This window comes from Psittacula echo (assembly GCF_963264785.1).
Source record: "Psittacula echo genome assembly, chromosome: 1".
NCBI classification, from domain to species: Eukaryota; Metazoa; Chordata; class Aves; order Psittaciformes; family Psittacidae; genus Psittacula; species Psittacula echo.
Genome location: NC_137735.1, coordinates 88,172,147 through 88,306,969, shown reverse-complemented (window position 1 = coordinate 88,306,969; position 134,823 = coordinate 88,172,147). Strand labels below are relative to the sequence as shown.

The 134,823-nt window shown below is 52.5% G+C and overlaps 12 protein-coding genes across 24 annotated transcripts; 8 read left to right on the top strand and 4 right to left on the bottom strand.

Moving 5' to 3' along the window:
- Positions 1 to 33: 33 nt before the first annotated feature.
- Positions 34 to 4,241, top strand: LOC308233067 (uncharacterized protein; the record flags this gene model as incomplete). The annotated part of the gene is made up of 6 exons (XM_080639627.1): positions 34 to 226; positions 641 to 980; positions 1,707 to 1,839; positions 2,140 to 3,138; positions 3,399 to 3,494; positions 4,161 to 4,241. 6 exons carry the CDS (start codon positions 34 to 36, stop codon positions 4,239 to 4,241), a joined length of 1,842 nt encoding a protein of 613 aa, XP_080495753.1.
- Positions 4,242 to 4,551: 310 nt separating this feature from the next.
- TRIOBP (TRIO and F-actin binding protein) lies at positions 4,552 to 20,745 on the top strand. Of its 4 annotated transcripts, XR_013956635.1 has the most exons (15): positions 4,552 to 5,059; positions 8,697 to 8,753; positions 9,116 to 9,184; positions 9,560 to 9,649; positions 10,287 to 10,396; positions 10,657 to 11,212; positions 11,826 to 11,936; positions 13,974 to 14,121; positions 14,605 to 14,716; positions 15,142 to 15,301; positions 15,644 to 15,757; positions 16,056 to 16,142; positions 16,996 to 17,159; positions 17,598 to 17,733; positions 17,847 to 20,739. XR_013956635.1 is itself a non-coding variant. In XM_080615902.1 (14 exons), the coding sequence occupies exons 1-13, from the start codon at positions 5,054 to 5,056 to the stop codon at positions 17,155 to 17,157; spliced, it is 1,782 nt and encodes a 593-aa protein (XP_080472028.1). In that variant the 5' UTR covers positions 4,552 to 5,053; the 3' UTR covers positions 17,158 to 17,159; positions 18,269 to 20,745. The 4 variants fall into 4 exon arrangements, 3 of the variants coding, with proteins under 3 accessions (XP_080472028.1, XP_080472029.1, XP_080472027.1); XM_080615902.1 differs by lacking the exon at positions 17,598 to 17,733 and having other exon boundaries at positions 18,269 to 20,745; XM_080615903.1 differs by lacking the exons at positions 17,598 to 17,733; positions 17,847 to 20,739 and adding an exon at positions 17,336 to 17,589.
- A 3,696-nt stretch (positions 20,746 to 24,441) lies between these two features.
- On the top strand, positions 24,442 to 25,409 carry H1-0 (H1.0 linker histone). Its single transcript, XM_080615929.1, has one exon. The coding sequence runs from the start codon at positions 24,631 to 24,633 to the stop codon at positions 25,207 to 25,209; it is 579 nt and encodes a 192-aa protein (XP_080472055.1). The 5' UTR covers positions 24,442 to 24,630; the 3' UTR covers positions 25,210 to 25,409.
- Positions 25,410 to 28,109: 2,700 nt separating this feature from the next.
- GCAT (glycine C-acetyltransferase) lies at positions 28,110 to 33,289 on the top strand. The gene is made up of 9 exons (XM_080615479.1): positions 28,110 to 28,323; positions 28,409 to 28,539; positions 29,363 to 29,464; positions 29,925 to 30,071; positions 30,361 to 30,515; positions 31,248 to 31,330; positions 31,674 to 31,845; positions 32,232 to 32,353; positions 32,767 to 33,289. The coding sequence occupies exons 1-9, from the start codon at positions 28,122 to 28,124 to the stop codon at positions 32,916 to 32,918; spliced, it is 1,266 nt and encodes a 421-aa protein (XP_080471605.1). The 5' UTR covers positions 28,110 to 28,121; the 3' UTR covers positions 32,919 to 33,289.
- Positions 33,290 to 33,391: 102 nt separating this feature from the next.
- Positions 33,392 to 36,508, bottom strand: LOC308219921 (noggin-like). The gene has a single exon (XM_080615528.1). The coding sequence runs from the start codon at positions 36,498 to 36,500 to the stop codon at positions 35,739 to 35,741; it is 762 nt and encodes a 253-aa protein (XP_080471654.1). The 5' UTR covers positions 36,501 to 36,508; the 3' UTR covers positions 33,392 to 35,738.
- Positions 36,509 to 36,718: 210 nt separating this feature from the next.
- Positions 36,719 to 42,919, top strand: GALR3 (galanin receptor 3). 3 transcript variants are annotated; one of them, XM_080615444.1, is made up of 5 exons: positions 36,719 to 37,785; positions 38,323 to 39,427; positions 40,006 to 40,918; positions 41,882 to 42,556; positions 42,782 to 42,919. In XM_080615444.1, exons 2-4 carry the CDS (start codon positions 39,081 to 39,083, stop codon positions 41,909 to 41,911), a joined length of 1,290 nt encoding a protein of 429 aa, XP_080471570.1. In that variant the 5' UTR covers positions 36,719 to 37,785; positions 38,323 to 39,080; the 3' UTR covers positions 41,912 to 42,556; positions 42,782 to 42,919. The 3 variants fall into 3 exon arrangements, with proteins under 3 accessions (XP_080471570.1, XP_080471569.1, XP_080471568.1); XM_080615443.1 differs by having other exon boundaries at positions 36,719 to 39,427; positions 41,882 to 42,083; positions 42,424 to 42,556; XM_080615442.1 differs by having other exon boundaries at positions 36,719 to 39,427.
- Positions 42,920 to 46,322: 3,403 nt separating this feature from the next.
- On the bottom strand, positions 46,323 to 56,927 carry ANKRD54 (ankyrin repeat domain 54). Of its 4 annotated transcripts, XM_080615491.1 has the most exons (10): positions 56,638 to 56,927; positions 56,207 to 56,254; positions 53,224 to 53,322; positions 52,690 to 52,761; positions 52,216 to 52,263; positions 51,966 to 52,090; positions 51,011 to 51,118; positions 50,284 to 50,354; positions 47,288 to 47,427; positions 46,323 to 46,658 (listed from the first exon to the last, which is right to left on the bottom strand). In XM_080615491.1, exons 1-10 carry the CDS (start codon positions 56,888 to 56,890, stop codon positions 46,492 to 46,494), a joined length of 1,131 nt encoding a protein of 376 aa, XP_080471617.1. In that variant the 5' UTR covers positions 56,891 to 56,927; the 3' UTR covers positions 46,323 to 46,491. The 4 variants fall into 4 exon arrangements, with proteins under 4 accessions (XP_080471617.1, XP_080471618.1, XP_080471619.1 ...); XM_080615492.1 differs by lacking the exons at positions 46,323 to 46,658; positions 47,288 to 47,427 and adding an exon at positions 47,438 to 48,510; XM_080615493.1 differs by lacking the exons at positions 46,323 to 46,658; positions 47,288 to 47,427 and adding an exon at positions 48,518 to 49,390.
- A 154-nt stretch (positions 56,928 to 57,081) lies between these two features.
- On the top strand, positions 57,082 to 67,400 carry EIF3L (eukaryotic translation initiation factor 3 subunit L). The gene is made up of 13 exons (XM_080629119.1): positions 57,082 to 57,327; positions 57,419 to 57,467; positions 57,557 to 57,767; positions 58,349 to 58,428; positions 58,689 to 58,750; positions 60,116 to 60,185; positions 60,856 to 60,929; positions 61,884 to 62,055; positions 62,647 to 62,801; positions 63,578 to 63,748; positions 64,729 to 65,226; positions 66,172 to 66,252; positions 66,988 to 67,400. The coding sequence occupies exons 1-13, from the start codon at positions 57,295 to 57,297 to the stop codon at positions 67,024 to 67,026; spliced, it is 1,695 nt and encodes a 564-aa protein (XP_080485245.1). The 5' UTR covers positions 57,082 to 57,294; the 3' UTR covers positions 67,027 to 67,400.
- Positions 67,401 to 70,585: 3,185 nt separating this feature from the next.
- MICALL1 (MICAL like 1) lies at positions 70,586 to 90,957 on the top strand. 5 transcript variants are annotated; one of them, XM_080615825.1, is made up of 16 exons: positions 70,586 to 70,753; positions 76,560 to 76,608; positions 78,488 to 78,629; positions 79,723 to 79,826; positions 80,529 to 80,665; positions 82,716 to 83,278; positions 83,772 to 83,835; positions 84,901 to 85,280; positions 85,591 to 86,069; positions 86,541 to 86,675; positions 86,997 to 87,123; positions 87,472 to 87,562; positions 87,886 to 87,959; positions 88,319 to 88,433; positions 88,768 to 88,814; positions 90,740 to 90,957. In XM_080615825.1, exons 1-16 carry the CDS (start codon positions 70,608 to 70,610, stop codon positions 90,745 to 90,747), a joined length of 2,661 nt encoding a protein of 886 aa, XP_080471951.1. In that variant the 5' UTR covers positions 70,586 to 70,607; the 3' UTR covers positions 90,748 to 90,957. The 5 variants fall into 5 exon arrangements, with proteins under 5 accessions (XP_080471951.1, XP_080471950.1, XP_080471949.1 ...); XM_080615824.1 differs by having other exon boundaries at positions 89,887 to 90,957; XM_080615823.1 differs by having other exon boundaries at positions 89,113 to 90,957.
- Positions 90,958 to 91,884: 927 nt separating this feature from the next.
- Positions 91,885 to 95,069, bottom strand: LOC308225996 (UPF0193 protein EVG1; the record flags this gene model as incomplete). Its single annotated transcript, XM_080627275.1, has 5 exons — positions 91,885 to 91,989; positions 92,297 to 92,397; positions 93,591 to 93,725; positions 94,462 to 94,638; positions 95,009 to 95,069. 5 exons carry the CDS (start codon positions 95,067 to 95,069, stop codon positions 91,885 to 91,887), a joined length of 579 nt encoding a protein of 192 aa, XP_080483401.1.
- A 568-nt stretch (positions 95,070 to 95,637) lies between these two features.
- Positions 95,638 to 99,257, top strand: POLR2F (RNA polymerase II, I and III subunit F). The gene is made up of 5 exons (XM_080627253.1): positions 95,638 to 95,677; positions 95,795 to 95,864; positions 95,982 to 96,112; positions 97,302 to 97,373; positions 99,071 to 99,257. The coding sequence occupies exons 1-5, from the start codon at positions 95,658 to 95,660 to the stop codon at positions 99,159 to 99,161; spliced, it is 384 nt and encodes a 127-aa protein (XP_080483379.1). The 5' UTR covers positions 95,638 to 95,657; the 3' UTR covers positions 99,162 to 99,257.
- Positions 99,258 to 104,160: 4,903 nt separating this feature from the next.
- SOX10 (SRY-box transcription factor 10) lies at positions 104,161 to 111,786 on the bottom strand (the record flags this gene model as incomplete). Its single annotated transcript, XM_080624705.1, has 3 exons — positions 111,085 to 111,786; positions 105,278 to 105,543; positions 104,161 to 104,876 (listed from the first exon to the last, which is right to left on the bottom strand). Exons 1-3 carry the CDS (start codon positions 111,492 to 111,494, stop codon positions 104,161 to 104,163), a joined length of 1,392 nt encoding a protein of 463 aa, XP_080480831.1. The 5' UTR covers positions 111,495 to 111,786.
- Positions 111,787 to 134,823: the final 23,037 nt, after the last annotated feature.

Sequence of the window (134,823 nt, the reverse complement as noted above, 5' to 3'; positions counted from 1 at the left end):
GATCTGCCCTATCTTGTCTCCCAGGAAGGGGAAATGACCTGGTTGTGGGACAACACTATGGGATCAGGCAAACGGGACATGATGAGCTACGTGGGCCGTAAGGAGGAGGTGCGATCGCAAGCCCTGCAGGCAGACAGACCCAGGTGGGCTCAGCCCATTCCCTCTGGATCCTGGGTGAGAACTGAGGCACAGGGCTTTAGGAAAGAAATCTGCCCTCTGAAAGCAGGTACACTTGGTTTGCTCCTGTGTGAGACCCTACTTCTGGTTTGCTTTCCACACAGAGGTCTCTGAAGTTCACAGCAGATCTCTTAGATTTAGCAGCTCTTTACTAGTTCTGGTCCCAGGAGGTTCAACACCTCCATGGGTACCATGTAAAGGGATGAGGCCCAGAGACCATGAGATGCCATTTCTGACCATGAACCATGGGTCTCCGCGGTGCTCTCTGTCTGCATGGTTTGGTGTGCCCTCAGCTTGCGCTGCTGTGCCCCAGCACTCCCACCCTTCCTGGAGGGAGTCTGGGTTCTATCTCTGCCCTCCTGGACCATTTCTAGCTCTCCTCCGAAGACCTGCTTTGCCGTGGACGTGGTGGCACCCCGTGTCGCTCATGCCTCCCCCAGTAACGGCCTTCTCCCCGTCCCAGACTGCCGTCCCACCAGCCAGAAGCCCCAGGAGAGCTGGCCGAGGCACCGGAAAGCCGACCCTCCATGGCCATCCACCCCTCCACGTGCTACCACTGGCTCCTCCCGCAGTGACCCGCGGGGTGGCAGTGGGCACCTTGCTGGCTCCCAGGTGCGGGAGCCCCGCGGGCAGCCTGGCAGCAGGGGCACGGAGGGACGGCACGGGCTGGACAGGCAGGAGTACACAGTGCTGGCAAACCTGCCCAAGCGCCTCGGCCAGCGGGATGCTGTCGACCGCTGTGGCTCCCGCATGCTCAGCCCTGGCCGGGTGGAGGTGGAGAGGATGTTTGGCTGCGAACGCAGGTGAGAATCAGTGGGACTCCACAGTGGGGCCCCTCTTCTGTGCTGTTGGGGTGCCCCCACCTCTGATCGCTGTGTCTCAGGTAGAGAGCAGGGGTAGATGGCAGAGCTCAGCTTTCAGCTGTGCTTGAATTTCGCCTAAAGCAAGGATTGGGTTTAGGCTCAGTGCCTCCCAACCTGAGGAGCTCCCCAGTTGCAGCACACCAAATTGCAGCTGAATCCATTGGAAAGGTGGAGCAAAGCTGCACAGCCCACACTCCTCCTCCTCCTCACTTCCAGCTCCTGGAAGCTGCAGGATGTACTGCAGGCCATGAAAAGGATGAAGGAAAGAGGTGGTCCCCACTCCCAGCATCAGTTGGCTCCCCAGGGATCCAGGGTCCACTGTAGGAGCTGTTCAGTGAAGGACAGGGGATGCTAAGTGGTACTCAGTGATTGTTGAGTCTTGACTGTAGAAGTGAGAGTGGCTCCATCATTGGTGGCACAGGGTGGAAGGGGTTGTAAATGGGAACCAGGAAAGTATCCTTGGCCACGTGGAGGGAAGCTTAAGGAATAGTGTGAAGAAGACATGGGTGAGGCAGCAGGACAGTGAAAGCTGGGACGGTTGAAGCGATGGGGACAGGGAGAGGCTCTGGAGCAGGCAGAGGTCTGTGAGGTCAGACTTATGTGGAGCAGGGGCTGTGCCTCTGAGCTGAGCCTGGCAGTGGCTGGATAAACTGTGTGTGCTCACAGGAAATCAGAGACCCTGGAGGCTTTCCAGGCCCTGGAGGAGGGCCGTGTGGACCGGCTCGATGGCAAGACCCCCGTGCCACCCAGCAAAGGCCGCCTAGCTCGGAGGCAGTCCAGCCCCAGCCTGCCCAGGGAGGTGAGTCTTGGCTGTGTGGTGGGACCCCATCCCAACTCCTGCTTTTCCCTGCCACATTTTCCTCTCCTTCTGCCATATTCTGCTTCTCTCTCCCATTTCCCTGCTCTCCCCTCTATTCCCAGCCCTCCCTCTGCCATGGACTGAGACTCCTGGCTCTTAAATGGCAGCAGCCCTTTCACCCTTTGAGTGCTAAATGCTTCTCTTCAGTACAGGCTGTCTCCATGCATAGAGATGCAGTTGCTGTCTAAGGAACTATTTAACCAAACCATCTCCTAGCCCTAATCCTGTCTTGTTCCTTAGGGCCAGCGGCTCTCATGGCACCTTGAGCAGTGCAGCAGAGACCCCAAGGAGCCCCTGCGCTCCCCCAGCCCAGCTCGGCACCCTGAGAAGGCCAGCAGGAGCCAGGGGGACCGCCCGCAGCCTGCCAGCGCCGGCTGGCTGTTGGACAGAAGCAACCGGAGCCCACGCTCCACGAGCCCGGCACGACGGTCTGTGAGTCCCACAAGTGCTCCACAAGCCCGGCTCCGAGCGCCCATGAGCCCTCCCTGGCGTTCAGAGAAGAGCTGGAGGAGCCGAGAGGAGCCTGTACGTGCCCCCAGCTCAGAGAGGGGCCGAGCTGCCTGGCTTGGGGGAAGTACAGTGCAAGCACCAGAGAGGAAGAGCCGAGGGGACTCGCTGCACCCCACAGGCCTTGGGAAGGGCTTGGATAACAGCAAGCTGAGCCGGGCAGCGCCACCGCCGCGGTCCCTCAGTCCTGGGAGACATACAGAGAGCACATGGAGAAGCCAAAAGGAGATCACCCCTCCGGTGCGGGTAGCAGAGAGGCAACGGGGAAGGCCAGGGGAGCTGCTGCAGCTCCGGGCACCTGGGAAGCCATCGGAATGTGGCTGGCAGAGCCTCCGGGAAAAGCTGCCAGCCTCCCACCCTGGGAAGGGCACCAGCAGTGACTGGAAAGGCCAAGGCAAGCCCTCACGCACTGCGAGCCCAACAAGAGCACTGGAGCAGGACTGGAGGGGTCAGAGGGATGCACACCTAGCACAGGCATGGCAGAAGGACTGGAAGCTCCAAGAGAAGCCTGTGTGCCATGCGGACTTGATGCGCCAGCTCGAAAGGGACTGGAAAAGCCCCACTAAATGTCCCGATGTAAGACTACGGCCAGATGACAGCTGGAGAAGGCCTGAGAGTCCAGCACAGCAGCTGGAGGATGACTGGAAAGGCCCTGAGCACACCCGAAACACAAACAACCCAGAGAAGCCATTGGAAAGCGACTGGGGGAACAAGAGGCTTCTCATTTACCATGTGAGTAGGGCAGAAGCCAAGGTGATGGGGACCCTGGCAGGAATAAAACTGGCAAGCACAGAGAGGGTGGGTCCCTTGGATTGCAATTCTGTGCATCGCAGCTTCCCTGGATCTTCTGCTACTCCAGGGGAGCCAAGCTGCCTGCCTGGCACTGGGAAAAGGGAGGATGCTTCCCACACTGGGAGGTGGCTGCTCAGATTTGGAAAACCGAGGCGAGTACTAACCCCCGTGGCTTCAGCTCCTGCTTTCCTTCCCTGCAGCCCCAGCTGTGTGGAGGTGCCTTCCCACCACAAAGCAGCACCGGATCCTCAGGAAGCCCGCAGCCACGTTCAAATGACAGTGAGAAGCGCAACAAGGTAGGGGCTGGGACCTGGGAATGGAGATCACTGCTGGCAGCATCTGGGTCTCCAGCACTTGATTTGGGCAGGCTTAGTGTGGTGCTGCCTTCCCGTGACCTCTTGGGTACCAGCATCACTAATACCCTCCTTCCCTTTGTCCTTTGCCCAATTCTCAAGTGCGGAGAAACAGGGGCACAGAGCCTTTCTTTTTTTAAGCCAGAGAGGGGCAAGCAGTAGAGCTGGGGCTAAAACCTCAGAGTAGCTGCTCTCCTGCCCTTTATTACTGCCTGATGTTATGATGGCACTGAGGGTTTCATAGGGATGAAGCAGGCTTTAGTGGCATAAAAGAAGATACGGTCAATTGCGTTGGATTCCTGAGATACCAAAAATGGCACGAGAGCTGCTTTGGAGGTCTGCAGAAAGAGTGCTGGCAGCCCTTGTAGCTGCCAGCTGTGCCGGAGTCTCTGCCTCCGTCACCCTCTGTGTACGTCAGTCGTCTTGGCGGAGATGTCCCCTGCTAGGCTTTGTGCTTTATACAAGGACAAGCTGCAACCAGGCAGGAGGCTGCCAAAGGTCTCTGAAACTCAAAACGGGTGACAGCCCTTCCCTCACTTCGCTGTCCCAGGGCAGAGAGGAGCCCAAGCCCTGAGCTCCCCTTCCACAACTGGGGTGGGTTCACCCCAGCTATTCCAGGTTTCTTCAGCAGCGAGCTCTGGGCTACGCACCTTTGCTTGCCTTGTGGCAAGAAGTATCAATTCGGTGTAGAACCTGTCATTTTGTTATGCACGGCCCCCTGCCCCTTTTCCTTTGGGACCCTCTCTCGCAATTCCCCATCCTGATGCCAGCCATGGATGTGCTTTGGGGAGCACCAAAGGCCCCCATGGACTTGCTACCACCTCTGCCAAGATTGCAAATCACTGCTTTAGGGGTTCTTGGGTGGGAGGTGAAACCGAGCCACTTCAGGAGCGAAGGTGAGGACCCTGCTGTGTGCACACACACGCCGGGACTGCTGGAAATCCCTGCCTGGAAAACAACAAGTAAATCCCTGCCTGAAAGAAATCCCTGCCTGGGGAAGGGCCGGGCTCCCGGCCGTCCCTTCCTGGGGCAGCAGCGGCTCAGCCCTGGACTTCGTGGCGGCGGGGCGGGAGAGGGACGCGGCTCAACCCCAGCATCGACCCCGTTCCATTCTGTCCCGTCCCGTCCCGTCCCGGAGCCGCTCCCCCTTTCCGTGCGCCCCGACGGCCTCGCCCGCCCCGACGGCTCCATTGGCTGTAGGCGGCCGGGGCGGCGGCGGCGGCTGCCATTGGCCTGCCCGGGCCCTCCCAGGAAGTTTGGGGGGAGGAAAGAAAAGTTTTGGGGGTTGTTCTTTTTTTTTTTTTTTTTTTTTTTCTTCCTTTTCTTTCCTTTTTTTTTCAAGTGAAACAGGAGGGGAGGGGGGCGGGGGGAAGGCGGGTGGCGGAGCGGGCATGGTGGGGCCGTGGAAGCCGCCCGGCCGCTGAAGCCGCCCCGCCGCCCTGGCTGCCAGCGCCCGGCCCCGCCGCGACCCCGGCCCCGCCGCCGGCCGCGGAGCCCCCGCCATGACGGTGAGTAGGGACCGGCCCTCGGGGGTCGAGGAGGGGGGCGTTTCATCTGTTTCATCCACCCGGCCGCTGTCCTGCCCCTCGGGTGGGAAGGGGCTGTCAGCCGCCGCTTCCCGGGCACCGCGGTTACCCCGGGGCACTCGAAGCTGTGGCCGAGGTGCGGTGCCTCCTTGCCTGCCCCATGCAGGGCTCCACTCGGTAGAGTCGCTTCGTTAGCGGCCGGCACCCCCCCCCCCCGGCGGCACGGACATGGGTAACATTGCATGTAAGCAGTGGGCTGGGCTGAGGCCTGCCGAGCTCACCGCACCGATGACCGCTGTAGGGTGTGAAATCCGCGCCCCCCCCCCCCCCCCCGCCTCCGGAACGGGGAGCTCCTGCTCCCTGTGGGAACCAGATGTGGCTTTGGGGCAGCGAGCGTCCTTCCCCTGGGGCGAGCTTTCCTCCGTGCGGATGTCTTCCCCGCCGGGAGGAAGGCTGTTGAGCAGGGTCGTGGAGGTGACAGGCTGGGCCCTGCCCGCTGGCCTTTTGCATGGGAGCGGTGGGAATGAAAGAGCCTGTTGCCCGTTTGCTTTTGGAGCACACACAGAGCTGCATGTGTGCTCCAGCCGGGGGGCGGTTCTGCTCCCACTAAACTGAGCTGAGCAGTTTCGATTTGCGGTGTTGGCCTGGGGCCTGTGCCTTGTGGAGCGGGTTCCCTTTTTGGAGGAGAGGAGACACTGTGCTTGCTGGAAGGACGAAAGCCCTTTGCACATTCTCTTGGATGTGAGAGGAAGTGGTGCTCCAGGACCCGAGGTCCTGAGGAGCCTTTGGGAGTGGGAAGAGCAGGAGACACAGTGGTGGTGATGGTTCCGTTGGACACAGAGCTTTCTCAGCCTGCCACAGCCTCTCCTCCACTTCTCCATCCTGGCGCCTGTGTACCACCCAGGAGCCATTCTTTTGCTCCCATCCCCTTTCCTTCTTTGGTGTTTACATTCTTGAGATACTTGCAGCCTGTTATCACCTCCCCTGTAGCCCTTCTTCACCAAAAGCAGGCAGCTGCCTCCCCTTAACCTGCTGTTGTGAGCCAGTCCTTCCAGATGTCACCTATGTCCCAGCTGCTTGGCACCCCTTCCAATGCCTCTATCTGGCCATCTGCAGGGCTGAACGTATGTGTAACTCTGGTGGGAATGGATGCAACTAGGCAGGATTGCTGCTGCCACCTCCCAAGGTGAAGCCTCACCATCTACAGCCCCGAGCTGCACTGCAGGGCCATGCATTTTGCCGGGGGTGCATCCTGCCGCATCCTTGCATCTCCGGATCTCTCCCAGTGGTTCGTCTTTCCTGGACGTTTCCTCCTCCCACTGCCAGGCCATTTCCTCTGGTTCAGTTTGAACCCTGCTGTCTTTTCTGCTAATACTTAGAGCTCTGTATGCCAGAGAAGAAGCTGGATTTGGTTGTGAAGAGGGGGAGAAAAGTGGCACCTTGTGCATCAGCTGATGTCTCATGTTATGGTACCAGCCCTGCTATGACAAGAATAGTTCAAAGCCAGTTCCAGAGCTGTGGCTCCGTGTATGGGGGTGACAGGGAAAACAGGAGTCCTGTGCAATTCACTCACTTGGGAGAAGCCTTCTAGGGGGGAGGAGGGGGTGGAGTTTTTTGTCCCCAGCACTGCATCAGGGCAGGGGTTCTATCAGGACTTCATGCCGGTTTTCCTATCAACGTACATCCCATTAATGTTCATTATTTTGGCACCTAATGCTTTGGGACTAAATCCTCAGTAAGATGAGACCCAGCTGATCCATACAACAGCCCCAGGCAGGGCTCCTTTCTCTCACTCTCTCCTTATATTGTTATTCCACCTTCACGGAGCCTGCCTGGCTTTCTCCTGCCCGGCTCTCTCCTGCCCGGCGCACATGCGTCCCAGGAGAGGGGGGGAGGCCGCGCTTTGACGTTTCGCCTCCTTTCCTTCCCTCCTGCCGCTCCCAGTTGGGAGCCGGAGCTGAAGTCACTGGATTGGAAGGGATAACGGGAAAAAGGGTGGAGCTGCTGCTGCCACGGAGAAAGAATTAAGTTTCGGGGCACTTCTTCAGGGAGGCAGCAGCAGGGCCGGCGGGACGTCTGGGTCCATGAGGATGGGGATGCATGCGTCCCCCTTGTCCCCCAGCCACCAGCAGTGCCTGTCGCCTCGTCGGGAGGTGAGGTGTGAGAGCTCCCCATGCCCTTTTGCTTCGGTTTTCCTCCCTTCCCAGGCTCTTAGTTCCTCAGTCGGACACTTCTGGCCAGGCCTGAAGCTGTAGCAGCCGGTGATCCTCCCCTTGGTGGACCTGTCCGTGCTTGCTTGAACCAGTAGCTGGAGCACTGGGGTGGACCAGTGTGTACTCGGCTCTTGCTTCCTCATAGCCTTGGGTGTAACCCAGGGGAGATGAAAACAGGGGAGCAGGGAGCTGGGCATGTGGGCACCCGTGGCTGGCCACTGGGCTCCTTTGGGGGCAGTGGAGTGGCCATCAGCTTCCCAACCCACCCCTTCTTCCTGGCTCGATCTCTGGTGGTGGTTGATGGCTTCCCCAGGGCTGGCAGGTCTGATGCAGAGGGTTGGGAGGTCCAGCTCTGGCACCGTCCCCTCTCCGGCACCATCCCTGCCTTGTCTGGCTGCAGAAGAAGGGGCAGATCTGCAGACTCTGCCGTCTCAGGCAGGAGAGGCGTTGGGCTGAATTATTTGGTGGTGCAACTTCTCCCGAGCCAGCAGGGCTGGGAGGAGGGACCGGCTCGAGCCTGTTTGGCTAAGGGCAAAGCCAGGGAGAGCAGTTCCCCTGAGTCAGCTCTCTGGTGCTCCACCTTGGGAAGGAGATAAACTGGTTGGGATGCCGCACCAGTGGTGTGAAGTTAGGAGGAGACAGGGAAGGGGAGGAAGCTTCTTTCTAGCACGGGGTGATCTGGGTGATACTCTGTTCATTCTCATCTTGAGTAGCTGTGGCACAGGGCAGGCTATGCAGTGGGAGAGAGAAGACAGAGCCGGGTAAGAGAGGAGCCCCCAGCACCTTGGAGAGGATCAGGTGCTGGCTGTGACTCTGATTTCATCTCTACCCTGGGGCACATCATTTAAAGGGAACATGTTTTCACAGCTGTTGAATTGCGTCCTGTACATTTGTGGTGAGAGTTGTTCTGTAGAGAGATACTCATGTGTTTATAATAGACAATTGGTGGTGAAGTTACCGGAGGGAAGTGGCTCTGGGGCATGGATGGTCAGGGTTTGGACAAGGTGTGTCTGGTTCTTTGCCTCCATCTCCACGCAAGCCCCATTGCTGGAGGTGGAGCACTCCCTCCTGCCCACTATCCTTGTCCCTGCCTCCCCCTCTCTGAACAAATATCTCTGGGGCACCTTGTGGAAACCTCCCTGCTGCATATTTTCCTTTAATTTTTTTTAAACCTCCTTCCTTATCTCCTGCTTCCTCTTACGGGAACGACTGCCTGCTGCTGAGAGCTGAACTCAGCTCTCCTTCACTGCCGGGCCCTACGCCCCCATGAGTTTCCTAAAAGTGATGCCAGGCTATTCCCGCAGTTGTTCTGCCACTGGGGACTTGCATTCCACCCTCTGTCATGAAAAGCCTTTTTGTGGGTCAGTCCAAGACAGTAACCATGTGGTTTTGTCTTTCCTCTCCAGCCGGATCTCCTCAATTTCAAGAAGGGATGGATGTCCATCCTGGACGAGCCAGGAGAGGTAAGCCCAAGAAGGCAGGAGTCTGCCTCTTCCCCCAGCCTCTGCTGCTAGAGATGCCCCAGAGAGCAGCCGATTTCCTTCCCCCTTCACTCACTGAGCTTGATCCTGCTGGGAAGGGCAGCAGCAGGAAGCCTTTGGTGGGAGTGCTTTGCTCTGTGTGTGGGCACAGAGGTTCACATAGTGCCCATCTCCCAGCTCAGGGGCACAAGGGGGAGCTGGAAGGGACATGGAGGAGGGGGAAGAGAAGCCTGAGAGGTCAAAGCACAAAGTGTCCCTCCCTGTTCCTACACTTCCCCTGATAACTGCCTGTGCGTTTCCCTCCTGTCTTTTCTCTTCCCTCCCCCTGCCCCATCCGCCTGCAGTGGAAGAAACATTGGTTCGTGCTGACCGACTCGAGCCTGAGGTATTACCGGGACTCGAACGCAGAGGAGGTAAGCACAGCCAGCCTTTCCCCAGCCCTCTCTTCCTTCCCAGCTAGCAGGGACAGGATCACAGCCCTGGAGAAGCAGCAGCATTGTGTCACCCTGAAAGGTGCCGGAGGTGGCGAGCTGCTCTTTGCCAAGGGGTGACAAAGAGGATGGGTATTTGAAGGCAGCTGGTGAAGCCAGGGGGCTGTCAGTGGTGGGAGGTGAGAAGGGCTGACCCTGTGACTGAGCATCTCTAATGCTCTCCACGTATGAGATGTATGTGGGGAGCCGAGTCTGTCTCTCAGGGAGGTGTAGGGTAAAGGCAGAGGATGCCAGCAGGTGATGGGGTTTTCCAAGCTGGGTTTGCACTGATGTCCCAGCCGATGGCTGTGCTTGCAGGCTGATGACCTCGATGGAGAAATCGACCTCCGCTCCTGCACAGACGTGACAGAGTTTGCGGTGCAGCGCAACTACGGCTTCCAGATACACGTGAGTGTCTGGCACTGTGCGGATGCGGTGGCACCAAGGACACCGGGTGGGAATGCATGCTTGCTCCCTGTGCCCAGAGGCAAACCACGCAAACCTTTTGCCGGGACAGGAGCCTGGCAACGTGGATGACAGTGCTCAGGGACTCGAGTGCTGCCTGCCTGCAAAGGGAGGAGGAGAAGGAGGCGGTGGCTTTTGCAGGGCTGGCCAGAGGCTCTGCTGGAGGTGGCCTGAGAGCCAGGCTTAACGCCCTGTGTTGTTTACTTGACCCATTGGCCAAGGCAGCTTCTGCATAGCCATGGGGAGGGAGTGGTGAGCACTGCAGATCCTGGAGTAGCCGTCTGACCGTACTCAGAGTAACAACCTGTACCCTGGATCCGGCCCCAGGAAAATCCTGTCCTTGGCTACTTGCTGTAGTAGCAGGAGGTGGCTGCTAAGGCAGCACAAAAATGGTATTTCTGTGGATGTGCAGGGCTGGGCATTTCCCTGTGGCCTGCTGCTGTACCCCTCCACCTGACCCTTACAGACTTGGGTAGCCTCTCTAACGCAGTCCACCGTCTGTGAGAGTCGGTGTCTGGGGGTCTCAGGGAGTGAGTGGCAGCTGCCTGCTGACAGGGTCTCCATCGTCTCCCTTTTGCAGACGAAGGATGCTGTCTTCACCCTATCGGCAATGACCTCAGGCATCCGGCGCAACTGGATCGAGGCCCTGAGGAAGAATGTGCGCCCAGTCAGTGCTCCAGACGTCACCAAGTAAGAGCTGCCACATGCTCCTTCTGTTCCCCCTCTTGCTGCCCTTCTCCCCTGGCAGGCAGGGACTAGGAAGGTCCCTCTGGAAACCTGGCCACTCTCAGTTCAGCCCTGCTCTCCGCTGAACATCAGCCTGCCATTTCACTGAGGGATGGGATGCTACAGGGCCAACTCCATGCTTGGGGTGGGGGTTTGGCAGGATCTCCACTAGCATCCTTTCCCATGTGGTACCTGTCCTTCACTGGCTACTGCTCTGGTTTCAGGCTCTCTGACTGTGATAAGGAAAACTTCCATAACTGTGTCCCCCAGAAGGGCTCAATCCGGACGGAGGAGCAGCAGCGACTGGGCTCTAGTTCTGAGGGGAACTCAAAGGGCAGCCACTGGAAGGCGGATGGGCAGCGCCATGCCTTTGACTATGTGGAGCTGTCTCCCTTGCCGCAGGACCCCGGGAATCAGGGGTCCCCGCAGAGGACAAGAGGGAGCTTGAGGGTCTCTGACCGAGCTCCAAAGCACGAGGAGCTGGAGCGGGATCTGGCTGTCCGTTCGGAGGAGAGGCGGAAATGGTTTGAGGCAACCGATGTCAGGGTCCCAAACAGCGATGGGTCAGGGGGAGACTCTTCCCGCAAGGTGGGGGAGCTGGACCTCCCCACTCCCCCACTTTCGGAGGACCAGCGAATCCGGCTGAACGAGGAGATAGAGAAGAAGTGGCTGGAGCTGGAACGCCTACCCTTGAAGGACTCACGGAGGGTGCCCTTGACAGCACTGCTGAACCAAAGCAAGGGGAGCCATGAAGACACCAATGAGGCACTGAAAAAGGAGGTAAGAGCATTTCTTCTCTGAAACTGGGATTCTTGTGGCCCCTTAGTGTGGTCTCTGGCAGCAGGAGGCTCTGCAGAAAGGCAAGGCAGAGGTGCAGGGAGATGTTTATTCTTTCTGGCTTCGTTTGCAACCCCGCAAGTGCATGGGAGATTTTGCAACCGGGTAATGTGGGACTGGAGACCTGCTCTTGCATGCCTGTAGAGGTTCCCCAGGCCATGTTTTGGCCTAGGAAGTTAGTTGGTGGCACTGCTTGTGTGGAGTCTGTCTTTCCCGGGGATACGTCTGCAGCTTCTCTTCTTTGCCTGTTCCCAAGCCTGCAGGCACTTTGAAAGGAGACATGCAGTTGTCTGGCATCCCAGCTACACGAGTAGCAGTGGTTTCCTTCAGCACAGATCCAACTCTGGAAGTTGGGATGTCTCCTCTCCTCCTTATTAGTGCTTACCAAGCTGGGGCTGGCTTTCCCAGTTTGGTCCCTTAGCAGGCTGTTCTTCCTGTGGGAAGCAGGCATCTCCATTGGCCATGTGTGGTCCATCCCAACCCTCAGCCAAGGATTTGGATGCAGCATGTTTGTTGGGCCATGGCTGAGCATCTTTCTCCCCTCCCTGGTGCACAGATTCAGTCACTGCGGGCACAGCTGGAATCCTGCCGGGCCCGGAATGAGAGTCTTCGGGAGGCAGCGAAATCCCAGGGAGAAGGCCATGTGCCCCGGGGGTACATCTCACAGGTGAGCAGGGCACTGGACACAGGACCCTGGGGTTGCTGCCAGTCCCAAACTGGGTAATGCTGGCACTCAGCTCATTGCTGAGCAGGTATTGCTAATCATTGGGTTGCCATGGTGACCCTAACTGGGCCCACTTGTAATCAATGTTAATTACATAAAGGCTGCTGTGTATTGCCTATACTTAAAGGGGATAGTATGAACAGGGAGGAGAAGAGTTAGGGGGGAGTTACAGGATCTAGATATAAGGAAGAAACTCTTTACTGTGAGGGTGGTAAGGCTCTGTGAGGTGGTAACAGGCTGCCCAAAGAAGTGGTAAATGCTCCATCCCTGGGAGTGTTCAAGGCCAGGTTGGACAGAGCCTTGGGTGACATGGTCCAGTGTGAGGGGTCCCTGCCCATGACAGGAGGGTTGGAACTGCATGATCTTAAGGTCTTTTCCAACCCAAACCATTCTATCATGCTGGGATCTGTGCCCCGCATTGCGCATGAGTAGGATGCTGGCCTGGGCTGGGGGCCTGAGCTGCCCCTGGCTCAGGAGTGGGTCATCAGCTTCCTGCCAAGCCACCTGCATGTTTGCAGGTTCCCACATGTGGTTCTTGCTATCAGGGGCTTCCAAATCCCTTGTAAAAAGCAGCCCATCAGGCCCTGGGGAGCTCCCATCCTTGCCCAAGCCCTGAAGATCACTTTGACAACGCAGCCTGTTGGATTGCTGGGATGGCATGTTGGAAAGCCCGCAAAGCAGTGTTTACTCACGCTTCAACCTCTCGTTTCCCTTTGTTTGTTTATTCCCCCCTCTGTGGACTCATCCAAAGCAAACACGGTCACATCCCACAGGGTTTCCTGGGGGGAGGCTGCCGTTCCACTATGCTGTGGCCATTTCAGGATGTGCCCTGCGTGTTGAAAGCTACTGGGGGGTGGAAGGAAATCGGGGCTGGCGAAGCCTGTTGAGTGCATTGGCTATACCTAGTCCAGATAAAGAAACCCACAGGTCCCGTGGTGACGAGCCCAGCCACTTACCAGTGGCTCTGTCATCTTGATTTAATATTTACAGCTCGCAAGCTTCTTTATGGTGAAAAAAAGGGCAAAAGCAGTGAGGAGGAATTGCACCTTATCTCCCTAATAACTTGGCTTAAAAGGCCCACTTTTCACATCTGAGGCCAAACTTGGCCTTTCTGCAAAGGGCTTGTTCTCCCTTAGTCTGCCGAGGTTTGCAGCCTGTCTGTGGACAGATAACCAGATTGATCCCTTGCCTTTTTCCTCTCCTTTGGCTGATCTGTGAAGCTTCCCAGCTTCCTTTGCCTCAGTAGGGAGGAGTAGCCAACAAGGACTGGCGTTCCCTCACTGTGTCGCAGCGCCCTTTATATCAGCCTTTGCCTTAGTACTGGGGGAAGGAACGGGATGGCAAGGGGCTGTTAGGGGACACGATGGCTTCTTGGGTCTCTACTGATGTCTTCAGAGTCCCTGGCTTTTAAAAATAATACTCTGGCATAGTTTGGTGGTGAACAAACGCTTCCTGTGGGGCTTGGGGCAGTGCTGCCAGTCTGAAGGGAGAGCAGAGGCACAGCTCTGAAGTGGGAACCACTTTGTTTTGCTAACACCAGTTAACCACAGTGCTCAGCACTGAAAGAACATGAGACACCCCGGTCTCAAGGGCCATCAGAAAGGAGATCGAGCTGTGTGAGGAGGATCCCTAACCATTAGGCTTTGGGGAGGGCTCTTTGCCAGCCTCTGCCCAGCCACAGGGCAGTGCAGGGTGTCACTTTTCAAAAGAGGCTCAATTTTCATTGATTCTGGGGGATGCTGCTTCATTTGAAAGGCAGATACTGAGATGCAGTTCCCACTGTTGATGTCCTCCAGCCAGGCAGTGACTGGTGTGTCAGGCATGTTACTCCCAGCTCGTGTCCCAAGAGGGATGCTTCTGTCTTGCTGCTATGAGCAAGAGGAACGTTTCTTCCCCTGCAAACCTCAGCTCAGCCAGGAGCCTGTCCTGGCCTGAGCCCTTGCTCCTGGTCCCTCACCCCTCCTTTCCCTGGCACGGCAGGAGGCCTGTGAGCGCAGCCTGGCTGCGATGGAGTCATCCCACCAACAAGTGATGGAGGAGCTTCAGCGGCACCACCAGCGGGAGCTGGAGCGGCTGCGGCAGGAGAAGGAGCGGCTCCTGGCAGAGGAGGCAGCGGCGACAGCAGCAGGTAGGAGCAAACACCAAGCTGTGCCCCCACTGCTCCCACATGTCTCTTGCCAGTCTCAGTCATCTGGAGCCACATGGATGACCCTGCTGGTGTGAGGCTGATGCTCCTTGGAGCATAAGCATGGTGCTCCTCGGCCCTGTGCTGTGTGTGGGGATTGTTTGGGCTGGGGCAGGGACAATGGGATGGTAAAGATCCTCTGGGAAATGGGGTCTTGCCTCTGTAGATGGGTTGAAGGGAGCCAGCAGCTTCTTGTAGGTATGTGGAGGTGGCATGGAGCTCCCATGCTGCCTTGTATTAGTCTCCTTGGCAGCATTTGGTGCATTGGGATGATCCTGAGGGCAGAGGGGAAGGTGGGGGAATCTGCAAAGACAGGTCTGAAAGCCTGTGGCAGCAAGAGCTCAACCAGTTCCCTGGTGTGGTTTCCCCAGATGTGCTGGAGCTGGCACAGCCTGACCCCTCATCTCCTGTTGTCCCCCTCTGCAGCCATCGAGGCACTGAAGAAAGCCCACCGGGAGGAGATGAACAAGGAGCTGTGCAGGACGCGAAGCTTCCAGCAGTGCAGCTCTGTCTCAGATGCCCTCCAGAAGCAGCATCAGTAAGAAACCATCTCTCCCACTCCTCTTGCTTGATGCTGCCACCCTGTGCCAGTGTCACCTCACCCAATCTGCGTCCATAGCCCCCAGCTCCCTCCGCAGGGATGGTGGGTGCCCAGCGGTGACTGCCAGGGCTTCTGGAGCTGTAGGACAAGGAAGTTTATCCCCTGCTTGGCTATTTTCCTTACATCACCTCTGTTTTCCCTACAGCTTATTCCCTCTATTTTCTTTATGGAAAGCTCCTCCATTTCTTCTAGAAGCACTGCACTTATGTGTGGGAGGTTGGGAACTGGTCCACAGGGATCCTTATTTTGTGCCAATGACTGATGTGGGCAGAGGATGCCCATGGGAGAGGGAAGGCAATGCTGGTGGCTAGGGGCTGGTGAGGGTTGTTATGGGCAGTGGTGAACCAGCGCCTCTTTGGCAGGTTGGACGTGGAATCCCTGAAGCGGGAGCTGCAGGTGCTGTCTGAGCAGTATTCCCAGAAGTGCCTGGAAATCGGGGAGCTCACACAGAAGGCAGAGGAACGGGAGCAGACGCTGCAGTACTGTCAGCAGGAGGGGAAGGAGCTCCTCCGGAAAAACCAGGCAAGAGGAAGGCTTTCCCTGCCCGCAGTGACCTTGGAGCGTGTTCCTCCCTTGCACAGCACAGCCCCTCTGTTAAAACACCCCAATTTGTTCATATTTCTTCCCTTCTGAGATTTTATCATCAGAAAGCAAGAAAAATACTAAGAGTTAGAGGCTATAGATGGACTTAACTGTGGTGTTAAATACGGTGAGTGAATTCTGCTGGTTGTAGGTACCACCATCACGTGTGAGCAGCGGGTTACAAGGACATCTCCAAGCTTGAGTAGCGCTGGCATATGAAGGTGGAGGGATGAGGACAGCTGAGGGGCCTGTGCCATTGATGTCTCTTGGTTGTGCCTGCAGGAGCTGCAGACCCGCCTCTCGGATGAGATCGGGAAGCTGCGAAGCTTCATTTCCTCACGGAACTCTGGGGACCGCTCTCCAAACAACAACGAGCGGAGCTCCTGCGAGCTGGAGGTACAGAGCCCCCCCGGCTGCCATGATACCCCCATCCGCACCCCGTGCCAAGGGTCTCCTCCTTGCAGTGGTTTTGGCTTGGAGCGGGTGGGAGGGGGTTGCCGGATGGAGCAGGGGCCAGTGCAGGAAGCAGGTACGCAAGCTTCCCCTCCTCTGCTCTCTGGGGCTGCTTGCGCCGTTTCCTGCCCCAGCCCTCCTGGCCCTGCCTTCCTTTTCCTCCGCTGCCCTTGCGCCGGAGCCTTTTCGAGGCGTTGGCTCTTGAGTCACCTCGGGTTCTTCTCGCCTCTCCTCGACCCAGGTGCTGCTGCGAGTGAAGGAGAATGAGCTCCAGTACCTAAAGAAAGAGGTGCAGTGCCTCCGGGAGGAGCTGCAAATGATGCAAAAGGTTGGTGTTTTCAGGGAGCCATTGGGAAAGCAGCAGGAGAGGGAGGAGAGGGGAGCACCGGGGCTGCGTCTTAGCAGGATTTATCTGCGTTTTGGGGTGCTCAGGCCAAATCCTCTGTGCTCCTTGTCCCTGCTTGCTCCTGAGCACACAGCAGCCACGTGCTCCGAACAGTGCAGGCTGGTAGTGACTTACCTTATACAAGGGAGTTGTCACTGTGACTTTACTGCTGGTTTCCTCAGATGTATGTACATATAAGCATGGACAAGCCAGGATCCCTTCTTTCCCAGATGGAGCCTACCCAACACTTCTGTTCCCCTAGTTGTCCCTTTGCTCTATGGATGAGTTTCCTTGGGCACCATTGCTGGGTGTGCTGCTCCCTCCACTGGCAGCAGCTCCTTCAGAGGCATTTTCAAAGACCCCTGCCAGAGGAGAACCTGAAAGAGGCTTTGAGATTCAGTGGTGCTCCTGCAGTTTATAACTTTCTCACTTCACCTTTTTGCCATATCAGTGTCTGGGACCAGCCCTTTCAGCAGCCTGCATCTCTAGCGGGGTTTATTTTTCCCATATGGCTTGCCTAAACACACACAAGCCATACTAAAACCCACATCACCTCAGCCTGATGCTGTAGATCCCCAGTGCTGTGAGACCAGTGACTCTCCCTTTCTCCCTGGCGCAGGGTTTGGGAAGTGCTATCTCCATGCTCTTCTTCTGGATGGTTTCTGTGTGGCCCAGATTGGGATGAGCTTCAAACCCATCACCTCACCTGCTGGCCCTTCTCATACTGGGCTTGCCTTGCTGCCCCCATCGCTAATACCAGCCCTAAAACCTGCTGCCCCCCTCTCTGTCCCGTCAGGATAAGAGATTTGCCTCAGGGAAATACCAAGACGTCTATGCAGAGCTGAATCACATCAAGGTGCGCTCGGAGCGAGAGATCGAGCAGCTGAAGGAGCACTTGCGCCTGGCCATGGCGGCTCTGCAGGAGAAGGAGTCGCTGCGCAACAGCATCGGCGAGTAACGGTGAGCAATGGGGATGCAGTGACATCCCCTGTGGGTGCGAGTCACTGTGATGGGGATGGAAGCTGACAGTTCCTCCTACTCAACTCAATGCTCAACCTTCAGGCTTAAACTTTTTCTTCTCTGCTTCTTGCATCCTCTCGTCCCATCCCTCCTGCTGTCCCTGATGTTCTCCCAAGGTCCCCAGCCTCCTTCTCACCATGCTGCTCTTGATGCTCCAGCAGCCAGCACCAATGTGGTAGAAGGTGGGAGCCGACCAGATGCTGGCTGTTGCCCCGTAGCTTGGGTGACAGCGTGAGGAAGGTTGTGTGCTGCTTAAATAGGCGATGTGTCTGCTGCTTTTGTCTTTGAAGTGGTTTCCCTATCGCAGCACGGAACTTTGAGGTCTGCATCAAAGCGGCTGTGACTTAGACCCAGCCCTTCTCCCACACTCACCTGCAGGCATCCCTGCTGCATGAATGAAGGGATGAAGGGAAACAGTGTGACAGAATGAGGACATCCTGTTGTCCGGAGCGCTTCTGCTTCTTGCTCCAATGCTGTGGCCATCGGGATTTGGGTCACCCAGCTCTGTTTGCTGGTGGGTGCCAAGATGAGTGGGTCTGTAGCAGGGCACCAGACAGAGCAGAAGGGGCAGCGTTTCTGTGCTTGATGGAGCCTTTCTAAACCATTTCTGCTTTTCTTTCTCTCCAGGTCTGCTCTTCATGTGTTTATCTGTTCTTGTTTTGTATTTGCTCCGTTCCTCACTTGCGGGGAGGGGGAGGTTGAATCCCATCCGTTATCGCCTTGGCGAGGAATCCTACACACCCCCAACCTCCTCAGTCCCCTCCCAAAGCTTTTATGATGAACCCCTTTTGCCTGCGTACCTGAGCACATTGTTTGGACTGGCTCCTTACATGCACCTTCTTCAGGATTTTATATGTGAAAATTATATTTTATAGAGGATTTTTCCTCCCGGGAAGAAGGGGAAGAGGAGGGGGGAAAACTTTTGCTACATCACCAGCATTTTCTAACCTGAAAAAGAGAATCTGGTTGTCACCCCTTCCCCAGCCCTTGGCTATACAGCCACCTTTGGCACATGCTCCCTCTGTTCCGAATGTCTCCATGGCCCCCAGGGGCTGTATGGCGAGGACCACGCTCCCCCCGTGTGCCACCCCAGGGACCTTTGGAGAAGACCTGCAAGCCATAGGAGGGAGCCTCTGGGGCAGTCTGCCATGGATGTGCTTGCCGGGGACTTTGGAAAGAGGAGACCTTGGCAAGAGTCCGCATGATCGAGCTCTCTCCATGACTGTCCTTTGGCTCCTTTAAGAACCCAAGCTGGCTGGAGCCTGGAAACACGGGGCTTCTCCTATGTGGGGAAGAGGAGCTGTGAGGCTGCTACTGCACCCGCCAGAGCCAACCACTCCTCAAGGTGGCAGCTGCTGCTGCTCTGCTGCGCCCTTCAACTTTTAACTTAATAAAGTCTTCCCCTTTCGCTGAGAAGAATGTGTTCCTGCAGGGGAAGGCTTCCCAAGCGGCCCTGACCTCCCATGCTGGTGGTGGTGGGTTGTTTCTCCAGGTTCCCGTGTGGTTTTGGAACATCCTGACCCGTCACTTCCCTCCCTCTGGATGTGGGGAGGCAGAGTCCTGCAGTGCTGTTATCCAGCTGTTTGCTTCACCTCTGGATCTGGGGGGAATAATCTGATTCGCCACACCGCTAAGAAAATCCCACTTGGACCCTCTGCCCCAAGGAGTCTGGGCTGCATCACTAAATGCAGTAACGGGGAGGGCAGATGGCACTGCAAGCTACGGGCAGGGTAAGCAGGATGTATAGATCCTGGGGGAGATCAGAGGGATCTCAGATGCTTTCCTCCTCACGTTTATGGGTGAAGCACATTGCTTTTTTATCAGGGTGGAGGACCTGGGGGTTACTGCTCCTCATTCGTCCCCATTCCAATGTAAGCATGAGCTGTTGCTCTGCGTAGAGGCTGTTGGCAATTACAGAAGAGCCTTAACTGCAGGCTCGTGCCATGGCTGGAGATGACATCTGAAGAAGTGAAGATGGTCAAGGAGGACGCTTGGATGTGACGCATACATCATCTGGAAGGCTGGAATACTGTGAGACGTGGGGAGGAGAGCAGAGTGTAAGGACACAATGGCAGCCCAATGAGGAGAGTTAGGGCAGCAGTGTGTGATAACCTCACTGTGCACACCAGTGGCCCCTGGGGCAGGGGGTGCAGGCAGATACAGACCCACTTCTCCATGGGCATGGCTGCAGTGACTGCTTTCCCTACATAAGGCAAGCTGCTTCATACCTCACAAATTCTGGTAAAACTGGGTTGCTGGCTTTAGTCACATGCATGAGGCCCTTGAGCAACCCGGTGGATGGTGCAAGAGGTGAGGCACCGAGCTCAGCAGGCAGCTCCCCACTGCACCCATGCCAGAGCCAGGGCTTGCTCTTGCTGGTGCTTGGCCTCCTGCCTGGAAACCCGAGGTCCAGGCTTTTCCGTCTGCCCCCCCAGCAGGACATGACTGTTGCCATGGGATGGTGTGAGCATTCAGTACACCAGGAACTGAGATGGGAAGGAAGGCATGAAGTGACAGAGCAGGTCAGGGCAAATGCTTCCAGGCTGCAGGGCTTGGTCTCCCCATGGGGGATTAATAGGGAACAAGAAGGAAATGAAGTGCGGTACGAGGCACAGAGTTGCAGGCTGGGGTGTGTGTGCATCGGTGTTAGAACAAGCAAACAAACACTGACACTGCAGTCTGCATGGTCAAACCTGCTCCTGGGTGGGAGCCCCCCAGAAATGGGGCACTGGGGGTGAGCACGGGGTGAACGCAGACTGCTGCTGTGCGCAGTTCTCGGCACGCTGCTCACTGGCTCCTTCCCCGAACGCTTCCCTATCTTGTGTTTGTTTGGGTTGGTTTGTTTGGGTGGTGTTTGCTGGGGTTTTTTTACCCTTCCTGAGCAGGGGCTGCTGACCCCGATAAATGTGTCGCATCAGCACAGGCGAAATGTGCAGGCACCTGACATGTGTCCGAGATGAGCAGATCAGCACCAACCGGCTAGGAGCATCCCATCATCCCGGGATGATGGTGCACCGACACCTCCCAAACCGGCGCGGTGCTAATCGGGCAACCCAGGCCTCGCCTGTGTCGGGGTGATACGGTCACCCCTTCGTCTCGGCATCGTTATCTGCTGGTTGCAGGGGAACTGGGTGTGGGGAGCGTGGCAGGGAGGGAGATGATGGCAATGCCCGCGCGATGGACAGCAGAGCCCAAGACAGCATCCCAAAGTGATGCCTCTACCCCATCAACCTGCTCACAGCCATGTTATGGATGTGAGAAATGTCTCTCTGGCAAAGGGGAACCCCACAGCTCTACAGCACCCTGGTTTGCATGAGGGCCAGCATCCCTACTCGCATAAGGAGCTTGCCTTTTAGGACAGCTCAGAAATCTTTCAAAACAGTGGTGATCGGTCCAGCAGCCAGAGGCAATACCCCTTCGCCATTCATTCGCATAGAGTCACAGAATGGTCTGCGTTGGAAAGGTCCTTAAGATCACCCAGTTCCATTCCCCATGGGCAGGGATGCCTCACACTAGAGCATGTCACCCAAGGCTCTGTCTGACCCGGCCATGGTTGAAGCCAGCTCTGCTGTTCGTGGTGTCTGGGCTGAGTGGCTTCAGGCTGGGCTGACCATGCTGTATTGCACACTGGGGGCTCAGGGCTGAAGCTCTGGTCAGCACACTGGAAACTCAGCAAATTCCCCTGTTTTGCCACTAAAAAAAGCACTGAAGCTTGAACCTGAGTGTCAGCAAGGGCAAGTCCTAGTGCTGGGGATTTTGAGCCTCTTTGGAAATGGAAAGCAGGTAAAATCAAACGTCAGAAGTGCCCCAGTGCACTCAAATGCCAGTGAACAGCTGTCCTGCCCCTACAAGGGGATCCATAGCACATCCACAGTGCGCATGGTTTGACTATTTAAGATGAAATCCACGGCTGGAAGTGCATAAATCCCCATGGGGTCTGGCTTGAACACGGTGTGGGGAGGGAGAAGGTGGATGGGATTATGGAGAGGATTCATCTGGGCTCTATCTCCTGGGGCTTGTCAGAGAAGCAGGATTTCCCAATCCCTGCTAACTAATGCCAGAAACAGGAGGTACAGGAGGCTTGGAGGTGTTAGGTAGCTCTCCTCGAGGAGAAAAGGGGATTCAGGGGGAAATGCACCCCACCCCGTGCATGGTGGCTGCTTCCTGTGGCCAAAAACGAAGGCACAAGCCCAAGCCAGGCATGGCAGCATGGGTGGCCTGTGGGAATAGTGTTCCCTTCCAGATGAGCCCCCTCCATGCTGCCTTGGCCCCACTTCCCAGAGGCAGCAGGGCTTGCACTGCCCTGCAGCATCTGCATCCCATCTCCAGCCCCAGCACTCCACCAGGAGTCAGAAAACCTCTCTTGGTCCTGCCCAGCTCATGTTAAGGATGCATCTGTAACACAGAGCAGGGTTCCAGGGGTGCTTTCCAGTACCACATGGGTTCCCCTCTGTGTACAAGGCCAGCAGCAGTCTAATGAGCTGTGACCAACGTACACCTTCCCTCCAAGTTGCTTGGTGCCATGGGATCTTCCACCCTATGGCCCTGGGCAAAAATTAGGGATGGAAGTGTTGGAAAGGGTCTGGATGAAAGGGATCTTCTCCCTATTTTGACTGGGCAAATACTAGGGATGGAAGCATTGGAAAGGGTCTGGACGAAAGGGATGGAAGGGACTTTCCCCCTATTTTGACGGGGCAAAAATTAGGGATGGAAGTATTGGAAGGGGATGAAAGGGATCTTCTCCCTGTTTTGACTGGGCAAATACTAGGGATGAAAGTGTTGGAAAGGGTCTGGATGAAAGGGATGGAAAGGTTGTATCTCCCCCATGTACAGGGGAGAGGGTGTTTGCCCGCCGGCAGCGGCACCCACTGGAGGATGCTGAGCAGCCCTGTTGGGCTGCAGGAGGTGCCCAGGTGATGGGCTGAGATTAGACCCCTAATTTTCAGATGGCTAAAGTTAGGTAAAGCACATGCCCTCCTCCCTCCCCCCCTCCTTTTGCCTCCCCATCACTGTGCTGCCCTGATACGGGCATTGAAGGCTGGAGGCTCTGTGGTCAGCCCGCAGCGCTGTGCCAACCCCGGGGGCTCTGGGACGATGTTACCCCCCCCTCCTTGTCTACCCTCAGAGCCCGTCTTGTGACGGTTGAAAACTTGGATGCAAATAAAAGCAGATGGTGCCTTATCTGCATGCTCCTGGTTTGCCTATGTGCAGGCAGCCAGTGATGGCCTTTTATTCCCGGCTAGGAAAAATGAGAGCTCCTACAGGCAGTCAAAGTGTTGTACAGAGGCCAACAGAGCTTGTGCCTATATGGGGTGCAAAGTGATGTATTTGTTATGTTTTAAGCAGGAAAAAACAACCCAAGGGGGGGTGGGAAGGTGGTTATCCCTCCCTGCAATTAGAAGCTCTTTGCTCTTAATAAAATCAAGTAGTTTGCAGGTGCTGCGAACCTTTCCTACTCTCCAAATGAAGAGGGGCACATGAAAGAGCAGCAGCAGGGAGGGAAGCACAAGGGGATGCCCTGACAGCCCTTCCACCGGTGGGACAGCATCAGGGGGCCTAGTGCCTCCTTCTGGGACAGGGGCATGCTGCACCCTCCCATAGCACCTCTGTATGTTAGGGAGAGAGCATCAAATCATTTCTGTTTCTATTTCCTAGTATTTCTACTTCTACTGTTTCTATTGCTTCTATTTAGTATCCTAGAATCACAGACTTAGTTTGGAAAGGTCTTAGGCTAAAGTCTTAGACTTTAGGTTGGAAAGGACCTTAACGCTCATCCAGTTCCAACCCCCTGCCACGGGCAGGGACACCTTCCACTAGACCAGGTTGCTCCAAGCCCCGTCCAACCTGGCCTTGAACACTGCCAGGGATGGGGCAGCCACAGCTTCTCCGGGCACCCTCTGCCAGTGCCTCACCACCCTATTTATGTTTCTATATTTACATTTGTTTGCATTTATGTATCTGTATCTATTTCTATGCGTACTTCTGCGTGTCCCTGGCCAGTGATTGTCATTCCCTGGGGCATGCAGGGTGCATCGAAGCTACAGCCAGGTGCTTGTTGTGTATTTCACCATGCTGTTGAAGCAGGGGGAAGTTTGGAGGTGCTAGGGTTCACCCCAAGCACCACGCAGTGTATTGGTGGGCACAAGGTGGCTGCACCCGCATGTTTTTAAGTAATAAGGGGGAAAACATGATCCAAATCCTTCAGGCAAGATGCTGATAGCAGCTGCATTCAATTTCCCAGGAACAGCCGATCACTTGGGCAGCTGGGTAAGGATGCCTGACTGTCACTGGCATCTGTACCCTCATGAGGAGCTGTGCTTATCCCCCTCAAAAAGGGGACAGCCTGTTGTTTGGGACCCCTGACATGCACATGTGAGGGCTGAGCTGCTGTCCCCAAAGCACCCGCTGGGAAAAAAAGAGGGCAGAGGAACTGGGCAGTGGGTTACTGCTGCTGATCCTATTTTGAGCCCAGTACTCCCCCTTTTCTCCTTGGTGTCCCCTCCAGAGTCATCCCTCATCGCCTGGTGCCCTCCCCAACATCCTTCCTTCTCCTCTAATGTTTCTCCATGTGTTGCTCTTTCTGTCCTCCCCAAATGTCCCTCCCTGACCCTCAGCATCCTCTTTTAAGTTTCCCTCAACATGTCTTGATGTTGCCCCATGTGTCCCTGCTATGTCCCTCCCTATCTTTCCAGTGTCCCCAAGCGCTCCCCATTGTCCCCACCCAGTGCTCCCCCAAATGCTTCTCTTTGTTCCCCAGTGTCCCTCCTTGTCTCTACCCAGTGTTCCCCAAATGCTTTTCCTTGTTCTCCAGCGTCCCTTGTTGTCCTCACCCACTGTCCCCCCAAATGTTTGCCCTTGTCCCACGGTGTCCCTCCTTGTCCCCACCCAGTGTCCCCCCAAATACTCTTCCTTGTCACTACCCAGTGTTCCCCCAAACACTCTTCCTTGTTGCTGTGCAGTGTCCCTCCAACTGCTCTTCCTTGTCCCCTCAGTGTCCCTCCTTGTCCCCACTCAGTGTCCCCCGAGATGCTCTTCCTTGTCCCGCAGCATCCCCCAGTGTCCCTCCCCATCCCCAGTGTCCATCCCTGACCCATCCCGCCGGCTCGGGTCGGGGACACCCGGGGACACGGGTGCCGGGGGCGGGCGGGCAGGTCGCGCGTGGCGCGCGCGGGGGGCAGTCCTCCCCGCGGTCCGCACCGCGCCTTTAAAAGGGTGACCGGATCGTGCGCGGCCGCAGAGGCGGCGGCGGCGGCGGCAGCACCGGGAGCGGCACCGGGGTCTGCTGCGGTCGTCACCCACCCCTCCTCCGCCAGCCAATCCCCGCCCAGGGGCGGGGGTGCCGGCAGGGCGGGACAGGACGAGCCTTCCCGCCGCGAAGGGCATCATCGCCGGGCATCGCGAAGCGCTGACCATGTCGGACAGCCCCATCCCGCTCCCGGCTCCGGCCCCCAAGCCCAAGCGGGCCAGGGCGGCGCGGCGGCCGGCGGCTCATCCGACCTACTCGGACATGATCGCGGCGGCCATCCGCGCCGAGAAGAGCCGTGGCGGGTCGTCCCGGCAGTCCATCCAGAAGTACGTGAAGAGCCACTACAAAGTGGGCCACAACGCCGATGCCCAGATCAGGCTCGCCATCCGACGCCTCCTCACCACCGGTGTCCTCAAGCAGACCAAAGGCGTTGGTGCCTCCGGCTCTTTCCGCCTGGCCAAAGGCAACAAGGCAAAGAGGTCCCCGTCTAGGAAGAGGAAGAAGGCAGCCAGGAGATCCACGTCGCCCCGGAAAGCGGCTCGGCGCAGGAGAAGCAAGTCTCCGGCAAAGAAGCCCAAGTCTGCTGCCAAAAAAGCCAGGAAGAAGTCGAGGACCAGCCCGAAGAAAGCCAAGAGGCCAAAGACTGTTAGAGCCAAGTCACGGAAGGCATCCAGGCCCAAGAAGGCAAAGCGGTCGAAACCCAAGGCCAAGTCCAGCGCCCGGAAATCACCCAAGAAGAAATAAGAAGTCAAGAGGCGTTTCGGTACTCTCCCTGTTGGTTTCTGTAAATAGCATTTGCCTTTATTTTCTATATTTCTATTTCTGCCCATTTCTATTGCATTTTATAAAGAATTGTTCGATTCTCGTGTGGAAATAGCTAAAAGAAGGCAGTTAATGAAAGAAAAAAGGAACACCTTTGGTATGGAGAGTTCCCATTTGTAAGAGTTACTGGTCTGGGGTTTTATTTCGAATTCTCAGAAATTTCTTGTGTGTCTTGTTTGGTTTTTTGCTACTGCTGGGCTGCTTGTTGCGTGTTTGAGTGCTGGTGATTCAGTGTGTCTGTTGAGGCCGTACAGGATTGCAGTTACTGATCCTGCCCCGGCTCCTTGGGGGTTGTGTGTTTGCTGGGGCCAGGCAAAGCCTGCCTGTGTTGGAGATGGTGCTGGGTGCTGGAGATAACCGCTTGGGTGATGGAGCTGCCTGCCTCAGCTGGGTGGTGGTGGCAGGGGTGGGATGGAAGAGGTGGAGCGGGGCCAGGATCTGTCCACATTTGTTTTCAAGGAGTTGGAGGTGTCCAACAAGTGGGAAGGGGTTGATCCATGGGGAGGAATGGGCCTGAGCATGGCAGTGGGCAGCTCTTCAGGCAGGCTGGGGCAGGCAGGGTGAGGCAGGTCTGCTGGACATGGCCCTGCTATCACCCCGGGGCTCTGGCTTTCTGCCCATGGGGGCTGGCACCACTCCAGGACCTGCCTGGCCCTGAAGAGAGCCCTTCCCCAGGCAGGGCTGGGTGCTCCTGATAGCAGGGTCTGAGCCTCAGGCAGGAGATGCCTGATCCCCCTTGGTTACAGATATCAGGAGCTCCAAAATCCTCTGGGCTGTGGGTGCCCAGTCCCCTTGGGCTTGCTGTGCCTAAATCTCATGGGCCCAGCATTTTCACACTCCCAGATCCATTGGGCTGATGATCCTAAATCACTTGGGCAGATGGTGCCTGAGCCTTTTAGCCATCAAAGATCCCAAATTTTGTAGTTCATGGTATTGAAATCCTTGGCTAGGAGGCACCTAATCCCTTTGGGATCTTGTACCTGAGACCCTTGGACCAAACCAGACTACCTAGGCTGAAGATCCTACGCTCCTTTCAGAAGCCTGCTGCCTAATCCTCCTGGACATGACAGGCCTACACCACCCTGGCCTCAGGATTCCCCAGTCAGCTATAGTGGAGGATGGAGATGCCTGATCTAGCTGGACTCTGTGTGTCTAAACCCAGTGGACTTGTGGGTCACAAACCACTTTGACCAAAGGTGCTCAAATCCCTTAGGCTCAGGCACCCAATCTCCTTCAGCTGGTAGGTCCTTGGTCACCTCAGCTGGATGCACCCACATCCTACAGACCCTTTGGCTCATTACCCTCTATAGTGGACACCCATAAACCACCTAGATGCGAGGATCCAAGTCACCTGTGCTGAGCACCCCAAATCCCTCAGGTGGGAACACCTAATGCTCCTGGGCTTGTTGACCCTTAAGATCCAGCATGACCTGTTACTCCAAAATCTTCTGGGACGTAGTACATAGAATCATAGTACCATAGAATAGTTTGAGTTGTAAGGGACCTTTGAAGCCCATCTAATCCAGGGACATCTTCAACCACACCAGGTTGCCCAGAGTCAGATCCAGCCTGGCCTTGAATGTCTCCAGGGATGGAGCATCCACCACCTCTCTGGGCACCCTGTGCCAGTGTTTCGCCACCCTCAGTGTAAAGAATTTTTTCCTCCCATCCAGCCTGAATCTCCCCTTTTTTAGTTTAAAATCATCACCCTTCGTCTTATTGCAACAGGGCCTGCCCAAAGGTCTCTCTCCATCTTTCTTATAGACCCCTTTTAAGTACTGAAAGACCACAACAAGGCTTCCCTGGAGTCTTCTCCAGGCTGAACAACCCCACCACAGAATCACAGAACCAACCAGGTTGGAAAAGATTTTAAGATCATCAAGTCCAACCATTCCCCAGCACTGCCAAGGCCACCACTAACCCATGTCACTGAGGGCCTCATCTACATGGTTTGTGAACACTTCCAGGGACAGTGATTCCACCACTGCCCTGGGCAGCCTGTTCCGATGCCTGAGCACCCTCTCTGTGAAGAAATATTTCCCAGTCTCCAGCCTAAATCTCCCTTGGTGCAGCTTGAGGCCATTTCCTCTTGTCCTGTCATTTGTTACCTGGGAGAAGAGACCGACCCCACCTCACTCCATCCTCCTTTCAGGCAGTTGTAGAGAGCGATAAGGTCCCCCCTGAGCCTTCTCTTCTCCAGACTAAACCCCCCTCAGTTCCCTCAGCCATTCCCCATCACACTTGTGCTCCAGACCCTTCACCAGCTTTGCTGCTCTTCTCTGGACCCGCTCCAGCACCTCAATGTAGTGAGGTTGTAGTGAGGGGCCCAGAACTGAACACAGGATTTGAGGTGCAGCCTCACCAGTGCCCAGCACAGGGGGATGATCACTGCCCTGGCCCTGCTGGCCTTGCTATTGCTGATAGAGGCCAGGATGCTGTTGCCCTTCTTGGCTGCCTGGGCACAAGCTGGCTCATGTTCAGCTCCATCAATCAGCACTCCCAGGCCCTTTTCCATTGCAGCTTTCCAGCCACTCTTCCCCAAGCCTGGAGCACTGCATGGGGGTGTTGTGGCCTAAGTGCAGACCCCGGCACTGAGCCTTGCTGAACCTCACACCATGACCACAGCCCATCCATCCACCCTGTCCGGATCCCTCTGCATGAACACCTCCGGGTGACGGTGCCTCCATGCGGGAGGAGCGCGGGGGGCGGAGCCAAGCACCTCCCTAGCCCCGCCCCTCCCCGCCGGCAGGGGGAGGCGTGGCCCCGGCTGCCAATGGCCATTGGCCGCCGGGGCCACACCTCCCCCTGCCGGCGGGGAGGGGCGGGGCATCGGGATGTGGCGCGGTGCGGCGGTGCGGGTGCTGCGGCGCGGCGGGGCCGGGACCCCTCGGTCCGCATCGGGAGCGGCCTCGGCTCAGCTCCGCCGGCTGCTGGAGAACGAGCTGGAGGACATCCGAGGCGCCGGCACTTGGAAGAGCGAGCGGATCATCGTCTCCCGACAAGGCCCCCACCTCCGCTTGGCGGGCGGAGGAGCCGGTGCGTATGGGGCAGGCGCTCTGTGCCATCGGATTCTGTCCCCGTTCACTCCCGCTCAGTGCTTCTCTGTTTCTCTTCCCCGCAGGGATCCTCAACTTCTGTGCCAATAACTACCTGGGGCTCTCCAGCCACCCCGAGGTGATCCGTGCTGCAGTGGAGGCCCTGGAGAAGTTCGGTGCTGGCCTCAGCTCTGTTCGCTTCATCTGTGGTACCCAGGTACCGGGCAGAATCCTCTCCTCTAGGACAGCCATTCTCAGACTCCCCTCTCAATACTCACGTGTACGTGCAGTGCTAAATTACACGTGGCCAGGTGGAAAAAGAGCCTGACGTGTCCGCACCAGCTGAACATCTGGAAATCTGCCAGCTGAAAGCATTACAACCCTCAGGGAGCAAAGGAACCAAATTCATAGAATTCGTAGAACCGTAGAATCCCAGACTGGTTTGGATTGGAATGGACCGTAAAGCTCATCCAGTTCCAACCCCCTGCCACAGGCAGGGACACCTTCCACTAGACCAGGTTGCTCCAAGCCCCTGTGTCCAACCTGGCCTTGAACACTGCCAGGGATGGGGCAGCCACAGCTTCCTTGGGCAGCCTGTGCCAGGGCCTCACCACCCTCACAGTGAAGAATTTCTTCTTTTATCTAATCTAGATCTCCCCCGTCTAAGTTTGAAAAACATTCAGAAAATTTATGTCTTTTCCCCTCCCTTAAGGGTCAAAATTGCAGCCAGCCTGACTTGAATTACCTCTGTCAAACCCAGCCTGCTTTATCCCCATCTGCTGGTTAAGTGCAAAGAAAATTCCCCCCATGGGTGGGGAGCTTGGAGTCTCTGCTGTGCTTGTGGTGTCCAAACCCATAACCGCATTTTAGGTCTGTGTTTGCAAACGCATGCTGATCGCAACTAATTTCTGCCGTGCACGCACACCTTTTCTGGATAAAACCTGTCTGTTTCTTCCCCTTGCAGTCAGCATCTAACAGCCGTGGGCAAGCGAGGACTTGTGCTGCCCCGCCAGTGACGCTTGCTCCTCTCGTCTCTTTAGAGCATACACAAGGACCTGGAGGAGAAGATTGCACGTTTCCACCAGCGGGAAGATGCCATTCTCTATCCCAGCTGCTTTGATGCCAACACTGGCATCTTTGAGGTTTGTAGGGCTTTCATTGTGTTGTGCATGGAGGAGGGAGGTGATGGCAATGTGCTTGCCATGCCCTCCAGAGGCTATGATGTGAGCTCTGTGCCATAGAAAAGACGGCAGTAACTGGTGGTGGGGAACCCCAACTTAGTGCCCTCGGACTGGGGAAGCCACGTGGAGGTGTTTAATCAGCCTCACCTCCCCCTTCTCCAGACAGGCTCCAGCTTTTGGGGAGGGCTCCCATTTTGTGGGAGGTCTGTACTCCCCTTTGAAGGATAGGCAGGGAAAAGAAGTGATCCCCCAGGCTTGCTAGGGAAGGTGAGGGAGGTTTTGAGCTCAGAAGCCACAGGCAAGAGCCTGGCCTAGAGAAATCAGGGGATAAGGTGGCTGGGAAGGAAAGTGGAAAGGTTAGCAGTAGGATACTGCAAAGGAAAGGTAGCAAAGGATGATCCTTTCTGTTTGGCATGACCAGGTCCTGCTGACCCCAGAGGATGCAGTGCTGTCAGATGAGCTGAACCATGCCTCCATCATTGACGGGATCCGCCTGTGCAAGGCTAACAAGTACCGCTACAAGCACATGGACATGCAGGACCTGGAGGCCAAGCTGCAGGATGCACAGGTATGGAGGTCTGCTCCCACTCCAGTGTGAGCTTAGCTGTGCTGCAGTAACCAGCCCCAAAGGATGAGCTCTGCCTTTTCCCATGCAGTAGGCACTGGTTTTGCCAACAGGCACAGGTAGGCATGGATGGGCAAGGAGGGTAAGCAGCTGGTTGCAATGCAGACCTCCTCTGTCTCAGTTAGATACATCCATGCCCTACAGGAGTTGGGCTATGTCCCAGTCTTCCTCGCCAGCCCCTCTCCTCAGGGTGACATCTTCACCCCTGGAGGCACCACTCTTCCTCCCATAGAAACATCGTCTGCGGCTGGTGGCCACTGATGGTGCCTTCTCCATGGATGGTGACATTGCACCCCTGAGGGAGATCTGCCAGCTGGCCCAGAAGTACAATGCCCTGGTCTTCATTGACGAATGCCATGCCACAGGCTTCCTGGGACCCAATGGCCGGTAAGTGGCCGTTTCAACCCTGTTTCTTCCCACTGACCCCAACAGCCTCTGAAACAAGTCCAAAGGTATTGATAACCAACATATTTTTGTGTGGGGGTCACCACTGATTGAAGGTTTTGCACTCCACCTTTGGGGCACCTGAAGGGAGATACTTTAGCAATGACCCATCCCAACATGACAGCTGCTTATCAGTGTGTAAGGGATGGAGCGACCACCTCATCTGCTTCCAAATGGGAGACAGTTGGACTTCCTGATTTCCGAATCCTCCTCTCAGATATCACTTTCAAATGCTTGGGTCTTGGGGGCTTTGCGGAGTTAGCTTGCACAGATTGATTAATTCCCTCAGGGCAGGTTTTCCCTCCATCCCCTGGAGATCCTCCAAGTGCCAAGCAGTGCACTTGGCTGCAAGTGTTCACCAAGAAGAGATGCTTCACATGCTTGCATTGTTAGTGCTCTGTTTGGACTCTTAAACATCTGTGTGGGAAGTCTGAGTGCTCTCCCATCTGTAAGGGATAAAAACCCCATGCTCTTATCTCGGGAGATTCTAGCTTAGCCTTTCTGCAGGAGAAGGGAAGGTCACCACTTGTGTTGAACTACCACACGGGGGTGTTATTCCTTTAGCAGAGACCTGTCTCGTGACACTTGGTTTCCCTTGAGGCATCCCTCACGCGTAGAGCAGCTTCCGTGGTGCGTGCTGGCACAGCTGAGAATGTGACATTCCTTCTACTACAGGGGTACCGATGAGCTCCTGGGAGTGATGGACAAAGTCACCATCATCAATTCCACCCTGGGAAAAGCTCTTGGAGGAGCTGCAGGTGAAGGCATTTCCTGACCAATGTTCTCCATGCCTTAAAGAGCTCCACAGCATCACTCTGATGTTTCCTTCCTCTGCCTAATGATAGAGCCACAAATGCATGTTGTCCTCTTCTACTGGTGGCATGAGGCTCAGTCTGGGACCCTGCTGCAGGGTCAAGGGAGGTCCTGCCATGTGCTTCTCTTACTTTCATCTTCCTCATGCATTTGCCTTGGGGTCAAGGTGGAAACTCAGTAAAAGGCATCAGCTGTGATGTTTTTAGGCCTGCTTTGTACTGAAATTCCTCCAGTAGATGACAGGTTACTCTGGTGTTCCTTGTCCATTTCTCTTTCATCCATCTGCAGGTGGGTACACGACTGGCCCCAAACCCCTCATTGATTTGCTCCGACAACGTTCCCGCCCATACCTCTTCTCCAACAGCCTGGCCCCCGCCGTGGTGGGCTGTGCATCCAAGGCCCTGGACCTGCTCATGGAGAGCAATGCCATTGCGCAGTCCATGGCTGCCAAGACCCAACGGTGAGGGGGGCACATTGGGGTGGGAGCAGGGGGAGGGATTCCTTAGGAATGTGTTGTCCATGTGTGTTTACTCACCCCTCAGTGACAGCCATAGGTGGTTTGCCAGTCATGGCCTGGGGGTGCTCAGGGGAAACCACAGCATGTGCCTGTGTGTGTCAGACAGATCTGGATGCTCTGTGTGCTGGGACAAGTCTGCCCTCAAGCAGCTGCAGTCCCATGGAGCTGAGGAGGAAATGGCAGGAGGTCACTCCAAAAAGAGGGATCCCTTCCGTGCACAGGAGATGCACTTCGGAGCAGCACCGCATCCAGGGCTCCCAGGGGAAGGCAGTGGTCTCCCAAGGACAGGGGTGATGAGGTTTGCCTCATCCTCTTGTTCTCTTCACCAGGTTCAGAAGTAAGATGACGGCAGCCGGCTTCACCATCTCAGGGAAAGACCACCCCATCTGTCCTGTCATGCTTGGGGATGCTCGGCTGGCTGCAGTGATGGCTGAGGACATGCTGAACAGAGGTGAGCTGGAGAGGGAGCTCTAGATGTAGACACACGCCCTGAGGGAAAGGACAGCCGGTGGTAGTGCTACCATCCCTCCTGCAGAGGATGTTCCTGCATGAAACCTGTTATTTCTTTAGCCTCCACCTGCAAATGTCCTCTTGGTCTTCCCCAGATGTTGCTGACTTCACCTCCTCTCTCTGTTGGAGGTGGGAGGGTTACATTAGCCCTCTTGTTCTGCTGTGCTGGACTCCATCCCCACCACTGGCCCTAACCCTCATTTCCATGCTTGGGAGCAGATGCCACTTGAAAACTCTGAAGCCTGGAAATGGTTGAGAGGGGAGGGAGGATCCAAAAGCCCTTCTATCACCCAATACCACCTCAACCTCCCTCCCTGCAAGCCAGCTCTAACTCTCCCTGCATTTCCTCCTCAGGCATTTATGTCATTGGCTTCAGCTACCCTGTGGTCCCCAAGGGAAAGGCCCGTATCCGGGTCCAGATCTCAGCTGTACACAGCGATGAGGATATCGACCACTGTGTGGAAGCCTTCACCGAGGTGGGACGGAAACATGGAGCAATACCTTGAGGGGCCAGCAAACACCTCCTGCGGCACTGTCCTTGCCCATGACCAAGTGCCTGTGCCAGGGGAAAAGCCTTGAGGAGCATGCTGCCAAAGCAGGACCAATCGTCAAGGCATCGCAGCCCGCGGGAAGCTGTGGCTGTTGCAGTGTGCAGCGCTGGCAGCCAGCTCTTGCATCCTTAAAGGTGTCCTGCAGTGCAGCAGATATTTGTCCGGCTCTTGTTTTCTCATCCAGGAGCTGCAGTCCATCCCCACCTTCTCCTTGCTGTGGCCGGACACTCTGCTGTGTCCTTCTGGAAGCCTCAATCCTGGTGCTGAAGCACTGCAGCTCATGCTGTCTTCTGCTGATGGAAACATAGCATTGCTGCTGTGCCTGATGTCACCTGCTTCCTCCGTGCTCTCCTGCAGGTCCAGTAGCATCACCCTGGTAGATCTGCAGCTGTAATTCCCCACTGAGGCAAGGGGTTTCCTAAATCTTTGGCAAGCCGTGCTACCAGCAACCGGTCTGAAACAGGACAAGGGCTAGCTGAAACTCTTGCGCTCCTTTCTGCCCTTCCCACTCTCAGGTGCTAGGTGTGAGGCTTGCTTAGTCCCTGGGGCTGGCTTTAAGGCTTTACCCATCACTACGGAGCTCCCAAACCTGATCCGGGTGCTGCATCTTGCCCGAGAGAGGCTGCTGGGCAGCAGGCAAGCCAAGCTGGCAGGGGCCAGCAGCATGAAGAGGGGGCATGTATCTGCCTGGGGCTGAAGCTGAGGGAAGAGCAGGTGCCAGAAACCTGTAATTTTCCTCCATCAGCTGCAGGCTGGGATCGCTGGATTTGTTCGGCAAGCCATGATGGGGTAGCAATTTAGCACTCAAGCTAAGTGGGACCTGGGCATCTCTCAGGATTGCTTTGTTTGCAGCAGTTTTGCTGCAGAAGAGAAATCATGTGTGACCTGCTGTCTGCCCACGTGCTCAGCTGAGGACCATCTGCCTCCCCAGCAGCCAGGGACAGCTTCCAGCCACAGTGAGGTTGTGCTGTGCTTGGGTGCCCAAGCACTGGGTCATATTAACGAAGCCCTGCTCTGAAAATGCTACCTGCCATTAGGCACTCAGGGAGCGAGCTATAGGGCAGTAACGTCTCTGACGTGAACCGAAGCAGCTGCAGAAGAATACAGATGTTAATCCAGGATTGCAGGGCTTGATGGGATGTAGAAGGCAGGGGAAAAACACCTTTTCCATAGGGCTGCCACCAGACTCTGTTAGAGCAGCTGGGAGCACAACTGTGTGCTGGTTTTATTTCATTTTCCATCTCCACAGGACCCTGAGCCGCTGATAAAGTACGATATGGAGCTCCATCTGCATAGCACCAGTGCTGCAAACCCTTCCCCCTTATCAACAGGCAGTATCTTGGGAATGGGGAGTGTAATGGGGAAGCGGCAGGAGGTTGCGCTCAAGCCCTTCTTGCTTCAGCCAGATGGGCTCTGGGACAGGGCCCAGCCTGAGCCACCACTGTTTTGAGCCCATGCATGTGTACCCTCTTGCTCCTCCCTACTTGCACACCTCCTTTGCAACCCCATTCCATGCTCCCACCTCTCTCCCTCCTGCTGGTCGCCCTGCTGATGTCTTTGCTGCACTCAGGGCAGCCAACCCAAGCCGTTTAACCCTGCTCCAGCACTCAAGTCCCTCTCAGTGAAGAACAGCCGCACGTATGTCTCTCACCGCTCAGCTCGGCAGCCTCCCTCACTGCAATACACACACTTGTCCTTGTGTGCACACAAGGGCTCTGCGCTTCTCCCCTCCTCTCTGCCTCCCTCTCCTCTCTGTCTCTCCCAGGTCCCCCCCATTCTCCATCTCCCTCTCCACCCGCTTCAAGGCCAAGCTCTGCAGCAGATTGTGGTTTGCATGACACAGGGATGCAGGAAGGCAGGAGGGTCATATGATGGCACATGAGAAACGAACAATGCAGCACCCATTGACTGCAGGCACCATGTCAATACCACATTCCCAGGCAAAGCCTCCAGCTCTTTATTTCTTCAGGCCTCCCAGCAAAGGTCTGATGTACAGCTCTGTGTAGCTTTTAGCCCAGAAAGCAGAGGGCTTTTTGCTGGGTGGAACATAGAAGCAGATGCCACTTTTCAAGGATGTAGTTCCCACAGTGGGCTCGCCAACCCACACCAGACCCCGTACACTGCTCTGCCAGGCTTCCCCCTGGGTCTTGAGCCATCACCCTCTACACCATGTACAGGGATAGGTGTGGGATCCCTGTATCTCACCCATTGTAGCTCGAAGCAGGGCACTGTCTATCCCATCCCGTTTCCGTACACACCTCCCAGAACCACTTCCCGCTGTGGGTCCGTGCCCACACCCCACTTCTTCCGCCTTTACCAGGCTGCCTCACTGCAGCCCCAAACCTGCTCCCCTTCCCGGTGATGCCCTCCAGCCCCTATCCTCACTGTTTCCACCCTGATCCATGACTCAATTCCCTCTACCCTTTCCCTGCTGGCATCCCTCTGCCCTTGCTCTCTGATGCCCCAGCTTGGACCGAGTCCACTGGGGCTGATGGAAAAAGGGTCTGAACCTGCTGTCAGGTCCCTCGATTCCCCATTCCCACACGGGTGCTAATACCTCCCTGTGCTGGTGGGCGAGGAGCAAAGCAGCTGTGTCCCCTACCCGGGGGCTTCGGCGAGAAACAGCAATGACCGCAGCTGATCCCACTTCATTCTGGAGGTTTATTTCTCCATTTCAGGGATTACCCCCCAGCTCCCTGGCCCTGAGGCTGAGTCCAGGCGGCTCTTTCGCTGCAAGAACAGCCACCGGTGGTGGAGGTGTCCTCCTGCACCCCCTCAGCGGCAGGAGCACTTGCAGGCGGCCACAACCGGGTACGGGATCTGCCGCCATGCGCAGCGCGGGGGCCCGGGGTGCTGCACGGCCCAGCAGTGCCAGGCCAGCAGCTTGATGTGTGTGAGCCGTGCGGGGCGGCAGCCCATGCCGGGGGGCCAGGAGCAGCTGCGGGGCCCGGTCTCGCAGGCAGTGTGGCGCACCCAGCGCGGCCAGAACACAGCTCCCAGGTCAACCCAGGCGGAGGTGAGGCGGCAAGCAGCCTGCTCCACCAGCCACTGCCGCAGGCTGTGGGACGCGGCGCCCCGCAGCTCAGGGGACAGCGCCGGGCCGGGGGGCAGCAGCGCGGGCAGCTCCAGCCCCTCAGCCTCTCGCCACAGCTTGCGGCGGTAGCGCCCGGCGCCGTCCGCCAGGTCCCGGCTCTGGGTCTCCAGGGTGTCCTCGAGGATGCTGTTGTTGCCGCGGTGCGGCTCCGCGGTGGCCATCCAGAACGGGTCGAAGGCTGAGCCCAGCAGCCGGCGCAGGTGCCCGGGCCGCAGGTGCCGCGGCTTGGGGTAGTAGTGGTAGTCCTCAGGTGAGAGCGAGAGGCTGTATGGCCGCACCGGGGTCGAGGGGCGGCCGCGCAGGATGTGGGCACTGGGGTCAGCGGTGCCCGACGGCGGCAGCGGCTCCTGGGGTTCAGCTGGAGGTGGCGGCGGGCCCGGGATGCTCGGCTGTGGGAGCAGACAGAGGAAGAGGAGGAGGCAGCGCTGGTGTGCTCCGTCCATGGCAAACGGCACTGCGACAAGCTGTGCTACGGGCTGAGCTCCGCTGCAGCCCCTGGGTTATCAGCGTGTCCTGAGACATGGCCTTCCCCTTTTCCGTGGTTACAGTTGCTGATAGCAAGCCGGCAGGGACGCCTTGCTCCTCCAGACAGAGGGGCAGGCGGGGACGAGAGGTCACGTTGTCCCTCTTGCTAGCGCAGAGGGATGCCATCAACAGGGGCATGGGGGTGCTGTGAAGGGAAAGGGATCAGTGCCTCCTGCTCCTCCTCAGCATCCTGCTCCATCATTTGAAAAGCCTTCCCAGTGAAGGGAAGCTGGTGGCCTTCAGGTCTTGCTGGAGAAGGACCATCAAGCCCCACTTGTCCTCAGCACACCTAGAAGTCTGCAGGGCACAGGTCCGTTGGGGCTATAGACGCGATGGCAGGGCAGGAGGTGGTGGGTCATTGTCACCTTTCAGCACATCAGCGCGCACATGTGCTGTCGTAGGGCTGAACCTCTGGAGATGGCCCCCCTGAAGGGCTTGTTCTCCCTCCCCACACTGCATTGCCCGGGCAATGCTGGTGGATGGCAGAGCTGGGCTGGATGGAAACCAAAGCCTGCTTTCCCCTCCTTCCCCAGGTCAGGCACTGTGGGAGAAACTTGGTCTCCTCTGTGCCGTGCTACTAACAATTAATTAGTAACAGCTAGTCATAGCAATTAATGCTCGTGTTCCAGAGGGTTTGGACCCATATCCCAAGGATGAGGCAGGGGCCAGGCTCACCGTGGTGTGAAAAATCATGTTCCCAGAGGTGCTGGGCAACGTGTCCTGAACACCCAGCACCGAGGCGTGCCTGCAAGGCTTGCCGGGTCTCATGGGACCCTGCTCCCCTCCATCCTGCCTCTCACACCTGCGAGCGTCAGGCTTTTCCTGCACTGCCCCCTCCCCGGTGGAGCAGCGAGCAGCTGAGCCTGCTGAAGGCTGGGCAGAGAGGAGTTAACTCCAAACCCAACCTCAGGGAGAAGGAAAAAACCACCCAACAGAGATCAATGGACCAGCAGCAAGGGGGGGGGCGGGGGGGCGGAAGGGGGAGACAGAGAGAGGAAAGGAGCTCCAGCAGGAGAGACACGGGTGCGGGAGCCGGGAGAAGAGAGAGCAGAGCCGGCGGCGGGCACGGGGAGGCAGCGCAGCAGCGGGCAGGGGGACGGCGCTGCCTGGGCAAACTCTCTGCATCCTCCCCGCCGCCGCTGCCTGGGCTGGACAGGAGCTTCCCCCAGCGAGCTGCGAAGCTGCAGGCTCTTCCTGTCAGAGGTGAGTGCCAGCTCCCCAAAACGAGAGGTGGCCTCGGGCTCCCTGAGCGGGGACACCACGCAAGGTGCGTGCCCAGAGGGAGGTCGGGGTCCTCTGCTTGAGCAAGGAGACACCACGGGGCTGGCTGGAGGAGACAGGTAGTTACCAGTAGGACGGAGGGGACTGCAGAGCCAGAGACGTAGGGCAGATCTTTTCGTGTGATGGAGAGGTAGCTGGGAAGGAGAAGCGGTGGGAGCTGAGGGACAGGAGAGCATGGGGTGAAGGAGCTTGTGTGGTCCAGAATAGAGTTAACTGCTTGTCAACAGTGCTAGATAATGGTGTCTTTCCTTCTTGGTTGCTGCCCAGCCAAGAACAATTTGTTCTAATGATAGCACAACATGGCTTGCTAGGAGATGGGCTGTTGGAGCTCTCCATCTGAGCACAGTGTTAGGGCTGGAGGAAGTTTTGCAGCAAACCACAGTATCTTGAGCTGCAGTAATTGTTCATCGGTGCGGTTGATCATTGCTCCTTCACAAGGATCATCACATTGTGTTTCAGGCGGCTCCAAGGTCTCCCTCCCTGACCCCATCCTCTCCTAGCTGCCACCATCCAACCTGAGACCACCCCTCAAGCATCAGGAAAAAGCGCCCTTATCTGCCTCTCCTCTGCAGAGCACAACTACTGCGCAGGGAATGAGGAGCAGCCAGCTCCAGGGTGGAGGTGGTCCCAGCTTAAGGAGCTTCTTTGGGGTTGGGAGTGTGATGGGGTGCTGCTGCTGCAGGGCTACAGGCATTAGGTCCCTGCTGCTGGAGGTGGCACAGCCCTGGGGTGAGTGTGCCAGGACCATTCACTGCCCACAGCAGCCTCCTTCCCCATGGCATGTGGAACAGCAGCAGGGATTCCGATTTGCCAAAGCAAACGATCCCGAAAGGTTTAACAGCTTTGGGATTACAGGACAAAGGTGGGGAGGCCAGGCGGCAGGGCAGGGGGTCCTTCAGGAGGCTGGGAGCAAGGAGATGCTGTGATGAGGATGTCTGGGCAGGAGAAAGGGACTTCAGCTCCATTCAAGCCAGGCAGATGTGGGCTGACTGATCCCAACAGCATCCTACCAGAGACATCAGGAGGATCTTGATGTCATAATTTAACCAGCTGATTGGGATTGGCATCTCTGGGAGAAACGTGGACTTCAAACAAAGGCTGGGATCAGGGCCATAGCTCTGGTGGCCACTGCGGTCAACAATGACCAGCACCCACATGCTCATGGCTGTGTATAGGTGCTGTGTCTCCCTTTCTCCCTGCACAGGTCAGATGGGCAGATGCCAGGGGGATGGAATGCCTCTTCCAACAGTCCAGAGCTGCGAGCAGCCGGGATTATTGTGCCTGTCATCTTCTCCCTCATCTTCCTCTTGGGTACTGTGGGGAACGGGCTGGTGCTGGCCGTGCTGCTGCGGAACGGCCAAGTCATTAACACCACCAACCTCTTCATCCTTAACCTGGCCATGGCTGACCTGTGCTTCATCATCTGCTGCGTCCCCTTCCAGGCCACCATTTACACCCTGGATGGGTGGCTTTTTGGGGCCTTTGCCTGCAAGGCTGTGCATTTCCTGATCTACCTCACCATGTATGCCAGCAGCTTCACACTGGCTGCTGTCTCCATTGACAGGTAAGTGTCCCCTTCCCTGTGAATCCCTCAGCTCAGGGACAATGTGTTTGCCACCCCTGAGCTAAAGGGTGGGAGAAAGGCCAGTCCCTACCTTGTTGAATGTCCCGTGAAAATTACATAGGGTCTTCCCAAGAGGCAGGGCCAGCAGAGCCAGCATCCCCGGCTCCCGATGTCCTCTCTCAGCACCAAGCCAACCTCTTGGCTTGGTTACCCAGCTCTCACTTGGGGAGAAGTGCAGGCACATACTTAGGTTTAGTGTCCGCTATGTAAAACCAAAACAGCAAAAGCCCCAGGGCAGCAACACACCACAGGAGAAACAAGGAGGCTCTGGGTCCTGCTCCTATCCTTCTCTTCCCTGGTTCACAAGGCACGTTGCGTGACCTTCCCAAGCTAGCACAGCAGAGCGCGTGATGGAGATCCCAGGCCTGCTGTTGGGATGACCCTGATCTCTATTCACCTACCAATAGGCAGGGAGAGGGGAAGATGGGTAAAGATGCAGAGCTCCACAGGGCAGGAGCGATACTTCATCTCACCCTTGTTGTGTTTGTGTCGCTCCTTCTCCTTCCCCTCCTCGGCAGGTACCTGGCCATTCGCTATCCACTGAAGTCCCGGGATCTTCGCACCTCCCGAAATGCAGGAGTGGCCATTGTAGCAATCTGGTCACTGTCGCTGCTTTTTGCGGGGCCTTACCTCAGTTACTACCAGATTGTCCATTACCATGGGGTGCCCATCTGTGTCCCTATCTGGGAGGACCAGCGCCGGAAGATTCTGGACATCCTCACGTTTGTCTTTGGATACCTTCTGCCCGTGACCGTTGTGAGCCTGGCATATGCCAGAACCATCAAGTTCCTGTGGACCTCCGTAGATCCCATAGAAAGGATCTCAGATTCCCGGAAGGCCAAGCGTAAGGTCACCAAGATGATTGTGGCTGTGGCCATCCTGTTCTGCCTCTGCTGGCTGCCCCACCACCTGGTCATCCTGTGCTTCTGGTTTGGCCACTTCCCCTTCAACCGAGCCACTTACGTTTGCCGCCTGGCTTCCCACTGCCTTTCCTATGCCAACTCCTGCCTCAACCCCATCGTCTATGCCCTCATCTCCAAGCATTTCCGCAAGCGTTTCAAGCAGGTCTTCACCTGCCTCTTCCTCCAGAACAAGACCAGGAAGAAGAAGAAGAGATTTGGAAAGAAAGTCCATGTGGTCAATGTGGGCAAAGGTTTCACCAACAGCACCAGGGGTTTCTTTGGAGCCAACGATGAAGTGGCCCAGGTCCCAGAGGAGAACACCAGGAAGAGGGACCCTGAAGGTGCCGGTCATGCCAGAGCATGGACTCACCAGCTACAAGATGCTATGTTCTCTGCTCAGAAGGAGCTACTGGAGGAGGAAAGCTTGGCAACAGCCGGCCATCTCCTAGCTATGACCCCCAAGAGGAGCTCAGGAGTCTCTGACTGTTCACTACAGATGAACAAAGTGAAGAAACCTGTTTTCCAGCCAGTGAGTAGCCACTCCCTTCTCAAACAGGCAGAGGGGAATGCATGCAGCATCCTGTGGCAATGGTTAACCTGTTGTCCCTACTCACCTTCACTCACAGGCCCACAGCGCATAGGAATGGCACAATCCACACGTACAGATGCAGAAGGGAGGGACATGTTAATGTGGCACCAAGTGACCTGGGTGGCATTTCTGCAACAGGTTTTAAGGCCTCCATTCCCCAGCTTCCTAACTTGCTAATTTTGTGCAGCGCCTTGGAACTCTTAAGAGGGAGGCAACCAAAACGAAAACATCCTGGTAGGAAACCCAGGCTGTTAAAGGCGCATCAGAGCATGGGTGGGAAGGATGGAGACAGTGCATGGGGATCTGAGTGTGAACAGGGTAGCTGTCAGCCTCTATCCTGGCAGCCCCAAGCAGGGACGCGCTGTCCCCTGCCCACATGCCCTTCTTTTCCCATGGGCGACCTTTGTCTACCTCCATCCCATTCCCTAGTCTCTGCATCCAGATCAAAGGACCTTTGCCACACTGGCTGATGTACAAGGAAGTCAGCCATCCGTGCCAACAGCTCAGTGATGCAAAATCTGCAGCAGTCATTAGTCATACTCAAATGCTTTATGCCACAGCAGGTGAAGGATGGAAAGGCTTATGTGCTGACACCTCTGTGTGCCTCCCCTTTGCACATGCGGCTTCTCTGAAGTTCAAGGAGGAGCAGACCATCTGTCCAGCCTCTCCTCTCCACCCTGCCCCACCAGAGATACTCACTGGAGGATGCTTCTGTCTCCTAGAGCTCTGTCCCACATAGCTTTAGCTCTTGCAAGCAGATCCTGCAGGACACTGTCCCAATTCACAGTGTTGCTTGCAGTTCAGACATACTTCCTTCCTAAACAAACCAAGTAACTCCCCCTTTCCCTACATTGCTCCATCTGATCTTAACTCCTCTGCTTACTTTCTGTTTGCTTTTTGCAGGTTCCTGAGGGATTGCTGCCTCCGCTTTGATCTTTGCTTGCTACTTGGAGCTTCATCCCTTCCTTCTCGGGCTGAAGGACCTGTTGCTCTCTGAGCAGTGAGGTTATTCAGTGATGTTAGCCCTAGCTGTGTGGCCAGACAACTTTCTTCCATGTGATGATGACGACTGTGAGAGAAACAGTGGCTGTCATCAAAGCAGAAGGTAGTGGCCAGGCTGCAAAAAGAGCCGTGGAGCCAGGGGACAGTTGTGGTGAGGCAAAGGAGAAAGAAACAGGCCCTTAACACCCATGTGCACTTAGTTCTTGTCTCCTCAGTGTCCCTTTCTATCTCAAGGCCCTGGAATTTCTCCCCTGCTTGACCTTAATAAACCCTGGTAATTTCCTTCTCCTGCCACATTTGCTATGTGCTGGATACAATCTCTGCCTGGCATGGGGCGCTGCAGGTTGGGTTCCAGGTGATGGAGGCTGTGTGAGCCGTCTGACCACAGTCTGGTGTTCCCAGCTTACTTAGCAGGGCAGCATTTGTTGTGTTTTACTTTGCAGGCACTGCATAAGTGTATAGAAGAAAAGCTGAGGGGTTTAATACCTATGTCTCAAAAACATAAGAGAAAGTCAGTGCTCAAGAAGAAGTCGGAGGAGAGGAAGACAACAGCAGAAAGAGGGGAAAGGATGGATGGTGAGATGATGGGGTGGGGGTAACATAAATGAGAAATGTGTGGGGCTGGGAGGAGCCATCCAGAGGGACAGAAAGCAGCGGCGGGAATGCAGGGCAAAGCGAGGGGCTAGAAGCAGAGGGCAGAAGGGAGGACAAAAGGGCGTGAGGGAGGTGGGAAGCAATGTGCAGAGCACCTAAGTTTTGGCAGAAGCCTTCCCCTCACCCTCTGTTGTCATTCTGCTCCAGAGCTGCAGTGCGCATCACTTGGCTGTGGTGGACCTCAGTCCGAAGGCAGCTTTCTCCAGCATTTCTCTGCATCATCAGGCTGCCAGAGAAGCCAGAAAAGCACCACCCAAGCAAGGCCTTTGATCAGTGTAGCGAGGGAGCTGGTGGGATTTGCACTGCTGCAATGCTGAGATCCAGGCATGCGGCTGCCTTCGTGCAGCTCCCATTTGGTCACTTCATCATGACATGAGTGGTGAGGGGAGGGCAACCAAGTAGGGTTCTCGGCTTCCCCAGTGTGCCAAGCCTATGTGCCGCAGGTCACTGTAGCCACCTCTGTGGGACGAGACAGCTTCGCCATGGGGACACAAGCAGTGTGATGCCACTTGGCTTGCGGGTGCAAGCAGGACAGATCCTGCCTTGTTTGATCCTCAGTCCTGTGGCCTGGGAGCTTTTTGATGACGTTGTAGGACAAGACCAGGAAGAAGTCCTAGAAAGGGGAAAAAGATCACCTGAGAGACCGTGAGGGACAAAAAGAACTGCCTTTGACCTGATTCCAACGGAACAGCCCATGGAAGGTCATCCATGGTGAGAGGTGAGGGAGATATCTGTTAGCATCACACTTTCTGACCATGTCTCAGGGACTTCGCTTTCTTATGGGAGAGGCCAGATTCATCAGGCCCACACCTCATCCCCACTGAGAAGGGTTTCTGTTGGCAATGGAAGGAGGGATGAGCTCGCTCACACAGACCCATTACACTGAGCTCAAGCCCCACTGAGCTCCTCAGCCACCTCCTCCACAATCCTGCAGCAGCTCTGAGACGCCTCAGCTGCAAATCAGACCTGCCACCATCCTGCATCAATATTTACAGAAGACTTTACATGACTGCAAAAGCCCTCTTTTTCCTTAATTACATATGGCATTTAATTAGAGCTGTGTGGCTCCTGAGTGTGAACTCTTCATGCGGAGGCAGATCTGCACCCATGATGCCCTGAACATCAGGCAGTAAGGAGCTCACAGAGCTGTGATATGCATGAGCAGAGCCATGAGCCCGCTTATTTCTTTTCTCTCTCCGTCCCCTGCTCCCGACTCTGTAATCTTCCCATATTGCTTTGTCCTGCTCACTCTTAAAATTCCCAGGTGACGTGGTATTTCTGATCTTTGCTGAAGCTGCTGCACGCCTCGCTAGAGCTCAGCAATAAGGACACCCCTTTCCCATGCAGAGGCCAGCCAAAGTGCTGCACTGGGAATAATCTTCCTTTTCCATTCAAGTGTTTGATGCTGCTCTCTGCACTCTGGACTCCCTCGCATCCTATCCTTGTTTCTGAGGGTAGGTTTAGATCAGACATTAGGAAGAAGCTCTTCCCTATGAGGGTGCTGAGGCCCTGGCACAGGATGCCCAGAGCAGCTGTGGCTGCCCCATCCCTGGCAGTGTTCAAGGCCAGGCTGGACAGGGCTTGGAGCAACCTGGTCTAGTGGAAGGTGTCCCTGCCCATGGCAGGGGGTTGGAACTGGATGAGCTTTAAGGTCCGCTCCAAGACAAACCAGTTCTATGATTTCTCCAGCTCCTTTTCTCCGTGCTGGCTGTTGCTCCCCAGTGGCCATTGCCTTTTGGAAGCATGTCCAGCATGCTTTGCCTATCTTTCTGGGAATGGGTAGTCCTGCAGCCACCCTTTGCATGCAGTGCTGTGGCTGGTGGCCAGCTCTCATGGCCTCAAGCAGCCTCTGGGTAACACAAATGTATATTCCTTATGTCTGTGGGTGAGGACTCACTTCAGGGTCCAAAGCATTGGAGAGAGAAGGGAACAGCAGTCAGGAGCAGTAATGTCAGTGCAGCCAGACACTGCCTGTTCTTGCCCACAAATGGCCAGGCTGTTGCTCCCCCCTAATCCTGCTCCTCCTGGTCCCAGCTTGCAAAGAGAGCAGATCAGGTTGGGACTGACCGCTGCACATTGGGGCGAAGCCTACCTTAATAAATCGGGACAGAGAGAAGATCTGGGGGAAGGTTTTCCTGAAGCACAGCAAGCATCCGCCATCACCAGCTCCCATCCCTAACCTCTGGTTGGTGCTAAGCCCCAATTTTGGGGAGCATGTGAGTGGGAAGTGGAGACACTGAGTCTGGGTTGTGGAGGCTCCAGATTTCAGGAGGGAATTCCTGTCTGCCCAGTAACAGCACACACACTGTTAACCGGTTTCTCAGCTCAAAAGCAGAGGTGAAGAAGAGGTGCCATGTCCTCGACAGAGACAAGGTTTAATTAAAGCTGAAAAGAGCTTGATTGCTGCTTTCCACGCAACCTCCTCTCCAGACCAATTAACATTCTGGCAGTCTCCGCTCACTCCCAGCTTCTCACCTTAATTAATGACTCCTTGCTTGCATTTTCTTTCCAGCTTGTCATCACTTGGCCTGGCAAGCTCGGCTTTAATCCTGCAGAGGCTGTTTTGCCACATCGGCTGAGCACAGCCGTGGCGTGTCCCTCTGCAGAGACATGGGGCTGGGGAAGATGGGAAGCTGTCTGAAACCCTGTCAGAGCAACAGGCTCAAGTGCTGCTTGTGTTTCCCCTTGTGCTCGTGGGAACAGGACCTTGTACAGACCCACTCTGCAAGCAGTCAGGACAGCCCTACAAAGGCAGCTTGCAAGCAGAGAAATAGCGGTGTGACAGGGGTGGTCAGGGCATGTAGCACTATTAACTATAGGGAATTCCGGTTATATGCTTTTGAGTTTAGCTGCTGGTTCCTAATCCATGACCAGCCTTCGCAGGCTGCCAGCTAATTATTTTAACTCTTCCAACAACCATGTGCTCTCTTCCCCTCTCAGAGCTTTCACAGAAAAATATATCATCTTTACCAGCTTCTAATTAAAACTGCTGTCTCTTCTCCCTTGTCACCCCATCGCCCCGAGCTGCCCAGGGCTGCTCTCCAGTGCTGGCCAGACACAGTGCACGAAGGAGGCATCTTTCTACAGGTACCTTTCTGTAATGGAAGTGTCTTGGGTTTGGCTGGGATATCATTAACTTTCTCCCCAGTAGCTGGTACAGTGCTGTGTTTTGGCTTTAGTCTGAGAACAATGCTGATAACACACCAATGCTTTAGTTGTTGTTCAGAAGTGCTTGCCTTGATTAAAGACTTTTATGTCTCTCACACCCTGCCAGTGAGGAGGGGCACGAGAAGTTGGCAGGGAGCACAGCCAGGACAGCTGACCTGAATATCCAAAGGGATATTCCATATCACAGAGTATATCATGCTCAGTATATAAACTGTGGGAGTTGGCAGGACGGGATTGATTGCTGCTTGAGGATGGGTGAGCGGTGAGCAATTGTACTGTGCATCGCTTGTGTTTGTTGGGTTTTATTCTTCTATTTTTTCCTTTTCATTACAATTATTATTATTTACCTTGTTTCAATTATTAAACTGTTCTTATCTCAACGGGTTTTACCTTTTCCTGATTCTCCTCCCCATCCCACTACAGGGAGGGGAGTCAGCAATCAGCTGCACGGTACTTTAATGCCGACTGGGGTTAAACCACAACCAGGAGAAGAGATCTGTCTCACTCACGGAATGAGAGGAGAAAGCAGATGAAAGGGTGGGAGGTTTCCCAGGGAAACGTTATGCTTCATGGATCTTCTTTAGCAGCACCAACAATTGCAATTTTCGATTTGGAGTCTGCTAGAAAGGCAAAGGTGGAGGAAGTAACAGGGTTGAGATGTTGGCTCGATACCCTGGAGTTTAATTATTTCAGCTGCTGAAGAGTTGAACAGGTTCTTGATGTCTGCACAAACTGCAGCGTGTGCTTTGCGTTCGCTTGTGTGGGTGAGTGGCTACTTCAGCAAAAGGCCTTTTGCTTAGTAACATCCACGCACCTTTGCTGGGAGGCTTTCTTTGGGGCTGTTGCTGTAGGTCCCCTGTTGAGACACAAGTAGGTTTTCAGCCTTTGCTTCCTTGCATGAGCCAGATCCTCAACCTGGCTGCTTTTGGTTGCATCTTACAGCACAGCAGAGCTGGGGAGGTTATTGCTGGGTTCGGTGGCTAGGAATTAAGCATGTCACTGCAGAGCCGTGCTCTGGGAGAGGGGGGAAATGGAGTGTATTTGGAGGTTGGGTAGTGGTGAGAGGAAAGCAAGGCCTTCGGTTAAGTCCTGGTTGACATCACGGCCCTGAGGACAGGGATGCACCACTGCTCAGGAAAGGATCCGGAAGGTGTGTTTGATGGTGAGGAGGTTGGACTAAGTTCAATGGCAAAATAAAGAGCAGAAGGAAACCTGTGCTGTTGTTTCCATTCTCCATTACTGCAGCAGACACCTCTGGGAGATGCAGAAAGCTGTCATCAACCTCACAGCTATAGGTTGTGTAGGGAAATTTGTGATCCAGGGTGCAAGGCTAGGCAGGAGAGCTGCTGGGAGAGGCTGAAGACTCTTGGCCAGGAGCAGCAGAAAAAAAGACAGTGCCAGTGGACCGCTCTCAGCACAGCATGAATAAAACACGTACGCCTCCTCCCCTGAATCTTTTTCCTTCATTCCCTCCCCAGAACCTACCTCCTTTTCTAGACACAGCTGCTGAACATAGCAGGGTAGTCAAGACTTTCACATGACCAGCCGACACAAAGAAGCCTAAAACTTTTCCCAGTCCAGTGCCAAACACATGACATGGTTCCCAGCAGCCCAGTGCTTCATCCCTGAGACAGGAAAGCAGAACTGACTGTGGAAATCCATAGAATGATTCCTACATGATGCATTTTTTCCCCCACTGAAAACCAGATACCCTTTTCTCTTTCTTGTCTGGTGTTATCACTAAAGCAGTGGCAAAACTTCCTATAAGCCTACTTGTTTTATTTGCCTCAGCTCATTGTGCCAGTTGCCCATGGACGGAGCAGTGCTCCAAAAGAAGCAAAGCAATTGCTCCTGGCTGGCTGCAGAGCCCCCACCTTTCACCTCTGAGCATCAGAAGCAGCTATGAAAAACTCCAGCACCAGGCAAGACAAAGGCCTGAAAAGCCATGGACGGTAATATCAAATGTGCTGAGGCTGAAAGCTTTGTTCTGAGTTCCAGTGAAGTGTATTCCTGGATCTGAGGAAAGCTTCCACGCTCTGCCTCATTAGCAAACAACATCAGCAACTAAGGTAACTGCAGCAATAAAGAGCATTTCATCTGCCCGCTCTTTGGCGCCCTAATGGTCTCCTCAGCAACAAGGCTGTTGAGTGCAGAAGCGTTGACAGCTGGGTGTGTGTGGACACCAAGACTAGGCTGTGAAGACAGGAAGAAACAAGGCAGGCAAAGACGGGACATGAAGGTCAACTGCTCCTCATGCAGGGACCATCCTGGAAACTCTCTGCCTGCCCAGATGGCCCTCCACAGCCCCCACTCCCTTGCTGTCTCTTCACAACACAGCCATTTTACTTGGCACGGGACAAGGCATGAGTTCAGCCACTTTCTCTCCACCAGCTCCATAGTTTTGCAGGAGGGCAGACTGGGCCAGGCTGCTTTTCCTCTTTGCAAAATACTCCCCCCCATCTTCCAGCTTGAAGTAATCCTACTGAGATTCTCTCTCCTCTATTTGTATGGTTTCACAGCAACTAACTAGAGTTAGAAGTTTGGATTTCTATGCTGTGGGAGTCCAGATCAGAAGGTGAGTCAGCAACTGCGTACTGCAATCTGCAAACAGACCGGTGTTTGAATTCAAACAACTCTGTGTTGACGCTTCTGATTTCCATGCCAGGTATGAGAGTAGCAGTTCCCGAGTGCTGTGCTGTGTATGGGGTCTGGAACACACATAAAGAAAGGGGAAAGAGCTGCTATGAAAAAGAAGAGAGTTTGGCTGAGGAGTCTGAAAAGGCTGACAGGGTTTTATTGATGTTTAAAATACAAAAAGCTCAGATTGTCTCCCACCCCCTCGGCATTCTTCTCATCCAGAGTATTGTAATGAAGTATCAGCATTTACAGTGATAGCTCCAGCCAAACCACAAGACTATTAACCCCAGCCTTGGCCTCCAAGCACTTCATGGATGAACCCATCTAAAAGCCATGCATATTGCTGGTATCTCAGCTTTGAGCATGGAGTCCACATAGGCTCTTCCTGGACAAGAAGTATTAGAGAACATTCTGACCTGAAAGTCTCTGAAGAATGCTCCAAACTGTGGCTGTTGCATGGTTAAGCTGTATCGTAAAGAACAAACGCTTCCAAATCAGTGATTCCCAAGCTGTGGGATGGGTATTGCCACCAGCACACCATGTCATTTAGGTGTGGTACACAGATGGGAACTCGGAACTGCTATTGAGCATGTTCTTGTCACTGCTGTGGTTGGCACCATACCAGCAAGATTTCATGGATCCCTGCTCCAAAGCAAATGTATTTAAATCTTCAATACTAACCACAGTGGGGCAGAAGCTAGAGAGCAGCAAGAGCAATTCCCTGCATCCTTCATCACTGCATTACTTCAGGCTCCCAGCAGAGGTCAGAACTCATTTCTCACACTGTACTTAAGCTCCTGGAGCAGCAAATCTCCATGATAAAAAGCACACAGTGTGGGTCGGCTGTAGGTTTGGTGCTGCTGAGGTAGCCGTAAAATCACCTCCATCCCAGCTCAGTAATACAGCTGAACACACAACAGCTCCTGTCACAACTGGACCTCTTGTCCAAGACTGCCAGTGACAGGAAAAACAAAAGTCAGTTATGATGGATTGGTTTTTTGCAAGATGTAGATGTTTGCCTAAATCTGTGCTAGGATTAAGCCACCCCCCAAACCTCATTTTTGCATCAGGGCAGCTCTGACCTGCTAGTTGCCTACCTGGGTATTCTTTGCAAGTGTTTCACTGTAGTATTTAAGCACTAAGTCTGAACAGTGATTTAAAAACTAACAGTGAAAGCTGTTAGTCTAGCGATGAAAAGCTTTAGATCCCATTTGCGACCAAGCAGATTCTCTGCCCTCTGACCGTAGGCTCTGGGAAAGGTTAGGATTAAGCCTCAGTGCATGTTTCTCAAGGCAGTATGTTTGCTCAGCTGCTAGCATGCAGAATTCAGTGTGTGTTCTTCTCCCAGCACTAAGCCTTCTGTTGTCCAAGGCATCTACTTTCTCCAGTGTACTGCAGAGGTGGCAAAATGTGCCTGTTCCAAGCATTTCTGCGATGCTGGCTAGCTGCCAAGTGCACTAGTCAGGGCTGGTGACTGCACATGGCATCAGCCACCACCTACATTAAGCTGAAGTGCTTAGGGTAAGGCAAAATATCTCTGGAAGGGGTTTCCTATTCAGCGCCAGCCCATCTGATAAAAAAAGCAGCTCTTTTTTTCCTCAAAAGTCTCAGCTGCAGCACTCTACTTTCTGTGGTCTCTGTTGTCCAAAGCCTGCTGCCTTCTCATGAGGCAGCTGTGACAGCACTAACAGAAACAGTTTGAGCACCACCGGACAGTAGATCTGGCAGGAATGGCTACTGGCAGCAATGTTTCTTCAGCATTCTGGGAAGTAAGCTCCAGCTTCTTCTTTTTCTCTCTAATGCTTCTCCTGCTGCATCAGGCATGTGATTTAAAAGCCCATTACCTCTTCTCCATCTTCTGCATCTGCAGGCTGAGTGATGTGAAGCTGGCCAGGAGGTCTGTAACCTCATCCACCTGCCATAAGAATACAGGTGCCTGTTAGGCAGGGGAATGCAGTTGTGCAGTCAAACCACCACCACACCAGAAACTCCTGTGCAGCAGGGACCACCCTTCCACCAGGACTGCCAGTAATACCCATGCTGAGCTTATACTAGGACAGGATCCCTTTGGTCCCACAATCTGTAGAAGGGCTCCTATCCTCATAATCAAACAAGTCCTAACCTAAGGCAATGGGAGCTCCTCTCCATTCCTCAGGAGGTCAGTGCTTGACCTCCTCACGCAATTTAACCAGTCCTTAACATAGAAGCATGTTGCTGCATTACCTAGAACTCAACAAGGGTATCAAGGCTGTTTCCTCTAAGCCTGTTTCTAAGGGACAATCTTTTGTAGGAAAAAAACCAAACAGGCCCCACAACCCTGTGTGGTTGTGCTGATCCTGGCCTTAAAATGCTGATCTGACCTTCAGCTTCTCTGCTAAGCTGCGAGGAACAGCGATGCTTTCTGCATTTTGAATTCCAACTGAAAGTACACGAGTCATCACGCAATATGCCCAATGTGAGCAAGAACATTTCCATAAACGTGTCTTCCATGTTACCTTGCTCATGCAGCTGCATTCTCCTAAACACAGAAGTCACAACACAAGCAAATCACAGTAGTTCAAAGCTGCCTACCTGCTCCTTTGTACTAGTCATCTGTAACCTGGAGCAGAGGTCATCCAGCTGTTCCTTTTGCTCATGCCTCCCCAGGCGGTCCAGGTATTCCCGCAACATCTGGATAATCTGAAACCAACAGGCAAAAGAGGAAAACATCAGACAGCTGCACCAGGCTGGGATGGTTTTACAGGAAAAAATAAATTGCAGTTAAATTGCCTTGATGCTGCTGTATGAGGCAGAGTATGTAACCCATACAGAAGAACAAACGCAAAGCAACTGAGGAGCACTAATGACAGCACCAGAGCCCAGTGAGTCAACAGAGGTGTTGATCAGCCACAGATGGACTAGTCGTGAGCACTGTGCCTGGTTTAAGAACAGGGAAGACAGGCCCAGCTGAAGAAGCATAAGGTCTTGCCCTGAAAGCACCAAGCTTTTCTTTATGGCTAGCTAGCTTTCCTCACTGTAAGATGCAAGGACTTCCCACTCCAGCTGGATCTGCTTGTGCACTGAGGATGAAGGTCTTTGTGGCTCCTATATGACTTTTGAAGTGAGGCCCACACCTCACGCATCTGTGATGCAACTCTGTGACTGCTTTAATATTCCATGACTCCACATATCAGAGGAGGGCAGACTGTGCTAGGAATGCAAAGTCCCTGCATGTGTGCATCTTAGCTGCAACCCCATGCTGTGATCGCTCTCCTGCCACAAGACATCTGTCTTACATGGTAGCTGAGGAAAAGAGAGTGCTCCACACAGCCTGAGAATTAAGACACTCAATACATCCTTGGCCTACCAGATCCAAGAGAGGTCCTGCAAAAATTCAGAGTAGTGGTTAAGAAAAAGGAAGGACTCTGAAAACAGAAGAAAAAAGTCAAATTGTCCCCAGAGCAGCTAAGAGCCTAAAGGCAAGCATTTAAATAAAGAGTGAAGGAGACTGCACCACCTTACCACAGCATGGAACTGTTTCTTTTACCTGTTTAACTTCAAGGCGTACAGCCTCCAGGCTGTGGGAGATGCCTTCCTGCAGGATATTTAGCTTTGATTTAGCAAGGTGCAGCGGTGTTCTGCCAGCTCGATCCAGGGCATCGACTCTGGCCCCTGCAAGATGCATCAGCAAAGACAGAAAGTGAGGTCTGTCTTCAAGACTTAGCGTCCATGGGGAGTCATCAACAGGGTTGGGGCAGGAAAGGGACAGGCTGTAATTGTTATAGAGGAAATGTTACCTCCGCGCAGCAGTGTGGTGATGACAGGAACGTGGTTCGTGCAGGCAGCTGGGGAGGGAAAACACAGGACACGCAACTCAGAGGTACTAGCAAACAACAAAGGAGTTTCTGCTCAAGTGTGGAGCTTGCTGCTTCCCAAATGGCTCTTTGCCATGGGGAAGAGGAATAGCCCAGCTGCTATGGGTAACATCACACTCAAGCCTGAGTAGCCTCTCTGGAACAGATCTTGCACTCTTGGGGCTCGTAGAGGGAGTGAAACTGACCTTCTCAAATTCTGACCCTTAAACCTTCTATGATTCTATGAAACCTTCATGAGGAGTGAAGCTAATGAAATGCAAAGAGTCCCTCCTAGGTCCTTAAGGCTGGGGATCCATACTGTGATGCACAGGAAAGAGGAACATGAAGAGGAAAGAAACAGCAAGGTGGTGTTCACTTCATCTCTCTGCATGCAAAGCTCATCTATGGGGCACTTACCCAAGTGTAAGGGGGTATTTCCCAGGCCATCTCTCTGGTTTGGGTCAGCCCCATGGTCCAGAAGCAGTTGCACTGGAAACAAGGAAACAGAGCCACATCAGTCCCTTCCCTTTGCCCCACAGGTCAGATCCACACAGGCTGCAGGCACACAGAGCAGCCACCAGGCTGCCTTACAGGTGCTTCTGCTCAGCTCCTCAGCTTCATCCCAGAGACAGGGGACAGTGGTTGTGAAGCAATGCAGAAGGACCCAGTACAAAGTCAGGCAGTACCACTGCCCCTGGGATTCTCAAGGGGAAGAACTGCGACTAATGACATCTTTCCTTCTGCACCAGTACAACCCTAAAGCTGGGAGTTCTGGCTCCCCCTTCAGCAAGGGGACATGGCAAGCCCTGAAGTCAGAGTTCAGTTGAAAACTTTGCCACAAAACTCATGGAAAACAGTCGGCTCTGTCATGTGCTGGATCAAAATAAAGAGCATCCTTCAAAATCTCTACCACAGAGAGGCTGGAACACAGAACTCCCCCTCCCCACTCACCGATGTGATCGTTGCCATTGCAGGAGGCAAAGTGCAGGGCTGTCCGGCCTTTGTCATCCGCAGCACAGGGGTCAGTTCCATCCTCCAAGAGTTGCTGCACTGACAGTGCCAAGGAAGAGAAGAAAGCAGGTAAGCTGAAGGTGCACCAGATCAGAAAGTGAGAATGCCATCTGCTCTTCCGTGGGCAAATACTGCACTCTACCAGCTGCCAAGTCAACTGGACTTGAGCCAGCTCCAGCCAGCATCCTGGCTCAGGAGAACCAGCCCAAGCAGCGTACCCTCCACCTGCTGGAAGTACTCAGCCGTAATGACTAAGGGTCTATAGAATCACAGAACAGTTTCGGTTGGAAAGGACCTTAAAGAAAATCTAGTTCCAACCCCCTGCCACCCAGTCAAATTTTCAAGCTCCAAGGATAATCAGCAGCAAAAGCCTACAAAAAAGTATACAAGCATAGCAAGGATGTGAGGCTAACTCTCACAGCCTGTAGTTGGCTGGCCCTTAAACCTTTGTGAAGAGTGAAGCTACTGAAATGATGGACAGGGACTCTTCATCAGGGACTGTAGCGATAGGACAAGGGGTAATGGGTTTAAACTGAAACAGGGGAAGTTCAGGTTAGGTATAAGGAAGAAGTTCTTTACTGTGAGGGTGGTGAGGCACTGGAACAGGTTGCCCAGAGAAGTGGTGAATGCTCCATCCCTGGTAGTGTTCAAGGCCAGGTTGGACAGAGCCTTGGGTGACATGGTCTAGGGTGAGGCATCCCTGCCCATGACAGGGGGGTTGGAACTTAAGGTCCTTTCCAACCCCAACCATTCTACGATTCTGTGAAATGCAGAGTCCCTCCTGAGTCCTTAAAGCTTGGGATGCATACTGCGATGCACAGGAAAGAGGAAGGATGTGGAGGAAAGAAACAGCAAGGCAGTGTTCACCTCACCTCTCTGCATGCAAAGCTTATCTGTGTGGTATCACTAGGCACTTGCTAGGCTAGACTTAGCATCCTGTGCTTACTATCCCTGCAGGAGCTTTCTCCATAAACTTCCATGGTTGTTTTCTGCATCTGTATAAACTTTTCATATCAACATGGACCCATGGTGAGAAGTTTCACAGTGTAGCCACATGCAGTGAGAAAAGCCACCTCTTCACACATGTTTTGGATACGCCCCTTGCTAGATTAATCCCATACTCCTAGGTTTTGCCATACTACTGTGTGGCTACTGATGGGGAAGCAGACAGGTGAGTGCATCAACCTGCCAGTGGCAGTACAAATATACTCTTAGGAGGCCACATCTTGAAGTGAGACAGTGAACCCAAAGAGCCATATCGTCTACTCACACTTGTTCCCCCTGCTTTTGCACCCAGCTACTTCTTCAATGCCACCATAGGCAATCCTTGTAATCTGAACTGCCTTCTGTTCTCAGGTAAGAAAGAAAAACCTACTCACACAGAAAGACAGAGAAACCGGTATGACTCGCCAGCATTGTACAAATGACTCCTCAGCATATGTACAAATACAACAAAGGCAAAGAGAACAGTAAAGGCTGAAAAGATCAGGGACACAAAAGTAGCATCTATAACAATGGGTGAAAAGGCAACTGTAAGGCCTAGTACTCTTGTTGTTTGCAGCACTCCTCATACAGTAATCAGTGTGTAAAATAAAGCTCACTTTGTAGCTTTTAAGAATACTGACAGATTTGCTCTTTTGAGATCTTTAATAGCATATCCTGCAACAGTCAAGACCGACTGGTACTGGAGCCAAGAAACTGGATAGCTCAGACCACTGCAAGTCACCACTCATCTCGGCTTCCAAAGATCACATTATAGTCACATTTGAATTTCTTCCTGTACACCTACTGCTTTAGGTGTGGTAGAGAAGAGAAAGGAACACCTGAAAAGATGGATTTTTGATATTCCAGAAGAAAGACCAGTGAGAACCTTTAATGGGGGATGCTTTACCTAGTCCCTCCCTGAAGCCAGCAGCAAATGACATAATCTTTCCCACCCAGTGCCACTACAGGAAACAGCACAGATTTTTACGTGTTGCTTAAGCATAAATTCATCATCAGACTCTTCCTCAAGTTGCAGAGTACAGAAAATGCAGTAGGATTGTAAACAGGGGAACCCGTGTACCAAATACAGCTGCAAAACTCGAAAATTGATTGAAACCAAGACTTTTATAAAGCCTGATCCTTTCATTCTTCCACTGGACTTAGTGACTGGAGCCAAGCTTTTCTGTACTGACAGCTCACAGGTGAAATTTATCCATCAGTTCATAAAACAAGGTGTATAGTGAAGCCAAAGGGTGAACCACACCAAACAAACTCTTGTTCTGATGTATTGGGAGTTTATAAATGTCAAACCTGTTTCCTGTTCTGCCCCCAGAATGGCCTGATGAGCAGTTAGGTCAGCACAACTGAGGAAACAGTATAGTCTGAGGAGGGACAATAAAGGGCACATAATACACACCAGTATTGCTGCTAGACACTTCATATCAAACTCCACCTAATCTACAGTACAGAGAGGTAAAGGGACTCATAGACAGGCCATGAGCCTTCCCTGAAGTCACTGTGAGAGGCAAAGTCCAGCACTGGTCCTGGTTCTGATCTACTGGGTCACACTGTTTCATCACACAGAGTGTGGCTTAGATAATCTTAACTTTTCCACCTTACCAAAACACTACTCTCTTGCTGCTTACAAGTAAAAGTTACATGGCAAAAAAACCTGGAATGGTGTAGTGCTGATTTAGCTTGAGGCAGTTGAAAACTGCCTACACAATGAACGTGTGGAAAAAATGACTACTATAACCAGCTCCATTCTGCTCAGAGAGCGAAACAAGGCTCCAGAAAAGCAGTTGCTAGATTTGCAGCATCCCAAGCACCATGTCCACAAACTATCCACAATCTCATCCTCCTCCTCTCCTAAAATGAAGTTCCCTGACAGAACTCCCTTCCAGAAAAGAGTCCCAAGTAGGACTGGCAGAATTCTTACCTGTGTCCAAGTCATTACTATTGGCAGCTTCACGCAACCTTTTCAGAGCTAGAGAGAAAAGAAAGAAATTACTGGAAAGCACGGAGGAAAACCGAGCCCTTTCCTACTGAAACATCCCACTCCAGCCCTGGTGCGGGGCCCGAACCACGCTGGTGCTGTCTCGGCTCACAGACGGGGAAGCAGGAGATCAAGATGCCAGGTAAGAAGCGCTCTCCTTGCCTCCTTCTGACGGGTACCCTCCCATGGCAGGCGCAAGGGAGCCTTCCCAAGCCGCCCACTGAGCAGATTCGACCTCCTTCCGGAGGTCCCGCACACAGGGAAGCCGAAGCTCTACCGGCTCCCCAAACCGGAGGCTCTCCATCCCGCTGAGGCCCGAGCGGCCGAAGGAAGCGCCATCCCCGGAAAGGGTGCTGTCGTGTCCCCCCGCTCACCGTGGGTCTCCTTGCCCGTAGGCCCCAGCCAGCGGTGGAGACGGGCGGCCCTACGCAGGCGGCGGGCAGAGATCTTGCCCGTGGGCTCCTCCCGCTGCCACAGGACGTGCAGGTAACCGAGGGGAGAGCCCGTCGCCGGCCCCAGCGTCAACCCGGCCCCAAGCGCCGGATCTGGCGCCGGCTCTGACGCCGGCTCCGGCTCCGACTCCGGCACCGCATCGGGCTCTGCTGCGGCCCCGCCGTCCCCTTCCATCTCCTCACGGGCCGAGCCGGGCCGGGGCGCAGCGCGGGGTGCGGGCCGGGGGGGGGAGGGTCGTCGCTATAGCAACGGGGCGGGACGTCTCAGTTCGACCAATCGAGGGCTCCGCACGGCAGGGATGTAGCCAATGGGAAGGCAGAGGGTGTGGGTAGAAGGAAGGCGAGTGGATAGAGGGGAAGCGGTGCCGAGGGAGATCTGACGGGCAGGTACGCTGCCCAATCAGGTGGGAGGGGCGGGCCATAAGCCCCAGAGTACCGAAGACAGGCAGTTGTTTCAACCAATGGGAGGGTGTAGTCTCACTCCGCCTTCCGCCCGGCTGTCTCCGCTCTTCCGGCCCGCTCCTCGCTGGTCCCGCGTTGCCGCCCGGAGGCCTTTCGGTGCCGCGCCGCGCCGCCGCCATGGCCTACCCGGGGGAGGACTACGACAACGATGTGCGAGTCGGGGGGCTCGGGGTGGCGGGAGGGGATCGGGGTGACTGTGTCCGTGCTGGCGCGGTGACTAGCTGCTGCCGTCTCTCCACAGGCCGCCTATGATCCCTATGCCTACTCCAACGACTATGATATGCACACGGGTGAGTGTGGTGGCCTCTGCGTGCCCTGAGCCTGCTGGGCCTGTAGGCCTCGGCCCCCTGCCTCACTGCGTATCTTTCCTTCCCCTCAGGAGACCCGAAGCAGGACCTGGCCTACGAGCGCCAGTATGAGCAGCAAACCTACCAGGTGATCCCCGAAGTGATCAAGAACTTCATTCAGTACTTTCACAAGACAGTATCGGATCTCATTGACCAGAAGGTGTACGAACTCCAGGCCAGCCGTGTGTCCAGTGATGTTATTGACCAGAAGGTGTACGAGATCCAGGACATCTATGAGAACAGGTACAAAGGGGGAATCACTGTTTTAAACTGTGATGAAAGTGCACACTGCTTTTAAAAAGGAAGGCTGACTACCTCCTGTGGTATTTGGGCTTTCTCTAAAATACAGTGTGAGGTTTGATTTGATTATTGCAGGAAAAAAAAAGCCCAAACTCTCAATATTTCCATGCCATTAGGCTGACAGGTGTATAGGTGAGTTGTGACTTGTCTGAAGGAAAATCCCAGTCCTGTGCCTAATGGGTGTGGAGGCAGCAAAAGTGACCCCAGTAGTGCTTGTTAGGCAGTTTGCAAAAAGCCATGAGGTTGTGTCTGTTCCCTGCATTTACTTCCTCCTGCTTGTAGCTGTGTCACCTTGACATAAAGGGAGTATGAAGGTAACACACACAACTGTTCCATACTTCAGGGATAAATTGAAGACTTTAATTGCTTAGTTTGTGATTCTCATTCTTTGACTTAACACTGGACTTACTAGAAGGAGGTGGGGCTACACTTTCTTGTCCAAGGCCTCTATATGGTGACCTCTAATTCCAGCACTGTTATACTGAGAAAGAGTTTATAATGCCACATGTGTGTCTATCTTTCAGCTGGACAAAGCTGACGGAAAGGTTTTTTAAGAATACCCCATGGCCAGAGGCTGAGGCCATTGCCCCTCAGGTTGGAAATGGTAAGTCTTTGGCTTTCTTTTTGCTTGTCAGAGAGAGAAGGAATGAAATAATTTGTTAAATTAGTGAGCAGGTGTCCAGTGTTGCTGCTGCCCAAGTTGCTCATCTTTGTTCACTCTGGCAACTCCTTCAGCAGACGCCTGGCAAGAAGTCAAACTCCATTTATTACTGTGGCAGGAGGAGCACCACTGGTGTATCCAAGAGATCCAGTTGCCTGGACCTTGTGGCTTGCTAATGTCTTGTTCTGTCATCTTTTTTCCAGATGCTGTTTTCCTCATCCTGTACAAGGAGCTGTATTATAGGCACATCTATGCCAAAGTCAGCGTGAGTGTTTATCCTATGTCTCCCTGTTGCTTGCATGCTGTGTTTTCCATGCCATCAAACTTGTCAATTCTTGCTGCCACCACAGCATCAGTGGTTCTGTGGTTTTTGCAAGGCAGGATTGGGTGGGTTTATGAGATCTAAGTCAGGTTGCAGTTAAGAAAGCTTAAAATTCTTGCCCTTTCTTTGTAGTAAGGGTTCACTAATTGCTGAAAAGCAAGAAAGACTTGACTGTCTTTCTGAGGCTCATTAGCTGTCTCCTCAGCTTGGTTGTGGTGAGTGTGCAGGTTCCCCAGGCAACCTGTATGAATCAGAAGACCTGGTCTGAGTTTTCAGGAGGCTATTATGTAGAAGTTTGTTACTGTAGTGCTTAGTGAGTTAGGGAAGAAGAAGGTGTTGGGGGGTAATTAAATTTTCTTTCTGATAGAGCTGTAATTACCAAAGCCTATAAATCAGTTGGTTTTGTGTGTTTCTTTGTAGCTTTTTGTTCTCCAAATTAACGGGTGGGTGAGAGGGGGTGTCACAAGAGGAAGGTGCATAATTTGTGATTAAAAAACCCGTGTGGGGTCAGAGTGCTTTGTGGAGAGGGACACAGGCACCATAAGGGATACAGGAGAAGGAAATGGAAAGAATAATGCTGTATAAAACAAAACAACCCCAGCTTTTTTCTTTTCTTCTTAAGCTAATTCGAAGTCAGTGAGAAAATCACAGTTGGTTTTGGTTCTTTAAAGAAGGAAGCTGAAGAGAGGCATCTCTTGCGAGTAAATAAATAACTGCAGTTTTGGTGTGGACCAGATGGGGGAGAAATGAGCACTTTAAAAAGGTTGCTGTGTTAACGCAGGTCTGGCTTTAACAGAAGAGACTGGTTTCTCAGGCTGTGCTATTAGTTGTTCTCAGACTGCCTTTGAGTTGCCTCCAGATGAAACAAGAAAGATCATTCTAGGAAGAGAGATTCTCTATTGTGTTTGCTGGTCTTTCAGAACATTTAGAAATACTGTCTACAAGTAGAATTGTTGATTTAGAAAGGCTTCTCATGAGGGCAGAAAGAAGGAAAGCTGTTGAAGGAAGCTCTTAAGTCTGGACAGCAGAGAGGAGGACAAGGAAGGTTAATGCATCCTATTCACAGGAGGTTTGATTGCTTGATTGCCCTGTACATGAAAAACCAGTCCTATTCTATGGGACAACAGTCATACAATATCAGGTTCTCTGAGTGGTGCTGGTTAGTTTCCTAGTTGAATATTGGCTCTAACATTTCTGAAATGGACCCTGTACTGCCCTGACTATTGACTGTCCTTCATATTCTGTTGTCCATAAACTCCCTCCTGCCTTGCTTGAAACTAAGCAGACTGTGCTGACTTCTCATTGCAGGGGGGACCTACGCTGGAGCAGAGATTTGAATCCTATTACAACTATTGCAATCTCTTCAACTACATCCTCAGTGAGTTGCTGCAGTTCCTTTCTGTTTTGTGAATATTGGAGAGGGAGAGTGGATGGAGAGGGCAGAACTGGAGAGGGTTAGAACTGCAGACCCAAGAGGGAGAAGTAGTCTACGAGCTTTCCATGTGTTTGAGTTTTTGTTGACTGAAGAGCACTTCACATCCATGCATTTTTCCAGTGCTTTCTGAAATACTGTAAAAAGTAAAACTTATTTAGCTTTATGCCTTGCTGAGAACTATTTCACTTGTCTTTTTATTAAAAAGCAAAATGAAGCTGTAAGCTAGAGAAAATTTGCAGTGTTTCACAACTGCTTACTGTTGTTGACTCCCCTTGGAACAAATCTTAGTATTTGTGATTCCCTGTCAGACTTCTTGTGGAGAAATGATCAGTTGGTGTAAAACCCTACAGTCTACGTGCAGCTTCTGAGTATCACTGCTACTGAACAGTCACACTGTAGAGGTTAACCCCATATGTGCTCTTATTCTTTAAAAGGGAAGGAGTTGAGGTAGCCAAAGCTACATATCACTACCCTTCTGGAAGTTTCATTCATCTGATGCTGCATCTCCCATTTCAGGGAAATTGTGTTCTTTCAATTGTCTATTCCTCCAGTTCTACCACTGTTCTTGCTCAAGATATTAAGCCTCTCTCATCTTACTTGCATTCTTCTGCAGATGCTGATGGCCCTGCTCCTCTGGAACTGCCTAACCAGTGGCTCTGGGATATCATTGATGAATTCATATACCAGGTATATGACTATAAGACTGGGCCATTTTGCAGTGGCATTGCCTCTATTAAGTGCTATATCTATTTTTCATCTCTTCCGTCTCTGTGATTTTCATAGCTTGGATACCATTGCATGTCAAAAAACTTCGGTGAGCATTGTTATTCCTGGGTCACCAGGTAGATAAAGTAGTTGTAAACGTACAGATTTTTAAGTTACAGGGAGGTTTTGGGGATGGCCTGGACTTCTATTGATATTTGTATTTCAGTTGCTGCTTAAGGGATTTTTTTAAACTAACCTTCATTTCTGTCTGATTTGCGCGAAGCAGCCTGACTGAAGTCTGCTATAATCGCGAAAACCTTCTGAAGATACTTGTTCAAGCTCATTTTATGTGTTCTTTGGTTTTACTTTAGTTTTGTATTTCCTAGTCTGGAGGGCCTTTGTGCTTGCACTGAAAGATTGCTGACCTGATTTGAATTAGTGGTCTAAGATCTTGATGTTAGAAAATGATTTTCCACTTAACCGTTCTGAGTGCAGCAATACAGATCTCAAATGCTGTTGGTTCTCCTCTATAGATTCCTTTCTCTGTAACTTTTTATTACAGAGCTGCCTGGAATTACTTAAGCGTTGCAGCCTTGCTGAGCTTGAGGATGAAAAACAACGTGTGCATATACAGAAAAAGATGTGCGTGTGTGCAGATACATCTTATGACTTCGTTGTTCTCTTTGCTACCTGTTCAGACAGCAAATCCTTCTCGGCTTCATTCTGTCTTCTGGCCTTTTCCCTCTATGCTGTATAATTTTTTCCCGAGGTGCTTTAAAGGTGGTATTATTTCCCATTTTGGTTGCCAGGTGATCTCAAATGAAACTTTTGCAGCTTAATGTAGTGCATTTGTGCGATCAACTTGTAAGCTTAGTGCACTTATCTGAACATCTCCAAAATAGCTTCTCATCATTGAATCTCTGCTTTTTCCTGTAGTTCCAGTCTTTCAGCCAGTACCGCTGCAAGACAGCCAAGAAGTCTGAAGAGGAAATTGATTTCCTTCGTTCCAACCCCAAGATCTGGAATGTCCACAGTGTCCTTAATGTGCTGCACTCCCTGGTAGACAAATCCAACATCAACCGGCAACTGGAGGTCTATACAAGTGGAGGTGAGCTAGCTGGGGGTTGCCAAGCAAGACCTCTGGCTGTGCTGCTTTTATTTTGCTTTTTATTTTATTTGGAGCACCTCCCATATGAAGGCAGGCTGAGAAAATTGGAGCTATTCAGCCTGGAGAAGAGAAGGCTGGGTGGAGACCTCATAGCAGCCTTCTAGTATCTGAAGGGGGCCTACAGGCATGCTGGAGGGGGACTCTTCATCAGGGACTGTAGCGATAAGATAAGGGGTGATGGGTTCAAACTTAAACAGGGAAAGCTCAGGTTAGATATTAGAAAGAAGTTCTTTACTGTGAGGGTGTGAGGCACTGGAACAGGTTGCCCAGAGAAGTGGTAAATGCTCCATCCCTGGCAGTGTTCAAGGCCAGGTTGGGCAGAGCCTTGGGTGACATGGTCTAGTGTGAGGTGTCCCTGCCCATGGCAGGGGAGTTGAAATTAGATGATCTTAAGTTTTTTTTTCCAACCAAACTATTCTATGATTCTGTGATTACACTTGAGGTCTTGCTCTCTTTGCTTGTAAACATAGAGATGTTAGAATGGGAGTTCACTTCCTTGGAAGAAGGCATCATAGTTCCTTTTCTCCCTAGGTGACCCTGAAAGTGTGGCTGGTGAATATGGTCGCCACTCCCTCTACAAGATGCTGGGCTATTTCAGCCTCGTTGGGCTCCTGCGTCTGCACTCTCTGCTGGGGGATTACTACCAAGCAATCAAGGTTCTGGAGAACATCGAGCTCAACAAGAAGGTAAACCAGTGTGTTTTAAACCCTCTGTTTTGGTTTTCTAAATGCCTCTGTTCAAACATGCTGGTGAAAGATTGCCATAATGAATCTTCCAGCTGAGGAGCCGTTTGTAGCTGTTGTTGTTGTCAGGAGTTTGTAGTTGAACACAGCTGGAGCTTTGGCATTAAATCAAGCCATATGATAATGCCTGATGCTGTTGCAGCACAAATGCCTAGATTTTTAGGAGGTTTGCTGTGTTGTGCAAGTCAGTATTGTTACAGGGAATATTATTTGAAGTGTTAAGTGGTAGCTGGCTGAACATATTGTCCCAGTCAGCGGCTTACTGTGTTTTTGACTCTTGTTCTTACTGTGCCCCCTCCCATCATGCATGTTTTTGCCCTAGAATTGGGTGCTACTTATTGTAACAGTGGCAAAAAAAAGTCCAGCTGCAGCACAGGCTTGGCCCAGGGCTTGGCACAGACCTATGTGTGTGCTGTCTGGCACAGGACGTGGAGTGAAACAGGGGAAAAGGGAACTGAGCAAAGCAGTGTTAGGCACATTGCAGGAGTCCTCTGCTTGCAGGAAGCTGAAACTGGAAAACATAGGAAATGGGATGATCTAATAAAAAGTGAGGAAACTGCTGCAGGGATGGGTGGGAGGTGAGGTATCCTGAATTAACCCACTCCTTCCTATATTTGGGATGGGAGTGAAAGCAGAGGTGACTGGATTCTGGGTAACGAGCAGTTTGTATCAAAGGTAGTTGTCTTCTCTAACACAGCATGTTCATCCTTCCTTCTCAGAGCATGTATTCCCGGGTGCCTGAATGCCAAGTAACCACGTATTACTACGTGGGCTTTGCATACCTGATGATGCGACGTTACCAGGATGCCATCCGTGTCTTTGCCAACATCCTCCTCTACATCCAGAGGACCAAGAGCATGTTTCAGAGGACAACCTACAAGTATGAGATGGTAAGAGATAGAATAAGTCTAGACTTCGCAAAAGAGATAGAATAAGTCTAGACTTCTTTCCTGCCTTTTCTGTCACTTGATAACTTACATCAGCCTTATTTTCCTGGACCATGCTGGTGGTGGTGCCTGGGGGTCCTTTGAACTGCTTTGCCATGTGTGGCAATATTTCCTCTTAGATGTGTTGCTAGTTCCTTTGGTTGTTCACCCTACAGCACCCTCTCTCTAGGCAGTGTTGTTAATGAGTATCATTGACAATAATATTCTTGTTGATGCTGCTTCAGCCTCAGTCCTGTTCCTAGTCCAGTCCTGCATTTCAGATTACAGCCACTCATATGTATTTCCATTGTCAGTCAGTCATTCACAGACTGTTTTACTTCAGCATAGCTGAAACAAAGCTCCTTTTTCTTTCAACCTAAGCTGTCTCTGGTGCCTATTTTACCCCTTGCTGCTGCTGTCTCCTTTTCACCCTTATGATTCATTTAATTTTGTTATAACCAAATCCTGTCGTTCTCAGTTCAAAAATTTCATATGTCTGTTTCAGCCACACAGCTGTCCATTTCATCCCACACTCTCACAAACCTTCCTTCTCAGTCTTTTCTTCACTGGCTTCTCTGATACCTTCCTTGCCAGGAGATGGTTGTTAAACTCTGCCTTCCCTTCCCCTGTGCCTCTCCTTCCCTTCTGCACTTCTTCGCACCAAAGCAAACGTGCTTCTGGCCATCCAGGTTCTGTATCGCTCTGGGTACATTCACGCTATCCAGCCCTCTTTTCCGTTGATAAGAGCCTTGATACGGCATTCATCTGTCTGCTTTGCCCAAAGGCATTGCTTCTTTGTGCTGACCCCATTGACCATTAGGACTACTAGTGGTCTGGGTAAAGGGTCTGTCTCTGAAAAAGGGTCTGTTTCTCTCTCCCATTTCCCTCTGGCACTGTAAAGCCTGAGCACATTGTTAACTTACAGGTTCTCCTCTCTATCTCAGATTAACAAGCAGAATGAGCAGATGCATGCACTGCTGGCCATTGCCCTCACCATGTACCCCATGCGCATAGATGAGAGCATCCACCTGCAGCTACGAGAGAAATATGGGGATAAAATGCTGCGCATGCAGAAGGGTGATGCACAAGTCTATGAGGAGCTCTTCAGTTACGCCTGCCCCAAGTTCCTCTCCCCTGTGGTGCCCAATTACGACAATGTGCACCCTAACTACCACAAGGAGCCCTTTCTGCAGCAGCTCAAGGTCTTCGCTGATGAGGTTCAGCAGCAGGCCCAGCTCTCTACCATCCGTAGCTTCCTCAAGCTCTACACCACCATGCCTGTGGCGAAGCTGGCTGGCTTCTTAGACCTTACAGAGCAGGAGTTTCGTATCCAACTGCTCGTCTTCAAGCATAAGATGAAGAACCTGGTATGGACCAGTGGCATATCTGCCCTGGATGGGGAGTTCCAGTCTGCCTCTGAGGTTGACTTCTATATTGACAAGGTTGGTATCTGCCCCTTGCTGGCTAGGAAATTCCTTCACCCGGGAAATTCTGGAAGTGGCAGCACCCAGTTTTGCTCCAGTCTGTGGGAAACATCCCTTCCTTTTATGCCATGTGAGGGGCTTGGCTGCCCACAGTGAATTCATAGCCATGCTTAATAGGAGTGTCAGTAGATGAACAGTGATGGGATGTCACAGGCATCTTTGGTAGTCATTGTACCCAGAAAACAAAGGTTCTAAATGACTTCCCCAGGACAGAGGGAACTGTTTGTCGGTGTTCATTTGTGACATTTGGGTCACCTCCCGAGATGTCATTGTGTTAAGTGGGACTGTCAGCTTTGTAGGTCTCCCCCATATCTTTACTTGACAAAGATTAACTTGGTCATGTTACAGGTCTGGTTTTCACTGGAGCAGCATTTAGCTCTGTCTGCTCTAGGAGGAATCTAAACACAGGGTATGGTCCTGTCACCATCCTGCCCTTGGAGCTCCAGGAAGCATAGCAAAAAGTCTTCTAGGACTTCATTTTCAAATAAAATAGCGGTAACCATCATGTTTCTTTCTAGGAGGGAGAACAGGTTGCTCCGTGTTTTAATAGTCTTTAGAGCAGACTTCTTCCTGCAAGGTCTCATGCTACGTCTCAGCCTACCTCTCCTGATAGACAGCATGACTCTTAGCTTCTGGTAAAGGAAAGCAGAGCATGAATCGTGGTTGGGGCTATCTCACTGCTGCAAAGAGAGGCTAAAACAGGCAGTGTGCAAGAATGTGGGAAGTGAATACAGTTGGGTTTGGTACCCATCCCAGGCAAAGGTATAGGGAAGGTCCCACATGGTTGCTGTGCGACTAACACAGTTCAGGTACACGTGGTGCTGAGCCAGGGCTGGAGTGAAGCCCGTTTGGTTGCTCCTCAAGTTTTGCAGTCCTCCTAACCTCATGCTGTTCCCTTCTCAGGACATGATCCATATTGCGGACACAAAGGTTGCTCGACGCTATGGGGACTTTTTCATCCGCCAGATCCACAAGTTTGAGGAGGTGAGGCCTGAGCAGGAGGGCTGTGTAGGAGGAGTGGGGTGAGCACTGGAAGTGTTGGGCTGTGCAGCCCTTGGAGGAGCCACACTTGTATGACGCAGCGGCGTGATGCCTTGCTGGAGTGAGTCCCAGTTCTGCAAGGCACTGGCAGAGGCAGGTGGTTTCAGCAGCAGCTGCTGGCCTGTGAAGAGTGGTTTTGTGTGAGAAGTGCTCCTTTGAGCCACAGGAGGGGTTTGCTGTCCAAGGGCACTGACTCCATTATCCCTAGAAAACTGTGGTGTTCCTATCAGTAACAGCCAACTTTGTATCCCTGCCTTCTTAACTATGGCTCTAGAAAGTGGCCTCAAAGATTTCTGGAGCACTGATGGCTTCAGTGTTGTGCTCAGCCAGGAGGTGACATTCTGTCACTGCTCCACAATCCTGACAAGCTGCTGCACACTGGAAACGTAGCAGCAAAAAAACTGAGATGTGGGGACGTCAGCAATACAGGATTGTGATACCACTGCTACAGGTTTGTATCCTTTCTTCTCCCCACATCCTCCTCTGCTGTTGTGGAGAGGAGAAGGCAGTTTTAATGGTTCCCTGTCTGCTTTGCACACTGCCTGCACTTGCACGAGAGTTTTTTGTCAGTGAGTTGGAGAGGAAGGAGTCGAGGCATTGGATAAAGGCTGCTGAAGGGAGCAGTAGTGTATATCAATCACTGTGTATCTTTCTGACCTTTGCTTTCTCTAATTCCAGCTGAATAGAACCCTGAAGAAGATGGGCCAGAGACCGTAGAACTTCTGTGAATGCAGTGATTGGCCTGAGCAGAGAAGTGGGTGGGAGAGATTTTTGTCTCTGTGGCAAGGGAGGGCAGCTCAGGGTTCTGGCATTTCTGGAATCTCCTCTGGCTGGAGGTTTCTTGTACTTAAATAAGTGGAATCATTTGGCTCAAGTTACCCTATAAAGGACAAGTCATCTAATAAATGAGTGGAATTTTCTTGGTGAACATTCAGTATCTGATGTACTCATTTATTTTTCCTCCATGGAAGAATATAATTGCATCTGGAGACACAGGCAGCTGCTGGTGGTGTGTGCTTTGGTCCATGCTGTTGCAGGTAGCAGTGGGGAGATCACTTTGCATGCTCATAAAGGCACTGTGCACAGCAAACAGGGAGGGCTCAGTACTGATTAACAGGGACAAAGCGAGCTGTTCTGCAGTGTTTCCACAGGATATGGAAAGAGATACAAGCTATCATTGTATCTTTTAGCTCTTGCGCCACACATGGAATAAACCAGAGTTGTATTTGCTTTCCTACGTGGTTACATTTTTGCCTTCCCGCCCTCCTTTTAGTTGCTATGAAATAGAAATGCTCCAAAGTGGATTGACATGGTTTTAGAGGAAGGGGGAGGATTTTTGTAAACATTAAACCAATATTAACTTTGGTCATTTAATGAGATTTCCTTGCTGGAGGTTGTGTTTTGTTTTAGCACAGGTGATGCCCAAGTCCTGGCCCTTAATTTAATGGAGTTCACTCTCTCCAGAAAACTCCCTGAGGGTGTTTCATTTATTAAACCCCTTTAAATGCTAATTTTCCCAGCTCTCCAGCCACTTTGGATTCTTCAGGGCAAACTTGCAGTGCCTTGAAATAGAAAACTAACCCAAGAAAGGGGAATCAAGGACCTGTAAATACTGGGGAAGAGAATGCAAAGAATGAGTTGCATCTCATCTGTCCTCCACACCCTCTCTCTCTTCTCCTTTTGCTAGCTTTAAATAATTTGGTGTTTGAGTGGTAGAAACAGGTGCGAGAGGAAAACCTGTGTGTGTAATAGGACAGCGACACAAAGTGTGCTTCACACACACCATCTGCCTCTTTGTACCTCTCCCTCTCATTCCTTTCCACTGAGAGAGGGGTCCTGGCAGGCTAGCTTGGCTTCGTATGTGATTCTGTTTAGAAATCAGGAATAATTAGCCTTTGTTGGATTATATGCCATGCCTGAATGAGGGTCAAGTTTCTAGTGCCCTAGATACAGCTCAGAACTAAACTGTTTCCTTCCCATCACGAAGTCATGTAACTCAAGCTGGCAGGGTACAAGCAGTGCAGAGTGAGATTAAATGGGCAGCTCCTATTGGCCTTCTGGCTGCTGCTGTTAGTGTTGTGCCTGCTAAGGATTTACTGCTTCCAGTTCTGAAGGGTTTGAGGCAACCATTTCATTAAGAAATTAAAAGAGCAAGATGCCACTGCATTGCACAGGAGCTGGGCTCATACCAAGCAAATCCACTCTTTTTTATTTTTAGGGCTGGCACTTTTGCTTGTGTGTATTTACCAACAGCAGCACAATGAGCATAGCTGTCAACAGCAACTCTCCTCCTACTTTCTTGTTATTGAAAGCCTAAATCTTCCCCAGAGCATGTGCTCAGCTATATGTGATATACAACAGGAAAACTGCTGGCAGGGCAGGATCTCCATGATCAGTTCCGGTTCACAGCATATAGCAAAGGAATCCAGTATGCTACTGGGATTTAGTCTGGTTTTAATCTAGGATTGGCATGTTGGAATTACAGACTTCTAATGCATATATGTATCATCTTAAACACTCCAGTGGTTACAAGCTGCTCCCAGCTATGTGAATATGCTGCTGCTTGTGTTTGTGTCTGCCAGAGCTTCTTCCAGAGGATGCAGAGACCATCTGCCCATCCGCCTGGCTCCATGCCTTGTCTGAGGGACCGCTGAAGGTTAACGGAGCGAGGCTGGCACTTGGTGGAACAGAGCCAGGAGGAGCTTGCAGCTCTCTCGCAAAGCAGAAATATGGGCTCGGCGAGCTGTGGTGCCTGGCACTGCTTGAAGCTCAAGGGGTGCAGGGTGTTCAGCAGCATCAACAGAGCCCCATCGCTGCTGGGCAGGCATGCTGCAGCCTTGCTGCAGCAGTAGGGTTTGGTTAGTGGAAATGTTCTCAGGAGGTTCTGGTCAAAACAGTTTTTATCAGAGGGAATCACAGCACAGGGTTATCTGCTCTGTGTCTGACCTAGAGTTGTGAAGGGGGCGAGTGTGATTATGCCGCCTGGAAAAGACAGTCAAGAAAATATCCCTGATCCAGCTGTCCCTTAAGATACATCAGGAAGACACTGTCGGGCAGGGCTGGGGGATGCTGAGCAGCCAGCTCGGTCATTACAAACCCAAGACAATGCTTCATTTCCTTTTTCCTACATAGTAGTTTTTCTTGTGATTTACACCACAGCTTATTTTGGGCACTGAAGGGGGAGGCTGCGGAAGCCATTCGGACAGAATTCGGTTTTCCCTTGTTAAAGCTCTGGGGCATGTAACAGTGCAATAGAGGAAGGGGAGTGCTAAGTGTGAGGTCTGATTGGAGAAGGAATACACATCCCATTAAAAATGAATAAATGGAAAAAGGGCACTCTTGCTGACTTGGCGCTGGCAGCAGTAAGCTTAACACCAGTGTGATGGATTGGTCTTTCAGAGGTAGCTATTGCCCACTTTTCCCTAAAAAACACAGTGTGCAGCAAAATGCAGTTTAATAGCATGCTTCCCCCTGCCCCTCAGACCATCACACTGAGCGTGCAAGCCAGCTCCTGGGACAATCCATCTCCTCCGTGTCGTGGGTTCCTGAGATTGTATTGCATTCTTCCTCCACTTCTTCAGGGCTTCCTGTGAAGTGCTGCTGGCAACTCCAAGTCTCCTCATCTTCAAAGCTCTTCCTGGCTCTGAGCCTACCCTAGGAGTCGCCTACACCGCACCCATACTCTGCTGCCGTGCCTTGTGTATCTAGGGCTGCTTGTGCTTGGAGTAGCCTTATGGATGAGCCTGAAGAAGATCCAGAAATGAGGTTGCCTGGTGCTTTTGTTCTTTAGCTGAAGTTAAACTTGAATTTAGTCCCAACTGTTTTCAGTTCCCTCTTGGAATCCTCAGGGACTGTGTGGAAAAAAACAGACTACAACTTTTGTTCAGGGCTTTTATCCGATAATTGAGCCTTCCTGAGCTGGGAAGAGCAGTGGAGCGAATACCTCTCCCCAGTCACCTGCCCTAACTTGGAAGCAGTAACTCCCCTAGGATTGCCGCTTCCTGGGGGACCGCTCCATCCCCTTCCCTCCCGGGCTTCTCCCCTCTGCTCAGGCTCTAACTCCGCCACCTCTTTCCCAGCCCTTCCCTCCTCTCAGGGGAGAGCCCACAGCGCTCCTCCCTTCCCGGTGGATAGGGGCAAGCATCGGGAATAGGAGCTGGCACCGGCTGCCGCGTGCCCCGGGACTCCAGACCACGCCCCCTCGACAAGCCCCGCCCACACCGGCACGCCCCGCCCACCGGCACCGCCCCGCCCCTGTGCTCCCGGTGGCGGCGGCGGCAGCGGTAGCGGCCGCCCCCATGTCGGGCCCGCGGGGTGCTCTGCAAGCTTGGTGCCGTCGGCAGTGCGAGGGGTACCGCGGCGTGGACATCCGCGACCTCAGCGCCTCCTTCCGCGACGGCCTGGCGTTCTGCGCCATCCTGCACCGGCACCGGCCCGACCTCCTGTGAGTGTGCAGCGACCGCGGTACAGGCCGCGCCGCGCCGCACCGGCCTGACCACGGACGTGGTGTAGCGGGTCCGGGCTCCGGCCCGCGATCTTTGGTGGCTGGAGGAGAGCTGGGGCTAGAGGAGCTGGGCCGGGGCTCCGTGGGCAGGGAGCTGGGCAGGCGAAGGCGCCCGTGGAAGTGGCTCCAGGCTGGCTGGCAGGGAGGGTCTCTCTCAGGCTCCATGTGCATGGACGTGGGGGGGTCAGGGTCAGGGAGCGCAGCAGGGGCTCTGTTGCTTCCCGAAGTCAGTCGGTACCGGGATGAAGCTTTCAGACCCGTCAAGGTCAAGGGTTAGCAGAGTCGTGTGGCTTAAGGCTGGGGAGAGTGTGGAGGTGGGCTAGGTCCATGCACCCAGCCGGGAGCGGTGCCTGCAGCTGGGTATGGGGTGTTTTGCCTCTGTGAGAGGTGGGCATTCTCACTTCCCAAGGACCAGAGGCTTGCCTGGCATGGGGATATTCCCAGCTGCCAGAGGCAGTCACTCTGAAGCATGCAGAGCCCTGGACCGGATTGCTTCTTGCGTTCCCTGCCAGCTTGTTTTCTGTGGATGCCGCAGTGAAAGCAGGAGGTAGCAAATACCAGCAGGGATATCGAGCCTTGCTAGCCTCCCCCAGCAAATGGCTCCGAGTTGAGTTTCCTCCATGAGCCCCCCTTTCGAAGGGTGGCTCTGAGGGGGAATGTGAGTTTCAGGAGGCAGCCGGTGCGTTTGGGATTGCTTGGGGGCATGGTGTCAGGCTGGAGAAACTGGCTGAGCTGCTGGAAGGAATCTGCCCCGACCTGCTGCCATAACCATGTGTGCCCCAGCGCTGCTGGGGACCCGCCTCCCGTCTGCTCCAGTCTTTGGTAGCCCTTGCAGTACAGGTAGGCATTGCTCCACTTTGCCTTGCCTCCGGTGTGCACGCACTCCTCGCCTGTCAGCAAAGGCTGGCGGTGTGTCCCCTGTCACGTTCTGCTCCAGGACTGCTGGCTCTTCCTCTGAGGTTGCCCAAACTGACCAAATCCTTCTTTCTGAGTTGCCCCTGGGGATGGCCTTTTGTCACAGCAGCAACCTCTAGCAGGCAGAGGGTTGACAGTGACTCTGCTGAGGAGCTGCAGTGTCCATGAGAGGGTAAAACTGGCCTGTGTCCTTACAAGCAGAAGCTGAACAGGTAGGGAACAGGTAGGCTAGGAACCAAACTGCTGTGTTTCAGGTGGCTGCCACAAAACCCTCAGTGAGGCATTCAGGAACCACCAAGAGCTGAACTGTATGGTGGCTTTGCATCGCTCTGGATCTTGAGGGAGCTGCATGCTCTTGTGTCCCAGCAGCTCCTGGGTTGGGGCTTGCTTTGACCAGCTGTTGGAGGGGAAGAGGCAAATTAAGGACAGGAGCACTTACAATTACTGTATTTCTGAATGATTTCTTTAATGTAAGTGGCACAGTAACTGGGAACTGAAAAGCTTTTCAGCAAAAGCTTACAATAAACACCACTAAAACCACCTGATGCTTTCACATTAATCATATTTACCGTCCCATTAGGCAGCAGCCGCTGCTCTTAGGTTGTCAGTGGGCTTAAATCTGCTCCTGGCAGATGTCCTAACCGATGTCCTGACTTCACAGGTCCTCTGCTATATTGTAAAGACAAAGCCCAGGGCCTTACAAGGACATGGCATGCTGTCGAGGGATTTTCAAAGGGTGGGCAGGAGTGCAGCATCGTTTCATCTGATTCCAGCTTCTTCAGCCTGTCCCAATTTGGAAGTGGGTAGATCAGATCAGAGGTAGTAAATCTGACTGCAGAGGAAAAGTGGTTGCCCTTCTTTTCTTCTAAAGTGCTTTCAGTCAGCCCGGTAATGGCACTTGGCAGAGGTCTGTGAGTACATTTCTGACCTGTGTGGTCTTCCTCTGGCCTGTGTGAGATGGCCATGCTGCCCGAAAGCAGCTGAGTACAGAACTTCAGCCTTCCTGCTTCCTGCTGCCTTTCCCTTGGGTTGCAGAGGAGAGCAGCTCGTATCCACAGAGGAACTGAGCTGGAGCTCTCTCCTCTACCTGTGTGGCACCGTTGATTCAGCACCCTGATCCTTCAGGCTTGCTTTTGCTGCTGTGGTGGCTGTTGGTGTGTCCCGGTTGTCTCACCCTGTCCGAGTGTCCCCAGTTGGCTGTGCTGGTACGTGACACGCTGGGGAAGAGGCTGTTGTGAAAGGCTATGTGAGTAAGTGAGGCTGAGGACAATTTTCTGTGTGACCCCTGATCTGGACACAATCGTCTTGGGATAAAGCATCTGGTATCAGAGGGATGCTCTCCTGGTGAGCTTCAGAGCAGTTCCTGCAGAGCTCTTGGAAACAGTAGAGCATTTGGGATTTCTTTGAAAGAAGTAGACTGGATGTGCTCAGTGTCTACTGAATCCAGCTAAAGGTGTCTTGAACTGACCACCAAGGATGAGGTGCATCCCCTGTGTGTTGAACCATGAAGCCGAACGTCGAGCTCTGCTCCTGTACACACCTCACTTGGATTCACTGCCTCACTCTTCTAATCAGGGAAATGGGAAACCTGGATTTATCCTCTGGCTGCACTGCTGGCTGTGTGATCTCAAGGCGAGACATTTAATCTCTTCTTTTTCCCTTGTCAGTTGAGCTGGGAGCATCCAGGCCAACCTGACAGTGGACTGTGGGGATTAATGTTTGTTTGCTCAGTGCTCCAGAAATCTGAAGCATTAAATGAGTGTTTACAAGGCATTTACTGCAGCTTAGTGAGGCAGAAATCATCTTTCAGCGTCCCAAGCAGTGCCACCTCCCCAGAGCTCAGGCAATGTTCTTGGCATTCAGGGGTGAGAAGTCTGAGAGAGCGTGGCACGTGCCTTTTGAGTGCTGAAAGAGATGGAGACTTGAGGAAAAGAGATGAGAGCCGTGCTGGTTTGTGTCCCTGGAGCTGTGAGTTCGGTTACAGACTGGATCACAAATCTCGTTTGTTCCTTCCCAAGTACTGCCTGCGTTTCCCTGCAAGACCTGGAAAGCTGAAGGGCCTATTATGCGGCGCTGCCGTTATTATTTATGTTTGAGGAATCCAGGAATTAGCTCTGGTTTTGGCTGTACCCTTCCCCCTTCCTTGGGTCTGCTGTGCTCACTGGCAGCTGCCAGAAACCCCAGAGTGCTTAGTGGCTCTGCATGTATCTAATTAGGTAAAAGCTTGGGATGTTATTTGCATGGAAATATTACTCCAGGATATGCTACAATGCTGGGCTTTGCTGAGTCAAGACAGTTGTTTAACTGGGACAGCCAGATTCTTGTCTATTCTTACATGCAATCCCTTGGACTGGTATGTTATCAGGAGAGGAGCCTGAGCGGGGCCGGATGAAAGGCTGCTGAGATCAGGGCAAGGAGATAATGTGACACATCCACATGTGGAGGGAAGGGGTACATCTGGGGTGACTTTCCCCCATGCCTGAGAAGCAATGCTCCTTGCATGTCGGTACAGGGAGCATGCCCAGAGCCTCAGGGATGTCCACGAGACAGAGCACCATGAGGGAGTGCTCACATCAGCAGTGATGGAGATCAGTGCAGTCCTGCTTGGCTTGTTTGGAGCAGGAGCTGGGAAATGCAGCAGAGAGGAACTGAATACACTGTGATCCCTCGGGCCTCATACTGATGGACTTCAGTATCTCGGGTAAAAGCTGGGAGTCTGCAATGCTGCGTTAGTGGAAAACTTCTATTCCCTTGCTGCTTGGTAACCCCCCCCTCCATTACCTTTTGAGCTTCACATCCTCTCTGCTGGCATCTGCTTTCCCAGGCAGAATTGCTTTGGTTTACTAAAACAGCTTTAGTTTGCTAGGGCAGAGTGGAATGGACATGATGTTTCATCTGTCAAAAAACACTCTTGGCCCAGGCCACCAAGGAGTATTCAAGCTTCCAGCTGTATCACTCCTGTGTGCTGAAAGTAAGGGTATTCAAAATGAAGGTCATGAACGTTTAGAAGGCAGTTGATGTATGACTTAGCTGTCATCGCTTCTCCTGTGTTCCCAAACTGGTATTTTCTTTAAAAGGTAAAAAAAACCCCACAACCAAACAAACAACATACAAAAAAATGCAGCAAGGTTAAAGGAGTTCTCTAGGGAATAAAAAATGACTTAGGGAAAAAAACCATCTCCCAGTGGAAACTAGTCATAAATGTAAAGAAGGCAGTAGTTTTAACATCAAAGCAAAGGCTGCAACTTGAAGCCTTTTCTCACCAGTGTGTAGAGAGGAAAAAGTTGTGGTATGTTGAAGAGGCTGCGTTCCGTGCATGCGTTTGCTTGAGCTGTCAGAAAAGCGCTTGACACAGAGTTGAACATCCAGCCCCTCTTCTGCCTGTCCACCGCATCTGCTCCCGCAGCAGCAGGCGGCTGCGGTTTCATCTGTCTGGGAGGAAACTGCACCAGCAGCCTCTTTGAATGGAGGAAGTGTAGTTTTATGCTGGTGCAGGCAGCTGGGAAATCTTCCTGAGCTCATCCTGGGCTTCCTCTGCAGTGCTGGGAAGGGCACATGAGGGGCTTCAAGAAGGGGCTGGTTGCGATGCCAGGGCACGCCGAGTTGGTGTTACAGGAAAAGGCAGTAAAATCCAAAGGGGGATGGAGCAAGAGAGGTTCCTGCAGCCCTTCTCTGCGGGTACATGGATGAGGATTCGTTGTCTCACACAGTTCCTGCTCACCACAGTTGGGGTGAGGGATACGTTCCCCCACTTGAATCTGAATCATCCCTCTGCATCAGTTTCTCTTTTGCATGTCTCTCTGGGCTGTTGCGGTGGCTTTGCCTGACCCAAAACCTTTCAGGGCTGTGTCCTTCTCTGTGAATCCAGCTTGCAGTCACACCAAGCTGCTGCATGAGGAGGTTTTTTTGGTAACAAAGCTGAGATCCTTGGCAGGAAAGGGCTGTAATCAGTTTAGCATGATGCTGTTTTCACACATTATACCCACGTGCACATGCAGAAGGCATAACTAACTCCTTCCTGTATTTCTCCCCCTCTATTGAAAACCTGCAGATTGCTTTAACCTGCTTCCCTTTGCTCCTCTGATGAAGGCAGCTGATCAATCCCTGTGGCCAGGCTGATTCGATTCACTGAAGACATCCAGGGGATCAAGTGATGCCACAACGTGCCCGGGTTGGGTACTTCTGGGGCTCTTCTCTGTGGAACCCCAAGCTGCCTTGCTGAAAAGGCTGTGGCCACAGGCAATTTGCTGTGTACTGAGAGTGTTATGGAGCAAGCAAGGACAGAGTGCAGTTGAGGACCTTTTGTGTCACCCCAAATCCTGGAGCGACCTCAAACCCCCTAAGGTGGTGCAGGGAGGTTTATCTAAGGAGCCTTGTAGGAGGGAGAGATCTAGCGCAGGCAGCTCTTTGTCTTGAGGTGGGGGAATCTGCTTCCCCGTCCTTCTCCTGCTGTTGTGCCTGAGGCCTTGGAGGGGCAAGTTTGGGGTGACATTGTGCACCCTTCACTGCAGCGGTGCATGATGCTCATCGGAATGTGGCCTTGGTATTTCTGCCGCTTTAATCGCGAGTGGGTAAAGAGAGGCCAGAATGACATTTTAATTTCCTGGTCACCACCCATTTGGGACTTGCTTTCTGTTTTTTCATTGCAATTCCCCTTTGGTTTCTTTATCCCTTTACAACCCGAAGATCTGCTTTGCCAAGGTTTTGTTTATCTAGGGTCTTACGTGTTGAGTTGTTGTAAGGTTGGCTGTCCTGAGAACCTGCGTGTGATGGCCTTGGGGCCCTTTTTCTCTGCATCTCATGTGACTTTTTTTGTGCTTTCTCATTTCAGAGACTTTGATTCTCTCTCCAAGGATGATGTCTATGAGAATAACCGCTTGGTAAGTCCCTGTTATGCAGTTCATGGAAGGAGGAAGAGACATGAGAATGACTTGATGGAGGTCATGGAGTGTGGGAGGACTTTGTGACAGTGGTGAGGGTGTAAGGGAAAAATCTGTACTTGTCAGTAACAGGCAAGAGCTTCTGTGGAAACATAAGGGAATGTGAAACATCAGCTTCCAGCCTGTACTGCAGAGAAGATAAGATGGTTATCCTCACAGTTGCCAAGACAACATCTCAGGTGAAGCTTAAATGGTGCAACATCTTCTTGACCTCAGCTGTTCCAGACTTGCAGGCAATGGAAGCAGGAAGCTAGTTTTACTCCAGGCATAAACAGAGGGGAAGGTCATGCTGGACCTCTGCTGGTCTGCAGTGTTCGCCTCCTGCTTAGGACAGCTGGAGCCAAGAGCACAAGCAGGTAGTGGGGAATGGGGAGATGCCCAGCTCCAAGGGCTAGCGGTAGCCTTGTTTGGTTTTCTTTTGCTGAAAGATCTAGTTGCTGCAGGCTCCATCTGATAGTCCATGGAGAGACTTGGGCCATCACCTTCTCAAGATGAATTGAGCTAGGTCATCTGAGGTTTTAGGATTAGGGCTCTCCTGCTGTGTCTTGGCCATGGCCTTTCCTAGACCAGTTGGCCCCCTTCAGCCATTAGCAGCTATCTTTTCCCATTCAAGAGCCACACAATGGTTTTCTTGTCCTGTTAGTAACCCCTAAGCTGGGGTCTCTCCTTGCTGCTTGCAGCCTCATGTTGAGCAAGTCCAGAGAACCAGCTTAAAACCAGGCTGTGCATAGCTGGGTGTCCACAGGGGACATTTTATATCCCCAGTTCCTGCAAATACCCATTTTCATTTATTTCTCTGTTCCTTTTCTTTAGATCCCACACCTTGCACAGCACCCTGTGCCCCAGAGACCAGGCACCTTCAGTCTTTATGCACACCCTGCACCTGGTACCTCACAATTCAGTGCCCACACTACTCCCATCCTCTCCTGACTTGCTTTCTCTTCAGTCCCTGCCGTAGTCTCACATATCCTCCCCCTTGGACATCAATGTGGATACACTGCCCTTGGCACTACAGCAGGATGGCCAGCATACAGCCAGTTATCCATGCACCACTAAACGGAGACCTCTCAAACACCTATTTTCCTCCTTCACACCTTCCTTTCAAGTACCCATGTATGCACTTGTAGGAGCTGTGTGCTTCTTATCACAATGTCCTTGTCATTTCTACTTGCTGAGACATAGAAAATTCCTGAAGTAGCCCTTCAAGCTGGGCAAGCAGCAGGCTGCTGGCTGTTGAGCCGGAGTGGCTGTGTTAACTGTGAGAGGGAAAGATGTGGCACCCCACAGCACAAAAGGATGGGCAGAGTCAGTGATTCTGTGGGGTGAGCATTTGGAATGGCTGGGGACACTCCTCAGTAGAGCTGGTGTTTGGCTGTGTCACCGCAAGTATCTGCCAGCCCTTCATAGTGCCAGCCAAGGCTCTGCTGGGCTATTGCATGAGGGCACTATCAGTGTGTGCCACTTTCATGGGTTGAAGAAGTATACTGATTTGGTGTTTTTTCCAGTGAAAACTGAGACTTCCTGAAAGTTACCCTCCCTATCCCAGTGCAGCAGCCAGATGCCAGGGCCTTTCAGATGGGCATTGCAGGGGCACAGGCAGCTGAAATGCCTTGCAGGAAAGGGCAGCTGCAGCAACTTATTCCCTTGCTTCTGTTGCCCCCTTTCCAGTCAAGCGGCATGTCTGGGATTCTTGGTCCCTGAGGGATGCCATAGGCTTATTACTTAACCTTCCTAGGGCCTTTACAATGTGATTTCTCTGTTATTTTTCTGAGAGCATCAGTTTTTCTTTCCTTAATGCCTCTCTCTGCTGCTCCTGCAGGCCTTTGAATTGGCAGAGCGGGAGCTGGGCATCCCAGCCCTGCTAGATCCCAATGACATGGTCTCCATGAAAGTCCCCGACTGCCTCAGCATCATGACTTACGTGTCTCAGTATTACAACCATTTCAACAACCCCAGCCAAGGTGAGTGTCCTACTCCTCTGGCTTCCAGTTTGCCCCTACTTGAGTACAAGAAACCTAGTATTACCTTGTGCTTCCTCCTTGCTGTGGCAAATGGGAGCTGTGTGTGTTTGTGAGGAAGGAGAGGAGCAGGTAGTACCTGCCTCTCCTGGATCTTGCTGGTGCCAGTGTGGAAAGCCTGGCACAGGGAGTAGAGTAGGGCGAGGTTTCACAAGAGCTGGGGAATGATTTAACAGCTCAGGCTGCGGAAGGCGGAATGCCTTGTTAATCCACCCTCTGCAATCCATTGGGTTGGGTCACCGCCCCTGGTGCTCATCAGACCCCTTTGTGATCTCCTTTAACCCACTAAAATGAGAGAAAGCTTGGTAGGCAACCCGCCTACCGCAGCCAAGTTTTATCACATCTGTAAGTGTGAAGCGACCGGAGGATAGAGGAAGAGAAACCAGGGTTGAGTGTGTCAGATTAGCTCATCTGCTCTTGCAACTGCAACCTGATTTGAGTCTTGCTCTGAGGCACCTCTTCCAGGGCAACCCTCCTGGATGGAGACGAGGGTTCCAGGTCTCCTCTGCTCTGCTTTCGAGCCACAGCATCAGATAAATCTCTTCCATGTGCATGTACTTCTTCAGGGATGCTGGCCTCCAGCCAAGGAGAGGGGGACTTGTGTGTGAATGCCAGCCCTGATGGGCAGGAGATGCTTGCAGACATGCTGACAGCCTGAAAGCCCTGGGGCCCATTGAGTCACAGCAACACATCAGCAGCTACCCGAGATGCTCTGGGCATTGCTTAGGGAGCTGGTTATGAGGAAGCCAAGCAGCATTTGATGTAAATAAAATCACAGTGAGAGGCTGGTATCCCTGGTCCACAGAAGGGGATCCACAGCAGGGCCAACCTCTCTGGCAGCCTCGCAGCCAACCCATTATTAGACTGTGTTTGTCTCTTCCACCTAAAATAGGCTCTGAAGTGTTGGGAGTGGCAAGTCCTGTCCTATGTCACAAGGCTCAATGATATTTTTCTTTCCCCCTCCCCTTCCCCCCCATGGGCGGTGTGAGTCACTGCTTCTCTCCGTGCCTGATCCTCCTTTGCCTTCTGCCTCCAGCCAGCGTCCCTCCACCTATGAAGCACCCAGCTGCTGACTCCTCTCCTCCTCTGCTGTCCCACAAGAAGCCGGAGGCTGCAGTTGAGAGTCCCCCAGGACCACAGGTACCTAATCTCTTGATTCAAAGCCAGTCTGAGGCAGTGGTGCTCCCTGCGCTGCGGGTGAGGAGATGAGAGCCTGTCGCAGTGGCATCGATCTTTGTAGGGGCTACCTGTGTATTTGGGGTGGGAGGGGTGTTTGGGATTTTGGTTCCTTGGAGGACCCAGCTGAGAGAGTGATTTCTCTCTAGAAATCAATGGACTGAAATCCATGGCAAATCAAGATTGCCTTGAGCCACTCGAGGGCACAAGTACCCTTCTCCCTATGGGTTGATGACTCTCTAGATGAGTAAAGAGCAGGAATTTGGGATTGGAAGAGCAGAAAAGATGGCTTTTTCTTTCTTGGCCCTTTATTTCAGGTTTTAGCAGATGTCTGGGGTGGCACATGTCTCAAAAAGAAGGGCTTCTGCTTGCAGGTCCCTGCTGCCACCTGGGGTTTAGATTGGTCCCTTTGGCAGTCGTTCAGCTCTAGATAGGGGCAAGGCACTTTTTGGAGTGGCCCTCTCTAATTTGGGAAGAGGCAGCCTGCGGGAGCCTGGATTCGGGGGCAGCTGTTCTTTGCGCTGTCAGACCCTGAGGTCAGACCCTGAACTGTGCCACAAACACACAGCAATGGCCTTGCATAGGAACAGCTGCTCTGGTGGAGCAGTGGGCTGGGGAGCAGCTTGTGGCTCCCATCCTGATCTCCCCATGCATTGTATGTCTCAGGACGATGCCCCCTCGGAGCCGCTGGAGCGGTCCCAGCGCACCACGCTCAGCAGTACCTGCACAGCCTGCCAGCAGCACGTCCATCTGGTCCAGCGCTACCTGGCTGAGGGCAAGCTCTACCACCGCCAGTGCTTTAGGTATGTCGTGACGAGGCTTGCAGGGGTTGGACACTCTTCTCAGCAGACTGGGGGGTCTGTGGCCACCCTGTCTTTGTGGGTGTCTGTGTCCCTGGGTAACATGGAGCATTAGAGACAGTGTGTGAGATGGTGCTAGAGAAGGTCTGTTTGCCTGCCAGCCCACTGTCCCAGTGGTCTGAGTGGGCCATTGTATCCAGCTCTGTTCTGCTTGCCTCCCCTGCTCTCTTGCACTTTCCCACTTCACTGACTTGAGATCCCAGCCGCTGGTGCTTCTCCCACTTTCATAAACCAGGATGGTCTTCCTCTTTACCACCTGCCTCCCACCACCACTTTCCAGTGAGGTCTAAGCTAGGGCCTTCTTCTACCTACACTCCACTTCCTCAACTGAATATACAGGCTCCTACGCTGCCTGGGATGGTGCTGAGCACTCAGAGGAGCATCTGAGGAACTGCAGATTGTTGCCAAACTGAGGAATGAGGGATTAGACGTCAGCAGCTCTGTGGTTACTCCCTAGGTGCAGGTCCTTACCTGCAGCACCCATGAAGTCATTTCACTTTGCTTTCCCTGCTCTGATGATGAAGGGATGAGATCTCTTATGTGGGCCATGGGACATGAATTGGCAAGTGGACAGCTGGCATCTGAGGACAGAAATACTGAGCTATTGGGAAGACACAGGATACCTGCCTAAGCCAGCCAGGGATGTGTCATAGAAACAATGTTGAAGGAGGGGAGCTGAGCTGAGGCCCATCAAGCTTTCCATCTGCAGCTGGGGCAAAAGCAGGAGCTTTGCAGGTGCAAATCACTCATGGCCAGGAATAGGAGAGGTGTCCTGTCTGCCTTGCACAGCTCATGGCCCTTCAGGCTGAGCAGCAAAATCCCTCTGTGCTTTTCTGCTCTTCTTGTTCCACACACACATCCCCACCCCTGCTGATTCATGGCTGCTGCTTGGTTGGAAATGTCCTGTGGCAGTGTTTTCTGTGGGTTGACAGAGATAAAACCAAAACAAACCTCTTTCTGCCCTTGTCTGAACTTGCCACCTCTTCATTTCATCATACCCCTTCTCTCTACAGCTCCTGTGTCCTCACAGTTCTGCTCTAGATTTCAAAGGAAATCCCAGTCAACTGGGCACCCAGAGCAGAATTCCTCACCAAAATTACCTGGTTGCAATATAGTCAGCTGCTGCAAACAGCAGGTATTCCGACAAGAAGGAACAAGCTTGGTTTTCATGGGAGTGCTTGATCAGCCCCTTACCCTTGGCTCCCTTTCATGGACGTTATCCGCCTTCATTCCCATGTGGAAAAGGGCTGACTTGGTTGCCAGCACTGAGTATTACACTTGCGCCTGGAGGGTTTCATTAGGGAGGATTCAAAGGCTGAGCAAGGAAAGAGTGGATGATCCGAGGAGGTGTGGCAGACAGTGAAGGACAGGAAGCTGTTTAGCCTGGCTTCAACGGGCGAGGCAGAGTGTAAGAATGGCCCTACTGCATTATCTCCTTATCCTTCCAGCCAAACCCCATAACCCTGGTGGGGTACATGCTCAGCATTGTGAATGTGAGACCAAGCCAGGACCCTTGCCCCCCGCAAGGCAGCCCCATAGCCTCCCTGTGTTGGTTCTGAACCAGCTGCTCTATAATTCCAGTTGATGCTCCCTGTTTCACGAATGGTTGATCCCTCTCCCCTTCCCAGGGCCACGTGATCTTGTAGTTCTGTCTCCAGGTTCAGCACCAGCTGCATCTTTTCCAGGAAAACTGTGGGTTTCTACTTTTCCAGGTCTGGAAACCATGCCATATCCCAATACCAACTGCTGCCCTTCCACATCTATTCAGTCCTTTCTGAGTTAAAGGAGGAACCCAAATGTGCACAGTATTTGAGTTGAGAACTCCCCATGGGTTCATACAGTGTCATGGTGTCATTTCTCTGTTCCTCTCCTTTCCTGAATGACTTCCTCAAGACTGCACTAGGATTTAGTACTTCGCAGCCCAGGAGCATTGCCTTCCCTGAGGGGCAGGATGGTGCCTCCCGTCTCATGGGGCTCTCTCTTCTCATTGCAGGTGTAAGGAGTGCTCCAGCACGCTGCTCCCCGGGTCATATAAGCCCGGGTCAGAGGCAGGGACTTTTGTCTGCACACAGCATCGTGGTAAACTGGCCATGAGCGGGAACGTGGAGAGGAGGCCCAGCCCAGACTTGCAGTTGCCAGAGCTAAGAACTGAAACTGGGGCTGGCAGTGTGGGTGAGGATGGCTTCCCCACAGGAGCAGAGGTGGGGAAAAGCAATGGTGACTCCCTGGAGAGCACGGCAGAGACCCATGTGCCTGCAGAGGGGCTAGCTAGCCCAGCGGAGAAGGACAGCACACCAGGCAAAGCAGAGACAGCGATGCCCCCTGCCCACGTCTCCCAGACTCCTCCCAGACCTCCCCTTCCCAACAAGCCTACAGCGCTCCCCCAGGACAAAGCCAGCTCGCTGGAAGGACGGCTCAGAGACACGCGGCCCACCCCTGCCCCAAGGAGGGGCACTGATGCCTCAGCCCTCTCCCCTCCTACCTCTCACCCTGTCCCTCGGCCCAGGTCCACTCTGCAGAGCGAGGGCAGCGAGTGTGTGCCTGGCATGGTGAATGGTAAGAGCACAGTAGTGGCAGAAGTTACCTTCACCTCTCTAGCAGCTGAGGTGTGATGAGTTTCAGTCCTCTGCAGCCTGACACCTTTTTGCTTCCACACGAATCTCAGGCTTAGACACCAGGCCTTTGATTGTCAGCCATCCCCATAGTGGGGAGAGCATGCTAGGTTTCATGCCTGCCTGCTGCCTTATGTTTGTCAGGGGGTGCTGCCAGTGTGGAGGAGAGGTGGCAGTCCTCGGGCAGTTTGCAGGTATGGGGACAGAGGGGCATGTCAATTCTCCAGGTGCAGCTCCTGGGGTAGGTTGGAGAGAAAAAGGCAAAGGGGATGTTTGGGGTTAACTTGACTGACTGCACTGATGGTGGGAGAAGCATCAGGAGTTCTTCAGAGAGTGGGAATCTCCTGTGAGGAGATGTGTAAGAGATGCCTCATTGACTTTACCTCTTTCTTCATGTCCTTTTGGTGTTGTGACACTCTGACCCTGTGTCTTTCTAGGTAGGGTACCTGAACCCAGCCCCCCTGTCCCAAAACCCCGAGGGAGACCCTGCTCCTCTGATCGGTACGTCCTTCTGTTCTCAGATGACATGCAAAAACCCTGTAGCAACTTGGGGCTATGGGAACACCTCAGCTGTGGTCCCCTCTCCCACTCTGTCATCCCCTGCTTTTATGAGGATGTAGGCTATGATCAAGTCCTTTCCCTGTCAGGCTGTCCGTGGTTGTCCCTACCTCCCAGAGTTGCTGTCTGTTAGGGTTTGTAGAGATTTTGGACCTTCGGATAGATGTTTCTGTGGCACATGCAGGCTGCCAAGGGCCTTCTTAAATGGTCCCGCTTGTGGGTGCTGAGAAGGGGACACTTTTCTGCCCTGTGGAGCTTTTGTCACGGGAAAGGTCCAATGCGGGGATGTTGTGAGTGCCTGGCTGCAACATTTACACCTTCTGGTCTCTTACCCAGGAGCACACTGGTGCTGGCTTCTTCCTGCCTGCTTTTGGGACAGAGGTTGCACAAGCACCCGCATTTGCAACAGCCAAGGAGCGGGTGCATGTGGCAAGTGATGGCAGCTTTCCCGATGAGCAATGATTCACTGAGCCATGGTGTGGGCTTGCTGTGGGCTGTGCCTGCCCAAAGGAGCAGCAGTGCTTCCAGCCATGGGAGTTAGCAAAGAGAAGTCCATCCCTGGGATGCTCAGATGATAACGTGACAAACAGCCTCTGAAATGTAGGAGGAGAGTGTGACCACAGAAGGAAGGTGTCTGATCTCAACTCCCACTCCATCCGCAGCCTGGGCAGCAGAATTGAGTGTAGGAAGTGTTGGGAAGGGGAGAACAGCTGTGCCCATAAAGCTCAGCCTCAGAGGCTGCTATTTGGAAGCCGAAACACCTGGCCTAGTGGGCAAGTCAGGCAAACTGTGCTTCCTTCAGGCCCATAGGTTACCCTGCAGAGAATGGGACCCTTTGTGTCTGGGGAAGACTAGGGCCACCCTTGGACAAGAAAGCTGCTTCTGCATGGGAGACATCGTGCTCCAGCCGTCCTTTCCTCTGAGGGCTAAGTCCCTCTCCTGTGCCTCGCCATTCCAGCTTGCCACCTTTGCTCCTTGCTACCTCAGTCTCTCTTTCTCTTCTGCCAGTGCTGGAGCTGCTGTCAGAGCCAAGGACCCACCATGGATGGCCTTGGTGCAGGCAGAGCCCAAGAAGAAGCCAGCTCCCCCTCCTCCCCCAGGCAGCAGCCATGAGAGCCCAAGTAGGGCTCCAGAGGAGGAGGATGGGGTGGGGAAAGCCAGGAGTGAGGAGAGCAGGCCTGATGCCGTAGAGCCCAAACCGTACAACCCCTTTGAGGAGGATGATGAGGAAGAAGAGGAGAGCGCTGCCACCCAAAAGAGCACACCTGAGCAGGAACAGAGCGAGGCTGCTGCCAGGCCTCTCCACCCCTGGTATGGCATCACTCCCACCAGCAGCCCAAAGACGAAGAAGCGGCCAGCTCCACGAGCTCCCAGTGCTTCCCCGCTAGGTGAGCTTCCCCCTGCTCCCTTATCCCTCCTCCACAGCCCCCTGTGCGGTCTCTTGGAGGCTCATCCTTTCCCAGGCACCTCTGCATCACCCTGGCAGGCCAGGCCTTTATGCAGTGGTGGTTGTGCTGGGACTTGTGTTAGCTCTCTACCCACTGGAACACCTCATTTGCAGACTAGGCCATTGTGCTGGATGGTCCCTTCCGTCTTCTCTGAAGACAGGCACTGGTTCCCTTTGCACTCCAGTACATACCACCCTCCTCTCCTGCCTGCCCACCCTGTTCCACCCTGAGCTCTCCCTTTGCTTTGCAGCCCACCACCCCATCTCCAGGCTGTCACATTCTGAGCCATCATCCTCCACCCCCTCTCCAGCCCTCAGCCTCGAAAGCATCAACTCCGAGAGTTCAGCCAAGGTGCTGGGTGACACCGATGAGGCCTTGGTGCCCAAAAGTTCCTCCGAGCCCACTGTCCATACGCCGACGGCCACCAAGACCTCTAGCACTGACACGCCGCTGGCCAGCGTCTCCTCCAGCGAGAGCCCTGCTGTCCCAGCCAGCCTCTCCACCAACTCCTCCCTCTCCTCCTCCAGCGAGCTGGCCAACATCAGCGGGGAGGTGCAGCCCGGCACCCTGCATGCCAGCAGGAGCGTTTCCATCGGCAGCTTAAAGACCAGCCCCAGCCGGCAGCCGCCAAAGCCTCCAGCCGGGGCTAGCCCTACACCCATCCTCTTGGCTTCAGATGGGGGTGCTGGAAGCCCTAAGACACCTGCCTCGCCCAAGCCGCAGCTGAAGGTGAGATGGTGACCTTCCTCTCATCCAAATCAGGGGGCTTTCCTTCCCTATCCGTCACCCAGCGGGGATCATGAGTCCAGGCTTGCCCCTTTGGTAGGTTTGGTTTGTGATGCCCTGAAAGCAAGCCTCAGGCATGTGCTTGCTAAATGGTGCCTCTGCTCATACTCCGCCTATCGGATGTACTAGAGAAGAGGCAGGATGTCATGTGTTCAGAGCAAATAGGAGGGGAACCATGAAGGAAAATGATTCAGCATGCTTCTTAGGGAGATGCTGGGAAACTGATGCCAAAAAGGAGCACTGCTGGTTTTTGCCCCATGGCTCAGCTGCTGATGGAGTGCTGTGTTCCTCTAGGAGGATGTGGGGCAGGACAAATCCTAGGGCTGCGCTGTCTGCTCAGTCCCAGCTGTTGGGATGCTACATTCCTTCCCTTCACTGGACTCTCACTTACCTACTTTTGTCCCCCCTCTCCAGTCTTCCTGTAAGGAGAACCCCTTCAACCGAAAGCCATCGCCTGCTGCCTCCCCCTCTGCAAAGAAACCTCCTAAGGGCTCCAAGCCAGCGCGTCCTCCTGCACCAGGTCATGGCTTCCCACTGATCAAACGCAAGGTAAAAGGGTTCTTGGGAACCAGGGTGAGAAGGCCAGCATTGTGCTATCTCCAGGGCCATAGCTGTGTGCGTGCACCCTGCTGAGGCAGGTATGGATAGGGTTGCAGCACGTGGCTGGGTAGGATGGTGTCTAGGCTAGACCCTGTTGAATGGCAACACCATGGTCTCCCTTTGATCCAGAGTGGGGTGGGGATCTCAAATCCATGCCTAGTTGGAGTTTTCTGTTGTCCCCCTGCCCTCGTTAGTGTTGATCAGCCTTTGGGTTACCACTGGAAACTGGATATGAGTGATAATGGCAGTCTCTGCCTTATGGTTTGGCAGGTGCAGACAGATCAGTACATCCCTGAGGAAGACATCTATGGGCAGATGGATGCCATTGAGCACCAGCTGGACCAGCTGGAGCACCGTGGGGTGGTCTTGGAGGAAAAACTTCGAAGTGCTGAGAATGGTATGTGGGGTGGGCTGTCTGTGGGTGTGGGGCAGGATGGACCCCTGGACTGCCCTCTGTCCAGCCAAGGAGACAGAGCAGTGACTTCCTCCCTGCTGATGCTGGGTTTGGAAGAGCAGAAGGGGCTGTGCTGGGCTCAAGGAATGGTTGCAGCCAGACCCTGGACATGGAGATGTTCCTAGGGTGTAACAGTGGGAGAAGAGATAAGGTCTCTCAGGGGCTCAGGAAGAGGCTTGGGTCAGGTTTGCTCTAGTGCCCCTCCACTGGCTGGACAGAGCCCAGCCTGTTGCAGGGTGGTGGGATCCTGCAGGGCTGGGGATGGCTCTGAATTGTCCTTTTGCTTGGCAGACAGCCCAGAGGACAGCCTGCTTGTGGACTGGTTCAAGCTCATCCATGAGAAGCACATGCTAGTGCGCCACGAATCAGAGCTCATCTACATGTAAGTGTGTGGGGAGGTAGATGTTCTTAGAGGGAACCCTGTCTCAGCCCTCCTGAAACTACTTCCAGGGCAGAGCCTGACACGGCCTCCTTGCCTGGAGAAGGGAGGGGAAGAGGGTAAGCAGAAAAATCTATCCAAACACGTTCAGAACCAACTCACTCGAAGTCACCAGAGCCCCTGCAGCATCATCTGCAGCCACTCCCTGGCTATATTGGAGAAGATCAGCATCTTATTGGCTCTTTCCAAGCTCACCCTGTACTTTGGGATGATGTTCTGCCTCTCTGGAGCCTGGCAGTTTCCCAACAGTGCCCCTTCCCTTGCAGCTTCAAGCAGCAGAATCTGGAGCAGCGGCAATCAGATGTGGAGTACGAACTGCGTTGCCTCCTCAACAAGCCAGGTAAAGCATCACTCTGGATACAGTTAATCTCCGTTTTACCCCTGGGCATCATCTCCCCCGTCTACGTGGGCCTCAGGTGAAGAAAGACAGATCTGTAGGGATGCCAGTGCGATCAGCTGCCTCTAGAGCCACTGTCCCACCTCATTGCATGTCCCAGGCTTGTGCAAGGACGTGCTTCTTTTATCCCCATGTGATGGCACCTGCAGTGCTCTCCCACATAACACTGCTAGCCCAGCCGGCTTTGCAACACGGCAGAGTAGCAGGGGACCATGCTAGGAGATCTCTGCCCCAGAGCTCTGAATTTCAGAGCTCCTTCAGTCATTTAATTGCCTGTTGTTCCTTGGGGTTTGGCTGGGTAGAGAAGGACTGGACTGATGAGGACCGAGGGAGGGAGAAGGTGCTGATGCAGGAGCTGGTGACCATCATTGAGCAGAGGAATGCCATTGTGAACTGCCTGGATGAGGACCGCCAGAGGTGAGTGAGGACTGGGGTGACTGAGGGAGGGGGAAGAAACACAGCCTGTCTGATTCAGTGCCATGTGAAGCAGCCTGTGAGGGTGTCCCGAGATGTCCCTGTTGCTGATGTCTTTCCCAGGCTTCCCAATCCTTGTCTGTTTGAATGCTTTGTGTGGGAAAGACAGGGCAGTATGTGCAGCACATCAGATTTATCCTGCTGGTAGGAAATGCTCACAAGACAGTGATGGATCTGCCCCTCCATGAGTTAGAAGTAGGAGGTTCTCTAGCCTCGAACAATAGAGCAGCTGTTTTCAGGCCTGAATTCCTGACCTCTTTCCCGTTCTTTCTTCCAGAGAAGAGGAGGAAGATAAAATGTTGGAAGCCATGATTAAAAGGAAAGGTAAGAAACATTGGATAAGATCTTTGGAGTGCTGTTTTCACTGCTGACCCCAGCAAGGGGCAGCACAAGGCGTTGATGAAACTGTGCAGGAGAGAATCTCTTCTGTGTAGACTCCGGAGCTGTTCCTGCAGGGCTGTTAAAATTTGGGGCACAGTTGTGCTGTGCACCCCTATTATCACAGCATGAAGTATGCATGCAGTGGAGGGCTTTCATTCATGGCTGTCTTGCCCCTGTTGTTGTGCGCGTGTGTGTACAACCATCAGCACCCTGCAGTAACAACCTCCCTTTGCAACCCCAGAATTCCACAAGGAAACAGAGACCGAGAGCAAGAAGAAAGGCAAATTCAAGCCCATGAAGGTGCTTAAACTGCTGGGCAACAAGCATGACTCCAAGAGCAAGTCGCCCAAGGAGAAAAGCTAGAGCAGGGGAACAGCAGCAGCAGCAGGAGGGATGTGCTGCCCCACTGCCCTGGCCTCCCTGCACCTAGCTGGGACTCCTGCCAGGAAGAGGGCTTGTCTCCCTACTCTCCCCTCGCCTCTCCCCGTGCTCCCTCCCCAGGCACTGGAGCTGCTGGCTTGGGGAGATGCCAGTCCTCTGCCTGGAGTGAGGGACTCTGACCAAAGCATTCCCTTTCCCAAGGCTGTGGAGGAGCATGACCATTCCCGCTCTGTGAAGCCTTGCTAAGGAGGCGAGGAGAAAATGGATTTGCTTCTCGGATACGTTACCCCGTTGTGTGTTCTTGTCATTAACTGAGAAGCAACCCAAGGAGTTTCGTGTTTGTGGGAAAACTTGCACTAACTGCTCCCTCCCTGTCCCTTCTCCCGCTCTAACTGTGACAGTTCCATGTGCCTCCGACCTCGGCCAGGAAAGGACTGGGCCTGCCTGTCCTTCCTTGCCTGCCTGCTTTTGTCCCCTTTCTGTCCTGTTTTTAACTTTGGGAGTAAACTCTGGCATTAGAGCCAGGATTCTTTGGGTTTTACTGGCCTAAACTTAACTGTTGGGAAAACAGTCCCACATCACAAGGCTCTAGAGCCACAGCCAAAAACATAACTGGTGCCCTATTTATTTTGAGCTGTCCCCTCCCTTGAGCACCAGAGCTGGGTGGGCTCCGTTACTGGGCTGAGAGGACCCAAGGGGATGGTGTACAGCTGCTAGGACATAGCTCACGCGCCCTACTCAGGACATCTTACCCCACACTGCTGCTAAACACCGCTGATGTTGCTGCCGTTGAAGCAAGGGAGGAACGTTCCTTTTCCAGGCAAGGGCAGAAAAGCTCAAGACAGTGCCAGCAAGGGGCACTAAGCTGGTGCTCCTGGCCACCAGTGCCACCCTTGAGTGGCTGGGGAGAGAGGCGCAGTCACAACTGACCTTTACCCAGCTTCATCTGTGTATGCTTTAGAAGTGTGCAGGGGTGGGCTGGTTGTTTTTTACACATCCTTTACTAGATGAATTCAAACTCACCTGAAAACTTTTTAAACCCCTTATTTTATTTGTCGTGTGTGTGTGTACATCAGAGGAGGGAATGGGGGGCAGTGTTCTTCCAACCATCCCTTCCTCCTTCCATTTTTGTTTCCCACCTTCTCCAAGGCGAGGAGTTATTTATTGAATTGTCAGACCAGTCTGAGTTAGGGTTTCATGGGTGCTTGGTTGATCAGGTGGTTCATCATGCCTTCTCCTTTGCAAACCAGACATAACAAGCCCCAAGCAATCTGCTGCAGTCCATTCTCAAAACACAACAGGCTTTAGCCAAAATGCTCTCAGAGCAGAGCAGTGCCTTGCAAGGTGGCTGCCATAGCATTCTGGAAAGGGATCCCTCACTGAGGAGGGATCCAGCCCCTCGTCTCTGCCAGCATAGCCCCCATGGCTGGGAGGTGGCAAGCTCAGCCCTGCACTGGTGATGCCATCCCACTCTTGCCATACCCCAGCAGGCTGATGAGGAACAGTAGGAGGGGAGATCCCAAAGCACAACTCTTCTCCAAGGAGAAACAAATCCACTTTAGAGCCTGCTGTCAGGTCACTGTTGCCAAAGGCCATCGGGATCGCTGCAGCCTGACACCCCTTGGCCCTGCGCCCGGTCAGGGGATTGATTTGGGAATTATACTGTACTAACTCCATGACTTCCATTCACCTGAACAGAAATAAAAGAAACATTGGATTGAAAAACTGGTTGCAGCTTAGGTTTCCGATTCCTTTGTACACTCGTGCTGTCCCGGGGACAGGGTGTGCTGCCTGGCTTTGGGAAGTGGCTGATGAATATTGCTAAGAGGCAGAGGATGGGATCTTAACGAAACTGGAAGGTGGATTTTATGCTGGGATTTACACAGAATAGCAGGGTATCATGTTCAGCCTGCCAGAGGGCAGAGGCGGGCTATGTATGAGGTGAGTAAACAGCCATTTCCAGGCTCTGTGGGAAGCGGGTGACTGTTCTGCATAGCATGCTCTCAGGAACAAAAACCCACAGCAAGCCTGCAGCAGCAAAGAAGAGCAGGCATGGGCTGAAGTCCCTTCTCCCTCCTCAGCTTTGTTCCAGATCAGCTGCCGGTGAGAAGTTCGCTAATGCACACAATCACACTGACCTGCAGCAATGCTAGAGGATAGTGTTTGCACAGGGCCACACGGCTGCATCTTCCTTCCCTGGAGCCATTCCCAGTTATGGGGACGGGAGCAGGTCATAATGTGGGTGGCAATATGTGTGTTAGCATTGTGCTGTTGCCAGAAACTTCCACCTCTGGGTGGATGGAAAGGAGTGACTTACTATCGATGGATTGCCATGCTCTGAGGCATTCCATAGGCGAAAGGAGGCTCAGCTTTGTCACATTTGGTAGCCACTGCTGTGTGTTTTCACCTCTTTAATATCGCTGAGCAATAAGGGATCATGTGCAAGGGCAGGATTTTATAATAGCTTTATTCTAGCACCGGTTATGTACAAATTGCTCCTGCCTTCTGGCTTTAGGCAGCAGGAGGTGCTGCCCCCTCTTTGGGCACAGGCACAGACCAGCCCTTGAGACTTGGATTCTAAGAGTCTGGGAAGAAGAGGTGGGAACAAATTGCACTTGTGTTTTCCCTTGGCCTAGTCATGGGGATCAGATTTGTTCCCACCAGGGAAGTCTTTTGTCATGATCTTTTCCATTTCCTCACTTCTCTTCTTGTCAAGGATCTCCATCTCACGCATTTTCTGCAAAGCACAAAGGGGAAGGGCTGAGCAGGGAGAAAGCTGGCAAGTTGTGGGGTTTTTTAATTCTTTTGCCAATCCCAAGAACAGAAGTTCTATTTCCCTGATTAAGTTACATGCAGAGATGGAAAGCAAGCCTGAAGACCTCTATCCTCCATCTCCAAATTCATGCCTGTCCTGTGCCATGAAAGGAGACAGTTTTCTTCCCACTTATCTACTCAGGTATTGGAGGACACTCTGCTTTAAGGTCTCTGACACTAGGGGTTCACATCTGTACTGTACAACCCATGCCACCAGGGCCCTCACATACCTGTGAGATTTCAGTAAGGATGATCCTTCGATACTTCTTGCCCTGTCCTAGAGCTTCCATCTCTGCCAGGAACTCCTTTCTTTCCTGAATTTCATTCACCACTGACAGATAAGAGAAAACACTGTGGAAACAGGATTCAGATGAAAGGCAAGAAAACATGTTTCTGCCTAGATCTGAACCCCCGATTTCCTAGCTCTGTTACAGCAGCAGTTGCACCAGGGGAAGGGTGATGCCTGCTGTAATGCCCATCTTGCTCATGTCATCAAAATACCTCAGTAGTCCCTTATGCAATGTAAAATGTCGCCCCTGCCCACCTTTTACTGCTCCTCATCTTGTAGGAGTGGGAACTTTCTAGTTTTCTTTGTACCAACAATTCTCTGTTACTTGTAGACAATTTAACCAGTCTGCGGATGGAGACAGAACCTGCCTAAAGCTGTTGAGGTTCATTAGTTGACACACATCACCCAATGATGGCAACCATCTCTGCCCTCAGGCCTAGCACAGGCACAGAACGTGAGCTGCTGTTTTGCAGCACAGACCTGCAGCCAGCTGGTCCAAACCTTGCTCAATACAAAGTGCATGGGTATTTCAGATGTGCCAAGGACGATGCTCATCCTGCAACAAGTTTTAGAGGATACAGGGCAGGCATGAAGCCAGCCACACTGGCTTCCCTGTGGCAGGGACTAAAGCACCCCTTCTGTGTTATCCTACTGTTGGCCACCTCTGTGCTGCCTTGGCTAGTGAAGGGCTGGCTGGGGTGTGCACACACATTGAAGATTCAGGCACAGAGAGATATTAGGCAAGGGTATCGCCATCCCAGAATACTCTGCAGCCAAAGTCCATCACTGCTTAAAATTCTGCTTGACATTTCAGTTGAACTGAAAGAAAAGAGCCCAAAGCACGGTCAGGCTGGTGAGCATCCTAGCCTATGCTGAATTACACTGGCTGGAAGGAGGACAGGCATTAATGGGCTTCCCACCCAGATCTCCTTGCACATCCCTTGGGAACTCCCTGGCAGCCCAGGGAGCTTGAACCTGCCAGCAAATCTCTTACAAGGTTTGCAAAGAGGTTTGCAGACCAAGGGAGCTTGAAACTACCAGCAGTGTAAGTTCTGCGAGGATGGCCAGGTCACAGCACCACAGCAGCAATTCCTTTCTCTTGGAAACTGGGCTTTGTGCCTCCTTCAGCAATGGGCTTCATGTTACCAGCCCCATGGCCTGCCAGCCCAGCCCTCGGAGGGAGCCCACTTCCCAGGCCTCCTGCCTGCCTTCCTCTAGGGAACAGTAAGACATACATTCTTCAAACCGATCAGGCTCAGGGATCTCCTCTTCCTTGGTCTGAACCACCACTGGCTTCACCTTGTGCTCCACCACATCCTTCCCTGTTGCTAAGATGTTTTGGAGCCTTTGCTTCTCCTTTTCCAAATCTCCTGTGAATGCCAAGAAGAAAATATTGATCATAGGCCTGTCTCCTCACAGAAGAGCCTGGCCACAGCACTTCCCTGCTAAGGAGACCAGAGGAAGCACTTATGTTAACGACAAACTGAACTGCACAAGCACTGCATGGGCATACAGAGCCAGCCGGACTGTCCTCAGAGGTTTGATTCAAATTTACAAGCTTGAAAATTGCACAGTGCTCCTGTCTTATGCAAGGAGTGTGTGAGTCATAGAATCATAGAAAAGTTTGGGTTGGAAGAGTCATAGAATCATAGAAAAGTTTGGGTTGGAAGGGACCTTAAAGCTCATCCAGTTCCAACCCCCTGCCATGGGCAGGGACACCTTCCACTAGACCAGGTTGCTCCAAGCCCCGTCTGACCTGACCTTGAACACTGCCAGGGATGGGGCAGCCACAGCTTCTCTGGACAACCTGTGCCAGGGCCTCACCACCCTCACAGGGAAGAATTTCTTCCTAATGTCTGATCTAAATCTACACTCCTTCAGTTTAAAACCATTCCCCATCATTACCTGTCACCCATCATCCAGCAGGCAGAAGTCAGCAAGCACTTACCATAGATCTTTCCTCAGAGATCCATTTCTAAAGTGTGAGAATGAACAGCAATTCAGATTCCTCCTGCCTCTGCTGAGACTGCTGGCAGGGGATGGATGGAAGGGGAAGGGAGGGACTGAGTGGCACCATTTATTTATTAGCCATGTTTACCGACTTACGCATTGCCCGTGGCTTGAACTTCTCTCTGGTGTAGGAATCTCCCGCCTGGCAAGTGCTGGCAGGTCGGAGATGGGGTTTAGCTGAAAGCCTGCTCCGCTGATGAGCAGGTGGGGAGGAAGCAGGCGCTGGCTCTTTGCTGGGTGTGGGGTGGCACTGGAGGGGCAGGGTATCTCCTCCTGGAGAATAAACCAAAACCAATATTAAGGATGGATGGATGGACGGACTGAAGGACAGCCCTGGGCTACTGCCAGCAGATTTGCCTGTTGATCCACTGCAGCACCACTAGTAAAGACCCTGGGTGCCACATACATCTCACCCTGGTTGCTGGTGAGCCCTGACACCACACTGGCTGTGGTCTCCAAGCCTCTCCATTGCACCATGTTCCTGGCTGACTGTGGGGACCCTTCACCCTGTGTGTTGGCAAGGGCCATGCTGTTGTTTTACAGCACGGGCCCATCCACCCAGGCAGTGGGCCAGTGCCTCAGTCTCAAGGTGAGCTCCAAAAGCTCCTCACCACAGCACAGCTGTAAGAGAGCCATCACTCACGTTCTACACACTCCATCAGGTATCGCTTCTGGAAATGTGTCAGCTTCGACTCCTCCATCATCGCTGGAAAACATGACATAGGGTGAAGATGGCAGCCCAGGCAGGGGCTGGGGAACCCACCCCCGGGCACTCCCCCTCACAGCCCAAACGAAGGGGCAGATATAGGTTTAGAAGACTCAAGGCGGCCTTGCCCCGTTCCCCCCCGCTCTCCCGGGGGACAGCGATGGGACTTCACTTCAGGGTGTGTGTAGGCCTCCTCCCCGCAGCGAGGGTAGGCCGGGGTACGGGTAGGCCGGGGTACGGGGAGGCCGAGCAGCCCGCTTCACCGTTACCTATGAGCAGCTCCCGGGTGCCCGGGCTGCACCGGGCTGCACCATCCCTCACCGCCGAGGTTCCGCCGCATCCCGGCATCCCTACGGGCCGTGCCGCCGTGGGCTCAGCCGTTAGGCCGCGGGCTCTAACGGCTCCGTAGCGACCAGCGGCTGCTCAGGAGGGAGCGGCGGCGAGGATGGAAGGCAGCAGGGACGGGAGCGGCGCCGTGCCACGTCGCCATGGCAACAGCGCCGCCAGAGCACGTCCGGAAATGTCGTGGCGAGCACCCGGATGTGGTTCCTACTTCCGCCGGGAGAGGAGGCTGAGGCAAGGCGAGATGTCCGATAACGAGGACAAGTGAGAGCGGGATCGGACGGGAGGGAAGGGAAAAGGGAAAGGAAAAGAGGCGAAGCAAGGCTGGGGGGAAAAAGGCTCGGTTCGACCCGGCCCATGATGTGCGTGTGTCTCCCGCAGCTTTGACGGGGACGACTTCGACGATGTGGAGGAGGATGAGGGCCTGGAGGACCTGGAGAACGCGGAGGAGGTGCGTGCCCCGCTCTGCCTGTCTGGGCGGTCGATCGGAGTCCTGGGGGTGTTGCTAGCGCCGTGGGGCAGCGGTGATAGGCGCAGTTGAGCTGCAGCGCTGGTGTGCTTCTCGCAGGAGGGACAGGAGAATGTGGAGATCCTGCCGTCCGGAGAGCGGCAGCAGGCGAACCAGAAGAGGATCACGACCCCCTACATGACCAAGTATGAGCGAGCCAGAGTGCTGGGCACACGTGCCCTCCAGATAGCGTGAGTATTTCCCTCTGTATCCTGAGCATCGCCACATCCTGAGCATCCTCTTTCCTTAAAACTTCCAGGTCTCATGTGGCCCCTCACATGAGCTTGCAGATTACAATCTTGATCACCACTGGAGCTCCTAGTTGCACTTGAAGGCTCTGTATCCCATCTTGGCTGAGAGTGTGGTACTTATGCCTAGGGACAGGGGTATTCACCAGCTGCAGTGAACTTTCCTATGTCATAGGCAAAATGCGTAGGGAATGTGACAAGCAGATCCTGGTTTCTGGCGTTCCTGAGGCAGCCAGTGTGGGCTGGAAAGCTCAGAACTGGTTTGCAACAGCCAGCGTTGGAGGGAGCGATGCTCCAGAACATCTGCAGTTGGTACCACAGAATTGGGAATGATATAAGCAACCGGAAACCTGTTTGAGTGCAGTTGCATTGCGACAAGCTGTGGTTTTTTTAAGTATTTGAATTGGTAAGGTCTCAATTATAATAGGTAACGTTTAAATCCTAGTCTAAGTGCTGCTAAGACTGGCTGCTCTCAACTTCATCCATTTATCTGCCTAGAATTATTTTAATAACGCATATCAGACAGTTTTGTTTTTTGAAAAACCAACTTATGAGCAGGATTATTAGCAGCAAGGTTTGTCTGAAAGCACATCTCTGAGTTTCATCTTGGTTATATGCACCCTCAATACGATGCTTCTCCTCTACATTATTTAGAAGCTCATAGGTGGTGATCAGATCTTTCCTTTGCTAAACTATTCTTTGCACAGTGTGCACTCTGTAAAGCTATTTCATGCACATTCTTTCAACTGGTGGAAGGCCAGAAAAATGTAGGAGATGAGATGGGCCCGTGCCATGTCTTTAATCCAGAACACTTTGGCCCCTCGTTCTGCTTCACCTACGTATTCTGCCTTCAGTGCTGAATTTTGGCCAGCAGCAGCTCCCAGTGGCCTTACCCACAAATAACGTGAACTTTCTTTGCTGCTGCTGGCTCGTGGGCAGATGTGGTCACCCATGTTTGCTTGGTTGTTACCACCCTCTGCAAAATGCTTAATCTTTGCTTCCTAAAAGTAGACTGCATCATAAATTCAGCTCCTCATTTCCTCCCAAACAAAGCCTTAGCTGTCCCTCTTCCCCCTCTGTGTGTTGATGATTGTTGATGTTCTAACTAATGATTACTGATGTTGTGTCCCAGGATGTGTGCCCCTGTGATGGTGGAGTTGGAAGGAGAGACAGACCCCTTGCTAATTGCCATGAAAGAACTCAAGTAAGTCCCAGACTTTGGTGGTGAGTGTATTGATTCCATAAAACCAGTGGTCTTCTCCTCATGCCAGCATTTAGCAGCTTATTCCAAGACAGCATTGATTTTGATAACAGTGTTGCTATTGATACACTTTGTTTTTGGGAGCACTATAGTTGCCTTCCCCTTTGTCACCTTGGGACTTCCCTGCAGCTGCTGTTTCCTGTCCTAGTTGCTCATGCAAAGCACTGATGATATGAGTGCTTTCACCTCTTTTACTTTGGAATTTAAGTGTTCTTTATTTCTGTGATGAGAACCCAAGGTCCTCATCTTTCTGGAATCAGTTTAATTCCCTGAAAGGAACTGATTTGAAGCAGCCATCTGAACAGACCTGTGTTCAAATGAAATACTGGCAAAAAATGAAATAAGGGTCGGGCTGATGGTGTGGAGACCCTCTTAAGAATGTTCTTTTCCCACACCTTTGTACATTTGTTTTATTGTGGGGAGGCACGTCCCCTGCTTACAGAAAGATAAATAATCCCTTCTGACTGTAGCAGAGGCAGCTTTTGGATCATGACTTACAGGCCCACCGTTCCAAAGCAGAGCTCCCAGGTGGCGTGCAGTTGTCCTGCATGATCAGTGACCTAGATCATGACATGCAAGGATCCTTCAAGCAGAGCAACTGGGCTCTGTTTGCTGATCAGGTCCCTGTTCTTGAACTATCCCTCTGCTCCCCCAGTGTCTCAGTGCATTGCAGTTGCTCTTGCAGATTTTACGTCTATTACAGCTCCCTTTATCATTGCCAAAACCTCCTCAGGTCACGTTCCTGATCTCTAAGCTCAGCCAGAGTTGTTTCTGGTCACTGTCTGATCATGAGCTCTAGCAGTGAGTCAGGGTATGACAAAAGTGGAGTGGCATCCTGTTCTGTGCCAAAATCCCATTGTAATTCTCAGCATGAGGGAACTACTTTGCTACTGGAAAAACAATGGCCCTGAATGTGATCACTAAAGAAATTGTATCACTTTTCAAGTCTGATATGGTTGAAACCTGATGCCCTGCTTAGATTCCAGACTGTCTGATTGCATTCTTCTGACTTAAGTCTATTTCCATTAAGTTTAACTCTATTTAGCTTTTTCTTGCTTTGTAATTGGAAGCACTGTTAGCAGATGCTGTGCCACCTCAGCTGTACCAGCTTTTGGTACCTTAATAGTCCCTAGTCCATGTATCCTTCTTAAAATGTAACTGATGCCCTCAGGGTGCAAAATAGTCTGTGAATACCAGTTTGTTGTGAACGTTCTCACAGTTCTGCTACTTTTGTAGCATCTTGTGGGGAAAAATCTTTCATCAAACAAAAAGTGGATTTGTTCAAGTCCCTTTATGATTTCCCCCTCTCCCCCCATATCTGCATTAGATGCTCGGTGCTGCCTCATAGTGGGTTCAGATCACAGGGCTCAACTCCTGCATTAGCAATAGAGGGCTGGCCTTCTGTAGGTCTTCAGTTGTTTTGAGTCTAACAGTGCTCAGTGCTTTGCACTTACGAAAGAGAGAAGGTTGCTGGGACTTTCCTCTGTTGTGTAATGCCAAATCACTGTTGCTACACAGATCTCTCAGTTAAACCTCATGAGTTTACTGAAGCCACTAAGCACCCCAGTTCCCATTGCCTGCTCAAGTTGTACAGTGCAGATGCTCTGGCATTTCTGTTCACATCTCTGTCCTCCCTTCAGAGCTCGCAAGATCCCCATAATCATTCGTCGTTACCTGCCAGACGGGAGCTACGAAGACTGGGGTGTGGACGAGTTAATTATCACAGACTGAGCAGCCTCCAGCTATTGTTTTGGTTCTTTCCTTCTCCAGAGATGCTTCTATTTTTGTTTATATCTATGTAAATAAATTATGACACCCCCCCCCCCATTTTAAGTTAAATGTGTTTGGGTTTTTTTCCTCACACCTTCATCTCAGTCTTACATGCGCAAGAGAAGACTTTCTTACTTCTCTCTGCCAGTTTGGTCATCACTCTTTGTTTCTGTGTCATGGGCTATGTTAGTAAGATTGGAAGCCAAGTGCAGCTTTTTTTTTTTCACCTGATAAGGTGCAGTCTTGAGCCTACCTGTTAGCTAGGCTCAGGACTGCAGTAACTATTTCCTCTTCCTCCAGCACCGCTCCTCCCTGGTTATAGGACCAACAGCCAGTTAAGCTCCTGCTGTACCAAAATGGTCTTGCAGGTACTTTGACTTCAGAAAGACTTCAGCCTTCCACCCCGTCCCTTCTTAAAACATGAGTGCTGAGACACCTCCGTTGCTTCCCTCTAGACAGTTGGGCCTTTGTGCCCTCAGCAGGTTGCTGTGGAAACCCCCAATTTCCTTTCTGGCTGGGGCTGGCTGTGGGGCTTCTCAGGAGTATCGTAGAGCAGCTCTCATCAAATCGCCTATTGTTTCCCTGCTCCTGCTGCTTATCAGAAGTGGGGATCCCCTTTCAGTGGCACTGCCCCAGCCGGAAGCGCGGTCGCCACTCACGGTCCCACCAGTTCAGCAGCTGTAGGTTGCTGCTGAGCTTGCTCCTTGTACAGCCCTTCTCTGACACGTGGTGGAACTGATGGTCCTGGGTGTGTGGGTGCTCTCCAGCCATCTCAGTTGTGCATACTCTGGTGCCACTTACAGTGGCACTACTGTAGTTATATCCTAGAGTTCCTTTAATCTGTAGTGTGATGGAAGATCAGTCATTTGTCCCCTTCAGGTGCCTGCATTCTCATCTCTGATGTGCGGAGGGGTTATATGCTTAAGTCAAGAGTTGGGTGGATGCATTACAATCTGAAAGGGCTTCCAGCCAGCCACTACCTAGGTTTCATTTCTTTATCTGTGTGCTCCAAGGTTCTCACTCTGCCTGAGGAAGATCTGAGCTCTTGGGCTAAGTCTTTCTCAATTATCATATTAAAAAGTGGTCTTGGAATTTCTGTTTTCTTTTTTAAGGAGGAGGAGGGGGAAGGTTCACCTCACCTATGCTTCCTGCTTTGCATTAATTCTTCTCTTTATGCTGTTTTGGGAAGAATGTTTCCAACTACTTTGTGTTAAAGCTTGTGCGTCTATACAAAGTGTGATTCTCCATACCGTGTATGTAGTAAGTGCCTGCACATGAGCATCCGTGTCCCAGAGGGAGTGTACATCCACCTGCCTGGGAGCTCGGCTCATATAACCAGCCATGAATGTCATTCTCTTACTGCTCTCTGTAAAAGAACAGTCCATCCTTCCTCTGTTGGTGTGCACAGGAGGGGCTGGTTTTGGAGGCAAAAATGCCAGAGCTGAATGGATCCCAGGTCAAAGGGAATGTGCAGATACTTGCAGGTGTGGGAAGGGGGTTGACTGGGAGGCACACAAATGCTTCCTGGTCCAGGCCATCCTTACCAAGAAAAGGTTAATTTGCAGCACTGTGGCCTTCAGCCTTCTCCCCCCACCCTCCCTGGAATCCTTTAATCACGTTGGTGCGGTGAAATTTCAGCCCTGAAATGGTGCCTTTGTGCAATCGTTTTGGCGTCTGCCATGGAGCGCGGGGGTCGTTTTCTTGTCCTTTTTTTCTTTTTTTTTAAATGACTTCTTTGTTCCCCCCCGCCTCCCCTCCCCAGCCTTGCATCTGTATCAGATACGATTAAAGGGATAGGGAAGGATGCTGGGCCAGCTCCTTCTGTGCTGCAAGAGGAGTGGTTAACCCCTCTGTTACCAGCAGCGATCTCAGTCCTGTCCTAGTTGTTAGGACACTCCTAGATGAGAGGAGGCATCCCCTTCCGTTAGAGAATGGTTGAGGCAGAGCTCACTCACTTCTTTCTTCATTTGCTTTTTGAAGAGCTGGAGAAGGCTACCTGTGTGGGGTTAAGACCTTTCTTTTCCTGCTCTTCTATTCATTGATACCATGTCCCTTCTCTCTCCCACCCTTGTGATCAGCTCTGCTACCTCTTAACTCCACCATGACTTCCCTTCTTTCCCACACATGCTCCTGACCTGCTCAGGGGTGCAGTATTTCCGTTCTGGACTCTTCCCACAGCCTGTGATTTGTGAGTAGAGATTTATCCTCCTCTCCAGTGAATGGCCACAGTCCTATTTTGCGTGGAGCGATTCAGCTGGCATCGCCCTCATTAGATGCGTTGAGCTATTCTGCTGTTGCTCTTGGCCCTATACAGGACTTCATTCAAATAGTGCTGTGAGTTTTAAAAAGCTTTGAACATGTTCCACAGTTCCTAGACATCCTGCTTACTCTACTCACCCAGAAAGCCTTCAGTGAACACAAACTCACTGGATGGATCACACACATCAGCATTGAAACTCTTTGCAATCAGTTTATGATTGTTGTGGAATCTGTGTGTTAATTGGAATCCTATCTTGCTACCATTGGCCTTGAGAGATGTTCTTAAGGAAACTAAAATCTGCTGTACATTTTCTTTCCAAATATCTTCAGATAACCTCCCAAGACTTTACACCAAGGATGTCTTCTTCAACAAGTAAGAAGGTGTATACATCTATTCTTGAATATACTGTGTGCGAGCATTTGTCTTTAGGTTCTCATTTGTGGAAGGCAAGAGGCCAGGGTATTGAGATTCTACAGAGAAATTAATGGTTGCTTCCAAAATGGATGAGTTTGCATTTGTGGGGAAGTTTGGGGTTTGGGAGTTTTGAAAGCATGCCATCTCCTGCCTGGTGATGAGGAAAGAAACAAGACAAGAAACCCCATGCTCCTGTTCTGCAGAGCATTAACAATGACACTAAGAAATTCTTGGGTTAAACACGTGCAAAACAGTGCTTTTCCTAATTGCTTGTGCTGAATCTTAGCTGAAGAACAGAAATGAGTGCTACTACATTTCTCACTGAAGAAATGACTGGAGCTGGGGTGTGAACAGAAGAGGAGTTTCATCTCCATGAAGGAGTCTGGTAAAGCAAGTCGGAGTTCTGCCTGTATCATTTTCATGACAGGCAGAGGGAGGCTGTGCACGGGATCCGTGTGGTGATGGTATCACCCGTCCATACAATTACCAGGGAAAAAAACAGAGGCTTGCATGAAAGAGGTCAAAAAATCCCAGACACATGAAAATGAAACTTTTAAGTTTATTATTCCATATGTTTAATGCAGAGTTAATGGTGCTAGGACAGCATAGAGACAGGGGAAAGGGAAGTGGGAGAGGAAGGTGCTACTTGCATAAATAAGGGGACAGGGCTGGAAGAGGTTACATGCGTACAAAGAGCAAACATTCTACATGATCTTTTCAGACACCACAAGTATAAGTCATCCATAGCTAAGGGAGGCAGGAAAGGCATCTGACAGTCATATCAGCAGAGGGGTACAGTGGTACAGATCACAGTCCACGTTTGGTCGGAGTATTTTGTCTTTCTAGACTGGAATATCCATTGGAAGGTCTCACAACATGTCTGTGTGATCAATTGCCAGGAGTCATCTTTTCCTGCAGCAGTTCACTCCCTGGCATGACAAACCACTCCAGTCCTGGAGGTGACAAAGAAGGAAGCAGGCTGTCCATAGGTGTTGGGCTGAAAACAAGAGCTTGATCTGACTGCAAGAGCTGGTGGCTTCCAGTTTGAAACCCAAAGGGGAAATCAAATTCCTTTGCACCTAAATAGGGTTTTCTTCTTTACACTCGTCCAAGATTAGATGGATATCTACCTTGCTTAAAGCCGCAGGAGTATCTTTCCACCCTCAGCATAGGTAGGAGGGAGTTGTTGACTGGAAGACATGATGAACAAACACCTGGGGATGCACAGCCCATCAGCCTGAGTTTGGAGTGGGGGTTCAAAGAGAGTGTTGGAAATTGACTTGGGGTGTTGGCAAGTGCATAGTAGTTTTCTTGGTGCCTCTTTGTTTCAGGCAGTGCACAGTCAGACATGGAAGAGCAAGGACAAAGTTTGTCTAGAGCTTGTTTGGGATACTGAAGAGATGAGAAAAGACTGAAATGCCAGAAATGCCAGACATAAATGAGCAATATAGAGTAATTGTAAAAAAGAAGAATTTGCCCACAGCACCTTAGTGATTCACTGGTCCTTCCCCACTTCTGCACCTCCATACATGAACACGCTGGCTGTGGTATGAGTAACACTAGGGTTCCTGAGTCCTATGTGTTGTTCAGGCAAGCCTTAAAATTTCCATGCAGGAAAGAGTGTGGGATTAAACAGAGACAAGATGGAGAGAAGAGGTGGGAATTAAAACTAGGATGCAGCTGTGGAAATCAGCAGGGAAGCAAGCATAGGTTGGTCTTCCAACAAAGTTCAAGATTCATGCATGTGTGAATCTTAGGCAGGACTGCTGCACAACACTGATCACAAGGAAGCTGGCCATGCCATCCTCCCCACTACTCCTTGCATAACAAGTTCACCACGACTGAGCAACCACCCTTCACCCGCAGCAGGTGAGAAAGTGTTGGCCATTGTGGCCTGTTGGAAACACTTGCTAACTCCCTGGAGCAGTCTGGGGAGGGGATGGAAAGGACAGTCTCTCTCATCGTACAGTCCAGGGTGCCCACAGCGAAACCCACCATGGACCAGTCACTCCATGTCTAGAATCCTCCTCATCTAGAAGGCCAATAAGGTGTTGCAAGCCAGTCATGTGGCCTGCGTGCATGAAATTGGTACAGGGCGAAAGGACGAAAAACCTTCCTCTAGGCGGGTGAGCCAGCGATAGCCGGGGTCAAGAAAGGCACTTCTGTATACTCAGTGGGTTCTGGTGGCTGGATGGCACTGAGTGACCTCGGAGTTCGGAGGCTCTTCTGCCTGTGCTGATTCTTCGGAGCCTTTCCGTCGCTGCTTCGGTCACTGTTCCCCATTCCCTATGGTCTGGAGAGAGTCGTATACACTGGCTGTTCCCAATGTGTGGGGCTATGGGACTGTGGCACGGAGGGTGCAGGGTCAGAGATGGCAGTGTAAAGGGGACGTTGGGAAGGTCCCATATAGGAGAAGGCCGAGTAGAGGCCAGAGGCTTGGGTGGAATGGCTATAGTAGGGTCCCGAGGGCTGGTGGTCCGGGTAGTCAAACTGTGGCCTGGAGATGGAGGGGAAGGCCGAGCCGTAGTGGGGCAGACTCAGGGATGTATAAGCTATCTGGGAGGTGGAGGGCTGGTCGGTGTAATGACCTCCAGGAGCAGACCCCTCCGTTTTCACCTGGGCCTTGGAGTCCACCACCGATGAGGTGGCAGTGGACAAGGAGACTCCGTGCTGCTTGGAGATCCAGGCAGAGTGTCCGCTGGCTGCAGCCAGGGCGCTTCCGAGGCCGTAGCCAGCAGCCGCCGCTGCTGCGTAGCCCCCAACATGGCCTGGGTGGCCGGCATGTCCGTTGGGCGGTAGGTACTGGTCGAATTCATTGACATCAAAGGTCTCCATGTTGGACATCACTTCGTGGCTGATCTCTCCGATGTCCACATTGCCAAAGTCAATGTGTGGCTTTCCCCCTTCCCCCAGGGAACGCCCTTCTCGCTTGGAGTCGGCTTTGCCTGCCTGCAGCTCAGTCTTAGGGGTAGTAGGAGGTGTTGGGGGCCCATGGCTCTGACCTGCAACTTGAAAAACATTTTGAGGAGGAAAGAGAGAGAAGAGGTGAGTTACTGCTTTAGGCCTGGCTTTATACACAGCCCTGCTCCACACCTCCCAGTATGCCAGCAACCACTAGACTGGAGACTTCAGTGGAGGGAGAGAAGCAGCCAGCTAAAACCAAATCTTTTTCTATAATCTTATGGAAAGAAATAGGAGAGTGCAGCAATACCTTGCCTGACCAGAGGAATGCAAGTGCCCGTGAAACTCAAGCACGTCCCTATACCGCTGGCTCCAGCAGTTTGTTGGGTCACAAGCAAGGTGTGAGCCACATTGCTGAGGCTTTCACCTTGATGACTTGTCTGTTGTGAGCCTCTAAGTAGGCTGTAACCTGTCAGTAGGATTACAGAGAGCTGAGACTCACCTGAGGAGTGATCCGGATGACCATCGGACATGGGCGACCCTTCGCCAGGGTGCCTGTGATCCAGGTGGGCGTTCTTGTAGTGGGCCTGAATGGCAGCAGCCCCACCAGCCTCCCCCTCCACTTGGCCTTCACCCTCACCCTGCGTGGCCTTGCCGTTTTTCCGCCGGCGGGGCTGGTACTTGTAATCGGGATGGTCCTTCTTGTGCTGCATCCGCAGCCGCTCCGCCTCCTCGATAAAGGGCCGCTTGTCGCTTTCGTTCAGCAGCCTGCAGAGGCCAAGGTGGTAAAGAAGAGGGGAAGGAGAGGGGCAGGTATGTCAGCAGCCCCCCCACACCTATCCACAGCATCGTGGGGCACAGTGTGTAAATCCAGATGTCAGGGTGTTGCCCCATTGAGGGTATTTCACAGAACAACAGGGAAAGCTTGGAAGTGTTTTCAGTGGAGATGGCAATATTTTCCTCCTCCTTGTTAATTATTAAGCCCTGACACTGGTTAGTGCCAGCACTGGGTCCCCCTGCCCCAGCTGCGTGATGCTTCTCACCTCAGTAAGTTCAACACCCAATCTTAAATTGCTCAAAAGCAAAGCGCAGCCTTTCATAGCTCTGTAAAATAAGGCTGGAAGATCTGTTTTGAAGGACTTTGGGCAAATTAAGAGCAGTTGGGATCATCCCTCAGACTAAGGCAGTGTGGCACACCCTTCCTACCTCTGGTCCTGCCTCCCGCGTGTCTCCTGCTCTTCCCTAGGCTGTATATATTGCAGTTTAACCTCCCACTCCTCCATAGGCTCTGCTTGAAGTTTGAGGCTCTGCTGAGCACAAGTGGCAGCAAGTGGTGTTGGCTTCCCAGTACCCATGTTGCTGCATGGAGCTTGCTGGGCCTTTGAGCATCTTGCAATATCCTAAGAGGAAACTGAAGAAAACTTCAGAGCAGGAAACTAGTGCATTCTGCTGCTCCTGGAGCTTCTGCTCACCATAGACATGGGTAATGCAAAAGGATGAACCACGGAGGACCAGCCCTTCTTGAATTTAGCCAAGCAGTTGTAAAACATTTAGCCGCTAGATTGCTAGCCTTATAAAAATAGATGAGCTTTGGTCTCTGGATGAAAAGCACTGCAGAAACATAAGCTCCTTCTCTCTATTCCTGCCAGGTCATGGGCTGCTCTAGTTAAAATGGGCTTTCCATGGAAATGGTGAAATATGCGGGCAGGATGGCTCAGAGCACTTGAAGATGAGATCAGCCTCATTATTCAAGCCTCTAGCAGCGTCTTAGCTTTAAGCACTTCAGTTTCATGTTATGATTTTGCCCCTCAAATACTCTTGTGACTCAAGGTCATCCTGCTTCCAATCAGAAACCAGTGCTCTCGGAAGGGACCAATCTTCCCATGACTTGCAACTCCAACAGCCGTTAGGAATGGCAGGGCTCCCAAATGGCAAAAAACCTTCCATTTATGGGATGTCTATGCCTTTTTCTCTCCAACAAAAGAACTGCCTGGCAGTGGGGTTGCGCTAGCACCTCCATGTCCCTGAAGCCCTTGGCACTAAAATGTGACCAACTTGGTTAAGCTGTAGGCGCTGAGGAAAAAGGCCTGAACTGGCCTGAAAGAACACAAAGGGGAGGCATGGCTCAAGGAGCATATAGGGTTGCCAGCAAGTGCTGGGTTGGTTCCTAAGCACTCCCTTTCCCCCTGCTCCTTGTGCATCCCCTCGGCTGGCAGCCAGAGGTGTATGGCACGGGCTGGAGCCCATTACAATGCTGACCTGGATTCAGTCCAGGCAGCCTGAGCAGGTTGTGGCCACACACCACATGCCTCCACTGCCTTAATCCCAGAGATTAAAGCAATTGAGCCGCTGAGAATCCAATACCAGCTTTCCTGTCTCCCTCCTGCCACCATACACTATGCTCAGACATCCCAGAGTGCTCTAATCCTGCAGCCTGTGCTGCTCCAGACAGCCTTCCAAAGGGACATCATGGCTAACCCTTGTAGGCGTTGTGGACTGGAAGGCAACTTTGCCTTGGCAAAACCTTCATCCCTGCAGAATGCCTCATCTTCACAGGAGATGGAGAATACAGGCAAAACCTGCAGCCTTGCAACCCAGGACACTTCAAGGCTTCCTGCATGCCCAACCTGAATGGTGCTAAACCTAATAAGATGCTGTGGTTGGGCATGTAAGGTCTCTCTCTATGTGGGCACTTCTTGGAGCAAGAGGGCTGTAGGCCACAGGCAGTGACACCAGCAGGACAGTGACAAGTCCACTCCCCACACCCTTACCTTCTTTCCAAAGCTGCCTGCTCCCTCCTCTCCCCCGGCTGGGATCAGAGCTCAAATCGGCTTTAGCAAAGTGAAACTGGTGCAAGCAGGCAAAGGCCAGGAGATTTGGGGGGATTTGGATTTCACCTGCTTCCTGCCCTCCCCCTCCTGCTCCCCACACCCCACAGGCTATAATGCAAAGGAATCTCGCACGAGCAGAGAAGTTACGGATCACAGAGCAAAGCCCTTCATGGGGTTTAACCGAGCCCTCACCACCCTCCCCGACACCGAGTGCTCACACCAGAGTTGAGGGGAGAGGGGCAACCATCCAGTGCCCTGCTCCGGGAGGAGAAAGAAGGGCTAAAATCTGTCTGCCCACCTCTTGTAGCCTCCCCTGCTGCTGCCTGGCATTGCCCGGTGACCGGCACGGCAGCCAGAGACCTGACCGTGTGCCGGGACTCAGCTGCCAATGAGTCAGTGTGGTGATGGGGTAAGGCATCAGAGTTGAGACAAGGCAAGGGCTGGCTGTGAGCAGAAGGTAGCCAGGTGGGCTCTCCTGCATGTCCGTGGCCCTGGATTTTGTGGATGTGACCTTATTCCTTGGGTGCTGCCATCCTCAAGCAAATAGCCCTCCATTGGGTCCCCTTGCTCCTGCCTGCTGAGCCTTCCTTCTCTTTTTCCTGTGCCTCTCTTGTTTTCGGCCCTGGAGGTGGTGCTGGCTGGCATCTTGGCTGAGAGTCATGCCGACATTTTCAGGAGCCAGCCTCCATTTGAGAGCTGCTCCCTGTCCCACCCCGGGGAAGGAAAGCAGCCAAGGAGAGATTTTGTGACTACCGAGCACAGAAACCATCCTTTTTGGTCAATGTTTGGTTTGTCGACTGCACCCCTCACACACCCTAAGCTGGAACAGACTGGGGGAGATGTATGGGGCCATAAGGCCCCTGGCGCTGCACTTGGGGGTAGCGTGGCCATCAGGACATGTCCTACAGCCTTTCCCAATGGGGACTGAAGCCCATGGAGGACATGGCGGTGGCACAGAACCGAAGCAAATGCCGGGCTTCAATAAAAAGCTGGGCCATTGCAGCCCATTTTGCAGAGGAGCAAATGGGGCAACACTGGGGTTATCGGTCAGTCTGATGCTGCCTTTCAAGATTTCCCAGCCTCTGCTGTCCCCACCCAGTGCCGATCGCTGCTGATGTGCTTGGTTTAATGGTGATCTGCAGGCAGACTCCATGCTCACCAGCACTCGTCCCTCTGCGTAACGTGTCCTTTACCTGTGTAAGCCCAGAGCAGCTGTGTGGAAATGTGAGTTGTCTGCATTTTCCAAAGCATCTAGCAGTGTAGGGTTTGGGTGGCTGCCTTGTGAGGGTGAGGATGTGCAAACATCCAGGGCCCTTTGCAGGGACCCTTCTCATCAGATATTTGGGACTAAGCCATCCAGAGCAAAACCTATCTGCTTGCAGTTGTACCAGTGTGTAGGAGCTGTACCTTAGGGGACAGCACAGATGTGGGCAGTGGGAACCTCAGTGCAGACCCAACTGTGGCTGGAAGACCACAGATCTGCTATCCTGGTAACCTTTGGACCACCTCCCCTGGAGTTCTGTTGGTTGATATTTTCCCCCAGCCTCACAGAAAGACACACGCACATGGTCCTACCCCAGCCAGACGCTGACTGCACCCGTAAGCCAGCTTACTGTGCTGCATGGTCCCCATCGGGGCTGGCACAGCTCAGAGAGCCACAGCCTGCACTAGGGACACTCGGGGAGGAGACGTGTTCAAGCAAAGCAGCTGCATGGCAAACTCTGCAGCATGCAACAACCCCAGGCATTAGCCCACAAGCTTCTCTGCCTGACCCATGTTCCTTGAGAAACACCAGGGGATCAAGACTGTTGTCCGGCAGCACTGTCCCCCTGCTCTGAGTCCCATGCATCCAGTAGTGGTAGCTATGCCCTGGGAGCAGGGAGGCAGTCAGGTGCATGAATGTGGCCGCGGGCTGGGATCTGTATCTCCCTGCGCTCTGAATGCAATATACCTAAGGAGAGCTTCACTGCTCTGCTGTATTTTCAAGGGAAATACAATGTTTGGAGCAAGGCCGTTGCTCTAAAATCTGGCAATATTTTGCAATAAGGGAGCAATACCTTAAAATAACTCTTTGGGAATGAAAAGGTTGGGTTCCCCCTGCACACGTACCCCTTCCAGCACAGCTTCACAGTCCAGAGGCAGGCAGCAGAGTGGTAAAGGGAAGGGAAGGCAATGGGGAACAAAGTGGGAAAGAGCAACAGATGAGACATCTGCAATCACACCATGCCTTCCGCTTCACAAAGAAATCCCTTTGCTGGAGTTACACTTGAAGTTGGTGGGTTGGGGTAAATGGGCAGAGGGAGAAGTTAGACCCCAGTTCCTTGTGAACAAGGAGGTTTGGAATCAGGAGACCTCAGCATCACCTGTTGGATGGGGTGTGTGTTTTGCTTCTGCTTGGAAAAATGTGTCTTGGCCCACCCCAGGTTGAGGGCTTCCTCCGGGAAATGCTGTCAGGGCAGGAGGGAGAATGAGGGGGCCCGTTTGTGCCGCTTGGTGCAATGCGAGGACAGGGACGGTGCTGGGGACTTGCAGCAGAAAGCGTTTGTAACAGGTTGGTGGGGTTATCAGCAGAGACCACCACAAGGGACAGAAGTGGCACAGCCAGCATGACGCACTTGGCTTGGGCACGATGGGTCCTCTGCACACCCAGGGGCCGGCTGCGATCAGTGCGGGCAGCCTGTTGGTCTGTGGAGGAAGAAGGAGCGGGCTGGGGAGGGTACGTAAAAGATCCAGGGATGAAAATGGGCAGAACAAACTGGTGGGGCCAGAAGGACGAGCATGGGTGTGCCAGCAAGAGGGGAGCGCATCTCACTGGGTGCAAAGGGAGATGGTTTCAGCCGACACGTTGCAAGAGAGCCTGCTGAGGCTGGGACTTTTGCAGGTCTCTTCCTGGTAACCCTCAGCCCGACTTTCTAGCAGGGTCTGTCCTTGTCCATCTCGCTGCACCTGCATTGCCTGCCTGGGACTGTCCTGGGAAGAACTGATGGGGTCTCTGACTGCCTGGCTCCCTTCCCCTGACCTTCCTCCTCCACCATAACTTGGTTTCCTGCTTGCTCTGTGGTGCTGTGCAGAAAATAACCCCAGCATTGGGACCCAACTTCAAATAGGCTTGAGGCAGCCACCAACGTGTTAAGTTGGATGGGGCTCAGCCTGGTTCCTTCTAGTGCATGACTTGGCCCAACAGAGAAGGTGAGCCAAGAAAACAAGATCTCCCCTGGCAGTCAGGCAGGAGAGGACCCAGACGAGAGCATCCTGGTCAGGAACAATAGGGGAAGTTAGTGGGAAACACATGGAAAGGGCTGCTACCCAGGATGGCGGTGAGCTGTGCTGGGGAAACCTCCGTACATTCAACCACCACTCGCCCCGTCACCACCAAGGAGCCCCTGCTAAGTCTCCATCCTTCCACCTACCACATTATCTCTCTGGGACACCCCCAAACCTCAACCCTTGCGCTCCCGTTCCGCCAGCCCGCTCTTACCTCCAGAGCTTCCCCAAGGTCTTACTGAGCTCGGCGTTGTGGAGGTGCGGGTACTGGTCAGCCAGTTTCCTCCGGGCAGCCTGTGCCCAGACCATGAAGGCATTCATGGGCCGCTTGACGTGGGGTTTGCTCTTGTTACTTCCATTGACCCGGACGGGCATGGGTACCAGAGTCCAGTCATAGCCGCTCAGCACCTGGCTGACTGCCTCGCGGATGCACACCGGGAACTTGTCGTCGTCCGCCTCCGAGTCTTGCTGTTCCTTCTTGACCTTCCCCATGTCCCCATTCCCGGAGCCGGTGAGGTGCGGGGAGTTGTCCGACGCCATGGAGGGTCCTGGTGAGAGGCAGTGGTGGTCTTCAGAGCCCACGGGGCTCATCTCCACCTCTGAAAGGTCTTGGTCGTCAGCCATCGTTGCACTCGAACCCTTCTTCCTCTTCCTTCTTGATGTCCTTCTTCCCACTAGGGAGGGGAGGGAGGAAGACAAAAACAAAGGAAAGAAAGAGAGGGGGAGAAAGAGAGAAAAGGAGAAGCAACCACCAAATGTGAAAGGGACTCCAGGGTCCCTGGAGAGCTGGCCAACCAGGCAGGGGCCACTCAATAAAAGCGCAAGCAAAGCAATTGCTGTGCACACCGCAGAACCCGTGATCCATGGGGGTTGGGATGAGTTGGGGCCCCTGATTAATTGGGATATCGCTCCCTATCTCTGCATCGTGTGGAGCTGACGTGCAGAGGGGCCTGCGACAGCGGCATAAGAAGGGTTGGGGACCTGAGAAGAGAGTAGCACGGACCATCCTGCCCGGGCGCAGCTCCCCACAGGGAGTGGGATAGGGGGAGAGCTACAAAACTTGTGTGGGGAATTGCCCCTTTTTTGTGACGGTGTGCAGTGAAATGCCAGCGCAGTGTCCAGGGAGAGCGCCAGCACTGTGTCCATAAACCAGAAGGGATCGATTTCGGAGGAGCTGAGCGGGCAGCAGCACCGGGCAGGAAAACAGCCCAGGCTCCAAATCCGCACCTGGAGTGCCTGATCCCGGCTGCGGGGACACCCCATCCCTCACCCTCCTCTTGCAGCTCATAAACCGAAGGCTTAAAATACACCTACATTGCACACACACCTCCCCCCATCTATGTGTGTGTCTGCATGTACATATTCACATTCGTATATGTATTTACAGGTACAAACACAAACCAGGTTTAACTTTGAGACAAGCCTGGGTTATGGGTTGCCTGCCCCACACACTCCTCCTCTCTCCTTCTGTCTGCAGTCACCTCTAAAAGTCCCTGCTGCCGTGCAGCAAGTTCCCCCCGTGGAGAAAGAAACACTCTAAGAATAAAAGGCCTCTCTATCCCCCCCCATCCAGAAATAAAGGAAAAAAGAAGAAAGAAATTAGGAAAAGATAAAAAGAAGGGATAGAGAAGCGTGCCTCTGGCTTAGCCGGCAAACAGCAGAGCAAGGGCTGCTGTCCATCCCTCCAGTTCCAGAGGGTGACACAGACCCTCACTGCGGCTACTGGATAAAGTAGAAGTAGGGGGGATAGAAGCAGGAGCGAAGGTGTGCGCCTTTGCGAGCGGGCTCAGGTAGGGACTTACGTTGCTGGCCGGGGTGCCGGGCAGGTCCTGCGAGGGCTGTGATTTGTATTCCAATGGCCCCCTTGTTCTCCCTGCCAGCCCCGGTGGCGTCGGGGCGCGCGGCGCGGGGAGGCTCTCAGGCAAGTGCCATTCCTAGAGGGAGCTTGGTTTTTACTAATACCCCGGCTGGATGCCTCTCGCTGGCTTTGCTGCTTAGCACCGGGGGAGGGAAGGGCGGAAGGTGGAGCCAAGCGCTCCTCACAGCCAGAGCACACTCGGTGGGGGACGGCGGGGAGGGGAGGCAGGCAGCCCCCAACCCCACCTCGGCCGTCAGCTTGTTCCCCGCTTGCCCCTGGTGCCGGCTTCTTCATGAGAACTGCTTGTGTCAGGCAGCATGTCCACCCAAGGGATGGTGCTGGAGGATCCAGCCCCAGCGCGCTGAGTGGTGGGGTGCTGGAAGGGGTCTGGGGTGGTTTGGGGAGATGGGTGTGCACCCCAGGACTGGGGTCCTTCTCCCTCCCTTCTCCTTCCGCCTGCTCCTGAGGGGTCTGGTGTGCCCCCATGTGCCAAATGAGGCCTTGGTCCCTGTCGCAGAGTCTCACAGGGACCCCGCTGTGCTGCAACAGGTTGGCCAAGGACCCTGGGGTCAAGATGCTGCCAAAATGGCATCCTCATTCACACCTTAGTGTGCAGGTTGGGGAAGGGGATGAAGGAGCCTGAGGATGGAGGACATCAGGTCCAGGGAAAATACTGTGCTGCTGGACAGTGGATATCAGTTTGAACCTTGTTTTGCACCCAAGGGATGGGCTCATCAGGTGTTCGTTTCAGCAGGGTCTTGCCAAGGCTTTGCTTCCTCCAACATGTTGAATTGCTTCTGAAGGCAAATGTGGGGGTCTTGCATGAGGAAAGGGAGGTCTCTGGATAAGAAGGACTCACACTCACTCATCCTTGCTGTTGTGCACTGGGACATGTAGGGGATCTCAGCACTCAGTGGGTTAGGATGTCATCACGTCTTCCATTTTCTAGCTCAGTTTCCTTCCCAGATGCCTCTGGTAGTTGGCTTCTTCACTTTCCTGTATGACCAGGGCTGGTACAGACCAATACCAACCCTGTAACCATGAGAGGTCACACACAAGGAATCTGATGATCCTCCTGGGTCCTCCTCAGTGAGCAATGGGATAAACCCAGCTCCTCGCTGGAGAGCCAACCTCAAGATGTTTCAGTGCTAAAGCAGAAAACGTAACGAGATGAATGGATGTGACCCCAGGAACCAGCTTCAAGGGATTTCAAGAGTGTTTTCAGCTCCTGTGGCTGGTACTTACTCTCCAGAAACTTCGTGTTAGAAAGACCCACCGGACAGACATGAAGCGTAGGGGAATCAACCCAGAGAACGGTGCTGAGCACTGAGCTAAAGCCCTTACAGCAAATCTTTGGGGCTGGCTGCTGCCCTTGCAGACCTGGCGGACGGCATAGGACCATTTCCCTGCCCATCTGCTGTTGTCTGGAGTAACTAAAGCTATGAAGCCATGGAATGTCTGAAGGGAAAACCTCGCTAGAGCCCAGTGAGAAGGTTTTACTGAAGAGAGCAGAGAGGGAATGGCTGCATTCCATCAGCGTCCAGCAGGCAGAGGTGCTTAAAGGTTGCGCTTTGATGGAGAAGATCCCCATCAGGAGATAAAGGAGCCCCATAGGGCACTGAGAGGAGCTTCCCAGCCTACTCAGTCATACTCCAATGGAGCAGCCTCTTGGCAGACTGCAGGGAGAACAAGACAATGCTTGACCCCAGCGGCACAGTGAGTGGTGGGGCTCACATCTTCCTGCTTGCCCACAGGGTCTGGGTGAGCAGAGGAGTCTGACCCACCACTCCCAATGGGGGCAAGAATGGGATCAAACCCAGGAGGGATTTCAGCAACCCACATGGCTCTGGACTGGTGTTTGTCCCACTGCTCATCATCCCCATCAGGGGCTGCTGCCAACTGCCAGGCAGGAGCCAGGTCCTGTTCATGCCATGTTGGAAGAGCTGCAGACAAGGACATCCTCAACAGCCCCTGTACCAGCTACGCAGCCTCTGCAATTTGCAGTCTCAGTCTCCTCACATTTAAATGGCAAGGAAGGGTTTTTCCCTTCAGTCTGCCTTTCTCCAGTTCTTGCTTCGTGTCTCCTTTGCTTTTTGCCTCCTTTCTGCACTCTCTTTCCCTGTAGTGCCTTTTTCCCTGTTTTCCATTCCCTCTCACAGCACTGATTACTTGTATATCCTTTTCCAAGTCTCTTCTCTCCACGTGTCATCGCTTCTCTTGTGCAGCGAAGAGGTCGATGCAGGAGAGAGTGTTGTGGTGAATGCACCTCTACTGCAGCAGGAAGAGGCGTGATGCTTTCTCCTCAGTTGAGGTGAGGAGACAGACAGAGGGGAAGGAGAAGAGACCACCCCTGATTCAGGAATCACTGCGGTGGCATGTCTGTTCCTTCAGTGGCCCCTGGGAGTCCTTTATAGAGACCAGGACCCTCCAAGAGCCACCGCTGGCCATGTCAGCTAACACTGCAGAAGTGGCCTTTCTAAATGCAAGTCTTCCTAATGACTGGTCCCGGGGGCAATACTGGTATAAAAGGTTTCCGGCCCTTCTCTTCAACATATGTTTCTATGGATGAGGTGCTCCAGGTTCATCAAAAGGGACAGTCCTTTGCAGATGAAGAATCTACCAGTGAAGGTGGTTCACGAGCCGGAGGCCTTGCTAAGCCACAAATTCCCTGTGACACGTCAGTGAAGTGAGTTCTTTGGACCTTAGTATGCAATTTCTCCACCATAAACCCATGTTGTGAGGGGTGAAAGTGTGCGGGAAGTGGAAACAGCCCACCACGTGAGGTGCCCCTGCATCCGCACTGCTCAAAGGGCAATAGGAAAGGTGCCCTGCCTGTTACATCATTGCAACGACAGGCAGGGTTTCAATGAGGGGACCATATTGGTGGGACACCTTCACCACCATGGTGGGAACACTGATGTTGCTGGGGAGGGATTTTGCTGGATGGAATCCATCCCCTGCGTGTATGGTAAGGAGTAAGAGAGGGGAGAGCCTGTCTGCAGCAGGATCCCCAGCATGAGAGCCAGGGCCAGCTTTTGTCCCCTGCCCAGCCCGGGGGCACAGCACTGGTATTGTCCCAGCACTGCCTGGGAAAATGGGAGGGGATCCCTGTGAAATCTTTCCATACAGTAAACCAGCGTCAGAGCAGGGGAGCGAGGGGGGAACGGCACAGGCAGTCGAAAACACACGCACACCCCCCCCACAGGCAGACAATACCCGCAGTGTGCTGAGGGAAAGGGAGACCCATGAATTGGGAGTTTGATAAGGATTTTCTCCCGCGCGTGCCCGCTCTCTCAACGGCCCCTTCAGTTTTCCCAACACCCCCCTCCCCCCCTTTTCCCTCTCCGTCTTTCTTGTTTGGGCCTCAAACAGTGCGCCGTCTTTGTTCGGGATACAGGTGAACGGCAATCATGTGATTCACACACACAAAACCAGGCTTTTTAAGAGCGTCCAGCTTGCTCCAGACCCAAAGACGGGAGAGGACACCCAGGCCAGGAGGAGCTGAGCCCCTGGGATGGACGAGCAGGCACCGCAGCCTCTGTGCAAAGTCTCCTTCCCGTGGAGGTGGGCATGCAAGGCAATGAGGGGCAGGAGGGGTGGAGGGGGGCAAGGTTCGGGATTTGGGGGCTGGAGGGGTCTTACGCAGGCCTACTTGCCTGCGTTGGGCAGGCTGGTGGGGGCTCGCGCTGGCCATGATGCTTTGGGAAGGACCATCCCAACATCATGCCGGAGAGGGAGGTGCAGAAGTCTCCTCTTGTCTCCTTGATGGGGAGGGGAGATGGATTTCCATGCCCTCAGCCCTTCCTCGTTCCCATGTGGGATTTGCATCTTCACCAGCGTGAGGCTGGAAGGGAGGGTTCGGTGAGGAAGAGGAGGGTGGCCAGCCTTCCTGATGGGAAGGGGGAATGTCTCCCTGCCCGAGTTGTGATGCAGGGAGAGCTGAAGGGATTTGCTCAGTCCCATGGTGGCCTAGGAGCGAGAAAGGGAGAGGACAGGGCAACGCAGGCAGTCATGGGAAGGTTGGCAGGGACAGTTGACCCTTACTGGAAGTCCTGCTGCCCTGGCCAGAACTAGCGTATCCAACATCCCCAGTGAGGACTGCATGCCCCCTTTGGTGTGGAGATGCCATAAGGCCCTATTACACTTGATCGGCACGACCATAACATAGCTGGGAAGCTGGTTACTCAGTCCTGGGGGGAAACGGAGGCTTGCGAGGTATGGCCACGTGACCGTCTGAATCATCCACGTAGCAAGTCAGGAAAGAACTGGAAAAGTAGCAAGGTTTCGAAAGATTATTCTCTTCATTTGAAGATCGCCTGCGTGTGATGCTCCAAGGAAAAGAGGGGAGGAGTAAAGGGAGAGGCCACCATAATGCTCGGAAAACCTATGGATCTGCAGCTGGTTTCACTCATGAGACATCATGGGACATGACTGATAGCAGCCCGTGAGAGGTCAGGACCAGGACGTACCCTTTGCTGGAGCACCCAAGCCCAGCCCTGTCTCCACCACTTCCTCATGCCCTTCTCTTCAAATTCCTCATCGATCCAATGTCATGACCGCCCTTCCAGGCTCCCAGCCTGTAGCTTGCTCTCATGATCAGGAGGAGCAGAGAGTGCCCAGAGCCCATATTCGTGTTACTCTCCATGATTCTGTGGCAGCTGTGATCTCCAAAGAACCCTTCAATTTGCCTTGTGCTATAGGCATCCTTCCAACAAGGAGACGGGCACAGGGACCATTGCCAGGCTCTGGGCTTCATCACCCCTCACTGGTTTTGACTGATGCTCCCAGTAGTGGTCCTGCACTTTGCCAGATGTGAACTGGATGCCCATGAGGCAGCATAAAGAGAAAGTGTTGTGGGGTCATTCAGGGAAAGCAAAGAGTTGGGTTTGGCAGCACCACACCATGTCCATGGGGTTACAGGACAGTCATCTGCATCAAGTGTACAGGACTTCTTGTCATGGGATACCAGGGAAAACAAAAGGCAGGCGATGCCTGGAGTCCTTTACTGCGTGACCAGTGTGATTGTCAACCCAGTGTCCTGCATGGGGCAGCTAAAGAAACCTTGCAGTGGCTGCCCTCCTCCGGGGTTATCATCCCCATGTGCGACACAGTGATGCTGATCAGCACGTGGCCCTGTGCTCCTATCACCCCAGCATGGAATGGGAGTCCTTGGGAAGCCGTTTTGGGATGGGGACTGGGACGTGGTTGCACAGTCCCACCTGCCCCTGGAGCAAGAGAAACCTCATTCCCTCTCCAAGGGAGGCATGGTGAGGGATGCACGTGCAGGAAACCGCAGCACTTCTGCCTCTGGTGTGCATGCCTTGATGCAGCCAAGCAGGAGATGTTGTTCAGCAGCATTCTGTGCTCTTAAAGCAGTGCGTTATGGTGCCAGCTGCTTTGGAGAGGAGGTGTAGGGAAAACCTGGTGGAAAGGAGAGAGAAGAACCACTGCTGAGCATTGCAAAGACCCCAAGGCAGCTCCTGTCCTGTCTTCTTGGACAGCCCAGTGTTTCGTGGGCATGGTGAGGACTTGTGATGGCTAAATGGGACAATTTTCCTGCATTACTCGGGTCTGGGAAGATCAAAGAGGAATGGGGCAAGCATATCTGTCTGCTACCTCCTTTGATGGGTGGCACGAGCCTCCCTGGCCATTAACCCCACCGTCTCCTGCCGGAGAGGCCAGGTCTACTTCCAGAAACAGGACCCCAAAAAGTGAGCACTGAAGGGGTGGGAAGCTGGGGGAGAAGGGGATGGATGGGGTTTGCCTTCTCTCACATGGAGTCTGGCATATCCTGTGTGATGTAATGGAGGGTGCTCTTGGTCTGCATGACAGAGGAGAGATGCCCAGAGGGGAGAGGAAGGGAATTGTACAAGGCTGGGCAGAACAACCAGAAAAGGGGACCCTCCCGATTGGACCTGTGGCTGTAGCAGCACCGAGTGACCCCAGTGGGTGGCTGAAGCTGACCCGGGTGATCTTCACCCTCTGCCAGTTCTCTGGCTGCAGGGAGGCTCCTGGGGAGCCGGGGGAAGGGTTAAGTCAGGAAGGCTTCAGCCCGCTGCCTTGGCCCCTGTAATTCCTCCAGAGAGTAGGACTGGGAGAACAAGGAGCCCTTTCTGTTCACAGGAATTAATAGCAAAGAGTCATCTGGGGTGTCATTCAAGCCCTGATCAGCTCCCGGAGGAATGCAAGGGAGAGCAAGTGAGGGAGCACAGCCTGAGGCCGAGGCACCAAAGCCAGGGCAGGAGCAGTTCGGCTGGTAACCAGTGTTACCAGCTGGCATTTGGGGAGCAGGACCCCTTCACCCCAGCCTCCATGTCCCCTCTGCCCTGTGCAGGGGGCTCACCATGACACCCATTCTCAAAGGGCTGCCACCAGCTCCTAAGCTTGTCCCTTGTTACCCATCACTTTGTATTGGGAAGGGGGGAGATGTCCCAGCCCATCACCACCACTGCACCTGGAGGGATGGGCCAGGCAACCAGGCGCCAGCACAACCCCACTGCGCTCACTGTGGACATGAAGTCCAGCAGACACCCCCTCTGCAGCCTCCAGCCTGTGATGACCGTGGGGTTTGTGCTCCAAAGCAAGCTTGCCCATGGAGAGGATCTCCAGGGAGCCCTCAAACATGGCAGGGGACATAGGGTAGTAGCTCAGGGGAGCACAAAGCTCAGTGCTGAAGCCTTTGCTGCTGGATCATCTTGCCCAGGCTAACTCAGTCATTGCAATTTCAGGAGAAAAAGATCAGGTCAAGGAGTTACCACGCTAGTGTTCCATGGTGTTGCTTCATGGCCACACAGGAAGGCTTGAAAGTGCTGCGTGGTGACACTGCAGTGTTGCCTGTAACAGCACCAGCCCCAGTGAGACAAGCAGAGATTTTGGCTACATCTCTACTAGCCGAGAAGAAGACCTTGAAGTGGTCCATCCTGTTCCATGGCCTCCTCTCTGCCTGCATCACGAAAGGCCCACATAACTACGCCTGGTAGCACAAGATGACCCAAGGCTCTGGTGATGCAACATGTTCAACCCTAGCATATGGACTACGGCGTCTTCAGGTCTGCCACATGGGGTGTGATCTGAGCTCACCAGCCTGATGGTGAGTGCCGTTCAGGCAGACACATCTGCGTGAGATGCAAACGGAGCCATGCTGGAGTGCACGAGTTGCTTTTGCTGGCCAAAATGCATCTCACCAAAGTTTCCCTTCCTCCCCACACACACCAGGTCAGCCCAAAACCAGCTGTAAGCACTAGGGCTGCATCTCAGCGTCCTCCGAGAGATGCACAGTGATGCCGGGATGGATTCCTCTGTCCCCTCCCCGGTCCCGGTACCACCGCCACAATAAGTGCGCCTTGTCGTAGAGGGGTTAATAAATGATGCAAGAAAGGAGCTCTTTAATGCACAGTGACCTTTGGCCTTTCATAAATCACAGTGTTGGGCTGCAAGTGAGTGGAGGGCGCGAGGCAGCGGGGGGAGAGGACGGGAGGGGGTCCCTGCAGCTGCGCCACGGAGTTGACATTGTTCCCACCATCACTAAAGTGCAACAAATCCCTCTATTGTGTTCCTGGTTTATCTGGTTCCTCTTGTTTATTAGCAGAGGTTGTTTGGCGCTGGCTCCAGCCCTGGGCGGGTGGAAAGAGTGTTGGCACGCACCAGAGGAGGGGAGGGAGGGAGTGGGGGGGATCGGGATGGGAGGACGAGAGCAGTTCATCAATGGCTGTATTGTCCCATCTTTTTTGTTGCTCCTGTAATGATATGTTCGAAAAAAGGGGATTAAATAAAAAAAAAAGAAGAGGCGGGAGGGAGGGGGGAGACGAGAGAGGGAGAGAAAGACAAACGGCACAGAAGGACTTGGTAAGAATGGCCAGTCTGGGCCTGCAGCGGATGCTGTCGCAGCTGGGGAGGACGGATGGGTCGGGATGGAGCCGCGACGGGGCTGCTCTGTGCCTTTATGCTGCTTATTCAGGTCGGGAGTCGTGAGCCCCAGTGGCTCGTGATGGGCCCACTCTATTCATGGCCAGCAGGGACCACGTGCCACAGGAGCAAGGGGGTGGGGATGGCAGGGAAGGGGAAGGAAAGCTGTTCTTCACCTCCTTCGGGTCTGAACCTGCCTTTGTATGGAAGAGGCGGCTGGGGAGCACAGCATCTTCTCAAAGCACTGGCAGCATCCTTCATCCCACTTGGTCATCATCCCCCAGCCTACCCACCCATCATAAGAAGTATCAGTGCCCCTTCCCAGATTCCCAGTTTCTTGCACCCAGATCTTGCTTACACTTGCATTTTTTCTCCTGGAGCTGCCTGTGGACACGTGCCCATGGAGAGCTCCACTGGTTTTCCTAGGGAGCAGCAGGACAGTGCTGGAAGATGATGGCACTTCGATTGCCACTTTGCCTAAAGCCAGATGACAGCACAGGTAAAACTGACACAGCCACAGCAGCTTTGCTCATGCTCTGCCTTTTGCTACCCATGGAGCTGAATGGATGCAAACACCCCTAAGAGGTGCACATCCCACCATAGACAGCCTTTCTGAGATCAGAGTGAAATTTATTGAGATAAGAGTAGTATTCTATCTGGGATGCTCAAGCACATCTTCTAGTTCATCTCAGGATGAACTGGTTTTAACCCAACCACGCCGACCATTTCAGCTCCAGTGTGTCCATCACCTCAGGGTTGTCACATAGGGGCACCGCACATGCACAGGAGCTCAGAGATTGAAACATTCTGCTGAACTTTAAATAGCAGGTTTTATTTGGTGGTTATTAGGCTCTTGTGTCTGACCTCTCATCTTTCAACCTGGGGCAAGTTTTAAATGTAAAATGCCGGTCTGAAATAAAATGTCAGGAACTCCCTTTGAAAATGTCCATTCATAACATTTTGGCATTTAGAAAACAGAATAAATCAGGAAGATTGTCTCGAAATGAAATGGTTTAATATTTTAAATGTCCCCTTCCCACACTCACTTTCCAGCCAGCAGTACTTGTTGAATTTGGCCTGGATCTGCAACTAGTTTCATTCCGCTGAAGACCCGTTTCTTGGCAAATCATTTGCCAATAAATGCTTCCCCCATACCAATCATTCCCACTTTTGGATGATGCCACATCTTTCCCATCTCTGGGAGGTGTCAGGGTCTCCACAAGGTGCTGGAATGTGCTTGGATTCTTTGTTCCCCCAAGTGCCATCTTGCCTCCTGTGATCTCAGGACCCATGGCAGGCCTGCCATCAACCTGTGCCACCCGTTCCTTGAGAGTCAGGCGTGAAGCCCAGCACTGGCACAGCTCTAGCTTTGTGGCCTTAAAAACTAGAGGCTTAAACTCATGTAATGTGGTCACACATGTTTGTGTGGCTGCTGCTTAGGGTGTTTCTAAAGGGACATGTGAGGAGCTGGGCTGTGAAGGTCTGAGGCTGTAGAAGTGAAAGGGGGGGGTTGGAATGGGACAGGCTCTCCCTTACTGCAGGGATGCATGGCAATCCTTTTCACCTGAGTGGAAAACGAAGTGTGTCAAAACTGAGAAATATTGCTGACTTGATTAAAGGTAATGTTTTTCGGGCCCTCTTTTCCCATGTAAACATAAAATGAGAGTGTGAACCACCCCAGTGGCCACACAGAAATGAGTGTTCAGCTCCGCACTCTCTCCTTTGCCTATCACACCCCTTCTCCAGCACAAGTCTGATCAGCTTCTCCACTATAGGAAGTTCCCAGACTTAATTCTGTCTTCCCTCAGTCAGATATCCAACAGGTACCTCCATACCCAATGTCCTCCAAAGCATCTTCATGTAACCTCTGAAAAGAAAGAATGAATAATTCCTACCAGCAGTCAGGATCACTACTTGTTCAGATGAAACAGCCAGTTTCAACCTGTCCTTCCTTTTCCTCCAGTCCAGTGCGAGGGGACTTCGTAGGACTCCTGGATTACAAATATGAAGAGTTATAAGGTTTTCCTTGGAAAAATCTGGTCACACAATGAATTTAGCAACTGGAAACAGAGTAAAGTTTGCTTGTGCCAGTTTGAACTGGTGGCACCATTAACCCTACACCTGAACTGGATAGTCAAAGGGACGTATCAAGGCCAAATCCTCTTCTGAGACTGTCATCTCTCTTTTTTTAACTCTTAGGTAGTCTAAGTTTTGCCTAACCAAAGGCTACCTACCAGTCTCATCATCCCTCACAGCAGGCGGCACTGGTGACTTTGAAGGAGATGCTTTTGTCTGCACAGAGTAGGCCATGTCACATCACAGAAAGGACAGAGCTCTGCAACCTGGATATACAGAAGGCAAGTGCATCCCTGAATGTCCTCAAAGACAAAGACTAGCCTGAGCTGCTTCCCCAGACAGCAGTATCTGGATCACACCATAGATGATCCCAAGAGTAGTAATGAGGATCGGTCAGGCTGTGCCTGCAAAGCACTGTTGTTTGCAGCAGGCAGCACCTCTCCTTCCACATCAACAGATAATGGAAGAGAAAATAAATTCCCATCATGCACATCATGAACACGAGGAGGACATCTCATCCCAGCCAGTGTGGGAGACACTCCTCGGACACTGAGGTCTCCGCTGTGCTCACGGTGGGCCTGACTCTGCTTTCAGTGGCATCCCCTGGGGCAGGGACAGGACAGTGGCACTCACCATGAACTTCCCTGTCTGAGCAGTTAACAAGAATTTTACCATTAGGTTTTGCTTTCTGAACCCCAGGGAATTTCAAGGAATCACTTGTCCGCCAGCAATGGTCTGGGAGTTTTTAAATGACTATCAACATTAGGCTGGACATTCCTAACAAGCCCAGATGAAGTTCCTAATCAAGAGGTACATTTGGGACATTTTAAACCCAAGTGCCACATCTTGGGAACAGCACAGCCCCTGCACCTCCACAGAGAGATGCACCCTGTGCATTTTGCTCTGAAGCAGAGGGGTCACAATCCATTGCCCCCTGGGATGCAGGACACGGTGACTAGAGGAGCATGGCACTGCTTGCTGAGCATCCCAGCCCAGATGGGCACCAGGACTCTCCAGCACTGCCGGCTGCACAAGTGCACTGCCTGGAGCACAGCTGCCTCCTGTCCCCTCTGTTCCCTTTTCTCCCTACCCCCCAGAAGACACAACATCCATGGTCCCTTGGCCACCAACGTGGCCCCTCCATCAGGGGTCCCCTGCTCACTGGTCAGCTCTGTTTGAATCAAGGCATGAGAATCTGTCCCTCATCCACACAATCATCTTGCCTTTTCCCCCACAGCCATCAAAATCCTCCTTCCCTGCCTCCCTCTTTCTCCTTCCCGCCGCCTCCCCCTTCTCTCCCTGGAACTTCCCTGCAGCTGCAGAGCTGGCCAGACAATCGGGTGTTTTAGAGAAATACATTTTTGGGCTAATTTGCCATGCATAAGTGTTTCTCTTACCCTTTAAAGGCAGGGAACAAAGAGCACATTCTCCGGGAGCTCTGCCCTGTTGTGAGCAGCCCTGCAGCTGTACAGCGCTGTGCTACCCTCCGCTCTCCTGCTCCACTCTCTGCTAGCTGTGTAAGGAGATGGGGCTCTGCTTCTCCCTGGGACAACACCATCTCCTACCCATCACTACACGTTTCTGGTTTATAGAAGCAGAGGCAGAACAAGTGGGGAGGGAAGGGATTTGGCATCACTGCCACCTAGACTGACTTGCCAGGTCATCCACGTACAGTATTTTATGTTGAGACATTGTTTATTGGGAAACAGTCTGAATTTCTCTTTATTTGAGGCTTAATCCTGCATCCAAGTATTTATGTTACCACTTCAGTAAGTCACACTGGCAATGCATTACACACACTATTCTAGATTGCATGAAACTTTGCACTATCAAGGCAACCTAGTCATTAATAAAATCTCATGTGTGAGGTTTTCAGGTCCTATTAGCTCACTTCAAACACTAGTAGCCACCCTTCATTCGGGAATGTCTCAGAGCATTTTCCCTTTTAAGGCTTCTTCAGGAAGAAGATGCAGATGTTCTGGCATGAACTGCTCACAGGTTGTAAAAGAAGGAGATGGCCCAGAGCTGTTGGACACTGAGGAACTAAAGATTTTTGTCAGCCTTTTGGGGACCCCATTTCAGCACTTGCATTTTCCTACCCATGGAAAGCTGGTCCAGCAAATGGTTTCCTAAATGGTGCAACAGGCTCTGGTAAAAGCAGAACGAGGCTTTTAAACCAGTGAAGTCACTTGCAGCACTGTATCCAGGCAAACTCTTCCCATCAGCCCACTCCCATCCACCATGAATATTAACTCAGTCCAAAGCAGTCCTGTTTTCATCTTCAAGTCCAACACAGTGTAAGGCAGATAATCCCGTCAGGTCTAGCCTACCCAGAACATGCCCATCTCAAGATGCCATCTCAAACCTGCATTCAGATTGCACTCAGTCCATGTAAGTTTAGCTTGGTCAGATCAAAGCCAGTGTAACTCAGGCCAAGCCAGCCATACCCAGGCCATTCTGAGCAAACCAAAGCCATGCGCCATTCAGGGACTAGTATAGTCCAGCCTGTCCAGTTGTGCTCAAAGTCTAACTCAGTAAGGGGGTAAAACAGGATGTGCCAGCTGCAAGGCAACAGAAGCTCAGCTCTGAGACACTTGAACTGTGTCTTCAGGTAGAAATGTCTGTATCTCACAGAGGCCATCATGGCTTTAAGAGTTTGTGGCACTTGATCTCAAACAGGTTAACAGCCTTGGTCCCCCTGAAGCACCCTGCACATCATACCCGTACAGATGCACCCATTCTTCAGTTCTCTCTCACATGTTGTGCCCTATTGTTTTGCCTCCAGCAGATCCTCTTGACTCGAATCCAGATGGATCTCTTGCAAAAATAAAATAAATTAAAAAATAGAGACTTTGTTTTGAAATTATTCCATCTCTTTTAATAGATAGGAAAATAGGGAGAAGAGAGAAGAGTGAGGGAAGGGCTTGGGGAAACATGTAATGCAGGAAAAGTTGAAGGTCTTATGGACTGGAGACTAAGATTCTGAGCATCTAAGCTAGGAAAGGCCAGTCTGGAAGAAATGATAGCTGGAGGAATATACAGTAGAAGAAGGTGTAGGTGGCAACACCACCCAAGTGGTAGGACAGTGGGACAGGTCGAGCCTCACCTGGCACAGCCCACTATATCCCGGAGTTCCTTCCTCATTGAGCAAGGTTGGTAGCCATATGGATGTAAGAACTCAGTGACAATAGGAGTCTGTTAATGGAGCCAAGGCTCAAAGACATGTATTTGTTGATGGTGTGGTGGCACTTGTTCTACACAGAACACCACCTGATCTTAGCTCAGCTGAGATCTTAATGCTCTAAGACTCCTGCCTTGCTGTGCTACTGTGAATGAATTGTATGAGGGAGCAGTGGAGAACTTTGAGTTTCTTAGTTTTCAAACTGCATTTCAAACTCCAGGACTTCCTCTTCTGACTTTACAAGTGACTCCAGCAAGTGCTAGTCAGGTATTAAAACCATAGTGCCAAGAAAAAGTCAATTTCAGATGGAATTGGAGCTGCTATAGTGACAATCCCACTGAGCAATGGGTTTAATTGTATTTAGCATCTCCCTGTAGGAGACTGAACTTGAACATCACTGTGTGATGTGCCCTGGCAGGGCTGCAGGGCACATCACACGGCACAGGTGGTCTGAGTGGCACAGGCAGATTGGAAGCCAAGAACAAGTGCCAACACAAACATCCAAAAGCCCCAGAAGCAGCAAAATTCAGCTCCAGCCTTTGTGGTTACCATCTCCGTAAGCCAGAAAAAGGGAGATGATAGAAAGGAGAGGAACGGGAGGGAGAAGTTTGGAGAATGGGGGAGGGCTGGAAGCCTGAAGGCTTCTGTGGCCACATGATTTTCCTGTTTTTTTTCAAAGCACTACTCTAACACACACGCACAAGTCCCATGTGATTGCTTACTTATGAAAGCACAGTCGTAATGTTGTGTGCATCTCACATCCGCTCAGCAGCCCACCTGACTGTGGGTTCCATGGGCCCCCCCTGCACCCTCCCCATCTCTGCCATTCAGCCAAGGGGGATGGGTGACCCATGATGGGTGGACTCTGCTCCTGTCCTGGTGAGGTGGGGAAGCACAGAGGAGGCTCATCTTCCGTTTTCCAAACGTTCTTTGCTTCCCCTTTTCCTGGCCCTGTGAGAGGAGGCTCCAGATGCAAGGTGTTGTCCTCTCTGTACTGTCATGGGGAGAAAAAGCTTTGATTTCATATCTGACTGTCTCCCTTCTTTTAATTTGCAGAGCACCTGGAAGCAAGCTCAGGTACAAACTGACATGGTGCATGCTGATGTCCCACTTTTGTTCTTCAGATAGGTGCAGCTTCTCTTCCCTTGGGTAGAACTTTTTCTCTTACCATCATCACGGAAGTCCTCTTTCACCCAAAGGTTCACTCGACAAAAGAGGAAGCCTCCTTAGAAAGGGCAGGGAGGAGGGTAAGGGAGAGTGTTCACAGTGAAATAAAGCTGGTTGTTTCTTTGGGAGTGGAGACTTTCACCTACTTTCAATTCATTTGTAGAGAGAACCCCTAATCAAATAAAATTGTTCTTCTCAGTCAAAGGGAGGTCTGAGATGTGAGCAAGAGACATGCAAGTGTGTGAGAACAGAGTTTTTGAAGTCCAGCAGTAGGAACTGAATTAACAGAGGTTGTGATGGGACAAGATAATGCTGCAGTAAAAAATATCTTATGGTTGGTGTTTTCTTTTCTCTCTCCACAGCCAGAGGCACCAATGTCTCTAGATAAAAATGTCTGTGGAAAAGATTCATCACCTCATATGCTGCAAAAAAACCCTCCAGTGATCTCTGCCAAAACCAAAACTCCTATGAAAAAAGGACATCTGACATTTTAAGACTTTGGTATGGTCAAACCACCGAACGTCATTCCTACCTCGTCTTCCCAGACAATAAATCCTTGGCTTAAATTGCCCAAGAGCCAACATCTCTATCTCACCACACAGATTACGCCTCCCATGGCCATGCCTCTTTCCTGCACGCTCAGTAAATCGCCTGCATGAAGGGTTAATTCAACCAGGGCTTTTTACTCCAAGTTGTTTTCCAAGTAGCTGAGAGAATAGGTCTCTTGTTACAAACATGGCTTCTGGGCATTTGGTGATGCTTTCCCTTTTCTTTCTCTCTGTACCACAAAAGAATCTTTTGTTCTCTTGTCCCTCTGTCTCATTTACTCTCCCCCACCCTGCTCTGCCTCTTCCCTCCATTGGCTGCCAAGTGACTAAGGAATGGCAAAAAATGACCATAGCGCAGTCATGGCAAATATTTCTTCAGCTATTATCTGATAGAGACCTTGAGCATCTATGTGAAGGGCCCTCTGCCTTCCCTCGGGCTTCTCCTAGAGATGGGGAAAAATGAGTCAGACACAACAGGGCAGGATATAAGTCGAATCAGCCCAACATGCTAATGGAAATGTCTTGCAAATGGAGTCACGGTGCCTGTTTCGGGAAAATCAAATGATAGGGACCCAGAACTGGCAGGACTCCAGTGGCAGCTTCAATGGGTCTAGATTTTTATAGGAACTCTGCATTTATTAAAAAACACATGGGAGGCACAAAAAAGTCGCTTTCTTGCCTCCACATTTACTGATTCAGCTGTTTGTAAGCTGGAGCAGACACTCTTTTGTTGGATGGGTTGTTGATGTCTTTACTTTCTCCACACGATTGACGTAAATCTTGTTGTGCGTGATCTCCTACCACAAAAAAGCTGCGGCAAATCCCCGTGGGACATCATGTCTTCCCACACCCCGTTAAAATTATATGTCAGGCATTCCCACAGGCATCCTTCTAGCTATAGTCTTCTCCTTGAACATACTGCTTCACTGACTCAGTTTACACGTACGTACATAGATATGTAAAAGTTCACATGACACTAAAGTCACTGCAACTTCCACAATGACCTTTCTGAAACAGAAACAATTCCCCAGCCAAATTCCCACCTCCCTACCTTTTAGAGCATTTGGATATATCCGTCACTGATACTGTCTTCTGAAAGAAAACAAATTCTTTGGTCTCACCTGAAGCAAATCTTGCTGTTTCTGCCTTTCTGCTCATCTTCTTCTCTAGTGACCCTTTTTACTCTTCTGACTACCCTTTGTCCCAAGTCCATCTCAGTCTGTGTTGTGCCTCAGGTGAACATGGCGTAAGCTTCCTGGCTCCATCTGCCAAGCTTTCTGCACTCTTCTCCCATCCAGTGCCTCAACTGTTTCGAAAGGCCCTTAAAACAATCTTCAAATTGCAGCCTTAGTGACTTCCCGCACACATGCACACAAAGCCGTGGATGTAAGGCGTTATCTGCAGAAATTTTATTCCTGTAGAGAAGGGGAATGGACTATACAGATAAAAGAGCCATTATATTCCCACATTAGAAGGCTTTCTTGTCTGGTGGATTTTAACCAAGCTGGTTAAACCATCATGAAAACGGTGCACTGACCAACTCCTTATATGAGTATGACTGTGCCCACAATGAAGATTTGTGTAAGTCAACCATATCTGTTTTGAAACTGGATGCAGAGCAGCTTTCATTGTAAAGCATCAAACCCATCTAATATGTAACAATTAAGGAATATGTAATAATCCTTTTCCTGCGTCCTGGTTTGATAGCATCTAAATGAATCCCAGCACAGACACAGAGATCCTCAGTGCAATCCCAGCTGGGCTTCACTGCTTCCACAGTGGCTCTATCATACAGGGTGCTCATCAGAAGTGTACAGTCAGCCTTAAATCAGCATCTACTGATCACCTCCATCACAAAGGACAACCGAAGCACCCCGAGATGAAGAATGATACCCCAGAGACTCAATAGTTCAAATGTGCATCTAATGCTACAAACACAAACCTCCGCACCAAGCAGTGCCCCTGATAAAGCAATGCACTGCTGGATTCTCTTAGAAACCCCCATTTAGAAATGGCGAAAAAAGGAAAAGGATTTGCTTCTCCCTAGATCCAATTCCTCTTCACAGGGTGGGATCCCACAGTCCTGCAGTGGAGACTAATCTAGTCAAAGGCACTACACTGCCTGCAGAGCCCCATCAGGATCGTCTTTGCACTCTGTGGAGACCAAGATGTCAGCTGTTGAAGTCCCTTTGGAAAAAAGCATCTACCACCATCTCTTTCACAGATGAGAAGCCCAAGGATGGATTATGGATTCTTACTTGGATAATTCTGGATGAATCAAGAAAAGAGAGAAGGGATAGCTGGATGGCTAAATAAAGCCAATGAGATCACATGTTCCGCCTTTTTATCTGCTTTTCTCTTTCTGCTTTTGGACAATAAAGCTTCCTTTGATACAGAAGAGGGACGTAGGGAGTGCAGGGAGAGGGGGTGCCAGAGTCACCCCAATGGCCCCTGGTCACTTATCCACGCTCCTTAATGTGATGTTCCCACTGACAGAGACAGAAAAAGACAGTGATCTCATGATTCCACAGACGATTCATGCAAACAACCTTGGGAGATGAGGGGTGAAGGGGACAGGAAGAGGGGTAAAGAATGATTGAGGAAAGGAGAAAAAAGGGAGAGGAAAGGGTACGAGTGACAGAGAGAGGGGATATGGGAAGCAGGACCTTGGAGGGCAACTGTGGATGGCATTAGAAACTGAAGGTCAGAATCCAAAAGAGGATGTGTAGAGGGATTGTAGGGAAAAGGAGAAGAAAGAGGAGTCTTGAGACCAAGGGTAACAGGCCTGGTGGAAGAAGGTTAGGTGTGACATTGTATGGCAGGACTGAGGGCAGGGTGAGGGATAAGAGTTGACTGAGTTATCGAGTATGTAGGAAAGGGAGGCTGGACTCAGAGACAGTGTGGCGGGATGAGGAACAAGGACTTGATATGAGTGTGCGAAGGAAAGGAGGGAGAAGCACCTATGGGGTTGGGGTACGACTTACTGAAACTTGTTACTTTGAGGTTCTGCTTATACAAACCAGGTCACCAAATCTGCCAAGAGAATAATCTTGGTTTCTCACACCCCCAGAGCAAAGAGATGCTAGGAATGTGATAGGGAGAAAGATTTATTACCTGAGGCATTCAGCCATGTCCAAGGGAGGCAGTGATGAGGCAGTGGGGCTGAAGACAGGCAGCCTGGTTTCAACTTTGCCTGGGCTGATCTCTATGCAGGAGACCTTCACACCTGCACAGAGGAGCACTGCATGTGTATTCTACCTCACCTGCCAGCAGCCTTCTCCTTAAGCCTTCTTCCTTTCCTTCCCTTCCCTCCTACCCTTTTGTTCTTCCTTCCCTTCTTCCCTCACTCCCTTCATCCTTCTTTACTGCCTCCCCACAGTAAGACGAGCTCAGCACAGTCTGAAGGAGATTACCACCTTCTTCCCCATCCCACCCCAGCAGCCCTCGTCCCTAGACAGTGAAGCAGCCAGGGCCCAGCAGGAGGTTTTTGAGCCCAGAGGGCTCCTGTTAGACCAGGAACAAGGAGGGGATGAAGGACTGGAGGAACAACTGGAAGAAAGTGTCTCCCATTACAAACTGCCATCTCCATATCTCATGACTCTCTGACACTGGTCTGTCCTGGGGGCTCATCACATTTCCCCCCTCCTCTGTCTGCTCCATGGCAGCTAATCAGTGACCCACTGACAGTCTCTGTCCATCACTCGTCTCTGCACGCAATGGGGTAATTAAACCCTGACCCTCCACTCCTTTTATCCATTTCCTCTGCACAGTCACTCCCCGAAACAGGAGAGGTGAGGGCGTGCTGTGGAGGCTCCTGCCCCAGCCTCCAGCTGTAATGAAGATGTAAAGCACATGAAAGATCCACTGAGAGAAGAAAGATGCTCAGGGGGCAGCCAAAGAGGTATTGAGTACTACAAATCTTCCCACATGCTTATATTGAGCTCTGCTGACCTACCTCCATCAGGGACCTTTGTAAACCTTCAGCTCTTTATCATCACACCCACAGGTTGTCTAGCATCTTTTCCCTGCCCTCTCATATCGACAGTAAACCCACTCCTCCTCTATGTGTCCTTAGGGCAGTTCCAGATGGGGGTGCCTAGCTCAGGTAAAAACAAAGCCTTCCAGGAGCCTCAATACATCCATCTCTGGGCTTGCTCCCCTACACTACCACCCAGCTTGGTTGATGTGCCCCAACCAAAGCTTCTGGTGTGAACCCATCACCTCCACTGGAGCTAAGCACAGTGCCTCAGCCCTGGCACATGAAGGTTTCCTCATTAAACACCTGCAAAAGGGCAGAGGGAGCTCTTGGTAGCAGAGCGCACCCCACGGAGCACAGCGGATGAATGCAGGAGCTGGCTGGGACCTGGTGATACTGCTTTTGCCTGCATGTTGGGACAATGAAGGATGCATCAAGTGACAGACCGGAGTTCACAAATTGCAAGGAAGTTCTTTTTATATTTGTCCTTTTTCTTTTTTTTTTTTTTTTTTTTTTCCCTGGCTTTCTGGCACTCCACAGAATTTATTACACAGATTGATAAAGAGCCAGAAATGATGCTGAGCAACTCAGACTCTGCTTCCTGCTCCCTACCCCAAGTGGGGAAGCTGCCTCCCTCCCACTCATGAGCAAGAAGGGCTGGGGCCACCCGGGGAAGGGCATGACGGGTAAAGCAATGCCCCCTGAACAATTAAGCACTGTCCCAGGCACTGCACACCCTTGTCCCGGGAACAAAAGAGTCACACACAAGAGACCTGACTGTGAAGCCTCCATCCGCTTTCATCACTGACCCCCGGGGCAGGCAGGGCACAAGGTCAGCCCACTTAAACTCCAAACTCAGCCAGAAATAGAGCTGGGAAGTGGGCAAGGGTGGCCAAGTGCAGGGGTCCCCAACCATTTGAGGGGTTCTTTGACTGAGCCATTTCATTTCATCAAAGACACATTTTTTTCTGGAAGGAAAATGGAGAGCAGTGGGTGTGAAGGGAGTAAGGGGGAGGCAGAGTGTTCACCGTGAATTATGACCACTCTCAACAAGAGTCTTTTACATTATGGAGGTGAGGAGAGGATGGGGTAATTGGGCATGTTAGACCCATGCATAATGAGGGCAAATCTCTGCCTCTTTCCCACCCTCCACTCTGCCACTGCTCAGGAGATGTGGTCCTGATCGATATTCCACTGTGGAGCTCAACACCCTGAGGGCTTAACCCAAGGACTATGAGCTTTGATACTACCTCTCCAGACTGGAAGTCCTCTTGGGATGGGCCATAGCCTGTGGACATGCCCCTCGTGTGAAAAGGCTGAAAGTTGCCTTAAAAATTAAAGCCAAGCCAGGGCTCATGCTTTCCACCTGCAGGGGCTCAGAAAACCCACCAGGCTTTAAGTTGCTTTTTTTTCAGGCTGTAAATGCTGCCTTTGCATGTATTACTTTCATACAGGTGCAAGCTGCACCTTCTAGGGGACAGCACTAAGGAGTATATTAGTGGTAGGTAAGAACAGATGCTCCTGAGACCTATCTCCTCAACTAGGAAGAGAAATTTGTGGGGACAAAGTCAAGGGGGAATCAAATGTGTTTGGTGCATATAATCAGTTTAAACTTAAACAGGGGAGATTTAAGTTAGATATAATGAAGAAGTTCTTTACTGTGAGGGTGGTGAAGCACTGGAACAGATGCCCAAGGAAGCTGTGGCTGCTCCATCCCTTGGCAGCATTCAAGGCCAGGTTGGACACGGACTTGATCAACCTGGTCTAGTGGAAGGTATCCCTTCCCATAGCAGGGGGTGGGAACTAGATGATCTTAAGGTCCTTTCCAACCCAATCCATTCTATGATTCTCTGTGGGCTACAGTGCATTGACCATGGAATATTGTCCATTTCACTAGGCTTCTTCCCTCTAGATAAGCTTCTTATAATCCTGAATGTAGGATATTTCAAAGGACAATTAAAACACACACTGGTGGGGGGAGGGAAGGAGGGGAGAGGGAAGTACAAAAGAAAAAAATAATGCAGAAAACCCCTGCTTTTCACATCAAAAATGTGAAATTTCACTAAGTCAGCCTGAATTCCAAAAGACAGTAATACTGTGTTCTTTGAAACTCTATAGGGCAAATGTTCAGTGCTTGGTGCCCCCACGGGGAAGGATATCTCCACCGTGTCCAAATGCATTGAAGGTTCATCTCATTCTGGGAAGAGTTTGAATACAGCACTGATACGATGTACAGGTTGGGAAATAAGCAGTCACGTCATTTGTAGCTATGTTTTCAATGTTTCTCACCTCTTCCTCTGTGAGTTGGTAGCCCCAGGATACAAGTGTTAACAGCAAACACCCACCCTTATGTATGATAAACCACCCCTGTGTATGACTGTTCTCTACTCCACCTCAGTGGGGCTGCCACCACCTCCATCTCCCACCTATACCATCTAAAGGTCCCTGCTGGGGTTTGGGGCACCCAGCAGAAGTGGAGCAGCAACACGGAAGGCAGGCTGTGGAGTGGTGGGCAGGGAATACAGTCCCATACTTAGCCACTGGAAGTTCTCCCAAACCCAGACAACACAGCTGGAGAGACAGGAGTCAAGGAGAATGTTGTCAGCTCAGCGTTAGTTGACTCTGACAACAGCAGCAGAAAAGCAGCCAGAAATACAAGATTTAGCAGAGAGCCAGTACAGAGAGACGCACCTGAGTGCCAAGAAGCTAACCAGTCATGCAACGTGTGATCTGCTCACAGATTCCTTATTACATGTGATGAAAGACAAGCAGGAGGCAGTTAAACTCGCAAGGCCTCGGCTGCCTTTGCAGGGGTTGTCTATTTGGGGGTGGAAAAGTGTCTGCACTTGCAGACTGAGCCCTCTTGATCCAAGCTGTGTTGGTAGACTGAAAGCAGTGAGCCCAGGATAAAGCTGTGTTTCAAATTGTTGATGCAATGATTAATCAGACCTATCCTTGAAAATTAACAGCTTCCCGGGATTATTACTTTTTTTTTTTTTTTTTGCAGGTTGGCTAGCCTTATTTTTTTGAATTTTAGATAACCATTTTTGTCAGTAATTCATGATTTCTTCCTTTGGGAGGAGGTGATTGGCTGGATTTCCAATGCTGAGACAGACATGGCTTTAGGGCACACACAGATTCATTCTCTATCTCACACAAAGAGAATCCAATCAATCTGGGACGTGTTAGTGCAACTGTACACAAAAGGCAGGGTCAGCACATGCATACAAAGGCCAATGCTT

What these genes read in the sequence shown, in the direction of transcription:
- ANKRD54 (XM_080615491.1), bottom strand. Translation starts at nt 56,890, where the DNA reads ATGGAAGGGGACGGCGGGGCCGCAGCAGAGCCCGATGCGGTGCCGGAG. An exon ending in TACGGGCAAGGAGACCCACG is followed by an intron (nt 56,255 to 56,637) that starts GTGAGCGGGGGG and finishes TTTTCTCTCTAG; the next exon opens with CTCTGAAAAGGTTGCGTGAA. An exon ending in CAATGGCAACGATCACATCG is followed by an intron (nt 52,762 to 53,223) that starts GTGAGTGGGGAG and finishes CCTTGTTTCCAG; the next exon opens with TGCAACTGCTTCTGGACCAT.
- H1-0 (XM_080615929.1), top strand. Translation starts at nt 24,631, where the DNA reads ATGTCGGACAGCCCCATCCCGCTCCCGGCTCCGGCCCCCAAGCCCAAG.
- GALR3 (XM_080615444.1), top strand. Translation starts at nt 39,081, where the DNA reads ATGCCAGGGGGATGGAATGCCTCTTCCAACAGTCCAGAGCTGCGAGCA. An exon ending in GCTGCTGTCTCCATTGACAG is followed by an intron (nt 39,428 to 40,005) that starts GTAAGTGTCCCC and finishes CCTCCTCGGCAG; the next exon opens with GTACCTGGCCATTCGCTATC. An exon ending in AGAAACCTGTTTTCCAGCCA is followed by an intron (nt 40,919 to 41,881) that starts GTGAGTAGCCAC and finishes TGCTTTTTGCAG; the next exon opens with GTTCCTGAGGGATTGCTGCC.
- GCAT (XM_080615479.1), top strand. Translation starts at nt 28,122, where the DNA reads ATGTGGCGCGGTGCGGCGGTGCGGGTGCTGCGGCGCGGCGGGGCCGGG. An exon ending in GCTTCATCTGTGGTACCCAG is followed by an intron (nt 28,540 to 29,362) that starts GTACCGGGCAGA and finishes TCGTCTCTTTAG; the next exon opens with AGCATACACAAGGACCTGGA. An exon ending in ATGGCTGCCAAGACCCAACG is followed by an intron (nt 31,846 to 32,231) that starts GTGAGGGGGGCA and finishes TCTCTTCACCAG; the next exon opens with GTTCAGAAGTAAGATGACGG.
- TRIOBP (XM_080615902.1), top strand. An exon ending in GGAGCTCCTGCGAGCTGGAG is followed by an intron (nt 15,758 to 16,055) that starts GTACAGAGCCCC and finishes TCCTCGACCCAG; the next exon opens with GTGCTGCTGCGAGTGAAGGA. An exon ending in AGCTGCAAATGATGCAAAAG is followed by an intron (nt 16,143 to 16,995) that starts GTTGGTGTTTTC and finishes CTGTCCCGTCAG; the next exon opens with GATAAGAGATTTGCCTCAGG.
- EIF3L (XM_080629119.1), top strand. Translation starts at nt 57,295, where the DNA reads ATGGCCTACCCGGGGGAGGACTACGACAACGAT. An exon ending in TCTCTTCAACTACATCCTCA is followed by an intron (nt 60,186 to 60,855) that starts GTGAGTTGCTGC and finishes ATTCTTCTGCAG; the next exon opens with ATGCTGATGGCCCTGCTCCT. An exon ending in TTGACTTCTATATTGACAAG is followed by an intron (nt 65,227 to 66,171) that starts GTTGGTATCTGC and finishes TTCCCTTCTCAG; the next exon opens with GACATGATCCATATTGCGGA.
- MICALL1 (XM_080615823.1), top strand. Translation starts at nt 70,608, where the DNA reads ATGTCGGGCCCGCGGGGTGCTCTGCAAGCTTGGTGCCGTCGGCAGTGC. An exon ending in CGGCACCGGCCCGACCTCCT is followed by an intron (nt 70,754 to 76,559) that starts GTGAGTGTGCAG and finishes TTCTCATTTCAG; the next exon opens with AGACTTTGATTCTCTCTCCA. An exon ending in TACCACCGCCAGTGCTTTAG is followed by an intron (nt 80,666 to 82,715) that starts GTATGTCGTGAC and finishes TTCTCATTGCAG; the next exon opens with GTGTAAGGAGTGCTCCAGCA.
- LOC308219921 (XM_080615528.1), bottom strand. Translation starts at nt 36,500, where the DNA reads ATGGACGGAGCACACCAGCGCTGCCTCCTCCTCTTCCTCTGTCTGCTC.
- POLR2F (XM_080627253.1), top strand. Translation starts at nt 95,658, where the DNA reads ATGTCCGATAACGAGGACAA. An exon ending in ATGTCCGATAACGAGGACAA is followed by an intron (nt 95,678 to 95,794) that starts GTGAGAGCGGGA and finishes TGTCTCCCGCAG; the next exon opens with CTTTGACGGGGACGACTTCG. An exon ending in ACACGTGCCCTCCAGATAGC is followed by an intron (nt 96,113 to 97,301) that starts GTGAGTATTTCC and finishes GTTGTGTCCCAG; the next exon opens with GATGTGTGCCCCTGTGATGG.